Here is a 144,179-nt window from a genome sequence, read left to right as displayed (position 1 = left end):
TTCTGGCTATTGCTGCCCCTGTCATGTCTGAGCTGCCAAAAATTGGCTTCCTAACTGGTAGGGCATGGTTGCCGGTCACTAACAAGGGGGAAGGGACTGTCTGCACGCTTGTATCTTAGTCTTGATGATCAGACATTAAAATCCAACACTTTTCAGATAATTTACTGCAAATGTTCTGCCTGCTATGTATTAGTAAACTATTGACCCTCCTCCCTTTAGTGCTTCGAGACCCAGAGCCAATTCCAGACAACGCAAAGAGAGAGGCACCTCAAATTCTCCTGATTCAGAACTCCAAGGATATACCCCGATATTTTTCTTTTGCCAAAACCATTTCACAGAGAAAAGGTCTACCCAGTACCACATACCTCACTAACTGGCTTCAGTAGCACAAAGGGAATTTATCATTAGAAGAAGCACAGTCAATATCTCTCACCCCCTGCACGGCGAAAGCAAAGCAAGGGCCTGATAGCGAAGCCCGGTGCACAGCTCCGAGAGGGGAACGCGGGGTACCAGAGGAGCTAATTAGAGAGTGAATGTCGGCTATCTTGTTAGCCCACATCCAGCTATGGGAATGGCGCTAATGAGGCGTGCTGTACCAACACAGATAGGCTGTTATTGCAACATGGAAGATCACTGCACTTCCTAATCTCATATGCTTGTATAATCATTCAAATAATGCATAATTGATGCTTTTATTCCCTTCTGAAGCCTCATGTTGGCAGGCAAAGGAATTCTGCCAGCCACATGGACACAACATGCAAGATCACGCCTGACACCATGTAGGCACTTCAGAAATGCTCCGAACATTCCCGAGGCATGTAGGAAATGCTCTAAAATTACTTTACACGTGATAAAATGGAATGTTTGCTTTGCTTTGCCGTTAACTTTGTTTTGATATTTTGCAGACCTTTTTATGGTGACGAGGTGCAGCCAACGCACAATGAAGAGTCCACACGCAGCAAGTATTTAATACTAAACTCCCACAAATTGAAAAACCTGCCTTGGAGTGACTCTTCGAGAGGTACCCCCTTTGCTGATTAATCTAGTAATTACCAATTAGCTGTGGTAATGGCTTGCATCCAGGCAAAATGCTGTGCACAGCGGGCCTGTTTTGTCTTCATTAGAGAGAAGGGGGCTGTGAGCGACGAGGCCCATTTTGACCCCTCTCTCCTGGGATACATCACTTGGCAGCAGGTCAGGCTTCGTATCAGACTAAAAGTAATTCCTTTTTTCCCCTCCTTCCTTTCCTTGTTGTTAAAGCGCATGCTTCTTACGCGCTCTCTAGGGAGAGCTTAAGTTTTCTTTACATTCCTTTAAAAGAGCAGTCGTAAACCAGCATTAGCTCAAATCAGCCTAATCAGTTGTAAGGTTAATATGACAAAGTGTCTATCAGTATATCTCAACCACTCAAAGCTCAGCAGGGAACTGTCACCTGAAAACATTGCAGAGGCAATATGAAAGTACTTATATGAAGCGTATTGTTCCACTTCAGCCCCTCAGGCTATGGGCTTCAGTTCAGAGCATATTACTGCCAGCTCTACAACCAAACCTAATGGCTGTCTCCTATATTTCGGGTATAAACTTCCTCCAAGCCCTTTCTGTGAAATTGGAATGTGCTGTATTGCTGCAGCACCCTTTTCAACACGATCTCTGAGATTGAAAACACGGGCCGATTCAGAGGCCAATATCTGCCGCTCTGTCAGCGTCGCCATCGACTCCCTCAGTTTCGTAGGCTCCTCACCAGGGTAAATATTTACAAATGTGCACTCAATAACATCTGCTGCGGTTTGTGCTCAGCGGCATGGTGGAGCAGGGGAGCTGAAGCACATCATGAACTCATGGGAACGTACAGGGTCTCAGGTTCCATCCGCTCATCGCGAGGCTTCAAATGCCACAAACAACTGGTCCCAGATGTACGCCATGATGCAACGCAGATGGATTAAAAGCTCAGGGGATATCTTTGATTGTCTAGGGTAAGGAACAGATAAGTGGCAGTTGGCGAGATTACCGCGGTGTAACACAGATCAGCCGAAGGGATTCGTGTCAATCATCTGGGGACGCGAGCATTTTCCTACACTCTAACAAATCAAGCATGTGTGTGTGGCAATTTAATAAGAAAAATTTGAGCATAAAAAAAATCTTAATAAAATAATATAATAAAAAAGGGGAATTTCAAATGAACAACTGAACTACTTTTTCCAACACATAAAACTGTTTGGCTAAGTGAATAGAATGTGCCACACATTAAATATGACTCAATTTACTTACAACCACTAAAACTGACATATAATAAGGCATGAGGCTTTGCTTGGATACAAACTACAAATCCTGAAATCTAAAACGTTACAAATCTCTGCATGGACACATTTTTATTTATGTGTCCATGCAGGATGATCTCCTTTCTGCTATAAAAACAAGACAGTTGTAGTACCAGTGATACCTTAAGCAGGTGCAAAAACATCCAAATCCTGAAACGATCGTTTCCCAACATCAGTCTTCAACCTGTCTCGAACCTGTGCATTCAGAACACAAATGCTCCAGTGTGCCCCCCCGCCCGCCCCGACAGGTGCATGAACACACCCTGCTGAAGGCTTTTTAATGCTCTACCCTGGGAACCCAACTGTATCTGTGCACTTCCATGAGCACAGGGAAGCCCTGTCAAATGTTAAGCTTTGATGGAGTGAACATATGGGACTTCTGTGAGGGAAGAGACACCTGCTAGGATTCAAGCTACTCTGTGACCTTCTTCTGATATGAATCGCTCCTGAAAATGAGTGTACCACTTTTAAGTGTTATGTACATTCATGGCTAAAAGTGAGGTCCTGCTTTTTGATTTAGACACTGATGTACTCAATGATATCAGGCAGAAATACAAAGCAAAATTGTGATATTTTCCCCAGATTTGTTTTAACCTTTTGTCAGATACAAATTTAATGTTAAAAAAAAATCAAGTAAATGATTGTATCCACATAAATTAGTGTTCCAATCCTTTGCTTCAGCTTGTTATTGTTTCAGAGTGAGAATCGTAGTTAATCATTTCTGCAGGAAATACTGTAACTGATGATGCATTTGAAAATGAAATATTGAAACTGAACTTTTCATGAACTATGACTGCTCTTATTAGTGTTGAGAGGAAGGAGCGATTCGTCTGTTAGACAGCAGACCGTCACTCTTTTCTGGGATTGAAAGCAGCTTATAAACATCCCAGATGTCATTAACTAATATAATGTTTTGTATTATGGGCTTGTAAGGAATTTCTTCTGGAAATCAACAACTGCTTATAAACTCAATACAAACAAAACAAATTAGTTCATTAATTCATTATTGTATTTCCCTATAATCAATATCAAATTAAAATAGACCCTTACAGCATATCATTGAGAAGTAAGTTTCTAATCATGATTGCACTGGATATTTCTCCAGCAGTGGAGAGAGCAGATGCTTCTAACAGAAGACGTTGTGATTTTAATGCAATTCTAATCTAAAGTGGACCTGAACCTGCTGCTTATGATACTAAATGAGTCTTCAGTAGTTGTAGTAAAAATGCGGATAAGCCCAGTTTTGGTCACTGCTGAATCATTCACTAAGAGAGGGATGATTCAGCGGTGGACTGGAGCAAATCAACTGAGGCTCTAAGATGTGGATTCGTCAAGCCCACTGATGCGTTGCTCATACCATAAACACACACTTACATCCTGGCTGAACACATCTGATACGGGAGGGAGATGAGCAACAAGAGATTACGATCAAGAGGTCCAACAAGCACATAAATTACCGCCTTTGCTCATGCTACAAAAAGTAAGGAGTAGGAGGATTTGAGCTTTTGGTTATGAGCAATTATGAGGATGTGGCTATTTTTATGTATGTGTATAAAGGTCGCAAAGGTCACGGTCTCCGGGGCCTCAACCTCCACTCTCATTCTGGACAATACACCATAAAAAGAAAAGCTCCTCATAACCTGATGGTTAGATTCCTTTTCCCACGCCGGTGTGAGCTGGGGCCCCTGGCACCGAAGGCTTATAAAACAGAGCCCAGGTTGAACCCCTCGAGCAGCGTGACGGACAGGGCACCAAACTGTTCACTGCACACACCCCCAGCATAAATAATGCCAGTGGAAGTGAGCTGCGTCGCCCCCAGAGCTGCTGTGACCATGCTTTTTTATGAGCCGTGGTATGACACCGTGCCCCATGTGAGCCGTAATGAGCCCCCCTACCACTCGCTTGCTTACCGGATCAGGTAAGGGTGGGGATACATGGGTATGCTGTTTAGTGTTAAGTTACTCCATCGTTAAAGCGACTGATGGCAATTAAGGTGTAGATGGTGCAGGCTGTTTGCCACTGTGCTGGCCCACTGTTAAATTCAAATGAGGGAATGAAAATGATTCCCATGTACAAGGCCGCACTGCAAGAGTTAATGGTTATTTCTCAAGATAACCAAATGTGCAAGCATGCCTAGTTAGAGGACCAGACTGCAGGATAAAATACACCATCATAACTTTGAATTTCCATCACTGCTGGAATGTCTTCGGACACACATGGTGTGGTGGAGGTCAGAGTTCAATTTAGTTGAACTTTCCCGGCGGAAAATGAGGTAATTGTGTGCGGCTATGGCTCGTGCAGCGGGCCCCAGGCGACTGCTGCTGCAAAATAATGGCATTGCTCAAAGTTGCCCTTGTGCATTTCAGTGTGAAAGTAGATTAACAATCCTCCAGTGATGCTGAAAAGATCAATAGCTCAGTAAAGAGGCAAAGCTGAGATGCTATTTGTCCTCAAACTGCATGCATATTTAACTGATGAGGATGTTGACTCATGTAAGAACCAATATGAATGATCATTTAAATGAAACACTAATAACAAATGTATAAGAATTCTAATGATATGTTTACTCATAATACTAATAGCATTAGTGCTTACTACCCTGCACTGATTTGTTGGGACATGTAGCTTTAGTCTTTTCACATAATTATGTATATATCGGGAGCAAGTACATATTTATCATGTTTACATTTTACACTCGTTCACCTTGTAGTCTCTGAGTCAGCTGGAGATGAAGTTTCAAACCAACACTCGGAGCTAACGCCAGTTAGCTAGCTAGCTATAGCAGGAAAAATCTACTAACAAGAACATGTAACTAAGGACTCATTGTTCCAGAAATAACCATGAATATCTAGTGTTAAATCCTCCATCATTATCATTGTAAACTGCATATTATGTGCTGTGTGAGAATGGAAGGGTTGAGCAACAGTATCTATCAGGGCAGGCTGTTGACATCCAACGTTTGTACTTATACCTATGAAAAGTAATGCACTGTAATTTGTATACATCCCACGTAATCATGAGGCAGGACTTGCAGGGCTGCAGTGTAGGGAGGAGGTTGGCATGGATGGAATGGGTGAAACAAGCACGGGACTTTCACCCAGGAAACTGCCGTTTGTGTCCTGTGTGAAACCAAGTCAAGGTTGACTTATCTTACCGTAGTTTTGTTGCACAACTTACAGACTTCACTAATGCCACTTACGCCGCCTACATAAATTATGCAAAAAAACGCAGCTATTCTAATCCAAACTATGATCTTTTCCTAACCCTAACAAAGGAGTTTCGTTGCCTAAACAGCTTCTGCACTGTAGGTGAGAATAACTTATTGTAACATATCTACGAACCACTGTATGAGGATACGTTGAACAGGGTCAGGGCTTAGCGAAGGGTCAATTAAACTCCTTACACAACATACAGTACGGCCATATAGCATTGCTGATATATCCATCCATGCTTATATGGTATACACTATCCACATCCCTCCATACAACACAACTGAGGCAACACGATATATAAACCAATGAACGGCCTGACAACTATAATCTATAAAAGTCATTGTTAGCAAACACCAGGGGCAAATGTATGTCTTTTGTGTGGAAGGAAGGAAAATGTTTGAACAGACTTGTTAGCCAACACACTGGAGAACTGAAGGCTCCGAGGTGGAGGCTCCTCTCTCCCTCGTTTCCATTAAAGTCACACAGCCAAAGTTAATGCCATCCAACTTGTGGTGTAGTATTACAGGGAACCCCATGAAACCATCCTGGCTGTGCATTAACCAATGTCATATGTTTACTGAGCGATGGGCCGCTCCGCCCCGAGACGTCTTTAAACCCATTCATGAGTCTAAGGCAGCGGGAGGGCTTTTAAACACTGATTCGACGCGGCACTGAGAGACAGGTCATGTGTGCCTGAGAACTTATTATACATCTTTGTCAATCTGAGGTGAGCCAACAGTAAAAGGTGATCCACAAGGTGAAAGTCTAACCTAACGAGTGCTAACACAATGAAACATCTCTAGACAAACTGTTCATCACTTTTATGAGGGTCAAGTGGCCATGCTTTTGCAGAGGAGATATCGGAGGAAGTGGCTAATGACTCTATGTTTACTCAGGGACACACACAGCAAGACCATTGGCTCAACTCATACCCTCTTTGCACCACCTTAACCCCATGAAACCCAACAGGAACCATTGACAGTGTATTTCATTAACATGACTTACTATGCTACTCAAACAGAATTCTTACAATTGCTCTTCATCACTGCCAAAACCCAAGATAACTTTTAAAAGGTCTTAGCTCAGCATTCGTGCCAATTACTGGTAACTGACCGTTTTGAGTGAGGAAAAAATACTTTTGGGGCCAGCGTGCATCACATGGAAGTAGCAATGTCCCGTTTGGCCACTACGTCAAATATTGCTGAGCAGCTTCTCAGCGGCAACCTCCTGTTCTGAAAAGTGAAGACAATGTGGAAGTGCCTTAATCTTGCATTTTTTCTAATGGCCATCAGGGGCGACTCCTCTGGTTGAAAAAATAAGTCTGATTGTATAGAAGTCTATGAGAGAATGATGCTACGTCTCACTTGATTTGTTCCCTCAGTAAACATTGTAAACATGAGTTTATGGTTTCAATTGCTAGATTCAAGTCTCCTTCAATACAGCATGATGTCCATTTAGTAAATTATGATTATATTAGATTAAAATAGACCATAAAGCAGGGTGTGCTTTGGAGCGTGGCTACCTTGTGATTGACAGGTCGTTACCGCTACCAGAGCTGTATATGGCGTCTCTATATCACTCTTACGCAGTCCAAATATGGTCACTTTCGTTCACTGGTTAAAAGAAAAACCAAGGTGGCGAGGGCCAAAATGCCGAACCTAAGGCTTCAAAACCGTAGTCCACAAACCAATGGGTGACGTCTCGAGTACTACGTCCACTTCTTATATGCAGTCTATGGCAGCTTCACAGCTCCGTTCAGTGCCAGTGAAAGTGTGTTTGTGTATGACTGGTTTATCCAAAGAGCTTTAATAGCTGATGGTTTGAAAAAGCTGTGGGGTCTGTTTTGTATCACACAGGTGTTACTTTGTCATGTGTCAAACTGAGAGAGGAAATGCTCATTTTGATAGACAGCAGACTCGTCATCTGAAAGCACCACAGTGTGCCGTGTGCTTTCTTTAAATCAGTTAAGTATTTAAAACACGCAGAGGGGGCCCCTTGGACAGACATACAAGTTGTAGGCAGGTTCTCTGAGGTCATTCTGAGTGACAATGTAAAGGGATGGAGGTCAGGAGGGACTTGGTACCTTCGCCCTCTTTCATTTCCTCCGGGGTGAAGCGCCGGTCCCCTCTGCCTTCTCGTCTCACGCCGAGAGACGCCTGATGAGACCCAGAGCAAGGTCAAGCCACGGCTCAGACACAGAAACCTCTGTGCAAATTCTGCACATACCAAGCTCTGTTCGTCCATAACAGGGCCGATGCACACGGGACACAGCATTGAGGAAGCAATAGACTGAGCCAAGAGTGCGATACAGTTTGTAATGTGTGGTCAGGTGCTGTTATTCTTTCCATGCTTAATCTGCAAGATGACAATGTGCGTACCGGAGCATGAAGATTACGCCAGGAAGTGTTCTGAAGCAGGGAGACTTAAGGAACATAAATGTTCACCCTCACGGCACAAATCTGACACAAGAGGCCTTTACGCTACTCTCCCTCACTTTGTTCTCATAAGGCTCGAGGATTTCCATCCTCGCCGTCCGCTGAACAGTATCAGTTCCAGGTCAACCAACCAGAATGCTCTGCCGGTGGGATCCAAACTTTGTCCGTTGGACTGTTTCTTCCTGTAATGAGAGATTTGTTGTGATTTTCATCATTGTCAGCAATGGCTCATTTAGCCCTGCACCAGATAATGACCTTCTTTCGGTGTCCCTCTCCTGTGAGGTGGGGTGACGGAGCAGGAGGAGAACAAAAAAGGTGAAGAGCGAGTGGAGATGAATTAAGGCGTTTGTTCTGTGTGTGCTGGGTCACACAGTGCACATCTTTGTGTCTACCTGAGGGAGTGCAAGGGAGGTCGCAACACTGACAGACACACAGGTGTGGCTGCACTTGATGAGCCGTGCTGCCAAAGTCTGAACAGAGAGATGACGCTTGACCTCTGGAGGGCTGGCAGGTAGGAGGAAGAGAGCAGAGGAAAAAAGGTTTGATTTGATCAAATTGATATGAAAAAAGAAATTGCTTTGTCGATTACAGACCTACTAACCCGCAGCAACATGTTTAAAAAACAACGTCTTCATCATAAAGTACAAGCAGCTAATTTCCTTAAAGCCTCAGATTAACATTAACTACCTATTTACTGATCACAGGACTATGTGTATTTGTAGGGGGCTTGGAGTGACAAATCCACATTTAATTATCAACAGACTCTGCAGGGTGTAATCATTTCAGCTCAATGTTTTGGTTTTAGGGCCCACAATTCCCTGTTTTGGTTTACTCTTTCTGCTCTCATAAAGCATCATTTCCTTTTGGAATCACCGGTCACAAAGGATGGATTGGGTTTTAGGTTGTAGAAAGTTATTTTGTATCAAAAGTTTGCAAAACAACACTTTTTTTACATGGGGAACAAAACACTGTACAATGTTCTGAAAGGGCATAAAGAGACAAATATCCTCTGAGCAACAGTTCAATAAAAATAGAGGAAATCACCATCAAAATGTTCCTGTTTCAGTGTCATGTGCACACATGCCTACAACAAGCTGTGTTGCTTCAGCAAAACTCTCTTAAAACTTCACAATAGCAATAACAGGTCAGTGTAGTTTAAGGTTAGCACTGTTGGAACTATTGGATGAGTGAATATCAGCTGAACATACTATGTACAGACAGATCAGTTTAGAGCTCTTCAATCTGACCTCTGAGTAGACGCAAGAGGACCCAAAGAAAACAGCTTCCCTAAATACATAGAATCCAAACGCTCACTAACGCTTTTATGTACTGGAATAGAAATTTAAATGTATTTTACTGTTGTTATCTCTGTTAAAATAGCAATTATTCACGGAAAAAAAGATAAAACATCAATACAACAGGTGAATCTAAATGGTTATGTGTCTAATTGTTTAATGCAGATTGAAGTGTCCAATGCAATGTCATGAAGAGCATAAAACATGTTCTTATTATTGGTTTTAAAATATAAGTTAAAAAAGAATACTCAACAACTGCAAAAAACAAAGAGTCTTTTTTGTTGCCAGTAGAGCACAACATGGCCCTGATAGATCCAGAGGAGGACTCAGCACTTTTTTTGGTCCATCCAGCCATCCAATATTTAGACCACAACAGGCAGGTAATGTTAAAACCTTTCATCTGTTTCTTTAGAGGAGAAGTTACTGCTACTACTGCTGCCATGCAGCTTCAGCCAATTAAAACAACTGTGGGCAAACCCCTACAATCCCTCCATTGTGCCGGACCTTCAACCTGTCAAGACCTACTTTTGTTTTCAGCGTCCACACTACGTCTTCCACTGCCACATTCCCACAGCTCCGCGCAAAAACCCAGCATTCTGCGGACAGAGCTGCAGTAGAAAAACAAAACCCCGTTGCCGGCTTCACATGAGAACACTGCGAGATCCTCATGCGATATTGATGAAAGGCTCCACCCGGACGCATTATGGATTTTTTTCTCAGCCTCCTTTGAAGAATATCAGAATCTCTTGTTTTTGTTCAGAGATTTATCGGGGATGAGAGATGAAAACCTGTTCTCGGGGGAGTGCGGTCGAGATCAGAGACGCGCGCACCCTTTTCTCTCGGACGCGGACGCACCCACGTGGCGAGGATGTCTTTCTAGGGTTGGCAAGAAAACTGTACGAAATGATCAAAAAGAGCTGCAAACTGACTTGAGAGTGCTGTCCGGTTGTCTAAACTCCAAAGTCTGAATGAGAGAAAAAGACTAAGCTTTCTATGATCTAATCCCAGGGTTGAATGACAGCTAGGTTTTCTCTGCCTGCTGCATCCTTCCTCTTGGTCCAAAAGGCAGTGAATAATGTGTTAAAGGGTATTAAGCAAGACATCACAATCAAGTAGGCCTAGTCCCCTTAAAAAAAATGTAATTGTCTTTTCTCTTTGTTGATTATTTTCCTTACTGCCCCTTCCCTCTGTTCTCTGCATTCCCAGTTTTCTTTTTAACCACTCTGTTTAGTAAGATTTAACCGTATATCCACAAACCCTCACGGTGGCAGAGCGTTCCCTGCGGCAGACCACAGGTGAATATCTTAAGGGCAGCCCATACTTTTCCAACTGAGAGGTGTTGGCTCCAGGTATAATCAACTTATCGCGGACGTTTCCCTAGAAAGTAGGCCTATCAATGACTTTGCATCGCTACCGGAGTGTCAGCTGAGTGCAGAGCGTCACCTCTCTGAAGCTCCTGCAGCCGCAGTCACACCAGCAGCTTCTTCTCCGCAGAACCTGTGGATTCATCTCCTTTCTTTTGTTCCATTCTCACACAGTTCATTAGGACCTTTTTCATGTGTCTTTACTGTTTTACTCTGTAACGCATGCGACTTGAAACGTAGCTACTGCAAGTACGCTACTTGTGTTAAGAAGTAGACTACGTGTGTAAAAGTAAACATTTTTAAAAGAAAAGTTGCACATAAAAGACAAGTTACAGCAACAAGAGTGTAAATGTAACTCCCACCACCACCCCTGCATATAACATCAGCAGTAGGTTAGAGCTATATGTCAAAGGTCAGACGCATACCATAATCCTGTTGTCACAGCAAAAAGATGGATAATTTTTTTACACTGGATCCTCATGGCTCAACGTTTGTATAGAGTAGCTAACATTGTTGAAGTCATTTTTAGAGCTATGGCCGCAGACTTGCTATTGAGCCAAGTCATTATAACATTAATAATCTTATAGCCAGAAGATTTAACATCTTGGGCATATTATAGGTCAAGCATATATAGCACTAATCAGTCATAATTACTGTAAAGATGCTCCAGCCCGGGTTGAGTATTTCATCTGAATGATTTCATGACATTTTATCAGTGGATTTGTAAAGTAAAGGTCTTCAGTCTGGGATTGATGTAGGCCAACAGTCATTTCTCTACTGTCCACATGTCCATCTTTCAGAAAACTACAGGGTCTTGCCGATGGGACAGTCCCTTAAGGGACGCACATGAGGGATGTGACTGCGTCAGTGTTTTAACGACTCTATCTGTGCCGAGTGCTTCTCTTCACTCAGTCATTCGCGTGCCTGACTGCATCCGTCCCAGGAGCCACATCTGGAGGCCACATGTGTTCGGGACCCGGGTGGACCGGAGCCAGGACTCAAAACAGCTCAGGGGGACATTTTATTTAAGGCTGGGATTGCTGGATCAACCCGACTGCTTGTCAATCATTTTTAATTACCAGGACTGCTTATTGATGCAAGCTCCTTCACCACGTCTTGAATGAGCAGAGAGGTGGAGCGTTTAGTCAGTAGCAGGCGGTACATACAGTACATGGCATTGCCTCTGACCCGACTTGATTGAGCTACGTTGACAAATTAGGCTTCAATTAAAGTCTTCCGAAAGATTTTCCCCTACGCATTCAATTCAAACTGTCCTTTTCTTAAGCTAGTACAATTTGTATTAGGCCAGAGGGAAATTATTTAAAATGTTTTCTTGTATGTTTTTGCCATATATAATAAATCTGTTACATTCCCACCAGTCATTTATTCAGTGCTCTTCAAAACAGCCATTGGTTTCCCTTTTATTTCAGCGCACTTTGCACAGTGCGAATCAACTTGCAGAAGCTTGAAGCTGGCTCTGGCTGTAAAACCTTAAAGTGAATGTATCATATTTTATGTTTGTCTGATTTATGGTGCTGTTATGTCTTGGGAGAAGCTGACCCCCCCCCCCTCCACTTTTCACCACATTTAAGTGCCAAATGTAAACAAATACGGTGATGTTTAATAATGTTCTGCTTAAAAAAATATCGAGTGCGTTGGTTTCGCCCAGAATACGCAGCACTTCGGTAGGAATAAAAAAAACGTCACTTCATGTCTTGATTACTTTGCGGTCATGTTTTTTAGAGCAACAAGCAGACTAGTTGGCCAGTACATATCAGCATGAGGCTTTCAGCAGAGCATGTGTCTGCCAAAAGAAAACACATTATACAATTATCTATCGAGAAGTTAACACATCTACCTGTTCAAGACTAACCAGATCAGGCCCATGAAACCAAGTGAACAAAGCATTATCCATAGCCAAATGTTTACCTTTCTGAAAGCTCCAAATAGTAGCTCAAGTAAGTTTGAATAAGAAACTCAAGGAAATTAAACTATTTCAGAGCTATTAACCCAAAAGTAGATGCAATGCGTCTTCATCCATTACTACATTACTACTGTAGTTTGTCAAATGAAAAATAAAACCAACGGGAAGGCAAGAAATGTAGACTTTTAATTGGCCGATGATAGTCAATGGTGAGTAATGACCTTCTCACTGTCATCACATCAGCCCCATTCCCACGTGGATAGCAACACATAAAAAGTTCACTTTTGGACATTGTTAGATCCGGGAGTTGAGCCCCCGGAGTTAAGCCTGTGACTCATCGCTGATTTATTCAGAATGGCTGGATTGTCATCATTTTTGCTAAATGTTGACTCGATGCCGATCCCAGTGATGACGCAAATGACTTTCATAAACCGCGGATATGTCAACGCGGGTTGTGCGAAACACAGTGTTTGTAAACCGAGATTCAACATCATTCCAAACAGCGGTGACGTCTAACATCCGTTCGATGCTGCACAAGCTCTCCTCTTTCACAACAATGTTCTCTGCCCTTTGATCAATGTCGACTCTTCCCCCCGATGTTTGTGAGCACCATTTGTGTTCGCTGACACATTTACAACTGTTGGACGTTTTTTTAAAGTGTTTTTGGAAGTTTAGGACTAACAGAATTTTCGGGACCAGGAGGAGTCTCTGTCAGCTGTCCCATGTGCGAACACAAATCATGCTTTTCCTCTTTGACCCTGTTTGGATTTTGCTCAGCAGTTATGCAACAGCGTTTAAATTAGTTTTTGTGTCATGTGGGGCGCTGACATTGACTGTAATCAGATTACAATAACCAACATCCAATTTGAGACATTTATTTGCTGTATTGCATAGAGTATGTTTTCAGTGCATGCATACGAAGTCTAATAACCTCAAATCGTATTACTTCATTGGTAAATATGTACATGTAAATTCCAATTTGAATTCACATGTACTTTGCCGACAGGATGTTTCTTAATGACATATTTGTGCTCTAAAAAACTGTAGGAAAACCATCCGTAGCTGCCAATGCTGCACTCATGCACGTAGTGAGAATTTCCAAGAGTTCACCGACATTGTAAGCAGAAGAGGAGAACAGTTCTATGCATGCCCACTCAGATGGAAAGAAATGGACGTACAGGGGGACCTGAAAAGCTTTTTGCAGCTAGCTATGGGTCTTGTAGCGGCTGGAGACTTTCAGTGTGGATTAGTGTCAGCAGGTAACAGCAGTGAGGAGCCCATAAACCTCCTGGGACTGACATCTGCAGGCGGGACAACAGTAGGCAATGAAACAGAAGGACATGTGAGATGGAAAAAGAATAAAAGGGACTTACAGCGGAAGTGCTAAACAGGAAGAGATGAAGAATCAGACAGTGGTAAAAGGCTGAGAAGACAGCTGGCAGTTTAACAGTTTGAGGTATTTGTAGATTTGGTCTTGTCATGATAAAATCTAGATTTATCGTGAAAGCTGCAGAATGTCTCTTTTATTGAGTAATATCTATTGGCTAAAGTTCAGTATCGCCAAAGATGAAAACATGTCAGAATCTCAGAGAAACTGTTTGCTACATTCCCCGATTTAAAACTGAAATGTGCAGAAGCCCATGCATCCTAACAAAGGGGAGTCTGAGAGGCAGCAGGCGTGACTCTATGCTGTCAATCACTCCTAGCCTATTAGCTAGCCAGCAGGGGGCTGGAAGGAGTGGGGAGCGTATCATTTCTTGTGTTGGTTTGAATTTAAGGAAATTGAAATTCCATTCCTCCGAAGCATTCTTTAAGGAGCTTTGAGATAGGGAAAAAAAATCTATTAAAAGATCAAATCCCAGGGGTTAAATCTCGTCTTAAATCCTTACTTTCTCAATGGCAAGAGCTCTTTTTGTCCTATTGTATCAGCGGTAATGCCGTATCAATTGGAGCATGTCAGATTTGTTCCAAAAAAGGTGCAGGAAAACGCTGGCATCCTTTCAAGTAACGGGTGTGGCTGGAACAGCTTGTCAGTTTGAAAAGGTCAAAGTGACTTTTGCTTTGTATCACGGCAAAAAAAAAAAACCTAGAGTGACGGCGGTTTTTAGTCAACCCTAATTACATTTTCAAAGACAACAAAATTGCTGTGTAAAGTTTGTGAAAGAAAAAATAATTGCGTTCATGCATGCAACTGTTTTAATGTGTGTGAACGTTTGGGCACGCTTACGTGCGTGCATACTGTGTGCACGCACCGAGCAAACTTTTTAAATGACCCAGAGCTAGTCATGCCTGGCACTGGTCCCCCAATATGAGGGATATACAATCCCTCTTCTCTAACTTTAAGGCTCAATAAAGGAAAATTGCAGTGCCCCTCCAGGGTAGAAAATGGGTCCTGTTCAGTGCCTCACTCTGGAGTATGTAATCACAGGTTACAGGGGACAAACAAAATGACATTTCATACACCACTAGGTCCAACTCTGAGATTTCTTTTCTTGCTGTGCGTGGCACTTCTCACTCAGGCTCACTTCATGGTGTGTGGAGAGAAATATGTCTTTCGACACAAGTTTACAGCCATCATTGCACATCAAGTCTTTAAAACTTTAGCAAATGTTAGTGATGTTATAGTTTGACGTAATCTACTTGACTTTTGAAGCATTCCCATGTGTCCATTTCTCAGGGCGAGACGGCTGCGCACCAAGATAAAAAATAGTTTGGAACTTTTGGATAGATATTTTCTCTTTCTTCTGTAAATGTCCACAGTTAATATATGGAGAAGTTAATCATTTTAGCACAGGGCTTTACGAGCTTTACGATCTGTCCGACGGACTATTTTATTTGCTTCACCTTTTGACAATGACATCACAACATCCGGTTGAAAGGTCAGCAAAATTGACACACCAAGCAGTAAAGCTACTGTGAGGGATTTACGGTGCTGGAAATCAATTTTATCTTTTGTTTTTACTTTGTTTATTTTAGTCAGAGAGGCTTGAAATTGAAAGACTGTATTGGACAACAAAAACAGGACGCAAATTCCATTGTTTTCTTCAGCCCCGTTTCACATTGGCAACATTTAGCTTTGTGTTTAGTGGATTTTCAGGAGATAACCCCGGTAACTCGAGGCTACCCCTGCCCCAGAGCAGGGCTAGCAAGCCCTAGGCTTAGGTTGGGGTTTGCCCGTTTAGGAATCTGCCAGGATTGTGCCAGTGTGAAAGCTTTCTTGACAGCTCCCTGAGCCCGAGGCTAACAGCTCACTTAGCCTGTGGCACAGTGCAGTGTGAAAAGCCCTTAGGGGTGCTTTCACATCCGTTTAGTTCGGTTAAACCGGACTCAGGTCCATTTTTTCCAGTTAGTACGGATTGTTTGGGCTGGCGTGAAAGCTGTCAATCAAACCCTGGTGAGGACCAAACATCCGAACCGACGCAGCTGTATAACTTGTTGCCGTTGTTGTTGTTGATGTTAAATCATCTTGGTTCACTTGTGAAAAGTAAAAAATGCAATAATGCATAATATTTAGTCAGAATTATCATTATTGAGATTGCTATTACGCTCACTAGTTTTAAGTATGTTTGGCTTCTTGTACCATGTTCATGTGCGTCTAATCGGGGATCATCTTTCAGACATTGCCAACATCATAATCCTTCTTTTTCAACTATTGTGACTTTTATCAGTATCTACTCTGAAGTGGCGAGACATTCAAACCAGCTGTCGTGAGGTCTCAGATCCAGAGGACCAGACATTGTCATGCAACACACTCAACTGACATGATACCGGCAGACAGAAAGATAAAAGTTTAGATAAACAGACAAACACAAACACACTCGATCATACCGCGTGGAACGGTCATACCACTACAGAGATGCTGCTGATTTTACAGACACAAAGCGTCTGCCTCATATCATTCGAAAAAGATTGAAAGACTGGATCCTCCCTCTTTGCAATCAAGATGCACACTCAGATTCAAAATATGTAACCTCTCTGTCTCCGGGGCGAAATTGAAGAAAGCAGAGAGGCTCAATCAGTTTGGAGTGTGATGAGATCATGAGAAAATGATACGCATCTTTTTGTTTTGTCTTATCGGGATGAAAACAAACATTTTGAGTGAATGCATCAGACAAATGCTCAAGTTGGACGGACGGCTCGAGGGGATGCTGGATCCAATTTACTCGAAGTCGGTTTCTAACAATGCCACAACGAAAGCAGCAAGAGGCTCACATGAAACGCTCAAAATCACATACTGCACTAAAAACGTCATTTAGGAATTTTGGAGATATTATACTTGTGTTCACATAATGCAGTTAGAAGACGCCACCATGTTCACATTACAGTGCGTTGTCATGGTTGGCTTCCATAGTGGTCAGTGACATAATGTGCTCTCTATGTCACATTGTGGAGGGACATAGAATTCATAGCAGGAACCACAATCTGATTACAGAGACACAGACATACTGCATAAAAAGTTCAAAAGCTCCTCTTATAGAGTCCTTTGAGTGGGTGGTCTTTTGAAACATATCATCACAATGTTGAACAGTGTGACCTATTGTCTGCTTAAGGCCACAGGTACAGTATAGCAGGAATGCTACGGTTGCTGCTTGTACATGGTAGTTAAAAGAAGGCCCGGTGGCACAAAAAGGCCGCACATGAAGCCAGTCACAAAGAACAAGGCACCGACAGCATGTAATGCAACTCCTGAAGTAATAACAAAGATCCCATGGCAGGTGATGGACGTACAGTAAACAGTCACATGCCAGTAAGAGGCTAGATTTAGTGCCCCGAGGACAGATCACCCACTTTCTTTCAACAACAGCCAAAGCTTAAATAGCTGGAACCTCTTATAATTACCTGCTTGTACTTCATAGAAGTATGCCGGTAAAGATATGAGGCAGTGTTACAGATTAAATGCAGGTGATTCATAAAAGGCATGTGTTCCTCCAAATAAAGTGACTCAGATTCAGTAATCTGGCCACTTGCTTTTTTCCCCCAGTAGTCTGATCATGGAAAACTGCCGGCACAACTGCTGTATAAGTGAATTTAAAGTGTCATGTGACTGGCAGCCACACACAAACCAAAAACTCACACAAGTCCTTAGTTCATGCATCCACAGCATCCTCTGTGTCCACGCCCCCCCTACCTCTGGACAATCTATTACTCACCCCTCCACCAGCACACACTCACTCCCACGGCTGACAGCACATCAGGGCCCCAGATCACAACCTCTGTCTAATTTATGCTCGACTGTGCTGCGAGGCCACGTGCCTGTTTGTGTTGTTTATGTGGAAGCTGCCGACAGGACATTAGAGGTTTGACACTAAAGTCGTAGTTTTAACTGAACTCTGAGGTCGTGCATGGTGCAAACCAAATTCACTTGAAAAACAGTTTTGAATGTCTTCCAGGACAGGAAGCGAAGGTTACGTCTACAACTTTTTGAGGTTCAGGACGGTTGTGTGCCGCACAGAGAGACAAATTGAGGCGATGTTACTGACATTTATTAGTCAGGGAGGGGAGGTTCTTCAGCATTTTAAAGTATTTCTAAGGCGTGTTCCAGGGAGAAGTGTGGAGAACAGGTTTATAGAAAAGTAACGAGGCACTCTCACACTGCACTATAACTAATGGATGCTACTTCTTCATGAGGCACACATCGTAACTGTCGTACGCATCTCTGTTTTAAATCTAACTCCCGGGCCCTTTGCTTTCTCTCCTTTTCTGTCCCATTCTGTCTTTTCAAAAAGCCATAATTGCCCTCGACAGCTGCTGGAAAACTTGAAAGATCATTTTTTTCCCTCTGTTTAGACACAATTACCTCTGTACAAAGAGCAACTCTGACCCCCTTTGAGACTCACTTTCTGTACTGTCTGCACGAGTAAACAAGAGGTTTCTGAAAGTGCTGTGTGGAGGATTTTGGCACTGAGGTGCAACACAGATGAAGAAAAAAAATTTGTTTGAGAAAAAAGTGACACCAACTTTTTGACGAGTGATGATGGAAGATGGAAACTGGACGTCATGTGAAATGGTAATCAGCCTGTGAATTTATTCATGCACAAGGGGCATGCAGAGTAAAAATAATACCCGTTTATCTTAAATGTTTAACCTAAAATAAGGTAAACTAATTAAAATAGAGTGCACAAAGGACACACATAATCACTGCTGTACATTACTGTTTCTTTGTAAGTTTTCTGAACCTTAAGAAGTGGCACATTGAGCCGGCAGTGACCGCGAGGATCCATCATTACTCTCAATTTAGCAGCGAGTCAAGCGCCACCCTCTGTCCCTAAGCACATGCATATAGACTGATGATATTTTCATAACCCGGTTATGGTGAGGTAATAGGCTATAAAGGAAGGCCTCCACCAACAGCTGCAGTGAGGATGACATTGGCCCCCGGACCCTGGGACCTAAAATGGACTGCACCCTTTCCCTCACACCTCAGCCCTGAAATCAATCTTATTCACACAGAAACCACAGAACAGGAACAGAATGAAAAGTGCCACTCTGAAGCCAGAACATTGTCAGTATTGGGGTTTTAAAGGTTGGATTGTCTTTCTACACACAGTATAAAGATATAATTTGTCATCAGTATTTTGGGTGTAGTTTAGATCTAGTCTAGTGGGGTAAGTACCTGCTCACAAATTCAATAGATGCAATGTCAAAAGCTGTCGATTTAAAAGGAAGGAAAGAAGGTGTGGTGGCTCAGAACATTTGTTTCCATTTCCTTCCTTCATAATACTTTCCAGAAAGACCCTGACATGGAAAACAGCAGCCATGACAGGAAAATGAAATACACATTAATTCTTTATTAGACGTGTAAATGACTTTGAACTGAAACAAAAACAGCCGGAACAATTAACCAATAATATACCCATAATTGAACTTGACAAACAAGCGTAATGACACACTTAAGCGAACCGAGATAATAAATAACAAGAATGCTCAGGAAATCCTGCTTTAGTCTCGAGTTAGTCAGCTAAATATACATTACTCACCAGCGACGTTACAATCAGCCATCATGCATAAAATAAACACAGTTCACCGTCTTTATTTTGAAAAGTAAATGGAAACAATTAGCTCGGAGCTTCAGTGGCCAGAGGTTCCGCCAACATCTGTATGTTGTCGCAGCTGTCCATGTGAAACATGATGAGCGCGTTTGTGTATTTATGCGAGTGAGGAGGAGGAGGAGGAGGAAGAAGGGGGTGGGCACACCACCCATTCAGGTATTTTTCAGCCACAGATAACACAACTATTCTAGACGGTTTCTCTTAAGGCTTACAATCGTTATCTGCTATTTGGCAAGTCAGGGATGGATTTAGTGAAAGGCGAATCGTTGCAGTTAATTAAAGTAAACTTTAAATGCTTTAAGTTTGAATCTAAATAATAGATTTTACCAATATTGATTTTGAGAAAGGACTGACTGCACTGAAATACTCATTCTGAGTGACAATCTACAAATTGCACTGGACTGTGGACTACTGTGGTGTGTTTTGTTGTGCTTTGCCATTCCTCTCAGTGTGTAACTGGGGTGGTTGTGGCAGGAGAGGGGGGTCCTTGGGGACAGGTTCGGGGCAGTCGTCCCAGACCAGAAGGGAACAGGTGGCTATTCCTGTAACCAGGCCTTCCTCTAATACCAGTGCGCAGAGTGAGCATGGTGTTAACACCTTTACTGCCCCCCTGGGCAATGTAAGACCCCTGGCAGGCCTGTGTAAAAGCCTGTGGTGACAGGTCACCTTGGCAGAAGGTGGCACTGTCTGACTGGGCGCTCCGCCAGGTCACCCGGGTCAAATCTGCCGACAGACAAGCATGCTTCACCATCAAGATGCTGCTGGAGACAAACGCACAGGTGGCGGGTGTCTAAGCTTTACACGAAGGGCTGCATTGTCATTTTACAGATTTCTTAGTGTTAAATTGACGATATACATTTTTTATCAAAATACAAATGTTGGGAGGTTGGCTCCTCATTCAATTTACCAATATAATAAGGAGAACATGGACAAGGTTTTAAGCATAATTGGAGCTTGGTATATTTTGAAGATATAAAAGGACAAGAATGAAATAAAAAGAATGGACACAGCATCTCTGAAATCAACCACAGCTTTGTGAAATCCTAGTTGTTACAGGGTAGACCATTGCTGCAGCTGGGGTGGGAAGAATACTGAGGGCAATGGGTTGAGACACCTGTTGTGGGAGGAAAATGCATCCGGGGGAAATGAAAAACAATCAAAAAAGTGGAATGTTTGATTCCACCGTTAAAGCAATTAAAATAAAATGAAAGTCACTATAGAGAGTCAACCATCTTCCCCTTAGAGGAACTATGATACAACATATCAAGTCAAACCTTATTTAAATATTAAATTATACATCTATATTATCTATCGAGCGAGGACTGTCTACATATCTATTTTCCTTCTTTTTTTTTTACACTGAAATGATAACTGGATGCAAACTACAGATGGGATTTTATCCTGGCTCATTGACTCTCATTGCGATCAACATGGGTTCTTTGTACGTTGAATGAAAGCAGAGACCCACCAGCCATACCCAGTCTGATTTGGATAGCAGTGGTTACTTTCCAGATGTGTAGCCGGTAAAAGTGAGTACAAGGGACCAGCACCATACCAGTACGGGAATTCCTGTCTAGTTGGAATCTAATAAATTTGTCAAAATGATCACGTAGCTTCTTACCTTTATCTGTCAACACCCGCAGCAACTTAAAAGCTTGAGCTTTACAGAATGAGGGAAAGGTAAATTAAATTCCATTTAGCTACTTTCATCGTGTGGCTGCTATATTTCAGCCAAGTAAACTCATCACCTCTAGGTGATAGATGCATGTCCTTCATCATGAGGCTTGCATTAGGGGAGACATCAAAGGCAGCGCATCCTCATAAATACGGTTGCCTGTATCATTCATCCAATAACCTTTTAGCTCATCGGGACTGTGTTGCTCTCACAAGATAAAGCCATCTTTGATTTATGGATCAGCTATAATGAAGAGAGGCTAGGATTTCACAGGGACACACTATTAAGGACAACTTGAGGCTCAGAACATCCTAGTTAATGTTGCAGGTCCACAAATTTGCCTGCAGTGATGTATAGGAGCTGCCGGCTGACATTACAAGTAACATTCTCCTGGCTCAACGGGCCGCATGGCTTGAATTAGTATGTAAAGTGCTTCATTTGTTCTACTGAGAAAGCTATGCCGAGCTTGATCAAAGGGAGGTACTGCTGTACCTTAATACTGCTGTACCAAAATGCAGCATCAAACCTCGAGCAAGCCTGTTGACTCTTAGACACTCATTGGAGGTAAATGAATTCCATATGTTTCATACCAATAGATAAGATATTAAAGGATTGTCCTACTCTTCACTTGGCTTACATTTGGTCTTGATTTCCCAGAGCTAATATGTCCTGTGTGCCCCGGGGCGGCAGTGACACAGCAGCTTATTGAGAAACCAACCAGTCCGTCAAATATTATGAGCAATATCGACCCACCGACGGGAGATATCCTGCATCAACAGGGTGTATTTCTCCTTTGTAAGCTCAACACATGTGTATTGTCTCCAAACGAATTCCATCATCCAACACAATACCGAGTTTCACAGAACCATCACAGCAACAATTACAGGGAACAAACTGGTACAATACAGCTATTGAGAGCGGTTATATAAGCTGCAGGCTCATGGCCAAGCTGTCCACATTGGTTAACTTTTTTCTTCTTTTTTCTTACCTGCACAGTGATATTTGTAATCTGAAGGTCTTGGGCAGTACAAAAAGTAAGAAAGGAACGATGATAAATTGGTTGACTTCGGAAACTAAATACAGTGTTTTTGTCTCGTGGTTATGTACAATAAGTGCCTTGTTTGGAGTCTCTCGCACAAATTTACAGAAGGTTGATCATTTCTTCCAGCAGGAGCTTTTGCTCACTCTTCCTAAATATCCCTGGCCCCGACTCTAGAGGGGGATGACATGAATCTCACCCCTTAAGAGATTACACACTATTAAAGGCATATGATCCAAGTTGGATGGAAAGCAGAGCTTTGAGAGGGGGCTACAGGAAAGACTCCAGCTTGCCTGGAATGACTCTGGCTGACACACTGGCCCCATTCTCAGTTTATTACTGGACTCCTGCCGGTATGTTTGATTGCTGATGGTCAAAATCCAATCTAGTGTTGTATATCAAATCTAAGGGAAGGGTCGTGTATACATGCATGATATTGTAATGGCCCAGTGACCCACATAGTCAGACAGAACTGGACATGAGAAAAAAAAAATTTGTGTTTGTGCTCTCAGATGTCCAAACATTAATTTAGATATATGATACGTCATTGTGCCGGTTGATAAAGCAGCAACACATTGTCCGATTAGCACACTTCAGGGAATGGATGGATGGACAGATAAACACAATCCAATGGTGAAATCTTTCGTCAGATATTTGGGGGCACCAACCAGGTTGGTGGGTTCGATGGAATCCCCATCCCCAACCTACCAACCAACATGAAGCATGACGAGTTCAGTAACCATTTAGGGTGTGTTGGAGTCGGTTAACACTAAATATTAAGGGGGGGGGGGGAAATCACTTTGCTTTGGCTTTTAGAGACAACTGATCATCAAAAATAATGAGGGGAAAAAATGTCCATTTTTGTTATACTGGGGAAGGGGGGGACGCGACCTCTCGCCCCTCGTGGAGAGTACGCACTTGGCACAATCTGTAGCAGAAAAATTCACCACACAATCACTACAACTTGCAGTCATTTGCACTCTCAAGATGGAAGCCTCTTGGGGAAATGATTCTGAATGCACTCCTATGAGCTCCTGTCTGGATGAAAAATGCTGAGTGGCCTTAACGAGTCCCTGTGGTCTCAGTTTTCATGGTCACAATCAGCATGAATGCAAAGTACTGAAGATAGCGGAGTTGGTGTCTCCCAGGAGAACAATATGAAAGACAGAGGTGAATGGTAACCGTTTATTGTGTCTCTGCATGTAAAGATAAAAATACAGGACTAATGCCGTGTCATGCCAAAATTACTCTCTCATTCACAAATCCTTATGTAAGTAAAACCTCAACAGTAAATGATACATTTAATAAATTGAGATTTCGAACACTTAATCATCGTCATTTTGCGCCAAGAGTCAAGAGACCACCCGAGTCTTTATGGTTCATCCTTCAGAGACAATGACAATACGTTTGACAATCCTTTCCGATTCTTGTTAAGATTTTTCAGTCGGGACCAAAGTGGTGTGCCGACCGGAATTGCAGCCCCTTGAGCCACGCGGCTAATATGAGCAAAAAACACACATGCAATATAGCTACATTTAATCTAATTACATGACTAAGCCTGGTCTAGCTCTGGTAGTCAAACCGAGACTATATTAATTAGTTTCATAGTTCTATCTTTAAAGTGTAACCCCCCAGCGTGTTTTTGTTAACTGAGAGAGGAGACAGAGGTAAGATCTGGAGACTATAATCTCTATATCTTTCGACCTCTGGCATTTCCTAAAAGGATGTTAACTATTTCAACTTAATGATACAGACTGGCACATACACACTCTCAATCCCATCATTTCTTGATCGATGACACCCATGGGAACAGTATAAAACACACGGCTATCTATATAAAAATTACATAAAGCAAATGTGGTTACTAAACACACTCCGACTCACTGTGAAGCGCTCCTTTTCTGACAGTTGAACAAAAGCTGCTCTGTTTGAAACAAAACATCAGAATGTGCAAGAGGCCCCAGACTTCACTTGGCTCCCCCCCCCCCAAGCTCTCCAATGGCTCATCAAAGTGAGAATAAGGAAGGAACTCCGCTGCGGTTTCATGGCAAGCTCGAACATGGGCTCAGCCTTTGAGACGTTTGAAAAATTGACATGTTTTTCATTCCGGGTTTGTAGTGTGCACACTACATAAAGAATCATATCAGCGGTTCTATTAAAAAGCGTTTGAAAACCATGTCTTTTGAGTGTACGAGACAAGGAAGAGACGACACAAGTGGATATCTTGTGAAATCGCATAAGGAGCGTCATTTATCCCCGCTCAAGGCCAATCTATATCTAAAATAAGAACATCCACGCCTCATCTGGAGGCAAAACCACTTGGCAAAAGACAGGCTCTTACAACAGACTTAAACACCCTAGGATGGAGCTGATGAATCAAGACAAGTTTGTTAATGTATCTGTCCCTGGGTGGTTGGGTGGGAGGCAGGCGTCTGGCCAGTCAAGCAGGCAGGGAGGCAGGCCAAGGTCCCTGGATGGCAGCATGACAGACAGGAGTGGGGAATGGCTGGACGAGGTGCCTGGGAACCTCGCTCTAAGAGGATGACAGCTCAATAAGTCAGGACCTGATAAAGCAGTCAGGAGTGACAATCTCTGGGCCCCAGTCCGTCCTGCTCAGATAAAGTGAGACAGGCCATCCATCAGTCCGGAGACAGAGAGCTGGACCCATGCTCTCCCACCTCAATGGAAACGACTCAATGACCAGCCGCTGCTGGAATGCGCGGAGCCTCTTGCTCTCGAGAGGCAGCGTAGGGAGGAACAAAGATGGCTGTGGAGGAATCACGCATAGAGATTAGCGATGACGCGTAGCCTGTTAAGAGGTAGAGGTGCCACGTCTCTGGGTGAAAAGCTGGAGATGGTGGTTGACAATGGCGGGGACACGGCGCGTCTCCAGCTAAGAGGACCACCGCGGCTGCAGACAGCAGACCAACACTAGCGAACCTTCATACCATAATGAGAAAGCAATAAGCCATGGAAAAGTTGCAAATGTCACACAATGCATTCCACGTGTCAAGACTGTGCAAAGGCAGACAAAGCCAGTGTCTCGAGGAAATATAAGAAAATACCATCTCCTAGTCCGTAAAAAGGATGTGCGGATACAACATGTTGCACATTTTCAGACAGAAAAGGAGATGTAATTTCAGATAAAAGCCACAGGATTGGTTGCACAGAAGAAAATAAAACTGTTTTCAAATTGCCAAGAATCTTGTGAATACACAGTACTGTAAATTTAATTATTCAGTGCAAACATCTTCACCTGGCAAAGCCTCTTCACAGCCTCCTCTGTATGGACAACCTCTCGTGCTTTCTGCTCTGTCTATACGCACACAGCTTTGTATCGTGGTCTCAAGCCAGGAACTGTGTCTGTGTATAGCTCCAAAGAAAATACAACCAATTTCACAGCAACAAACAATAATTTCCCTCTCCTGTTTACTCAGAATTAGCCTCTTGGAGTTGCACGTGACAGGAGTGGAGCGGGGGTCTCCATTGGTTAAGTACTGAGCTAAATATGGACTCTTTAATGTTTTTGCATGCTTAAGCAAGCCGTGATATGTGTTTTTAGAACCCTTCCAATAAATGAGCTCACTGTGTTCACAGTGGCTGGTTAATGTTTCTGATAAGTTATGGAACTGGAAGTGTGTCGCTGTTTAAATGGCCTACAGGCTATGTCACTCGGACTGTAATTGAAATTATCATTATTACACTTTTTTTCTGCATAAAAAGGGAATAGTTCGATCATTTGGGAATACGTTATTCAAATTATTTATGACAATTGTATGAGAAGAGCCATACCACTCTCACATCTGTCCGTTAAAGCTGGCTAGCTAAGTAGGAAGCTACAGCCAGCAGCTTGTTAGCTTAGCTTAGTATAAATACTGTAAACAGGAAGAAACAGCTAAGGTAATATAGCACACTAATAAACACATTCTTGCTCAACTAATCTGTACAAATACAGTAAAGAAAAGGGTAAAAACAACAAGGTGTGGTTGAATGAAGAGGTTATTGACTTCACATCCTTCCTTGTAAAACCACAAATTGTTATTTTTGCACTTCTGTGTATATGGGTAGCGGTGCTGGTAGGTGGACTTTGAGTCAGGCTAGTTGTTTACCTGTTTCCAGTCTTTATGCTAAGCTAATAAGCTAACCAGCGGCGGGTTGAAGCTTCAGCTGACAGTTATCAGAGTGGTATCAAACTTCTCATCAAACTCCAGTCAAAAAAAAACAATAAGCAAATTTCCCAAAATGTCAAACTATTCCTTTAACAATGATATCAGAGTAAGAACTCTTCCATGGTTCTCTGTTAGAACTCAACAACCGCTGTGACGTGTCACAACTTCAGAGGGGATTGTGCTCATTGTAGCCTGGCACAATGACTTGCAGTCCCACTCCACCAGAAATAGCAACTTGTCCTCATTTCGGAGTCAAATGCCAAGAGCAAGGAAACAGCATTCCTATAAAACAATAGCATTCCAGTCTTGCTTCATCATGCTTCTTTGAAGAAGGACTCTGCTTAAAGACGTGCATGTGCTGTGCTCAAAAGTTATAAGCAACCTTTAATCATGCTCTCAGAGATGCTCTTAACTTGGCAGCAGAGTGAGTGTGAAGGACATGCTATGTCAAAGAATGCAATTCTTTCTTCAGCTGTGATTGCAATGCCTCGTCTCCTTTCCTGTGTATCCAAAACATTTTCCTTCATCAGATCATGTTCAAACACTTCTTTATTTACAGCATAACACATAGAGGTGGTTGGACTGGCAACCCCTCACGCACAACATGGCAACGGAATTAATGACTGGAAAGTTTGCTTTGGAAATGTCTCAACGACAACACGGTAAAGCAAAACTGCCACTTGGAAACCATTGCAGGCAAGTCAGTGAAATTAAAATGGACAATCCATTAAATTCAAACACAGAACTCCGTGTGGAAAACATGAACATGTTGTAGGAAGGAAAGAGGACGTAATAGTGAAACTTAGTATCTAGTATGTATTAGTAAGACTTTGCGGTCGTACAGCACACTTTTCTGTGTTTCAATGTGCAGGCTGCTTGTAGCTGAAAATAACGTATGTTCAGGCAGGTGGTTGAAAGTTGCCAAAGTGCTATTTTTCCTATTCCTGTGACTGAGTAGACAACAGCTGTTTCTCATCAGCAAAACTTCAGCCTTCTCTGAGTTTATAATGGAGCGCAGCCCCACTGGGAAGACTGTTGCTTCTACTGTATGAGCAAGAGTAAATCATGTTGCTCAAGGGACGGTGCTGCAGATATTTCCCTCATGTAATAAAAAGATGAACGAGAAAGAAAGTCAAAAAGAGGATTATGCCAGAAGAAGAGCAGCAGATCCCGGCATGTCTCTCAAAATGACATCACGCATTGGAAGGCCTCTTCACAAATCACTTTTCATCTGGAGCTATGCTAGCTCCATCATTAAAAGTATGATCGTCCTGCGTCTGCTCTGACCCTGGGAAAGTTGCAGAAGGTGTCCTGGCAGGGGATCAGACACAATTAAAGGCTGTTCCTCCATCTGATTGGCTTCACATTGTCTGCCAAGGCCAGCTACCTGCAGAGGAAAGGTTCTGCTGATATCAAAGGCAGGTAACCTGGTCTGAATCCAGCTGTCACTGAGTTTTCTGTTCATCTGGCCCGAGGGAACATCTGTCCCTCTCAGTGAACTGAATCCAAAGTCTCATTAAGGAGGAGTAGGGGTGGTGGGGATGGTGCTTAACTCATTCTGGCAGTCAGGCTTATATTCTCTGAATGTGTGGTGCAAAACCAAACCTAAACCTATAGGATTGGACATGAAACACCAAAACCTTACGTGCTGAAAACTGAATTCAAAACTGAGCTTTTAGGTTGCTACTCTGTTTGCACTACATTATTAGGTCCCAATTGTTCATCATTTTCTTCTAACATTCCAGCCTGCATTGCACCATTTGTCTTGGTAGCCTCTCTATTCACAACCTACAGGGTTTTCAGCCCATTGTCAACCTGAAGCCACAGTGACTGGAGGATAAAAGCCCCCATAAAGTCCTCTTAACACACTCATACCTGATGCTGCATGCAAACAAAGAACTGCAGATTCCTCAGGCCTCCAGCCAGGAGGGCTGCGAGCGCACAGTGAGGACATCCTTTGTAAAGATTTGGACAACATTTATCAGAAAAGACACATTTTAGTGTTTTTTTCCCCCCTCATTTTACAATTGTCTTGTGTAGTTTAAAGACCTCCCAGGGGCCAGCATATTAATGAATAATCCAGAGTAATTCCACTGAGGCTCAGTTTTAGAGAACAGAAATAGGGTCACACTAATAAATCAAGTCACTTTACACAATATAAAAAGAGACAAATATTGATTGTGTGCTTGGAAAAATGAATACACAATCAGACCGATGTGTAAGAATTGCCCTTTATGCACAATACTGTCTTCTTCTGATTGAATACATCCTAGTGGACAAAAAATATATCTTACTTTATCTGACATTTATTCACCTTCTTGCCAAGTGTTGGATGAGAAAATTGACACCACTTTCATGTTTGTATGTTATATGAATCTACTGCCAGCAGCCAGTTAGCTTAGCTTAACATAAAGACTGGGAAGAAGGTAAAACAGCTAGCATAACTCTACAAACACATTACATTTAATTTGTTTAATCTCTACAAAAGTGCTAAAAACAGTTAATGGTTATATGGGGGGTTGTGTGCTGCTATTTCTTGGCAGGGTGCAGTGAGTGACTGGAGTCTTGGCATCACCGTGAGGTTGCTGCACAACCAGTGGAGACTCAAGGAAGTTTTTGCTTTTTTTGTGCTGGTAGACAGATTTTGTTACCTTTAGACAGAGCCAGGATAGCAATTTCCCAATATATTGTCTTTAGGCCAAGCTAAGCTAACTACCTCCTGGCTGTAGCTGCGAACTTAACAGACAGATAACAGAGTGGTGTTGATCTCTGGGGTTTAGCCCGCTCAGAGGTTTTCAGAGGAGGGCCGTGGTGTGAGTCACCCTAACAATGGCGGCACATGTAGATGCAGCGGCCGGAAGTTTACTTCGCTACATTTTTGTTTTGAATTCAAGGAAGCGCGGGGATTGGATAAAGTGCAGCCCACCGTGAGACGATCACCGCCCACGGCATCTTCCGTCCACCCATTCAGACCAGCCAGACCAAACCAGGCGGAAACCTCTGGTTCTGTAAACTGAAGCCAATTAGGAAGTGTCTTAATTAAACTTGCATTCTCTCCTGGCCATCCTCTGGTTGCAAAAAAAAAAGTCTAATTGTATGGAAGTGTATGAGAAAATGACTCTACTTCTCACTTGATTTATTACCCCATAACATTGTAAACATTAGCTTATTAGTCTCAATCGCTAGTTTCAAGTCTTCCTCAATACAGCATGATGTTCATTTAGTAAATTATGGTCCATTTAGAGTCAAATAGCCCATAAAGCAGGGTATGCTTTAGGGCGTGGCTACCTTGTGATTGACATGTCGTTACTGCTACCAGAGCCGTACATGGCATCAGTACGTCACTCCTCCGCAGTCTGAATATGGTCACTTCCGTTCACTGGTTGCAAAAAAAACAATTTTCAAAAATCCAAGATGCCGATGGCCAAAATGCTGAACTTGAGGCTTCAAAACAGCAGCCCAAAGATCATACATGAAAACAAGATGGATGAATTAAGACTTCAATCCATCCCTGATGTCAAATTTGAAATGTTAAGCTGCCGGACATTTTCCCGACCAGAGACCTAAACATTGTTTTGTTGCTGCTGTTTACATTCCTCTTGATGCTAATTAAAAACAATGCACTACAAGAATGCACTACTGCTTTTGTTTTGTTGTGTTTTTAGCAAATCGGCTACAATTGCATTTCATTGTGTAACCCTGTGTTGCATAATGATGATGAATATCCTTGAATCTAGAGAGGAAATAAGCGTATTTCCCAAAATATCAAACCTTCTTTCTGTGGAACTGTGCTAATGGTAGTAATTATTTTTCTCGACTATGCGATCGACATCCCAGTGGAAGCGGGATGGCATGGCACCTCAGGGGATATGGATCAGTGTAAAATTGCTTCAGCTTGTATGACTTGTGTGTTGTGGCTAATGACCTATGTCACTTCCATCTGCTTTTACAGGAGGATAAAAAAAACGAGGATTGAAACTTAAATGCTTAATCACATGTTTGTGGAACAATACATCAACTGAGCGCAGAGGCGCAAAGGACAACTAACCAAACCACACCAACAATTGAAGATTTACAAGTTGAGTTGTTCACATCACCCACATTGCTATTCAACCCACATACCAAGTGTACTCTCTTGTTCAAAGAATTACACTCCCAACATCAACTTTTCATTAAATATACATAAATCCAACATGGTTTAATAAAGTGGACTACAGTGAATCTGCCTTAAAATGCAGAATGATAAATACTCAATCTATATGTAAATATGAGGTACATAGAAAAAAAAAAAAAAAAAAAATCACAACGCAGGAAAAATGCATTAGCCACCGTATTTGATCAGAGCCCCAGGAGCTGAAGTTCTGATTTTTAATGGAATCTGAGGAGGGGAGAGTGTCAGAGCCGAGGCAGGGAGGTGAGAGTATGAAAGCGTTCACAGGAGAGCCGGCTATCTGAGAGGACGCCGGATAACAGAATGGACCTGAAAGATTACTCGCACTGAGTGGAAATGGATTTATTGCATTTTGGAGGTCTCAGCAGCTTTTCTGCACTCCCACAATCACAAAAAAAAAAAAAGAAGAGAAAGTCATGGTTTACGTCAAATAAAAAATAACTTTCTCGTTTGACACTCAAACGGTGGTTTTCTATTATGGCTCGCAGCCACTCGACTAAAGCAAAGCCTATTGAACGTATTAAACAACATAGTTGGTTAAGTTTGAGTATTTTTCAAACACCTTAAGATGTTTTACTTGATTGATCAAAACACCTATACCTACCATCATCATATTTTCATCTTTTTATATTCTAACAAAACCCTACATTATAAACATGTGTGGCTGTACTAAGCAACATGGTGAAGTTTTTCAGATATGTTTACCATGTTCACACCTTAGTTTAGCACGTTGGCTAACATTTGCGTATCAGCACGCAGGCATTTGGGCATAAACAAAGTATTGGACTTTGTCTTGATGAAAAGTCAGTGGATCACCAAAGTAATTCCAATGTGTGGATAGAATTTAATGGCAAAACTTTTTACTCAAAACCACAAATGTGAATCTCATGGCGGCTCTGGAGGAAAACTCATCTTCAAACCTACTCAATGTCATTGGGATTCATCCTCTGGGCGCCATGAATATTTCAGGCGGTGTTCAAAATGACTCCCTATTTACCACATTTTGCAGTATATTCACTGTCTGCCGTTTCATTTCAATGTCTGAAGTCTGAGTGAGAAAATGTATACACCATATAGTGCCATGAACAAATCCACAAGGTCCACGGCATGGACTTTCTGCGAAAAAATCCCACAATGCAATGCTCCGCATTTTAGAGATGAGGATATGACCCTTGTGGGACTCAACAGCTGTCAGTGATGACGCAAAAGGAGGTTGATTGGCAAGTGTCTGAAATCTCAATTGAAATGTAGAGTTGGTAATCCTCAAAAACAATTTTGAGATGTTTTTTTAAATCTAGCGTACTCTTGCAAGTTTCTAAAAATGACCTACCCTAGCTTTAATGACTACTATATAAAAAGTAGTTATGATGCAGGACGGCTAATTATCTGCTGCTGCTTTCAGCAAAATGTTAATTACTCGTTTTAAAAGGAAGTCCACGAATGTAAAGAAATTGGCATCAGAATGCGATGGGAAAAAAATAATCAAAACAGCCAAATTGAAAATCACATTGAGTGAAACGCACTAAATGGTCGGGGACCTCGGGGTTAACCAACTAAGTTGAGGAATGTATTTGTCTATGGAGTCTTATTAAGCTGGGCTGTTACAGGGTGGGTGTGCCTGTCACCATCTGTCTTTTACAGGGTGCAGAGCAGTAAGGGATGGTGATGTGTGCCATGCAGCTCTGGATGAATCATGTGACATTCCACACATGGTGATTAGTGCCAAATTATGGTCCAAACTGGGACCTGGATGAAGTGCTTGCAGATGCACGTCAATGCTAAAGCTTCAAACCTCTAATCCCCAAACTATAGTTTAACAACAACTTATTTACGTCTCATAAAACAGAGGCTTTAAGATCCCGGGACAAATTACCACACAGTTAGCTCAGCTAAAGACAGTGGTGCTCTGATGTCATCGCTGTCCCAAGAACAAAGACGACTTATTGGCAAACAACGGTAAGAAAGCAACTGACTGCCTGGGCCAATGTGAAATCCTGTCTCAAATATGAATGCCTGTTTTCATGCCGCACATATGTATTAAAACACAGAGAACACATTATAGAGCTTTACAGAGCTCCACCCCCGCTTCATTTTGGATTCCACCAAGTCAGGCTGCATCTGCTTTGTAATTCTCTGCTGAATTTTAGATTTAATATCTTGCTGTTCAAAACTCCTTCTGATACAGGTGCTGTAAATCAGACATGAAAGGACCTTCACCTTGAGAACCAAATGTTGGCAGCTTGATGGGTTTAGTGAGATGCTCTGTGGGTGCCCTGTAAATGCTGTATATCATAAACATTATGATCTTAAAAGTTTAAATGCTGGAAGTAGACCAACATCACAGGCCTGCCTGGAAGATATGAAACAGTTTATATTGACAGAGGGAATAAGAGGGCAGAGGAAGGAAACGGGGATGCTTCAGCCTTGATAGAGACAGCACGATAGTTACTAAAGCACCCAGTGTGCATGCTAAATAAACCCAGATGCACACATGTAACACATACGACATTATATAATCTTTGATTGGACAGACAAACATTTTCTCACTGTAAAAAAAAAAACATCCCGGTGACTTACACGGATAACAAGGTGACACATCTGCACAGCATGTGTAAAGTAAATGATTATAAGGCTGCATAAACGAGGTGTTGTGTGTTCGCTTGTCGCAGTCAGATGATTGAGCAAAAGTAAAGCACAGGCTTCGTAAACAGACTGTTGAGTGAGACTGTCCAGGGCCGTTTTGCTGGAAAGACGGGAGTGAATCAGCCTAAGTAAGCGACAGCAGCTTCAATCACGAACCGTTTATGTGCATGAGACAGGTAGGCGTTCTACAGACAGGAAGCTGAATAGATGCTTGTGGTGTCAAACAAAAAAAAAAAAAAAAAACATTGAATATTAAATCAGAGTAAAGCTCAAACTGGGACCCCTGTTAAAAATTGAGTTACATCCTTATTATCTAAGAAAGTTATGTGGGAGTGAATCATGTCTGGACAAAATATTCTATAATTCAAATTTATAGCAGCCCTTGTAATTTTGGTGATGAATGGTCATTCACAGGACTGACCAACGCGTTTGGACATTTAGGAAGTTGTGACAGGTGGTAGATGCAAAACATGTTGGATTACCTAATGAGCCCATTGGTTCGTAATGGAGTGGAACTACATTAATAGTATGTCTCGCCTTTGGGTCTTCTCCGTGACCTCCTCACATAAATCCTTGTGGCAGGTTTGTAACCACCACTTAATCCCTGGCGGTCGTTGCAAATGTAAACCACACACATACGAATATGAACTTCCCATGCGGACACACACACACACACACACACACACACACACACACACACACAGTGTCAACTGATGGAATTCATCGGATAACACCTAGATCTGTCCACACGTTCAAACTACTGCCCTGGCGTACACTGAATGGCAGCAGCTGTTCATTAAAAAACTGCGTTTAAGAAATAAGATTAATTAAGGTGTTCTTGCTTTAACAGCACCGGCCTCCTCTCTCCGGCGGCTCGGCGCTCCAGCTGTGAGAACACGGCTCGCTTTATTGCCCCCTAGTTTGTGACACACTCCCCGCGCCCGTCTTAACATTCTGTTTAGCACAGTGTTAGATTTCTACGCATCATTTTCTGCCAAGAAACACTGAGGTGGTGTTAATCATCCATCATGGGATCTGTAAGTAACAATAGCTGCTTAATGGATATTACAGAACCACATCTATCCACGAAGGTGGCACCAAGTTAAGCCTGAATAATAAAATCGAGTGAACTGTGGGTGCATTTAGGCTGCCACATGAGCACCTCCTTTCACAATACTTTGTGGATGAAGGTGCTGTGAACTTTCAAGGCAAGAATTGGTGAGGCAGTAGGTTAAAACTAAGCTGTAATCACTCAGACACACTCAGTGCACCTCTAAAACTCTTACCACTGACATTTGCCAGGCCTGCACCAAAACATTGCCCAACAATAAGCACTGCATTAAAAGAAAAAGGGGGCAAAAGCAGGTTTATGATGCACCAAAAGAGAACTTCAGGTTAAACTGCAAAGTTTTCAGTCTACAGACTTTCAAGCTCCCATCCTTTACTATTTATTATCCTTCCAAAGTCCTCTGCTTCCACCTAGTGGGGACTATCTACAATACATTGACCACTGGATGCCACACTTGAAAACCTTAAAAATAAAAACAAATTTATTAGCAATCAGAGGGGGGGGGGGGGGGGGGGGGGGCTAATGCATGACATCTACAGAAGCATTTGTTGGAATAAAAATGCAAAATCTTATTTACAAAGTCTGCAATTGAATGTGAATAAGTTCAGCACATGCACATACAAATTGCAAATAGGCTATATTATTATTATTACACAGGTAAAAGCTTTCCCCCAAAATAACCCACAGTTTAAAGCCCCTCACTGCTGCTGTGGTCCCAACGATCGACATTTAGGATTACTACGATCACCGACAGATGCAGAACATTGTGTGTGTGTGTGTGTGTGTGTGTGTGTAGAAAAAATTATAGTAAAATGCAAAAGCCATGTAGGTCTACGTAGAGCATTGTAGCAGTTATCAGCAACACTCAGGCACAGAAAACCAAAAAAAAAAAAAAATGCTTAAATTGATCAAGATGCACTGGCCAAGCAAGGGGCGGATTAATATACAGCGATACCGTGAGGAATAAGTCCCGTCGCTGAAAGGAAATTACACGTCAATCGCATTTTGAGGAGACTGCGTCGTCCTCCGGCTGCTATGCCTTCTACAAAAAGACATCAGGATTCAGACACGGGCGTGCGTGGGCAAGTGGCAACGCATTTATGACATCAAGCGACGCGTTGAACTAATGGATTGTCTTCTGTTCTCCGTGTTGCTCAGTCATCACGACTAACACTGGCTTTCTGTTATCCAACCCGAACAAAATAGGGGATTATCTAACAAGACACTTTGGGAACACCCATCGCTGTGTTCAGACAATATTCTTAAAAATCACTCAACAACCTGAGAACGGCAAGAAAGAGTTTCGAGCTACATTAAAGTGTCACAGGCTACAGGTGAAACAGCATTCACATAACCCATCAACTAAGAAAAAAACACAAATGTAACATTTTCTCATTCACCACTTCATTCCTCATTCCATTGTTAGTACAGTGCTGTCTTTTCTCAGACATCGTAAAGCGTTTGAGAGATTACAAAACATAAAATGAGATCGTTGGAGGGGGGGGGGTAGCGTTAAGAGTAATCAGGGGATGTCTGCTGCGTCTGGACCAAGTGTTGTGTAATAGTGGGTTAGAAGTGGCATTGGGCAATAACTGATTGGAACGCTCCCTTAGTCAAAGGCACTTTAGACTCTGCTGACCCATGTTAGGATTTTGCCTCAGACAAAAACAAACACTCAGTCTTCCCTGCTATTCATCTTTACGTTATGTGTAAACTTTGACTTAAGCCACATAATAAAATGGATACTTCCAGGTAAATAAAAAGGCAGGCGACATTGCAAAGATCTCATCGGGAATTTACGGTTTTAGCACAAGCTACCATCGTCATTTGGCAAATAACTGTTTAAAAACTACAATCGCAACCTCGTAAACACCAACGGGACGGACGTCTACATGTGGGATTAGGAGGAGGTCCGTCCTAGTGTCGCTGGGGGACGGCACACCGTAACATCATTAGATTGTTGTGTCGAAAGGAACAGAAACCATTTAAAGAAAAGAAAGAAACTCAGACAGATCATGTTCATAGTGACCAGCGATAAGGCATGATTGGAATGAATTCCACCTTTTAGCAAAGTACTGAAACAACTCTTCAAGACTCCGGATAGCTGGGGGTGGCGGTAGTGCTGTACAGGGGGCTACACATCTATGGTAGTGTACTGGGTGGTGCAGGTTGGTGACGGTAGTGAGAGCAGATAGCTGGAATACTTTCACAGAGGCAGTGGAAAGGATGGCTGTCGAGGACCCGTGACCGTTAGGGGGCTGAGGCCAGAGCTGCGACGAGGGAGGGCTTCAATTTCAGCTCCTCCGTGACTTTGAATGCTGGATGAGCCACTGCAGCGTGATATCTGCAGAGGGAGGGATAGTACGACATTTCTGTGAGCTCAGCAGGCCCACATATCACTAAACATTTGTATGTAGAATCATTTAAACTGTGATCTGCTCCTTGCCTATATTGTCCTTCTCTTTGCAGGAGACGGAATAGCAGCAGATCTCTCGGTCCTGAATGCCGGATAGATTCCTGGAAAAGGAAAGAAGGAAACATGAAACCTCCAAGTACACGTTAGAGTCTTATGTTTAAGTGGATAAACTTTACTGGCACATGCAGTGAAATGCAGTTAAAACAGAGCAGTTTTGCAATGCTAGCAAGCTGAAGTTGGGGAAATACAGTAGACCACACAAAAGACAGGATTAGCATTTGATTGGGTGTATTTTAGCCTGTACTGATCCATTAAACGGCCCAAAATTGACCCTAAGTTGTATTTGGAGTAAAATTACAGCTATTGATACAATGATTCACCTTCACTTTACGGCCAGAAGTCTGCGGTCTCTTTCCAGATCTATGGGCATTAATATGTTGCTTCCAACATTCTTCTGGGAAGGCTTTTCATAAAATAAATGATTTAAGTATTTTAGATTTCCCATAGTTAGTTTTGGTCATGCTGTGGATAATTCAATGTATTGGAAATGCCCGATGTCATAACTTTTGGATCACCACCGGGATACTCCCGACACTGATTCATCGTGCAGTCATCATGACACTGGGATACTTTACATCTGAGCAAAGTCCTGACGTTTGTGCAGGATTATCAACAAACATACTGCGGTTTTGAGTGCCTCACATTTTTTCAATGAGCTGCTTCTCATCGAGTGCGTTGGGTAGGTCTCGTTTGTTGCCCAGTACTAGAACCTGAAATGTTAGAGAGAAAAAAAAAAAAAAGGGCTCAGCACAGTAATGTATCAGCATCATCCCACAGTGTGATCACACAGAATCCTTACAGTTAGGATACAATAACGTGTGTGGCGTCAGGTTACAGCACCTATCCATTTAGCACATCAAAGCCCGTCAGCTTAGATATTGAAAACTCATTAAAGAGAATCCAGGCCTGGGCTCAAATTACCACTTTGTGTTTCATCAAGCCTGCGTCACTGCAACCCATCAGTTACTTATTATGAGTTTAATCCCCGCTTGTGATCAGAGTCGCTACACAGAAATCATGAGGTTTTTTTGGGCTAAAGACCACAAGTGTTCCTCTTACGGGAATTCCTTGTAGCTGTGGTTTGTCTAACAGGTTGTGCAGTTCATTTCTGGAAGCTTCTATCTTCTCTTGGTCTGCTGCATCCACCATGTAACTGCAAAGGGGAAAAAAATAAAAAGACTTAAGAGTTTGGCAACACTAAAATACCCGTTTCACTGAATCAAAAACCAAATATTTAACCTCTTACGACAAAGTTTGTAATGACACATATGAAATACATATTACACATATTGAATAAGCAGAGTATTGCATCAGTGTGTGTGTGATGGTCGTTCTGTTTTTCAGGATCCCAGGAAGCCAAATAGTAAACGTGTGGTCACGAAGGCCACCTGCCGTACGTGGTGGCGTCCCCAAACTTACACAATAGCATTGACTCCTCTACAGTAGCGCTCCCACATGCTTCTGAAGCGAGGCTGTCCCCCTATGTCCCATATCTGAGCCAAGGAAGCACAGAACAGAATCAAAAATACAGTCTTACGGGAGACAAAAGCCGGTTTAAAACAGAATTAAAATAGAAACAGTGAACGCATCCAGCTGGATGTTTCTGCTCATTAGCTTACCTTTATTGTCACATTGCCTTTAGTGACCTTCCGCATGTTGAAACCGACCGTGGGAATCATGTCCTCACTGAACTGGCCTGACTGCACGAGACAAAAAGGGCCGCACGTTAGTGATTACTGCAACTAGCAACTGTGATATGAGGTGATGAAATGGTTACAAATATTCACATTACTTACGCACTGTACAAAGCCAGTGTCTCTACATCACCAAAATATAAACGTGTCCACGTGTATTTACGTCTGTGTAGTTTCTTCGTATTCAGAAGTCGCATGTAAAAGCTTAGCTGAAGTGAATGATTTTAATTAAAACAATACCTAATCATCTGCTTGTCGTCCTTTTACTCCACGAATCACTGTTAAGATGATGGCGTCTACACATCAGCATACATTCGCCTTCAACGGAGCTTTCTGCAACCAGCCAGCGCTTTGCAACTTAACATTCCACAGGCTTAACGTGCCGTACAAGGCATTTTATCCTAAAAGTGGGGTCGCTCTACTGTAAAGCCGACGGGGTCGGCTTTGATAAGAAAAATGCAGAAATTCAATAATAACTTTGGCTCTATGGCTCATACACCAGTCCAAAGGTCCCACAGAGTGAAGGAGAGGGCAGTTTTGTTTGTTTTTCTAATCACCAGACATGACCACAACAGATTCAGAAGAATACAAATTGTAGTCTTGAGATGAATCCAGGAGATGAGGAGCCGACAGTACTGTGAACTACAACTAGGCCTCCTTAAGACTACAGAGTGATCTGTCACCTAGATACACAGACGTAAACAACAGTGGACTACAGAATCTAACCCTTCACCACATACACACCAAAGGTTGTGGCAAGCTAGACATGAAAACAAAGTGGTCAAACAAAGAGGGAAATGATCATTTAAAAAAAAAAAAAAAATACAGTGCTAGCTATAGGACAACGTGCCATAAATGTACACTTAACAACAGAGGAAGGGATGAAGAATAAACAGGACCCGATGGCATTAATGCATTTAATTATGCAACTTTGGCATAAAATAGTATATTACACGTATGTACTATATATCTAATCAAGCCATATTTATAATCTATTCATAATAACATAGATAACTAGCTGACAGCTATTATGGCTCCAGGCCTCGGTCGCGAGATGACAATTGTGTTTACAAAGTTAGCTCGTGGCAACAAAATGTCGATGTTGTGACACACCGGCAGCTTTTTTTTTTTTTTTACAAAGCTCCAACTCCGTTCACATGACCGGTTTCATATGTATGCGCACAGTCATACCAACAACTTCGTCACTCTAGCTACAGCCAAACAGCTAGTCACTGTCACCAGCGCTCCAGCTGTGCCCAATATTTGGAACAATAACGTGAATGTTGCAGAGAATATATTTTACTCGGAACATATGAAAAGATAAACCTCTAACGTGAGCCTGGGCCCCAACACTGACACTGCTTGTTTAGCTTTACTTACTGCGATCACATTGACGAATGTGGTTTTTCCGGAGTACTGAAGTCCCACCAGTGTGAGCTCCATCTCCTCTTTCCAGAAGATGGACCGGATCCAGTCCAGAAGCCTGTTCATGAGGGCCAGCATCTTGGATGACAAGGTGGTCGCAGTGCTTCTGTAGTCGTCTGGACGTGAGCTTGGCTGGCTGGCTAGCAGCAGTCTACACAGGAAGTAGCTTTGCTGCTTTGTCATATCATGTGATCACACTGAACTAGAGTTGCTGGTCCCGCGCATGGACGGAAGGTGCACGCGTGCCTGCTGAGAAGTTCATGCGCCTCACGGGAGCGCGCGCAGTGAAGGCGGAAGTTGACTGATATTCAGTCACTTTACTTTTGAGAGGACGCCTTTATGTTTTTAGACGGTTACTAACCTTCAGGGTTCTCCGAGCAGCTCGCGACTCAATCAGGTGTCTGGACAGCAAAGGCTTCAACACAGGACAGCACACAAACGGCTCAAAGACTAAACAAAAGGCCTATATAGTCAATGTAGAACAGGTGTTCTTATTGGATAATTGATTGAGCAGGATTTCAAATCTATTGGACAATGGATCCAAAGGTGGGCTTTGCCAGAGTCAATGTCCAAGTGCCACACCCACTGCTGATTAGTAATTGTTTATTTACTAATTCCACACTGTAAACATACTCTGTTACAAGTAAAAGTCCTGCAATGAAAACTTAAAGTAAAAAGTGCTCAATACAGATAAAAATGTTATACAATTACAATTATTATTACTCGTGTTTTAATGTAAAACCAGGGTTTTACTGTTAGTTGGTTGAGGTGAAGAACATTTTGAGCTGTTTTGAGCAAATTACAATGCTAACTTTCACAACCAATATCCAAATTTAGTTTCGTAACTATTCTCCGTAAGTGTCATATATTGGAAACATTGTGTGTATAAGTGGCAGTGCGCTTTTGGTTTTGGAACTCCGCATTTTACTTTGGGAAGTCAGCGCAATGTAACTTTTCCTTTCAACTTCCCAATCTAGTGTGCTAACATTCAAAAGCTATACTTTTACATCCAAAACCAATATGAAAATTCTGCTTTCATTGTGCACCATGTCAGCTTCAATTTGGAAAGTATTATCCACTGGTGTAACTTCATTATTAGGAAACGCATCTGTGCATAAACAGCAGTATCGTTTTGGTTATTTAAGCTAGCTAAGCTTACTCGTGAGCTCCTTATTTGTGAAAACAAATCTTGTATAACCTGCATGGCTAATTTGACCATGAGCCCGCTCAAGTGAATTAGTAAAACAAATGGCCTTCACAAAGAGGAAAATGTGAACCACAAAGAACAGTCAGTAACTCCAATGAGCTTACCAGAGAAGTGGTTTACCTGAGACCCGAATAGGCCCAATTACCATAGTACTTGTAGGCCTGTCCTGGCGTACCAGACAGGCCTTTCCATCCTTGTTTATTCCAACTCGTGCCGTTTTTCAGTGTCATTAAGAAAGTCTGTGTCACTCAACACTTCTTCAGCTGACTCCAGATGGTAGCAATCAAGTAAACATTTTTATTAAGCTTGACATATAAATTCCAGTTACAAAAGGTGACAAAAATGATCGGAGCAATTTTTATTAGCGACAGAAAAGCACTGTCACCCTCACAATGCTTGAGTCCAATGACCTTCTAATCGTTGATTATTCAATCTCCACGTGATCGTGAATCTACAGGTGACCATGTTGGATGGACACTGCAGTAAAAATCTGTGCGGTGTCGAGCGCTCAAGGCTTGTCAGTTCGGTGGGCAGCCCTTGAAAGAGATGAGTGAGAGAGCGCCTCATTTTCAGTGAGACATCGCCACTTCATTGCTTAATATTAATATATGTGAGACAAACAAACAGATGCATTTAAGATGTAGTTGTGAAAGATGAAATTACCTGCGGCCTTATAAGTGTGTTGTACTTCTCGGGGGCTGCTGCACTCATTATTGTTGTGTAAACCGTACCTCTGGGGATTATCAACATAGAAGACATTAGATACCATCAAATATCATGCAATGTATAAACTATAACAACAAGCTATGTAAAGCTTCCTTGAAAATCTAACCGTAAAAAATAGGCATGTCATAATTATTAATGCGTCCAAAATATAAAACCCTCAATGTATTCACAGGAACTCGGCTGTTGCTGTTCTATATCGTACTTGCTATGTGCTGAAGCCTGGTGTCAAACAAAGGCCGATTGACATTATTGGTGGTATGCACACAGCTAACCCATCTCAGCAACATGAACAGTCATGTGACTCCTTGAAACAAAACATTTGAGCATTTAATGGACGGGAAAAGTTCTCCTCACCCATTACACACCGGATACAGCGACAGAACCTATAAGGAAAGACAAGATTGTAAAATGTGCTGCACGCGATATTTCCCAGTATCATGTGTACTTTGGTCCCCTGAAGTATTGATGTATTAGTGCAGGGATTCCCAAAGTGTGATGTCTGAAGCCCTCTTATTTACGTCGCCACCTGTACACCAAGCATGCCAGTGCAAGTCAAAAGCCCCTTACATTTTTTATATCGAAATTGGAGGAGTTACAAAACAGCCAAAAACAACTGCATTGTAAATTAAATGTGATGCAATCTGCCTCTGAGCCTGTGCGTGTGTCCTCGCCATCCTTATTGCTCTTTAAAAGTGACGCCTTGTGTAACTGAAATGTATTGAAACTTTGTTGCAGTGTTTCAGGGCGTTTTCACACCCGTAGTTCGTTTGCTTTGTTCCGATTCAGGGATTAATATGATACAATGTTGCAGTTGCCCCTTTGTTCGGTTTGTGTTCACACTGCAACATTTAACAGCGGACTAAATCTTGTAAACAAACGCCACGCGCGAGCAAACTGTTCTCTCATTGGTCCGATTGTTATGCGGCTATAAATAGGCTCTGTTGATTTTTTTTTTTTTAAGGTGTGGGGGATTGGGGGTGCGTGAACCCGGTTGGGATGTAGAAGGTGGTGCGTGGCCTAAAAAGTTTGGGAACCGCTGTATTAGTGCATACTTGCCTGATAAAGGGTCTCCATGTTGATGTGATCTTGGCCGGTAGCATTTAGTGCTTTGTTGGCTGCGTCTCTACAAAGTGAATACATAACAAGAGCATAATAGCAGCGACAGCAACGATATCGGGCAAGTATTCATCGTGCGTAATGACTCACCTTCGGTGATCCCTCGCTGGTGGCGGGAGCCAGTGGTCAAAGTTTGTCTCCACTCTGTACCATCTAAAACGGGAACGCACCATTTTTATGTTTCGGGTTCGGTTGTGCAGTCACACTGAACACACACTTTGATTCAACAGATTCTTGCCTACCTTCCAGTCAGGGGTTCCAGCGGCCAGATATCAGCGGGGCCCATTCGGTCTCTGGTGATGACGACCCCTTCTCTTGCTCGCACCCCACCCACGATGAAATACACCCCGGTGATGAGGGGAATCTTGGAGAGATGCATCACGGCATCAAGAAAGTCCTCTGCATTCTCCAGTGTCTGTAAAGGTTACACACAACCAGACTGTGTCCAAAATCATTCACTCATTCACTACTCCCTGCACACTATCCAGAGAGCTCTATGTAGAGGACTATATAGTGTGCAATATACATCGGTAAAATAAAGAACACTACTCGCGTCACTTAAAAACTTATTTTTATAAGTTTGCTTTCACAGGCTTTGTGGCCTGAATTCTTCACTTGTATCTGTAAACAAACTCACTTAACTTTTATTTGAACGATTATTCTAATTATCTTATAATACTTATTGTAGTTTTTTCTCATTTGTTGCTTCTTTGCTCAATGTTGTATAACTTTTAAACCATTTGAAATTGTTTTTATCCTTGTTTGTCTGCCATTTGTAACCTTTGTTTTGAAATGTGCTTCATAAATAAGGTTTGTCATTATTATTATTATGCTTATTATTGCGCCGTTAATAACGTCATTGCTGTCTGCAATTAAAACGTGCCAGATCAACGTCGGATTGTAGCTTAACCATAATAAATACTGACATGCATTTTTGCAATAAATACATACTGTAAGCTATTTTGTTGAGTTGCCACTTATCAAAATGCTCTGAGTGAATTTAAATTCCCGTTGGATAGCAGTGATGCAACGTTTACTGTATGTCTCGGGCTTTTATTGTGAAAGGTAAAAAACGGAAGGAGCAAAGTGGTATGCACTGCCATTGTGAATGTGGGGGCAATAGGTGTATTTTCACAAATAAATAAATACAGAGTACCTTGTGGCTGTTTGTGCCATGGAATTATTTTCACACGACAAGTCATGAATTTGTCTCAATCGCGCTTTTCTTTCTCATCTCGTCCGTCCTCAACAACAAAATGGCGAACTTACTATAGTGAGTAGTCGTAGTAGTGAAGACGCAGCCATAGTAAAAGTTTCAGTTCCTCATACAGTAAACTTTCTCACACTTACTTCGGTAACATACTGTACTCACCTCCCTCACCAGCCAGCTGACTGGGGATCTCCGTAAAATGAAAGCCGACGCCACATTCTTCCACCAGTTATACCAGTGATCACTGCCTGATGATCACAAACGCACACATGAAAACAAAAAGGAACAATAAAATCTGAATTTTGCAACATTTCTGGACAAAGAAGTGAGGTCTTACCTCTCTGGTCGCCAGAGATGGTAAACTTGTTTGGACTCTGTCCCGTCCACAGGCCAATGTATCCAGCAAATGAAGTCCCACGGTACGCCACCTAATTGGGTGTGTCAAAAAAAACAAACATACAGAATTGTATCACCTGATCATGACAAAATACAATTGTAATATAACTTCAGGAGGTACAACAGTTATATAAGTGCTGTGTGTGCATACTGTACCTCTCCATTCTTGAGGAATATTACGTCCATAGTCAGATTCCTCAGAACAGGATGTGGATAATCAAGGTTCCTGCCGTGGTACACGTGCCCATTTTTGTCCTGAGCTACGATGCTAGTGCAAAATCTAGGAATGCACAAAGGTTGTTCGCATGCATGAGAAGGCGTTCGCGTTTAATCCAGCGTACCTGTAAGGCATTGTAAGCCCCTGCATTGTACACACGTTTCTATTATAAAGGTGTAATTGGGTTTAAAATCACACATACGCAGATATTTCATAGGCAAAGTTGAGAATTATGACATCTGAAATGCTTCCCAGGTGTGAGGCCAAGCCACGGATCTCCCCCGCATACGGCTGAGGAATGAACTTTTCCAGGTCCTTCACCAAAGGTGCAACTGCATGATGAAGCCATTTCGGAACTGTAGTGCTGACAACAACAAAAAAATAAGAAAACATGTTTATGTCAGCACTGGAAGATAAACACAATAACACACAATAACACAATGCAGAAGTTAGGCCACTGCTGAGTCAAGGCTGCCATAATTTAATCAATATTAAGTGAATATAAAGAAAATATAATGTTAGCGTGTTTCTACCAGAATTATTTTCTAATATTTGTGGGTCCTTATATAAATTACTAGGTCCTAAAAGTTGTAAAATGCAATAATAGCCGAATCCAGAGTTATTTGTCTCCCTCAGTTCATGAGAATGAACCCGAGATCGAGGCTGCTCTATGGGCCAAATAATGAGTTTGGAGTGATGCCAAAGATACTCTATTACAAAACATAACATTACGCATTACAAGCTTCACCAATGGTTTGAAATGGTGTACACTTCCTGTCTCCTAACTGGGCGTGGTTAACCCAGTAGTTTTTACGAAAATCAGTTAGCTAGGGCGTTCGCAAACTTTAGTTGCCGGATCTGGCGAGAGAGTGTCGCTGAGACTGAGAAAATACTCTTTTAGTGTCACAATGTCCGGACGTTGTGTGGCTTGTGAAAATGGGTCCAATATGTACTTTGGTGACTATGGAGCGAAGGAATCGGTCATAATTTATGTTCCCGTTAACTTCTCCCAAAGAGTAAATAGACCCAGGACCCGCAGTTAGTCTCCTAAAAGGGGCGTGGCAGTGGCGGACTCTGTCTCCTTCCTATGGTGTCTCTGGTAAAGTCACAGCTACAAGTTGTTCATCTCTACTTTACTTTCCTGTAACTTTTACAATATTAGTCTTTATTTATGTTCCTTAAAAGGACACATGAAGAACATTAAAGAAAGTATCTATCTTTCAGGACCTTCAGCCCTGCTCAGAGGCCGTCCTTATAATAACACTACTTCAACGCAATTCAGATAGTTGGTGTCGCAACAACACCAGTTTGTTTTTCTCATAAATGTATAACTTTGTAAATGTGTTATTTTTTGCTTGCAATTTTGCAACTTTAATCTCAGAGATTTATTTAAATTGACCTATAATGGCTCTAATGCTCCGTAGAAGCCCTCTGTTAACTAAGAATGTTTATAATTTGATCCTGACAAACTTATTTTCAACAGCCTCCTCGTGAATCATCAATACGTTAATTATGCACCGAGTCACTCGCTACTAATTAGTAGCGAGTGACTCGGTGCACAACTAACCCTAAGGTTCTGCAACACGTGATACACGTTGAGCATTACATCGTAATAAACAACCTACTTGCGAGAGATTAAACAGAAAGTAGTTATCTTACTCGATAACCTCCGCGGCGGCTTTCCTCAGGTAGTCTACGTCAAAGACTTTGATCAGAGGGTTCCATCGCACCTCTGGATCTTCATCCAGGCTGATGTTCACTGTGGGGGGGGCGACCTGTGCCCGGCACGAGGCCACCGCGAGTCCGAGCAGCAGCACCGCAGCCCGCATCGTAATCATCGCGTCTGGTTCCAGTCCGAGCCAGGCTGAGCCAGGCGGAGACACTGCCGCCGGAGACGTGCCTGTGAGATCTGAGATTTTCAGAGTAAGAGCTGGTTAATAGACAGGTTATAAAAAACCGAGCTTCCGCAAACTAATGGCTTTTGGCTTTATAATGACAGTAATCAGTATGAGAATGAATTATGAGATAAATGAAGAAAAATACTTGAGAAGAACAGCGAAAAAGCAACACGTTGTACCCAAAGTATCAAAAGTAGATTGCTCTTAATGTAGAATGGTCCCTGTCAGTGTTGTGTTATTGCATCTTTGTTATTAATGCATTATGTGAGCAGTACTGTAATGCTGGTCGAGGTAAAGCTACTTTTACTGCTTCATTTAATGTTGGGTAGTTAAATCTATACAAATGCAACATGTTTCATGAACTGATAGTAAAATATTCCTGTGAAAAGTCACACATAAATGTAGCTGTTAAATAAATGTACTGGTTGAGTAAAAAGGCGGGTAAAACAGTTGAGTACAAGTATCTCAAACCTGTACATGACATCGAGTAAATGTAGTCACTTACCCCTCACTAAATAGCTGATGATGTACTTTTCTTGCTCCACTTGTGGAACTTGATAAGTCGTTCCAAACAGGAAGTCCATACAATAAATCAGGGTAACTGTTGACAGACGAACTCTTTGGTTTGGTGTCAACATATTGATACTTTTTGGTATTCTGCATGTCACATTTGATGAGTCAGGTGGTGTCATTCTGGTGGGTTATGTTTTGCCGTGGCCTATATATTTTAAGCAGTGATGAAACAGCAAATATTGGATATATATCTGGATGAAGGACAGGGGAATTTTAAACTGTGCTCTTTGGAATAATGATTTGATTGTAGAATACTTTGGACTCGGGGCCCCCAGTGTTCACTGCCTGATGATCACAAACACACACATACAGACATGAAAACAAAAAGGAACAATAACACCTGAAGATTGCAATATAATTGCATAATACACATTGTGCATAATGAATAATGAAACATCTGTGAGAGGTAACTGGGCTAAAGTACACTTTTATTCTAATAGAAATCCGACTGGAAACCTTATTGTTCTTGCCAGTGGAATGGAGTAATGCTGGTTGGCTCTAATCTGCCAAACAGGATTGTTGTCTTTGTCAAGTGACATAGTGATGCACTTTTCATGTCTACGTGCCCTGTAATGGTGAGTGTGAGCGGTGTGGTGTGTGTCCAGCTTCTAGTAGTAGTAAGAAAGGGAAACATTTTATATTATGACTGCATGAGGCTGGTGTAAACATGGACAAGTGACCTTTATTCCCTGCTTGGTAGATCACCTACTGGGAACCTGCCCTGCCGCACCCACCGGGGAACTGTGGAAACCACCAGCTACTTGAATGAAAGTGCAGTTGAACCTGCTAAATTATTGTTGCATTGTTCATGCAACGTTTCTGTGTTTCTTATGATTTATTTATCAAATAACAAGCAAGCAAACGAAAGAACAAACAAATTGTGCCTATCGCTGCCTCTCCTGCTCATGTTAAAAAAAACAAAAGCCTACCCCGGTGCATGCTGGTCCTATACCTGCCCACTCATAAACATAACTGCAGGTGCCCATAGTGTTACCCAATTCATAGACAAAACTAAAGTATATGCTAATTATGCAAAGAAATTAATTAATAAATACACCAAACAACTAATTAGACTAAACGAGTTTTTTTTTTAAAAGCTACCCAAATCAGAAAATCTAACCCAGTTCCTTAGTGTCCAGCTGCTCCTCCTCCTCAACAGTACACACACACACACACACACACACACACACACACACAAACACACAGCTGACAGTGTCATGTGAACTGATAATTTTGTCTTTGGTGACCGGAAAATTGAAATGCGTGGGAATGTGTTATCTCAGGCCTCATTTGGCCAGACAACGCCTCGGGGTCCTCCAGGAAGAGCTGTAAAGCGTTGCTGGGGAGAGGGAACCATGAGAACCAGCCGTTAACAAGTGGAAAAAGGATAATGGACGGATGGACAGTTTAAAGTTTAGAGTTTAAACTTCTGGTGTCGTATATAGGATAACATAAAATAGTCCTATCTGCAATTGTGTGAACTAGAAACTGAGCAGTCACACATTTTTTATGAATAATAAAACAGCGCTACAAGCAGAGTTATCAGAATTGAAATGAGCTAACACCAGTAACGTATTGTCTCTGCAAGGTGCAACTTGATACAGCTGATGAGCTTCTGCATCAGGTTCTTCTGAAAGCCTCTTAACCTCAGTCTCCATGTGGCTGCATGAAAGGATGCTGTTCAACCTTTTCTTTAAGGTCATCCTGATCTTTGATAAGCCCCCCCCCCCCCCCCCCCCCTCACCACCAATGCCTCCCTCACAGTGCCCACTCTGTTCCCTGCAACAACAGCCACGGAGGCCGAATCATCGCACTCACTTAGCTCCACGGCCACCGTGTCCTTTGTGACACCACGTTTTCAAGTTAGACATTTATCCGCTTGCATCTCAATAACAAGGTCATTCATTTCTGTGTTTCTTGGAAGCCGGTCTTTATCTCGTGTTCAACCTTTTTTTCTTTTCACACTGGTGTCAGTGTTTTCTGCCGTAGCCGTCAGCGGTTGCCACCTCAGGCGGCGAGGGCCCATTCTGCCTCGGCTCAATCATCAATTGCTTTCCAGTAAATTCATTTCGATAGGATGGTGAACCGATTGAAGATGACATAACAAAACAATATGAATAAAGAATCTCTTTATTCATATTGTTTTGTTATGTCATTTTTTATGTTATGTCATCTTCAATCATTCAAAATCTTTTTTGCTCCTGTGGGATTTTAACTTAGTTTATTTTTGGTCAACGGTAAGAATAGAGTTTAATCACATGAACTCAAATACTGTTCAGTTGTTCTAAACCCATAGCAATTTATTTGGCCACTTGGGGGCAGCAGGAACAAGTTGTAAACATAACAATGTCATTTTGTTTGTCATATTACACTGTAAAAGTTGATAGAGTGGATTCGCTAGCAGACAGTTGCTACTTTTTTTTACATCTAGCTCACTATACAAGCAACATTAGCTTTGATTTGGGTCATTTCCACTCTGGTCAGGTTTCAATCAGCTCATGATATAAAATAAATACTAAATGCTCCACTGTGTTCACCAGCTGGCTGACAACATTTGTCGTTTTGCTGCTTGGTGCCGAGCAGGTAGTGTACTTAAAATCAAAACAATGAACTGAAAGAAGCTGAGAGGAACCACAGAGTTGGGTGATAATAGATAATTCACATTGTGAATATAGACATTTTCATTAAAAGCGACTTTCCGGATTCATTTTCTCTTCAAGCTCTACACTTTGTTAACACACAGGATAAAATGACAGGCTTGATATTGTAATGAGGGGTTTCACACCGACAGTTGTATATTTCTATGACATTGTTACTGACGTAGTCTCAGTTGTGGCTCCTGAAGGCAGCATGTAAGGAGGATTCATACTTTGGTGTGACGCACTAATTCCACGAGGTGGCGCTGGTACTGTATTTTTGAGCACACCGGCACCGTCAACAGGTCTGTGTTGGAATCACTTCACTGGTCTGCTGACCAAATTACAAAATACTGTTGTGATTCCAAGAAAAGAAGGGGAAAAAAAGCCATTTCCACATTTCTCAGGGAGGCATGGTGGGTGGAGAGCATATGATAACGGCCTTTTCATTGTCACTATTACAACTACAGCAGTGTTACCGCCCAGGAAACAGACACCCAAACACAGCAGAAGGTTGGGGGGGAGACTGGTATTCCATGTTATTAAATCTGAAAGTAAATCAAAGTCCTTTCTCCCACAACCTCAAATACCATTTCTATCCTCTGTGGTGTCAAGTTGCCAGACACATTTTCTGCTCCTACTCAGCACACTTTCAGTATTGTTACAGCGGCTGCCATACGATACATAATCCTTATTAACTGTATGGGAGAGAATTGACTAAACCACAAATTAATATACAGATAATTCAGTGAATGTGTAGTTTAGTGTCTACATTTTTGCAGAAAACCAAAACCTTATTATCTGTTTAGAAATCAATAATGTAGATTACATTATAAGTTTTTATTCGTGTATAATATTCAGTATTTAGAAAGCAAACTAAAGCCCATAGTCCAAATTGTGATGTGCTGAACGTTGTACTGTTAAAGACTTAAGATTTTAAAATGTAAACAAAAAAAAAACAATCAACTTTCCAAATTGAATTTCTTAGAAAGGGTTTAGAATTTGAAATGTTTACAGCCCGTAATGTAAGACGTGGTTTACAGAGGCAGCGCTGCTTTATGGGTTATGTAAGTGTTATGTAAGTGTGTGTTGTTCTGAGGAGCTGTCAGGTTGTCTGGCTGCAACACGTGCAAGCCGTCAGGCACTGAAACCAAAATTCCACGGGGTGGGAGGAGAAAAAAAAAAAGCTTTATTAATATTTTAATATATATCAATAATACTTTATATACAAAATATGTACAACAAACAACCTTTTGTTACATTTCAAAATAAAAATCCCAAGTACCTCTCTCTATACAAAACTATTGTTTTTCTTTGAACTTTACATTCACTCTCTTTGCCACGGACACGACATTTAAAGCAAAAATACATTGAAACACCTGCCATGGTTTGTGTGTGTGTGTGTGTCTGCGTTACGCAAGTAAAGGCAACAGCATGAGCTAAGATCAGGCCTTAACTTGACTGGGAATTTGCGGACGAGATGCAAATCTGGTTGAGCACGACACTGTATGCTGCACACCTTTATGTTGGCACACAGCAAATGGACTGCCTCAACCTTCATCTATCTGGTCGCGATGCGAATACACTCAGCGGGTCACGTATCAAAAATAGAGATGTACGAGTAGTATAAGCAAAAAAAATTATTACAAGACATTACTTCACGGGGGACTCCATCTAGATGCACAAATAGTCATGAGTCACAAATGAAATCGTTAAAAAAAAAAAAAGCGCGCACGGCCACAACACTTTTTTAAAAATAGATGTGAGTGGCACACCTCGTACAGTGACAACACCCTGAATTATTAGAACACCGGGAGCGCTGTCCATTTGGCCTCAAGGTAATTGAGGGATCATGGGAGCAAGTGCCTCTTGTGACTCTCTCTCGTGAACATTTTCTTTTTTGGTAACATTCTTGTCTAAACAATGGTTTTGTTTCAGCTACAGGAAACACTTAAAGTAGATCCTCCATTCACAGATCCACAGCAGGTCAAGAATAATTCAAGCAGCATCTACAAGGGGCTTTTGTTCAATCTTTACATTCAATACAGAGTGGTGTGTGTGTGCAAAACAGTAGGTCCAAATCATTTTTTGGGGGGGGAAGGGTGGGGGGGGCTTATCTGTGCCTTACATTCTGTGTTTACCTCTGACATTCAACACAGAGTGCAGAGAAGCTCACTGACAAACAAACAAAAATAAAACACCTCTCTAGATCTCTTTACGTGGTCATCGTCTTTGAACTGATCTTCTTCACAGTGTTTCAGAGCCGTGAGACAGGTGATCTCTGCGCCTTCGCGTGGGCACTCCGGGTCGCCCCTAAAAGTCCGGTTTCAGTGTGTGAGGAGCCGATGATAGACGACGGTGACCCCTTTTGGGGTCGTTGCAAGGGTCAATGTTCTGATGGGCCAAACAACGGCTGTGGTTTGAAGGGATACCAGTGCGTTTGTGGGGTTGTTGTTTTCTTTTTACCCTCTTTTTAACCGCATCAACATTCAGAGGGCAAGATTCCAACAGAAACACATCTGCTCAGTCTTTGGTTTCCAGGTTCAACGGGGGAACCTGCTTTAAAGCTTTGTGCAGAGCAGGGGAGTCCATGGGGTTCTGGTAGGATGCTGGAGACCCTGCCCTCGGGGACATCACAAGAGATGAGGGAGACGTCTCCTGGGGCCCGTTCGCTGCAGAGCCGCTCATGCCCGGGTACATAACAGGCATGCCCCCGTGGTACCAGTGTTTGTCCAGCATGGGCAGATAGGCCGCAGCAGCGGCGGGAGGGAGGAGGTAGAAGGGGAGGCAAAACGGGGCCTGGTTGGGGGAGAAGCTCATGTAGCCGCCGGGGCCTCCTGCCACGTGACCGGAGAGAATCTCGTCCTCTGAGGAGTCAGACTTCGACTTCTTGGCCCGAGGCTCATCGCCCTCCTGCTTGATGGCACCGGCCGTCGCCTCGGACGCGGCGCGCCTGCGCTCCCCCTCCTTCGCGTGGCTCTCTGACCACTGGGCTTTCTCATGCTCTCCCCCATAGCCGCTGTCAGTGTCCGTGTCACTGCCGCTCTGCTCCCCCGCCACGTGGGGGTAAGTCCTTTGAATGACGGGGACACAGTTCTTGGCCGAGCCCTCGGACGTCCTCTTGAGCTCTCCGGCGGGCTGCTTCTTCGGGTTCTCCGAAGCTTGAGGGACGGACTCGTCCGCGCTGCTCTGATGATGCAGGACTTCAGCCGCGACCTTTTGGATGTGGCTGATGATGTGGGAGGGAGTCAGGTCCCTGCTGCTTTCTTGGCTGGTCAGATAGTGGAGGACCTCCTTCGCACACAAGTGAAAGCCGGAGCGGAACATCTCCTCACTGCTCTCACCGCCATGGTCACCTGGTCGATCAGAACCACACGGTTAAAACGAATCTTCACAGCACAATTTTCTTTGAAGTAGCTCTGATAGAGGCAACAGATCGCTCAGTGGACGACAGCTGTTTGTAATTTTACACACACACACACACACAACATCAAACTCACCAATCTGCAGGTCGTTCTGTAGCGCCATGATCTTCTGCTGTTGCTGCTCCAGGATGCCACTTAGGGCTTTCACATGCTTGAGAGTGAGTTCCAGCACCACAGCTTTCTCCAAATGACCCAGCGTCTAAAACAGGAAGACCTTCGATAAGCATGTTGATCTTTCTTATGTAACACATTCTGCAGCTGAACAGAGGACAAATCACCGAACACCCGGGGAGTCAAGCAATCCGCACACAAAAAGACAAGAACTCTCGACAAATAAAAAAAATCTAAAACCTTGTTAGAATTTAAAAAGATTTACCTTTTAATTTTAAAAAAAATTACAAGATTACAAGGGGAAAAAAATAACTCTTAAAATGCAAAACTTTTTTTATTCTTTGAGACTCTTAAAACTCAATCCAGAAAAAAGGCTGGAGAAAACAAAACTGCTCAGCAGAACCATGTGGTGTCCGATTCCCTGTCTGTAAGCAGACATGAAATACGTAGAAGATAAGACTCACCGTAAGCTTGAGGTGCTCGGGCAACAAATCCTTCAGCTGGGCAATGCATTCGTTGATTCTGTCGCGCCTTTTCTTTTCGATCAGTCGGTGTGGCAACTTGTACGTCTCCTGGAGGCGGTAGAACATATGGTCAGTGAAATCCAGGCTGCTCGGTTGAAACCAGGAATTAGAATTTGGACTTGAATTTACCTTGCTGTCATCCCCGCGCTTCATGCCCCTCCTGGGTTTGTACACATACATGGAGAAATCGATTCTTTGGAGACAAGATGGAATTAGTTAGACTTCAGTTTGGTAAGGCTTCAGTATAAAACGCGTCAGGATATAATAGAAACAGAATACAATAGAAAATGTTCCTTTTACCCTTGAATGTCAGCTATATCCAGTGATGATGGTGGTTGCGCGCTGGTAATCCTCTCCATGTTACTCAACTGTGAATCCCGAAGAAACGAGTTGGAGAAAAAAACCTTCAAAACGTTCCAAATGTATCTCTGCGGTCGCACTTCAAACCCGAAGAAATAAAATCACACGCACACAAAAAAAAAGAATAATAAAGAACAATAATATCTCCTGTTATCCAGTGTGTGCGTGTGCGTTCCCGCTGTGAGCTGGAGTTTGGGCAGTGCGCAGTGTTGTCACCCTGAAGGTCCGGACTCGGTAGTAGGTCTGGGGAGGATCCGCGCCCGGCTGAGTGTGTGAGAGAGCTGGGTGGGTTTTTGACTACGTGTTAAATAAACCCTGTGACTGCAGGCACGTCTCTCGGCTGGAGACAGACTCGACACCGTCACATGAGCCTCACGTGTTGGACGGCGCTTTCAACTCCTCACCCTCCCCGTGCAACACACGCGCGCATGCACGCACGCACACACACACCACCCCCTCCCCTCCCCCGCGCCCTGCTGCTGCTGCTTGAGTACAACCCATTTCTGTAGTACTCCTCCACTGGGGCCGAGTCCCGTGTACCACCATGCTCCTCCGGCTCTCGGGGCAAAACCGTGTTCGCGGAGCTGACCGTGTTTACAAAGAGAGAAAGTAGAGCGGCAGCTCCCCCGTGGACAGATAAGAAGCGGTGAAATATTAATCCGCAAACTGCAAATATGGCAGCCTTTCTATTACATTCTAATATTAATAACTGAAAACACTGTAGCTTCCAGAGTGACGTAGCCTATGACAATATTTTTTCAATATATATATATGCACACATTATATAGATATTGATATAAGTGTGCACATATATATTTGTATTACTTGTATTTATGTAAGTAATATATATATATATATAAGTGCACATATATATTTATATTACTTGTATTTATATAAGTAATATATATATATGCACACTTTATATATATACATATATAAGTGCATATTACTTATATTTATATAAGTAATATATATATATTTTTAGCATATATCATTAGCTTAAGGCCTGTATGTTAACAGCAACACAGTAATAGCCTACCATACGAGATCCGAAAAAGTGTGATCAGGTCACACTTTGTTTCCCCACCATGTTTGTTTTATTAAGATAAAAACCAGCCCATAGCCTACAACTACAACAACAACAACAACAACAACAACAACAACAACAATAATTATTATTATTATAATCTTAGAATATTTTCAATGATTTGGTCTGCTATAAATACTTAAAATAGCGTTTACACATTTTGAAAAAAAAGCGTTGACACATTTGAACTATTTTAATTATAATATGTAGTATATTATAATTACAATAATTAAAATGTGTCAAAGCTATACTGTGTATATATATATATATATACAGTATACATACATACGTGGTGTCCTATAATAAATGTCAGTGTTTCAATGCGGCCAACAAGGCAATCATTTCTACTTTCATAATAATTTTTTTTTGCCTGGCATGCGTCACGCGTCAAGGAAGGACACCGTGTAATTTCACACTGTACCCGCTCGCTGTGTGGCACGTGCACCTGCAGCGGGACACTGTCGCCGTGGCGGAGCGTTTTGTTTTCCTTTTTATACCGATAGTATTAAAACCTGCCTCTACCCACCAGCGGGGCTGTCACGTTGAGCTCCTCATGGTTCGGTGAGAGAGCCGAGGAGCAGATCCCTGCCGGTGACGTCAGGCGCGCAGACAAGCCGAGGGTTCCCGATTGGTCGCTCGGCTCCTCCCTCCGACGTCCTGAAGCAGCCGGAGAGACTAAAGATAGAAGCAGGCTGCAAAACAACTGAGCGCCAGGCAGGAAACGAGGGAGCGGAAAAAGGAGTCAACATTTGATCGAAATCCTGATAAGATCTTGAAAATTATGAAACAGTTCACTCTTCTTTCTGCTTTTGTTGTTCTGGCCAAATCAATCACACAGCTATAACATCTGGCCAAATCAATCACACAACTATAACATCTGGCCAAATCAATCACACAGCTATAACATCTGGCCAAATCAATCACACAACTATAACATCTGGCCAAATCAATCACACAACTATAACATCTGGCCAAATCAATCACACAAATATAACATCTGGCCAAATCAATCACACAACTATAACATCTGGCCAAATCAATCACACAGCTATAACATCTGGCCAAATCAATCACACAACTATAACATCTGGCCAAATCAATCACACAACTATAACATCTGGCCAAATCAATCACACAGCTATAACATCTGGCCAAATCAATCACACAGCTATAACATCTGGCCAAATCAATCACAAAACTATAACACCGTTACTCTGTTTCTTTGTTTGGTTAAATCTTTGCACTACTGTTTAGTTAGTTAATTTAATATTCTATTTCATTGTATATATTGTGATTTTTTATATCTAATATTTTTACTCTGTTATTTAATTTACCTGTACCATAACTATCTTATCCATCTATATAATAGAAAGAAATATTGATGTCGTCAGGGGGGCTTGCTCTTCCAGCGGTTTTTTTCTCCATCATAGACCTATAGGTACCATTACAGGTTTTATTTAAATATGAAATGATACACGTAAACGTAACATGTTGACATATTGCATACATTACTATGGTACTGTTGCAGGTGTTTTCTGAGCTATTCCATGCCATCGTTCATCATCAGGCCACTGCGTCTAAAAAGATTTTGTCCCCAATATTCAGTGGTGGACAAAGTATTCAAGTCATTAGTAAAAGTAATAATACCACACACACAAATTACAAATATATATCTTTTTTTAATGAAATAAATTTCAATAAAAATAAAAGTCCTGCATTCAAAGTGTATTAGCAACTGAATGTAGCCTAGGCCTTCCTAAAAACTAAAAGTGCAAAATGGCTTCTGTCAGTGGAGGAACAAACAATGTTTATGTCACAGAGTAGAGATATGAAGTACTGATAATGGAAATACTCAAGTAAAGTACAAGGAGGCCTAGCTCAAATTAAGGTATACTTAAGTACTATATAGTAAATTGTTACTTTCCACTACTACATACTCACTCATGTTGTTGCTGTAAAGAAAAATGGCCTTTTATCGACTACATCAAAGATTCAAATGAGGACACCGTTGGTTCTATGCAATGTTCTCTGCTGAAGGCCGACTCACGAGTGGCGCTCCGTTGTTGCTCTGATTCACTCTACATTTCAAGCTGCAACAAGTTTGTGAGTGACATTATAGTTATGAGCAGATTTGTTCTGACTCAGTGTTGTTTAAAATGTAAGCCCGTGGAGGATATGTACAAGTTTGAAGAAAGTCATAAAGTCATGAACTGATCTTTGGCGACCCGCCGATTAGCAGTATATGCGTACGGCTACTTCAGTTTTAGTCTGACTCAACACTAAACACTTGACTCCAGCTGTAAGGCAGATCAGCATCAGCTCATCTAAAGGCAAGTAAAGCTTGATAAATGCTCTGCATAATTAATACATTAATAGATAAATGCTATTTTAAATCCGCCTGCTTACACACATTCCACTTGCACTGCAGACATATGGTGGTTTCATTGACGCACGTTTCCAGTTGACAGAGGTAGTTTCTCTGAAAGCCAACCAGATTAATTCAGGACACGGTCTAGTTTTATTTCCTGAAGTGGAAACCGCTGGCTGAAATTCCTGTATTTGACTGGCAGAACATATTGTATATTGTCCACCGGTGGCATTTATAGTTGTGACTAAAACAATCTGATCTGGGTGAAAATCTACGAGGGTGTATAAACGGACCGAGGCAATAAACGTCCTATAAAATCACCTTAAACAACAAACAAACACAACATGAAGTAAAGGATAATTACATCAATTTTAATAAATAATTCTACTTTAATTTACAAATTGACAGTGCTTAGATTTTTAGTTAATCTTAACATTCATGGGTAACAGTTGTTTTTCTCCATCTCATTTTTCTATACAAAAGCAAAGATATGCAACAAACTTTATGTAAACATAGTAGTCCCTAAAAAAAAAGGAGATCATTGTAACAGAAGCATGAAAAGCAACTAAAACATTTCAGTTAAAATGAACATGAAAGTTAGTGCCTCTGCACGAGCAGCAAACAGGTGTCTTTAAACAAAGACAAAAGAAAACAGGCACAAATGGAACATGTTTGCTGCAAAACAGGAAATTATGCTAATGACGTTTATTACAATAACAGACTCCTGAGCAGATTGTAATAGCATGAGTGATACTGAATCAATTACACATTCTAAACGTCCTTTAGAACCCAATTAAATAAGAAAGCAGATTGATAATAAAACAAGTCAGCACTGAGACATTGGATTTGCACAGGTAAAAGAAAACTATCTGTATATATTGCCGTCACACAATATACTATCTCTATGGAGAAATTAAAAAAAAAGTAAAATTGAGAAGGCCAGCTTATTAAATATTATCTCTATATTTGCGTAAGTAAAGACAACCAACTACTCCCTATTTCATCCGGAGACAGTAAAGTACAAACAGAGAAATTGGCCCACGCTTTTAAATAAGACATGACTGATGGAGCTTAAATCCACACACCAATGAGGTTGCATATTTAAGTAAATATATTGCACGACAACATACAAAAATAAGACATTTAATACCGCTTGTTATGCCAGAAATATAAATAAAAAACATTAAAATAAAACAAATGTGACTAATTCCTCCTGTCCAGTCAGCTTCATCGTGTTTCAAGTTCAACCAGTAAAGGCCATGTGTTGAGAAATCCAATTTTATTTTATTTTTTTAACGTAGAAAACATTTGGCACCAATTCCAAACCGGACTGAACCGAACGAGGTGGGGCAGAGCTACACATCGCCTTATGACTACTTATGTTACAGTGTTTCCCTACCGTTACCAATTACACTCAGTGCAGTATACATTATGTGCAATCTCTGAGGGAGGAACGCGCGCACACACACACACACACACACACACACACACATACACACACACCGTCCGTCCACACGGCTGCTGCTGTGAGCTGCTTCAGGGGCCCGCGTCACCCGACCCCCTATGCAGGCTGCTGGGGGTTGGCGTTCATGTGCTGAGGGTGTCCCAGCAGGCCAATCCGCTGTTTCTGCTTCCTCTGTTCTGTCATCTGAAGAGCACAAAAAAAGAAATTTAAAAAATCATTCCACCTGTAGCTCTGTTGGCGCACACGTCTTCCTCCACAGAATATGCTGGCCAGCCTCCCTGGTCTATAGTCTTCATCCATTTATTCCCTCACATCGCTTTATTCCCTCACATCGCTTTACAGAAACTACCAAATGCCGCAAAACAAACTCTGCACAGCACTGAACAAAAAAAAAAAAAAAAAGGGAATCTTTTGAAAATCCAGCCCGCCTCGTCATCCACATTGCCGCCGCGTCCTCTGACGAAAGCGGCAGAACACAAACTACTAATACTGAAACTCAGCCAAAAGAAATTTCAGAGATCAAGCAAAGCCCGTGAGTCATAACACAGGCGCTAACCTTTACAGCAGCAGGAGCAAGACGGGCTTTTCTGCTAAGAATCAACTTTATTTAACACGAGGGAGCGATTTGCACCTCGACACTGAAACGCAACAGTAACAGTGAGAAGACAAAGCGGTCGTGTGATGAGTGTTCCAGGAGAAATAATTCTGCGCAGAATAAAAATACCATTAAGACGCACCAAGTGGACAGTCTAAACTCAGTTAGCAGCAGCATGCTGGCCTTATTTTTCTCACACTTTAATCGTCGAATTATGCCAACTTCACAGAGAATGTCTTGTGCTCTACTCTGAATGGAGGCCAATTTCTTCCTGAGAAGGATGAGAATTGACACGTTTTCCACGTGCAGTCGCACTTTCTGAACCGTTTCTTGATAAAAATAAGTGAAAACAGGCCGGACACACACATGTTGGAGTTTGGGCTGAAAATGTGACCGGTGCTACGGTGCCCTTCACAGCTTGCAGCAACACGATAATCATTTCCCTCCTGTCTGGGTCAAAATGTCTCGGTGACATTCACTTCCTCACAGATAGTTCTCATTTCAAGGGTAAAGACATGTTTATAATTATGTTTACTAGAAAGGGTGGATTGCAAGCAATTGTGCAATCCACCCAACATCAGCAGATTGTATTCCAACACGACTTAGAAGCACTAAGTGTTTTTTTAATCTCACAGAATACGTGTCTAATGTAAGGCCATTGTTTTGAAGAAAATCTCTTTTTTAGTACTGTGCTCTTCTACATATTGAGAAAGGCTTTATCCAGCAAACCAATATAAAGACCAATAAAAACCAATCAAATAAAAGCTGATTGAGAGCCTTGTGAGGTGTGCTGTGAACTATGACTCATCGACTTTTGCATTTTTAGTAAGCTCTGCCTCTAAAGGGCAAAGAGCGGCAAACAAGCGAACCTCGAGCAACGCCTGCAGTCCACATCTCTAGAGAAACTTATCTCTCACTGATCGTGTTCCCCCCCCCCCCGAGATGAACGTCTGCGTCTCAGTCAGTGTTTCGCTATAGTTCAACCCACCTGTTCTTTGAGCTCCGTCAGCTGGCCTGACAGGTTGGACACCAGTTTCATGGTGGACTCCAGTTTCTCCTGCAGGCTTCTGATCTCATTCTGCTCCCCGTCCGCATCGCTGCTGACCAGGGACATGGCCCGCATCCGTGGGAACCAGTCCAAGTTGTGATCCTGGTGAACACAGACCTGAGAGGTTACGGCCCTGACAGCAACACAGTGAAACCAATCATAATCTTGATGGTACTTTATCAAAATCTGCTGCAAGATCTGCCATTCTTTTAGAAAATATTAGTGCCCTTTCTAAATGTATTTGAGAAATAAACTTAGTTGTAATTTATATTTTAATTCTGCAAATACACTTTTCTAATTCCTATTTTTCAGAGTGGTTGAAAATGCTTCACACATAACAACACATCAAAGCCCCATTTGATTAATGCTTTTCACCGTTCGGTCACTTTGGCTGTGAGCAGTGATTTCAAGCTTACTCTAAAAGTAGACTCAAACTAATCTTGAGGGACTTTCCATATTACAATCACATGGGATTTGGGGGCATTCTTGAAATCAGTTTACTTATCTGTGATACGTTACCTGCCGTCACGTCTAGTCTTGCCATAGACGCAGCAAAATGTACAAAAAAGGCTGAAACAACTAAGATGAACAGAGAAAACTTCCTCATTTGATTATACACGCATCGCCTCACACGCAGCGCTGAGATGAACACACACACACACCTCTTGAATGCTCCTGTGAGCCACACACAAGAACTGTGTGAGGCTGTTTCACTAAGTGCTGAAACCGGGTACATGAGCCCCAGCAGCCGGAGGCGAGGAACTGAGCAGTTTTCAGTTTGTGTGTCATGAGGGTTTTTTTTGGAGAGAGTACACTTTTGAAATATTGGCTGTAGCGGTGATTTCTACTGAGAATGAATGATACCATTGAGAAGTACTAACTGGTGAACTGGTGCGAGCAGCAACCATGAAACAGACGGGTTTGATGTGTAGATCTTTATCAGTTCTTTCATAACTTTGAAGTAACTGTTGCAAAGTCAGAATTGAAGGAGCGTTTAACTGCCAGTGAACGCTGATGGAAGGTGGAGGTGTTGAGTTTGGCACACTTTGTTCAGTACGTCTCAGGGTGCAAACTGATTACAACAGCTGAGAACAAAAAGGCAGCTGTACATAGTTGGAGGTGTGGGATTATTCGAAAAGATTTAATCACTGTGTGTGTTCTATATATGAAGTACTGAAGCAAAAACAACAAAAGTCTGTCAACGTTATAATCATTAAGATTCTCATAAAATCATACCCTGTTTTTGATGTGGTAATAAAAGTACTTTAATGTTTTTGCATTCAGTCATTACGTCCCTGTACAGTAGTTTCATTCCTGCACTGCATTCAAATGTCCTTCACACGTACGAGGGATTGGAAAGAAGCGATGCTGACATGTAATCCGTCGTTAAAGCTGCCTCACAATTCACTGTTCGCTCATCAGAGCAGTAGAACTGCTAACGCAAACCCAACATTTCTCACTGGTGCTGCCTTGAATTTAAAGCATTCAATGGATAAAACACAGGATGTGTTTTATTGTGACAGTCAGAGGAAACACAATGTATTTTGTCACAGAGATCGTTTTGTCAAAAAGCTGCTCAACGAATGTCTGCTGCCCCAAACATGACAACATATGATAAGGAGAAATCCATTTCTTTAATGCACTTAACTTGCGAACATAACATGCAAAAATGGCAGAGGCACGACACCCAGCAGCTCCCTCGGGGGTTTGCCGAGTTCAAACAGGGCTGAGGGCCACTCGGCTGCATTCTTTCACGCTTCCAACTCGCCCGGCACTTGACTGCTACATGCCATTGTTATTGTGTGTGCCGTCTGAACCCGCTTCCAAAATAAGCCCCAGTCACGGGAGCACATTTGTGTTTCATTCATCGCAACACAAGCACGCCACGTCTCTCCATCATGTGTCCTCAATAAAGCGTAACCCATCGGTCCTGATGCGGCACAAAATGGAGAGTGAGGATGCTGCATGGCCGGCGACGTCACTGGCTAGAAACGGGGTCTGGAAAAGTCCCGTAAGGTTGCGCCGGTTGATTCGGGGGCGAGTGAGGTGGCCGTCAGAACCACAAACCGGTCGCGGGTCAGGCAACAGCCCGAAAGGGGAATCACGCAACACTAAAATAATGAGCAGCACACACTGATTCTGAGAGGAGGAGAGGGCTGCTGTGAGCAAGTTCCACTTGCTGAATGCGAAGGCTGTGTTTACCTAGTTCACCTGCCTCTTTCTCAACACTTATTCGAATAGAGTCATGCTTATGATCCTGGAAAAATGTGTAGCGTAGCGTGCTAAATTAAGTAAGAAGGTGTTCTTTTTGTCGTTACAGCGCTTTAATTGATCTAACAAGTCTGTCTGTTAGAGAATAAACAATAAAAGGTCTCTGGCTTTTAAAAACATGTTTCTGTCCCCAGTGTTTCCCACACTCAGCTCTGCTCATATCGCTGTCAACACGACAGAGGTCACTTCCCCATTCCGGATCGGCGTCGCCCAAAAGGCTCACGTGTGTTTGTTTGATGACATTGTTGCCAGCCGCCCCTCTTTTCCATCCCTACTGTTTACAAATGTAAGCACTTCCAGTAAACTGAGAGACATTAAGACTCCGCATCACGCCGGTTCAATGGAAATGACGGAAGTAGAGTTTTCATTATTAAAACCGCACGGCCATGAGAGAGAAACAGGATGCTGTGTGGTTAAAACAGCAACAGAAAACGTCACAGTCACGCCACAAGCCACCTGACGAGCCAGGCAGCCCACTCAGTCAACAAATATGCAAAGTAAATGTCCCCGGAAAAAAAAAAACATCACACATCAAAACAGACAGATATGGTTTCAGCATATTTTGCTACACTCTTGTGTTTTGTGGCTACCGTTTTCAAAGCACCCTGCGGTGCTGAATGCATTAGAAATGAGGGCAATGAGTGCGAGCCAAGCGTCATCTTTCTTTTTTACACCTTAGTTTTGACACTTCACTCAGAGACCTTCACCATTGACGTCAGTCCTAGTCATTGTCAGAGTGATCTGACTTCTAACACCCCCCCTTCTGTCCCTGTTGCTTCTTCCACGTTACTGCAGCATCGGATAAATCGAAACACGGTGGGCAAGACGCAGCATAGGTTGAAGGATTGTGGCCTACGCAAGTCGTGTTCTATAAATAGCGTGGGATAAATCTGTAGTAGACGGCAGCAAAATTTATAGGAGCGTATGACCAATAATTAATTTGATCGCAGCACAATGTAAACAGTGGCTTCGCAGTTTGTTTGATTACTACGTGTATTCGGCTGTGTGAACCTGTGTGCTGTGTGAACACTAACACAAACAGGATGGATAGAGCGTTTTCATTGAAGAAGGGCAGAATACATAAAGAAACAATATATGTTTGTGATTTCCCCCTCTTCCAGTACTACTGTACATGTTCATGGTACAAAGAAAACAGACTTCTTCTAACTTAAAGCAATATTTTTGAACGTAAATGATATTGTTTCTGATGTATGTAATGATGTACATGACATCATTTTGTATTGGAATACTATGTACTTTTTCTATCTACTTTATTGAATGTGTAATTGCTCATGGATGCTTTATCTCCCCGTTTTGTTTGTTTTTGGATGAACCACAGCCGCCACCATGGAGCTTGTTTGCCTGTCGGCGTGCATGATGTATAAATACCGGTGTGGTTTCCACTTTTCAAACATTCTGCGCTGACGAGGACTCGAGAAGTAGGGTCGAAACGTAAACATAAATACATTTTCGTGGCGCTAAGTAGTGTGCAGGTGTTACATTTTTCCTCTTGCATTTACTTGATGTGTGTATGATTAATCTTCTTCAACAAAGAGCATTGCTGCCGAGTCTGCAGACCTAATCAATTCAATTATTTAGACATTGTGCATTTTATTTTTGCACGCACACATATGGTTTTTAATATTCACAAAATAATATAAATAAATAACTGTTGTAACACGTGTCTGCTAAAATAAGTAAATAAAATAAAAGCAAAGAAATAATCTCAGAAACAAGGATCTTTGTGGACTACTCAGACAACAAGGAGGCCATGCATCAGTCGCATGTGAAGCTCAGAGTTAATACGAACAATGACTGGGTCAGCTGATGGGGTCAGCGGGGTCTTTCGCACCATGTGTGCCCTCGCCGCTCTGCCTGCCCCCTTAAAACCTGTCGGTCAAAACGCAACCTTAAACTCATTCTGGCTCAGCGGGGTGTAAGGTTAATGGCAGAGAGGATGGGGGTTAATCCCGAATCACGTGGTTCCCTCACAAGACCCGAGTGCAGTACGTCAAGGCAAAAGGCAGCCATGTGTGCTGAATGGCATCTAATGAGAAACCGTCTCAGAAACTGACAGCAGCACAAGTGCGTCAGGAAAGCAACCACTTCAGAAGAAGGGGCTTTCCTGTGGCAGTTAAAGAAGCTTTCTAATTGCTCACAGGCTACGAGTGTGATGTAACAATCAAAACAATCTATTGTCTTTCTGCTTGTTATTTTTCGCAAATGAAAAATTTCCAGAGTTTGTCTGGTTGAATCAGTTGTGACATGAAAAGCTGACGCGTGTATCTGTTCCTCTTGTTTCATATTTTTAACGGATGATTTGTATTATTATTTAGTATTATAATACACATACCACAAATGTATGTATGTGTGTATGTATGTATGTATGTATATATAATTTTTTTTAAATTCATTTTCTAAAGTTATTTTTTAAAGATACATATATATATATATATAAATTAAATTAAATAAAAGGAATATAAATCAACATAAAGCTCTAGATTTGATGGTTGATGGTGAGACATCTTCACTCTGCTGCTTGACAAAACCACGAGGCTGCGTCCCGGCCGGCCTATCATGAGGTTATATGCAGGTTGAGGCCGGAGTGTGTTTAATGATTAAAGCAAGGCATGGCTGCTTTGGGGGATTAACACATTTTATGTTAATGGCAGACTTCGCCTGAATGTTAATTCTCCGTTCACAAAGCTGACTGATGTGATAATACTTTGGAGGTATTCAAGGTCACGGAGGCAGGGATTACATAATGCAGTTCTGGGACTCGGGGACGGATGAGGTACAAATACTGCCCATCGTTGGTGCAGAGGAACGAAAAGACTGCAGCAATCAGCTCTGTCCCAAACCCATATAAACCTGATCGCTGGAGCCTCAGCGCATACTGTGTTGCTTCGCAGTGAAGGTTAACCTCAGTGAAGACCACAACAGCAGCTGAGAACACTCTGTTGCATGGCACTTTAGCATTCGAGTCTCTGAGGCACATGAATTGTTATCCGCAGTAGCCAACAAGATGGATTTTTGAAAAGGAGGGCAGCTGGAAGAATCAAGGATTGGTTCACAGCAAGTGTATCCTATTTATTCCAAAAATGCCACTTTAATATTAGGCCTTGCAGTGTAGATTTGAATGCATGATGACATACTTACCCTGATCATTTCGGCTACGTAGCTTTCTGGGCCGGTGTACTCTGTGGAATCCTTCACCTTCACCAGGACGATGAAGAACAAGTAGTGCCACATGTTGTGCTCGACTTTGATGTGCTCTTCGAAGGTAACCGTCTTGTTGTCAAACTTGTCTCTCTCCAAACCTAAAAATGAAAACAACCCCAAATGGACCACAGACAGACACACACACACACACACACACACACACACACACACACACACACACACACACACACACACACACACACACACACACACACCCCAAATAAACACGGTGCTTTCATTTCTTTGGAAGAGTGAAGAAATACGCTTTGTGTGGAAACATGACTTAATCATTCTTGTGACCTAAATGCGGATGACTGGCTGACAAAAACAAAGAGGAAATGAGTTCACGAGGAAATGGGCAGACCAAACGGGTCAGGTGAGGTCTGCTAAAAATGTTTGTTTGTCGCACCAAATCCCTGTAATCCATTTACATTCGTGCAGTTGCATTTGCAAAAAGAGGAAGAAGCACTTAATCCTGTTGCCCGACACATAAGCGGTAAGAATGACCAGGACTGACCGCTGATTGTTCGTGACTGTTTGGTGACAAATGAGGCCACAGTGAGTCTCAGTGAGTGTACAGTCTAACATGGTCAAGACCCATGTGGCAACAGGAAGAAACACTCCTCCTCCACAGCAGCACCTGCCATGACTAACCATTCATTCTGGGAAGAGGAGGCGTTTCGTTGTTTACACTACCAAGAAAAACTGCCCCCATTTTGCACAGAGGCCCGAAGCGGAGCTGCAACGCAGCAGTCACACGCTCACAAAAGAGCAGGCTGGGTGCAGACCGCTCATTTGATTGGTCTTGATTTCGTCATTATCAAACCTCGGCATTCACACCTGCCAATTGTACTGCACGATAAAATGCTGTGTCAAGTATCGCTTGCAGCTTCGACTGGAATGGAACTACAAAGCATTTCCGCCTTATTAAATGAACTGCTGCTGCCTCTAACTGCTGGGTAAGCCGAATGCCTTTAATGGTAACAAAAAGAAGACTAAAATAACCATTAATTAACAAAACAAGTTTTTGAACTCGTACAATATCACCATGCAGAGCAAAATAAAAAAACGGAATCTTTATTTATTTATTTTTTCATTTCTCACCGCAAATAAAACATGTCGTCTTCAGGATTTCCTCTTTTTTCTGCTTCTCACTCCTCAGGTCAGCAAATGTGTCGATGATGACACCAAAGATGAGGTTGAGGACAATAATGATGACCATGAAGAAGAAGAGCATGTCGTAGATCACCCTGGCTGCGAAAAGGGGCTCCTGTTGAAGCCAAACACGAGACAAGTTGTGAGGAATGTCACTGTCACAGTGGGAGCAAGGGCCCAGTGCAGAACTTTAATGTACAGTGGGTTGCAGAGAGCTTGAACCGCCACCCTATTCAACTATTACTCAAATATTCACAAGCGTAGGAATGCATTTTCTAATGATCACAAAGTCTGATTTGACTAAGAACAACTTATAGTATTTATTTTCTCATTAAAAATGGATTCAGCTCATTTGCAGATTTGCCAACAAGGCTGCACGTTGTCGCCTAAAATGACCAGTGAGGCTGCCTTCTGTTTTTATGTAAATAAATAAAGACGTGTGGACCATTTATGTCAAATGTCACTGGGATAACAGATTGGAGTGACTCACAGTAACCCCCTTTGCATACAGTACCATGTACAGTACATGGGCCGTCCTTGTGTGTTGAATGCAACTGAAAACACGACAAAGAATTCACATGAGCGTTAAGCTAACGGAGGTTTATACAAGTATGAGTCATGCTCTCATTCTAGGGGTCAAGCTGCAGATCTAAGACATGTTGTGGTCGCGCACAAGCTTGTCTTTATCCTAGATAAGTAACATTAATGCTTTTTCTGGCATGTTTGAAGTTATGAAAGTCCCCCATGCAACCTGTCTCACCAGCCAACGGAGCAAGTCTCAAGTCAAGAGACGTACTGCAGCTTTTACTTCTTAGAAACCACCTCATCCTGTGGATGGGGAATTAGCCAACCACTCGATTTTCTTTGCTTATTGGGTCAAATACGTTACGTAGAGTACTTCTAGATGTCAGAGTTGATTAAATAAAATGATGACATTAAAACAATCACATTTTAAGATATAATATCAGTTTCCTCCATCCACTCTAATTCAATTTAATTTAAACTGTGTGTGTGTTTGGCAAGGGATTGTGCAAGCATGAGAGTGCATGTTGGTAAGTGGCAGAATGTGTGCAACTATTTCAAGACGGGGGAAGGTAATTTAATGATACGGTTTTATAAACTCATAAATCAAAACTGGGCTTGGGTGTGATGTCTTCCTTGTGTTCCTGTGCTTTGTACCTCTTTGGATGGCTTCCGCAGGACGTCCCCGACACCTCCTCCACTCCTGAGGCCGTGACTCAGTACTGTGACAATGCACATGAGCAGGGAGTCACACGATCGCTCCTTGTCCTCGATCACCACCGCCGACGGCTGGACGGCAACGGAAGCTAATTGGAGACACACAGATACCGTCATAGTCGTTCTTTGTACAGGCTGAATGCAAAGCGCTATCTGCTCCGTCAGCTGCATTGCTACTACCAGTCAACGATGCCTTTACACCTAAATCCATGAAGAAGAGCGGCCACTAAGATAATGGATACACAAAAAATAAAAGACTTTAGATCCAATATACAACCAACTTTATATACTCATATATATATATATATATACATATATATATATATATATATATATACACTATTATCAGCCTCAGCGTAGGGGGTCTCTGAGGACATAACAAGTCTGGGAATTTTCTATCCACACAGAAACAAGTCACCAGACCATCGTAATTAGACAGCCTGGTGATGACGGATAGAGAAGCCGAGACAAAGTCGCACCAGTGTGAGGATTCCACATGGTTGGCCGGTCGATGTGAAGGTGGCGCATGTGTTCCTCTTTGATTGGAGGCTTTTCCACATCGAGGTCAGTAGGTTTGGAGGAACTCGTTGTTTGCTGTGAGAAGCTCTCGGCGCCAGCAACGGGTGCACCCATCGACCTGCTTTGTACCTAATGGCAATTAATCCCTGACCTCTTAACCCTGAGCCCCTACATCAGGTCTTAGGCGAGTCTAAACCCCTTCACCCTGCTCCCTGAAAGCCCCCACTTGGCCCGACAGCGTTTAATCCCGTGACCACCCAGCCGCCTGGACTTGCATCTCGGTGGAACGAATCTCCTCTGGCTGAGTCATGGAGTCGTTCGTGAGGACATAAAGACCTTCGCATATTCACACATACGGGCTTGCACTTAAGCACACACTTGGGAATCTCTTGAGACCCACGCATGCACAAACACGTGACAAACCCCCCGACCCTAGCGGCCCAGTCACACGCACAAGCAAAGTTTCCGTTCAGTTTTGTCAACCTACCCGCCTTTACCGCCTCTGTGGAACAGTTCTCCCCATTTTCTTTCTGGCACACTCCGCCAGAGAAGTAGTCTCCCACCATACTGGCTCCATGCTCTATTCAATTGGTGGAAACAAGACAATGTTTTTTTTCCACAATGCATATAAATGGTGACATCCTTTATACGCTTGTTGGTGATGCTAAAAGCGAGATAAATATAGACATAAAAGTAAAACACTTTTTGTATTCCTTAGCTTTACTTTGACTACATGTGTTTTTATACAAAACCGGTGTGTGTGTGTGTGTGTGTGAGTGTGTGTGTGTGTGTGTGTGTGTGTGTGTTGCAGAAAAAACATTCCATTTTTCAGTCTCTTGACTGTCTGGGTCAGCGAGGTTAAGCTATTTATGTGCGTCGCAGTAAGAGAAGTGAGAATTAATCCGCGTTTCGACATACCTAGAGTTTTGTTGGGTATCCTGTCGACAGCCAGGATGAAATCGTCTTTGAAGAAGATGTAGCCCACAATGGAGAAGAGGTAGACGAGGATGAGAGCCAGCACGGCTGTCAGAACAATGGAGCGGCCGTTGCGAGTCACACTCTTTATCACGTTCAGCAAGGTCTCTTCTCGGTAAACCAGATCAAAGAGCTGGAAAGAGGAAGGATTCAGAGATATGCGTGTCCAGAGTGTGCTTTTAAAACATAGACAGAGGACACATTTTTCGATTTACATAAATCGCCATTGAAACATCTCATGGTTAAATGATGTTGGTGGAGAATAGTGAACCTTTATGGCCAATCAAAAGGCATCTAAATCCATTTTTATCTCGTGTTACAATGTAAATGCTTTTTTTTTTCCTATTCAAGACAAGCTGAACATTGTTGTTTGTACACCATCACATTGTGTCTATGTCCACGCGTGTACATGTGCAATAATGGTTTATTGATATGTCTCGTGTGTGCTCACGTACTAGCAGGCTGTAAAAGAAGACATGGACGAAGACCCCCAGGCTGCAGATTATCAGGTACAGCAGGTGGTACAGGAACTCCACGTCCATGATCATGGCTATGTAGCCACGCGTGAAGGTTCCCCGGTTCCCAACGAAGCTCGTCAGGAAGATCACCTTGTTACACAACTGGAGAACGATGGACAGCACAGAGACGACGTGTAACGCAGAGACAGTGGCCATGGAAGGTTTACAGCAGCTTTGGATAGGATTTTCAAACGCCTATTGCTCGGGGGCTAATGCATCAACAGCTATGAGTGACATTTTTAGTCGCAGCTGCAATGCTCCCTCAACTGTTAAACCACTGCAGAATCTGGCTTACTGCTTGTTGCTATGCTACGCTATCAGGAGATGTGTGTTCCTGCATCAATACGTTTAATGTTACGTTAATGTTTGGCATGTGACTGCGCCGTTTGCCGAAGGCAACTCCAGTCAAGCATCAACGTGTGCAATAAAGCATGATCTAAATGGGATGCCGCATGCGAGGTCTGAACAATTGCTCATCGCTTTCTGAACACACGGATACACACTTACGTTGAAACCCCCCAGCAGAAGCAACGTGGGCTCCAGGCCCACGGAGAAGATCAGACGCAGGATGGTGGAAGCAATGAGCGCCCGGATACCGTGAGGCTGAGGCAGGACGATGACGATGGCCAGGGAAACCAGCATGGCCATCCACAGCAGGGCAGACAGATGGGGCTCCAGGGTACCTGAGGATTAAAGGAGGTCACATTTGGGAGAGGTGTGAAATGAGTGACGAGAGGCTAATTCAGTTACTCGGGGGGGGGGGGGGGCGGGCGAGATATGCCATTCCTCTGCATGTGTACAACACGCGTATCTGGAAATGTAACCGTAAAACGTGACAGCTTCACTCTAACTCATCCTCTCTGCATATTTAGAAAGAATTGTGACGTGTGCATAGCTGCAGTAAAGGTATGCGGTGCATGCATGCTCTCTCCAGCACGGGCCTTCTTTCACATTTACTTCACATACTTTATTTTCCGCGACAAGAATGTTTCCCAAAGACGTAGACATAGAAGTAAAGTGGCCAAACTGAAGCGGACTCATCCGTCTGTTTGTGAATGATGTGTTACCGGAACAAAATGCATCCCAGAGCTCTTTGCCTCTCTCTGTGCGTGTCTACGTTGGCTCTTACACAACAGTTCCACATCAACCATTGCGGGTCAGCAAAGCGTTATCAGGACACCAGACACTGACTCAGTGTGAATCAAATTCCTCTGTGTTAGCACACAAATGCATTTATCAAGTTGAAAAGGTCACTCAGGTTTTCTTTTCTCTGCGGCACCAAGAACGCCACTCTGAGCGTCTCCCTCCCTGCTGAGGCCTCCGTCTTCACGCCTCTCTGTGTACAGATCACATGGCAGGTACTTGTTACATAACCTCCGGTTGGCTAAAAATACGCTTGGTTCCAGCTAAATTCATCGGGATGGTCCCGCAGCCCTACGCTGCCTGGGCGCTTGGACTCTGCACTGCACCCGACCCAGACACAGCAGCTTGGACGTCACACACCGATAGTGCGGTCTGTTCATCTAGCTTACTCTGCAGCTATAAGAAGATAGAGAGACTGACCTTTAAACCACTACACTTCACCGCAGTGAATTCTACACACAGTTTGTTACATGGAAATAAAGAAGTGCCTGTTATTGTTGGAAAGTGTCAGCGCTATAGCTCCAATCAGCCATTACTTGTCACGTAATGGAGAAGTGCCCGTGACAGGGTGGAGACTCTGGTACTTTGATTCTACTGGTCAAGGGTCGGGAAAAGATCCCAACCACAGTTTATCTTCAAACAAACCGCCTAGAGGAAACATCCTCTGACAGACAGGTGAGTGAGGTGTGCAGCTGATATATAAATGTTGATAGGGATTTTATCATGTGCTCTATGATATCTGCAAATAAAAGGCGCAAGAACCGAGATTAGGAGCATTTCGATTGCCTCTCAACGGCTCTCAACATGTCGACAGCTAGCCTGCGGTTCATAGTAAATGCTGCTAAAAGCGCCGATCGGGACGGTGTTATCAGCTGTGAACACTGTATGAGAGATGTGCAGAGCTGCAGCCATGAGCTAACCAGTGGGGCATGCTCACGTGCACGGCTATGTCAACAAAGAACAGTGAAGCTCGGATAACAACACACACAGAGAGAGAGAGAGACGTCATTCTCTGCTCAGGTAGACAATATGCCAGTCTCTATCTGTACAAAGCAAAAGGTGGTTTGAATGTTAAATACCGCTCCTTTGAGCATGTACACGTAACGATATAAAAGTGTGTCAAATGTCAAACTTTCCCAAATGAAGTTCACTGGAGTAGCTCGGTTTATTCAAGGTTTACGAGCAGTGAACATGAGAACCACCTGAGCTAATATTAAATCCAGGACACCGCGTGAGCATGTGTGTGCGTGGACACTGAACAGTTAACTCAACAGTGGCGGAGACTTTTTTTTCTTTTGACTTGATAACTGGCTTCAGTTCGTTGCCAACATTGGCATGTCCTGGAATGAACTGTTAAGCTCCCGGAAGACCTTTGACACTGAAAAACCCCATGGAGTTTCTAAAGCTAAGCTAACAACGTCTTTTTTTGTCTCTTCTGCAATACTGTGAGGAAGTTCAAACAAAAGGGAGCTCGCCGTTTGACCCCAGACAGAACAATTGAAAGTTTATGCGAATCACAATGTGCGTCTTCTCTCTGCTACGCTGCACTGGAACAATGCCGGCCTTAACGCCTGCGGCTTTTCACATCCCCACTAATACTGCCCTCGAGGAGAACAGAGTAAAAAAAAAAGAAGAAGGAAAGGAATAAGAGACGGCAAAACAAACAAAAAAACATTAAGACTGCACGTAAAAACACGCTCAGGTCTGCCACTCATTCCTTTGGTTTGTGAAAAGCCTCCCGTCATGCAGGAGTTGGTATCACTAGACAAATCCCTTTGAATGAATATTTTATTTATTAGAAATCTGTCACACCTTGTGACCAAACACCAGACCAGATTTCCCAACTTAAATCCAGACATTTAGGCCACATGACAGAGCCTGACTGATCAGAGGTTAATATGGTGAGGGCAACAAGGTCAAATATGTGGCTCCCACAAAGGAACGGAATTACCTCTTGTTTTTTAAATTCCTGGTGAAAAAGCTTATTTAAAACAAAGCTTTGGGTTTGTTGTGTATTGTCCACACAGTGCTGGAGTTCTATGTTGTTTGTACATATTCATCAGGTTGTTTCGTAAATGTTTGTTGTGTGGTTTTGGTTCTCTATTTTTACTCAGAGACATGCGTGTGTCTAGTCGCTGTAGTCTAGCAGCTGAAATGCTGGTATCATAACCTTCTTAATGCAACAGGCAAAAAAACATGGATCCATAAAGAAAATGAAAGTTTGAATCTGTGACATGATTTTCAGCAGATTTGACGCAGATTAACAGATCAAACAAAGGATGTAAATGTCGCAGATTACATGAGCGTTTGAGTCGGACTTTTTTTTTTGCTGTGTGTGTGTGTGTGTGTGTATCTACCTCCTATCAGGTACTGTAGGTGTCACTTTCAGTGGTGTATTCCACACAGTCAGTAGCAGGGTATTATGTTTCCTGCTAGAATGTTTCTGAATTTATGGGGAGACCACAGTATTTACGTAAATCCGTACACACAAACACCCCCCCCCCCCCCACACAGGCACACAACTGATTACCAGAAGTGACACATATGGAGAAAAAGACTACTCAAACTGAGACCAGTGTGAGAATGAGACTAGAAGTCATGTCTCAAGCTCAGGAAATATGCTATTAAACAGGTCAGGCTGTAATTAAAAACAAATCCATCTTGGTCTTTTGTGACAGCACAACAATTCAAGATTTACATTCTCATCACACCTCTACTTGTGGTGAAACTCACTTTGGGAGGTGTGAGGCTACACCCAAACCACAGGCACGAGAGCACACCGTGTTCTGTAAAGTCCTGTGCATGCTGAACACTAATAATGCATCCTACATGTGAGATATGATCACAAGCTATAAATACATGTGCTGTATGATATTAAATGCCCCATCAGGAAGTGTTCAAAGATGCTTGTGTCCAGGGTGAAGCAAATGTTCTCATGAACTGCACTCAATCTTCTGTGGTCAGCTCTCAGATGGAGAAAGATGGTGCTGTTCATGATTATGTTGGATTGTCAGTTCTTTTGAAGTTGAAAATTAGTATTCTTCAGATTTAGCATTGCGTGCCTATCACACTGTTTGACTCAAAAACAAAAACAAAAAATCAAAATCGATGCAACAGAACCAGAGATATTGTCTTTTTTATTCTACACGTGGGGCTGCAGAGGTCTGGTGAGCTCAATTAATTTAAACTCCACACCCCCAGATGCGTTTCATTTGAAACTTGATGTGTGACACGGACTCAAGTGACATCCCTTGAGGACATTGATCAGATTCCATGCAGCTCCCTCTGGAGCCACTAAAGGCTTTAGGCCCTGATCAGACAGAGTGCGATTCAGCAATCTGTGTGGCGGCTTTGAAGCACTTTGCACGCTGCTTTTTTGCATTCGTTTTGCTCTATGCGCCTCTATGCATTTCTGAGTGGAAAAATAAATTCAACTCGGAGCGTAAAAGCCCAAGCTCATTAGTTTTGCTGGACACCTGGAGCTGTATGACTTTATCAACTTTAGATACCATGTTCTGAACAGAAAACAGCAGGAGGCAAACTAGTGCTAGTACATGTAAACTGAACAAATAATGACTAGATAGGGTGCAGTTTATGGTTTTTGTTAAGCTTATGTTGGCACTCATCCAGTGGTTATTATAAAGTAACTGCAAAACACACTCTGTCCAATCAGGTCCTTGTACAAGTTCTTTTCACTAATGCAGAACAAGTCCCCAAAACGTCTAAACAGACTGTGATCTGAAGAGGTGCGAGCCCTTTATAGGTTTATTATGCTGTGTGGCTGTCAAAGTATTAGTTTCAGAAACTTTTGTTGTGTTAGACAAATAAATTATCCAACACAACACCCCTTCCGGGAAACTCCCGCGAGAGTGCACATTGGCCCTACCTTCCCTATCACAAGGTTAGGCGAGGACAACGTCCTCTTGAACATGCTGAACCGGATGTTTTGTTACCTGGTTGCAAAGAGCTGCACAGGTGTAGCACTTTAAATAAAGCTCTCGACAAGTCGTGGCCCAAATTCATACAGGTTTCTGATCAAGCACAATATGTACTATATGCCTCAAGCCGCTCACTCCCTTTTCCTAAGTGGTAATAGTCACAGTCATTCTGTTAAACACAGTGTACAAACAAACAAACACTAGATCACAACCGCCTGTTGCTCTCCCAAGAGGAAGCTTGAAAAGGTGAAGACTTTAGCAGACTGACCTCCACGGACTCCCTCCAGAGGGTAGAAGAAGGCCACGAGCAGGTTCATGAGCACGGCCAGGTTGAAGGAGATGCTGCTCCAGAACGACATGTTCCTGGAGCACCAGTACAGGATGGGCTGAGCTGGAGGACAGGGTATTCAAATTCACACAGGTCATTGTACTGCAGCGAGATCCTGCAGCCATCGTTCTATCAACTCACCGAGCACAATGCATCCAGTGATTTCAAAGAACACTTTGAACAGTGTTTCACTCCAAGGAGAAGCGAAACACAGAGATTTTGTGCTGTTAGTATATTTCCAATTAATCGTAGTCAAAGCTAAGAGATCAATTATCTCTGTGGCAAACGTTCGTGTTTCTCCACAGCAAAACAACATTTTTGCCATGTTTTCATCAATTAGACTTTAATTTTAAACACTCCAATTTTGAGTGGGGAGTCATTTGAGAAAATCCATCAAATTTGGGGTGAAACACATGTATCAAACCAAATCAGATATCTGTGTAGTGCCATTGTCAGCACCACAACTGGTACCAAAGGATTCACGTTGAAGGGTAAAAACAGGCAAAACTTACAGCTATTAGCACACAAAAACAATTGTCATGAGCATTACACACACACACACACACACACACACACACACACACACACACACACACACACACACCCTTCTCAGACCGAGGTCAGGAGATCAGTATGGTGCCATTGCTATTTTGAGCCTGTTTATTTGAAAAGAAGAACTGCGGGTGGGGACTTTAAGCACCAGAAGTCACTCTATTCATCATGACAAGTGGTTAGCACCAGCGGAACAACATGGTCTCCAGCTGCACCGATTCATTCGGATAGGAGAGAGGCGGCTGTCGTCACGTGTAGTCGCATCACAGACGAACCAGCCTCGCTCAGGCCTGACCATGGGACAACCTGCCCTGCTGTAGGGGAGACTCAACGCAGCGTTCAGGCCTGCACGACTACGGTATTTAAGATTAGTGAAAGGAGTTGCTTATTGTTAAAGAAAGAGGACTTATGAGGACTTATGAGGTCCTTTGAGGATCTTATTTCTGGATCGCCTTGCTGGTCCTGATCTGCCTGTTCACTCAGGAGCTATCCTGCGTTCACTACCGTGCCTTCATTTCTCTGACTGAGGTTGTGCCATGTCAGAGGTAAAGAATGTGTGACTGAGCATGACCTCAAACTGGCAGGTAGATGAAACACAGGTCGAGCCATTAATCCCATTAAGACGGGGCAGGCTTAAAGCATCCTGCCAACTCAGGATCTTTCAGCCAACTGTGTTTACATCTTTATCACGCCTGCACTTCACTTTTTATTGTCCGTGATTACTGTCCTAATTTTGCTTATAATGAAGCAGGAATACCCACCAAAAAACGTAATAAATAAAAACCTGGGGGACCGGCGTCACGCTCCATCTGTAGTTTTTTTAAATGTATTTTACCACAGACAAAACGTTAGACACTCTTGTGACCTCTTAAACACTAGTTCACAGTTTAAGCTCTAAATTCACGAGACTAAAACGGAAGGACAGTCTAAAGATTAATACTCTGTAGCACTAAATCCTGCCAGAACATTTTTCTTTTGAATTCACCTCTCTGTTCTTCTGTTTCCAGCAAGACTAAATCCAGGAACCTGACACTCTAATCTCCTCACAAAATAGATGATTATTTTGTGAATGAGCAACAATTTGCGTACTGACCAGAACCTTTGCGTTTACCGTGCACCACATCACACTTACAGAGCTGACATCACTCACTCCTTGCTGGAAAACATCAATTTAGAACATATGTAGTCATCTCATCTTAGCCTTTAATTATCTTATATAGTTACTATTGTAACTTAGCCTTTAATTAACTCATATAGTTACAATTGTAACTATATTGCAATTTAAATAACATTCTTATCAAGGTTTACATGCTCTCTCCACTTCCATTCCTCCAGGCCCTTTAGAGTTAAGGAGGAGGGGGGGGGGGGGGGGGGGTTCAATTATCAGTCAGCTAGAGGTCTTTGTTTACAAGAAATAGAATATGTTTTGAGCCTGTTTGCAGACATGCATGAACATTACAGATGGATTAGGATTTTTTTTTTTTCTACTTGCCAAGGATGTCATATTTGGAATACCAGAGGTGTGTACCAGGAAGCAAGTTTGACAGAGCCAGGCTTTCTTTGCCCGAGCTGGCTCAACAAAGCCTACAAACCTCAGTCAGACATAACGAGTACCACAGAACACTACACGCATACTGTGTAGTTCAGTAAGAGCAATAACAACCCTGTCAATAGAATAAAACATTATTCCTGCTCAGATTTTCTGCATCTTTAACTGAACGCAGGTAAGTTCCTGTGGCGATGCATACAATTGCATGGCTTCATTCGGTGGCATTACTGAAGTGCGGCCCAACAGGTTTGCAATTAATGACGTATTCTCTCAGCTGAGAATCTGTAATGCTCAGAGAATATTGTCAGGAAGCCAACAGACATATTCTGTCTCTAAACACTCCCTCTTATAAGTCTGGCACATAGGTCCAGGTACGCTTTTTATAAACGATTTCAGTCAGAAACTCGTCCGGACCAAGTCAGTTGCATAAGTCCCCATGGCGATCTAGCAACGTTAAAATAGAGCATCCTTTGCGACAGTGAAAGCTCTGACTTTAGGGTCTAACCTCGCTTCGTGGTACACTCCTCTGGAGTGGCCAGCACTGAGCGTCTGTAGTTGCTCTTGGTGCTCTTTAACTCAGCTGGTTTTCCACGATGCTTTTAGTGTTGCCAACATGTTAGACTCAGAATTAGAAGAAGATGTGCAATGCTTTATATTTCCCGCCCTTCCATTTTTAAAGGGGAACTAAGCCCATTTTCAAACGGTATAGTACATGTTACACACATCTAAAAACTCAAATTTGGGATGTCATCAAGTATAAAGTGTTGTGCTTCTCCATAGACAATGAATTGGGAAAGATGTTATAGATGACAGTGAGAGCACTCAGGAGGATGTTATGTATATGGCTACTTTTTCTGAGAACACCACAAAAGAATAAAACTCTTTTGGGTATAAAAGAGAAACAAAATCCCCAAACCACAAAATCAGTCTATGGATGACGTATACTTGATGACATCACAAGTCTGGGACTTGCTGCTCTGGTTTCTGGTAGCCTATGACTTTTGATCACACTAGAGGTGTGGTGGAAGAGTTCGGGAAATTATTTTTGATCTTGAGTTGACAAATTGCCAAAGTGAAGTACAGTAAAATGTTTTCTCCAGTTCCTTCTCACACATGATGCCAACAAGTTCAATTAACCTAACATTTATGGAGTGTATGGGGGGGGGTTCCTCAGAGGCCTGGAGGGGTGCAAAAGGACAGCGTGTAAACCAGGAACTAGGAGATAAAGAATTGAGGGAAAATACGCACAGGGAACCGTGTTTGTGTCACCAGTAGCCTCTTGAGTACCTCGCAGCTTCTTCTGCCAATTCATCTCATTGAAAAGGTCCTCAGAACTCAGGAAGAAGTCATTGATCTTACTGCCTTGCTCGTCTCGCTCTGTGGTGTAGTAGACACGCAGCTTGGACTCGTGGGTGAGGAACTCGCAGATGTTGGGCACAGGAAAGACTATCTGCTCCATGGTGCGATCCAGCCGCACGATCTGGACACAACCACAGAAGCGGTCACCAATCACACAAAAAAGTCTTAACCCCTGAACAGTCTTCTTTAAAGCAAAGTGGTTTTTAGATCATTTATTCATTCAAATGTCTGGTTATTGTCACAAACTGTACTTTGCCATACAAATAAAAGGGTTGCATTCCTTCAGAAAGTGGCTGATAAACTGAACCAACAACTTGAGTTCAGAACACTGTCAACAACCAGCATTCCTTCTCCTCAGGAAAACGTGATGACATGCCAAAGGTGTTTGCCATCCTGTTTAGGTACACGATGTGACGGCCTCGCATGCCTCGAGTCAATTGTGAGGCCAAAATGTCGCAATCCTCTGCAGCTCACGCATACTAATTAAAATACATGTCAGACAGTAGGCAGGCAATAGTTTTAGGATACTCTCTGAGTAAAACTTGATAGATAACAATAAATAAAGATGAAGATCCAATATGGCACAGTTTAGTCCGGACACCGACATAACCACTGACCTCAATCTGAGCTGTGTGTTTGGCGTAGAACTCCAGGGCCTCATCGCCCTCTCCATAGGTCCCCCCTGGCTTCAACATAGCCTGCAGTTCCTTGTTGTGACGGGCTAACTGAAATGACAACAAACACCGTGAAATCAATGCTAAACAGATCAATGAATCATCAAAGACACACATAGATGTTTCTTTGTCTAATGTGTGAATTTGGCATGTGCTTCTGGGATTTCTGAGCCAACATTGCCGGTACTTAACGACTGGGTCCAGTACATGCATGTTATTTATTCTTTCCTTTGAATGCACAATGTTCCTTCCAATCAACCGCAATGAGGCTGCAGGGTGTGGATTGACAGTGGGTGTTGCACAACTGTAATTTAAGTCAAGTTAGTAAATGATGTTTTGCATGAGACACTTGTTATACAAACACGCTATTGAGCAGCGCTTAGCCCAAGGGCTTGAAAAGAGGGCACGAGTCCAGAATGGCAGGTATAACACGTCCTTAGAAGACCTACAGTAAAAGTAAGGCCACTGAAAGTCCATCGGCTACATTACGCGTGTGTTACGGATGTGTCACGGACAGTTGGCGGCTTACTTGATGTGCCAAGATGTAGATATTGTGACCGACGTTGCGTGGAGACGCAGAGTGCTCCTCCTCGCCGTCTTCGCCCTCCTGCGGCTCCTCCACCTCGATCTCGCCCTGCATGTAGGCCTTTTTGATCACTTCCACCTGCAGGAATCACAAGACTGTCACATAACATCCACTCAACGCTGCGAGATGGTTTGCATGATGTCACACGCACCAGCTCCTTGGGCCTCATGTTGTACAGTATCCTCTCAGCGTTCTCGCTGTCGTGGCGACTCTCCATAATCGCAAGAAGAAGCTTGGAGGCATTGTTCTACGGAGAGATGAGAGCACAGATAACGGCGCAAACACAATCGACTCAGGTTCATTTTTTCGGCATTCCAAACTGTACACGAGGAGATTAAAGAGGAAATCCAACTGTAAATATTCATAGTAAGTCATTTGTGATGGCGTACTTAATGATGATGTTTTGTAATAATATATTTTGGAACATCTAAATTAAATCAACAGTTTCAGGATGTTCTTCAGTCAGTGATTTCCTGTAATGACTTGATAGCCTCGAGAGAATGATGAGTCTAGACAGCTGAGTAGCTCATAACACCAATGACTGTAATCATTACACTCGTTTTGTAGCATCTGTGTTTGCAAACTCTGACAAATTTTAATCAACCTAACTCTAGCAATAACAAACATGTACCATCAAGCAGAAAAGACAAATACTATTATTATGTAACACTGAAAGTATTTTAAAGTGTTTCTTCCTCTCCCTTTTTATCGAGGATCACTCACTTTGAGTTCCAGCACCAGATCCATCCTCTTCTTGCCGAGGGGGTTGATGTCATTGAGGATGAGCGCGATGATGATGTCAATTCCATTGCATTCATGAGTGGCGATGCAGTTCTGAGGAACCAAAGACATGAAGACAGAAGAAAGTTTAGACGGCGACAGGAGAGCTACCGGTATTAAGCAGTAGGAAAGTTATTATTATTATTAAAAAAGGTAAAATTCTGATTGACAGGACTTTTATGTAAAACAGCAACAACACTCGACAACAATCACATGTAATAGTGAATGTTTTCTGATGCTGCTGGTGTTTCTGTTGCCAGCAATTTCAGTTGTGATAACATAACTAAAACCATCTGTACTCTATCTCTCTAGAGCTCTTTAATTGTTTTGTTTTTCAAACCCACCACCTACCAGCCCTGGAAGAGTCTGATGAGATGGGTCACAGTTCATAACTATTGGGATTCACAAAAGTCACTCAATAACACAAACTAACCGATCGAGGCAACAGTAGACCAGCAACTTCTGTGTTCTGCAAGGTACGATTACCGTTTTATTTATTCAATGGGATGTGGTGGCTTAGAAGAGAGCATAGATGGATATAAATATTCTAAATATAGCAGATATTCAAAGTGATACAGATATTTATTTATGTAGGCCTTTCTTGCTGCTGCCCCCATCCACAGCAGTACATTGCTTTGCTCCATGCCTGTACGCTTTCTCTAAACTGGGGGCGTGTCTATGGTTAAGTACCTCATACAACCCCACTGCAAAACATCCGAACTCTCCCGTTAATACCGCACAAACCAAAATAGTTCAAGCACTTGTGTCTCTCTCTCTCTCTTCCCTCTCAGTAGAAACGAACAAAGAGCTCGGTTTAGTCTGGCAGTCGCCCCTTCTGGCGCTGTTTGAGGGAACCGAAATCAGTTCCAGCAGCGACTGCATTCAGCCAGTTGCTTGTTTACTCATGCCAGTTTCACACATGCCATGAACTGACCCCACGGCAGCTTTAACAGAGGATGCCGCCATCATGTGAGAAGACCAAGCAATGCTGATCCATGCCAGAGGACAAACACAGGCACGCTGCCCAGTCTGCTGCTGTTAGAGAAAGACTGCGTAGTGCTGGGCATGAAAAGACAAATGCTCAAGACTAATGACAGTACGACCAAAACCAAACCACCAGTGTGACTACTAAAAAGGAAAAGGTCAGTCTGACATGAGCAGAGGATCATTTGATCAAGTATTTGATAAGAAAACTACATTTAAACATCCAAATAAAAATAAAAAAGGCTCTATATAGTTACAGAAGAACGTTCTGTGTGTCCGTGTTATCACCTGGTTCTCATGACAGGGACCTTGGCAGTACTCAGTCAGGCTCTCCACAGTCTGGTTGATGAGTCCTACGTTCTTCTCATTGATGTAGAGTCCCAGCAGCCCCAGTCCGCCCGTGGTGCTGCCACAGATGCAGTCCAGGAACTGAAGTGTCTCACACACCAGATTGTAGTTGTTCTTGTTGTTCTGGTTGCGCAGAAAGTTCTGGAGATGGAAGGAGATAAAGCATACGCTAACTATGGCACATCCTCGGGGCCCATGTTATCTGAATTTGGGCAGTGCAGTCTCTTCGTCATCAAGACAGTGTCTCACTTTATACTACAAATAGGAAAGCTAAAACTGTGGGATCTGATGTTGAGCATCATGGTCTCAGGGTCTGAAGAAAGGTCTTCTCAAGGTATCTACAATATTTTTTTACCAACCTTTTCTGTCTTTCTCTGACGTGAGAAATAAAAATATCACGTTTAGGCTCATTCTACTATTTTCACTGGGTTTGTAAAGCATGTTAGCCTATACAGCCGCCAGACAATTACTCCATCTCTTTGGAAGGAACCGAAACATCTCAATGAATTGATCATCTGTGCTGCGTGGCTAGCAGTACATCAATATCTTGCACCCACGCTGGGTCACGATGGACGAGACGGAGTGATTCAGCGCTGAGCCGACTGCTATTTAATGACGGCCTGCAAAGGTTCCGGGTGCAAAACAGAATCAGTGCAAGAAGGAAATCTTCTGTCAGGGCTGCAGGAGAGCTAGCCATTATTAACACCAACACACTCCTCATAGTGAAACCAGACCAAGACACGGCAGATATGGAAACAGCTGCATCAGGAAGTTCTGCAAACGGTGCCTATTTTCTACGCGGTTTCGTTTCTGTATAACAGAGTGTGGTGATAGAAAGTCGGAACAAAGGTCAGGGGCGATGAAGGGGCGGGGGGTTTGTTCGGCAAAACAAACAGCGACGCAACACAAACCCGGTGTGACAGCTCACCTGCAGCTCTCTGTTGTGGTTCTCGCAGAGCAGCTGCATGAGGCGCAAGATGGGCTGCATGATGGTGATGATGACGCTCATCTCGCCTTCCTCCTGGCTCTTGTCGGGAGTCGGGACGGGAGTGCCGTCGGCGGCCGCCTGGTGCTCTTCGGCTTCGGCCTCGCGGCGGTAGGTCGTGAAGGCCTTCTTGGTGACGACGGAGGCCTCCACTAGCTGCTCCTTCACCTCCTCCGTCACCACTGCCACCACCAGCACGTCTTTCACTAACCACAGGTAGAGGTGAGACAAACGCAGACCATTGGAGATAAGACATGCATTCATGTGCGGAGTCGCAGAAACATTTACATGCATGCAGACTTTATTCAGGGAAATATAATCAGGTCTTGATTCAGAAACAATAAGGCTTTATTAATTGGATCTGTATGAAATTCCTAAAATAAATGTCCACAGAAAGTCTGTAAATAGTAATAAACTAACTAAATGATGTGGCAGTTTTTGTTTTAACACAGAGGACATTTAGAGACCGAGTATTCAAAACAGACTAAATGCCATGTTCACAGAAGACAACATTTATTTTCTCATGAGATTATGATAAAAACGTTTCCAGGTGGCGACCGAGACTCCGGCCCCGTCACCTTTCTTGCGTGCTGGCGTGTCTTTGTCAGGTGGCTCCTCGTCCTTCTTCTTGCTGCCCAGGTCACTTGTGTTGACCGACACGGTGGCTTTGATCTCCTGCTGGGCCAGCTTCATGCGCTCATTAAACACCTTGAAGAATTTCTCCGACTTGTTGTCCCCGGTCAAACGCTCGTAGAATGACCGCTGGAGAAAGCAAAATAAAAATAAATAGAGGACGATGTTATTTGTAATCCAATCTTTCTGTCTTACACCAAAGAATGGTTACTTGTCAGAGTTTTTTACCCACCGATTTCTGCTCTTATTCTTTACCTAAATGCAGATTCCAGGTGGCCTGCTTTCAACATTGGCATGTTACCAGCAATGTTTCCTGTCAAAACTCCCTTTGATCAGAGAACAATGTCTTCAAGGTGAGGACATTTTATATTTAATAACCTCCACTTCTTATCATTGTTTCTCTTATGGTTCCTACGCAGACACAGCCAGCCAGAGGTTCAGTTATACGCCGTTACATAAGCCCCCTTTCCACAGTGCAAGACATGCTGCAAGGCCTCACCTTGCACACCTCATTTCACACCATCTGCCCCCTTCTGAAAAACATGGCTCTGGCACCCTTAGGACTAGCGCTGGGCGGTAACACAAACAGGCGAGCAAGGGCAAAAAAAAACAAAAAAAAACAAAGACAAGATTTGGAATATTTACATACTCAAATACATGCACACACACAAAAACACAGCTACACACCCAGCTGACGTCACTGTCCAGTGTGCATGTGCAAACACACATACAAAGGTGTGCCAGCACAGCACATGCAGGTAAAAGCACACACAGCTATGGAAACACTCACAGAATTTGCCTCGTTTGATTGCGTAATACAACACATCTTTGCGTTCACAGCTATGCAACAACAAAAGTGAGATTCAGCCAGAGTAAGAGATTTGTGAAGCCGAGGTTAGGTTCCTGCAGAACTACACAGAGGCCAATCTTTTCTGAAAACATTGCATGCATGGAGCTATTGTTTTTCTGCTACGTGTTCTGTCCCATTTTCCTCTCCACAATCCCTCCTTACATAAGACCTGTAATCAGCTGAGTGGTTACAGTGAGGGCACACAGCGCCTCAGCTCTAACACCGTTACATCAGCCCACAGAGGGCGAGCGGTGGAGAGAGGAAAACCCTGCCCTACTTTCCAGTGCCAGAGTGGCACGAAGCGAGTGTGCGGTGGGAGAGCGGGGAGGGAGGGTCCGAAAATGGGAGGAGAGGTGGCGTTGTTGGTGGTGGTGGTGGGGTTATCGCGTACATGGATTCTGGTGCAGTTTTGAAAAGCCTATTACATAAGACTCTTTCCAGGTTTAGCTCAATTCAGTTTCCAAAAGAGGGGAGGGACATCCAGTGAAACAAATTCCAAGTGACTTTTACCTGCATGGAAAATCTTAAAAAAAAAAAATATATATAAAACCTAGCTGATAATCTCTGAGATAACCTCTGCATAATCACCTGACTCAAGTCCTAAAAGGATGCAGAACACGTAATGTTATTAAGCAAATCAGAGTTCTCGTCCTCTCTTTCATGCAACAGTTTATCCTTGCTTGTTTTTCGAGCTTTAAACACGGTGTTGTTTACGAGATGGGGTCATCCACCCATAGTGATCTGATTAAGAGTGAGCAGAAGACTTACGCAAGCACTCCTACAGACAGAAACAACGGCTCAAGGGAAGCAGTTTTACGAGATTACCATATTAAATGGACCCCATGACTATGGCCATAAAAACTCCCATTTCTTCACCGATGTGAAGGGAATCTTTTTGTCAACACTTGTCAGTCACACACGCCGCGGGAAAAAGGAAACAGCATGCAACCGCTGTGGCCCCGTGCTCCGCCAGCAGAGTCAGTTAAAGAAGGGCCGGGTATCGAACTTTTTCTGGTGTCTGAAGCACAAGAGTCTCAAAAACGGTCAAGTACTAAAGGTTGGCATCAAATGTTTGCTTAGATCGGTACTCCTCGTACATATTTTCACACAGATTTAAATCACAATCGAACAGACTGTGATTCATTTAGAGTTATCGCATGGCATTGCATCGATGGTTGTTGTGGAAATGTAAAAAAAGGTTTTGTGGATTGAATTTCTCAAAGTCAGGTACTGAAATAAGTTTATTATCTGTGCTGAAGGGGATGAGACTTAAAACTGGTTCGGATTTTCAGAAGTTAGCAGTTCCCGGGAAGAAGTGGGGGCTGAGTCACTCGTTAAAGGAAATGGTCACTCAGCCAATCAGCGATGGCTTTTCTCCCTGAGGGGGCTTTGCCTTTTTTACGTGTCCCACTGCAGAGCCATTAAGCCTCCTGGGAGCTCTGCTGATCCTGTCTCCGATTCTACAGATTCAACATGGTGGCACAGCGGGGCCTCCTGATGATCATGCCGCCCTCCTTCCTCTCCCAGTCAGCTGCCACCCCTGCTCCTGGCATCAACACGGGCCAGTTACGTAAGGCCTGTTTATACCACCAGCTCTCCCCTTCTTTTTTATCCCGTCTCCCGCCTCTCCCGCCTCTCCCGCCTGACACCTTGGCGAGAGCGACAAAGCCATCCCTGTGCTCATTGGAGGGCTTTTCGGTGGCGTCCTCCGCTCTTTGAAGCTACGACGAAGAGCTCCAGACAGGAGGTTGAAAAATGAAAGTGAAATGCATGCGTGAGCGTGTGTTCTCAAGATTCTGCGCAGGCAACAAGCCAAGCCAAAGCATCAAGTAATTTAAACAACAACACAAAATGTGCACTTATCTCACTAAAATAGATTAAAAGAGAGCTGGTATGTTGATGACACTGATGCCTGGAAACTCACTTTGCAGAAGCTTTTTAAAGCTTTCCAAGAGGTAGCTGTAATGTGAACATGAACCGTGCAGAGGGGGTGGTGTGGGTGTGAGGGGGGGCTGAGCGTGTCGGCGTGCCACAACAAGCCTATTGTGTAAGAGTGGTGGCACCTGTTGGGTCCTGTAACAGTTACGGATCTGAGGTCTCAAAGACAGTGTTGAGTAGATAGATGGTGGGCTGGGAGGAGCAGAGCTGCACTTCTTCTCTTGCATAACACACACAAACACACAAACACACACCCTCTCTCTCTCTAAGGGCTGCTTTTGGAAGAAGCTTTGCAGCCTCTAAATATATATCCAGGAGTGTGTGTGCGTTTGTGCATATGCTAATAGGTTGCACAGATGAGTATGCAGGAGTGTAGTTGTATGCATATGATACAGTCTGTGTACGCTAAGTCTGCTGGAGTTTCACTATCAGTCTCACAGTATTTGCTGCTTATCACTGAACAACAACCTGGAGGGTGTGAGCATACGTGTCATTCAACATGTTATCTGTCTGTGATGATCTACGCAGGCGTCGGTTATTTATGGAAAGTCATGTCAGGTCAATAATTCATGTGTTGCCAGATTTCTTCAAAGCCAAAATTTGCCAATAAGTCAGTGCATTAATGTCTGTTAAAACATCGTCACCAACTACTTACTTCACTTATGTATTTTAAAGGTGCTGAATACATGATTGGGAGCATTTTACTTGCCTCTCAACAGCGGGCTCGCTGCTAACGGTGCTAACACCGCTAACAGTGCAAACAATGGCAAATGTGCTGAGAGAGCTTACAGCGTTTACCTGAGGGGGAGAGTGACTTCAGTCTCTGCTCAGGTAGACATTGCTCCACTAAATATTTACAGAGCAAATCATTGTTTGCTGCTATATTAATGCTCCGAGTATTGCACCTTGAAGTTACGACATTTCCGCTGGATTAGCTGAGCGTGGATTGCTGCGAGGAGACGGTAAGTAATGAGCATGTTACGTGTATGAGGCATCGGTTTTCGTTGGTTATAGCTGCACACTTTCAAACAGGCCTGCATTTGAGTTATGACGTGACAAACGAATAACAAAATAATCATTTTCAGCTTATGGGCAGATGCTAGGGTGAGTTTAAAGAAAGTATTGAGATTTCATCAAAGAACAGTTCTTGTCTTTTCGGGCCATAAACATTTAAATGTATAAACAGCTGCCATTAGTTGTTGTTTTAGTACACGTAAATGTGTCTGCTATCACAGCCCAATGGAAGTCTTTAAGCAACAGGTTTGTGGTTGTGAAGGATGATATCAGACAACCCAACAAATTCAAATTAGGATTTATTAAAAGAATAGTTGTCTAAGGTGTCTCGTTATTTTGGTGAAGCAGTGGGGGCCTGTTTAGTGCGTCACTCTTAACCGTCATGCAGGGGGGGAAAGGCTGGTAGGACAGACTTTGTCCTGACTCATTTCTTTTAGTAGTCACTAACACACACCAGGGCCCATGAATTCATTCTGAAGCTAAGTAACGTCTCTCCATCTTTCTCTCTTATGCTCGCCTCCCCTCCCCCCCCCAGAAAGTTTGTTGGCTAGGCTACGTTTACCTCGCGAAAAACAAATAAAACAGTGGGCATGTTTTTGTCCTGCTTTTCATTTAGAGTACAAGAACCCTTCTGTCCTAACGAGAGGCAGGCGACCCATCGTTATGTAACACACGGAAATGTGGTGCATCTGCTGATATGTTGTAAAGTCACTCTGGACCAAACATGATTGCTCAACAAAGCTCACTTGTCCCCCGGACCACGCCAAACAACGATAAAAACGCCCTACTTAAACTCTGGAACAAGCTGCTTCTTTATGATCGTGTCTCCTCCTTCTTTAAGCCAACAAACTGCAATGCGTAACAGGTTCACTTTGAGGTGATTTTCTATTAGCAAAGTAGGAAAACTGCCTGGTTACAGTCGGAGGTAGACATTTAGACATTTACTGTGGAATAAATTGGTGCTACTTCCCTGTAACACGAGCACATTCACTTCAACAAGACAATGGGCTTTGCAAACATTTACGACGGCCTGGGGTGCACAACACAAACTGAAAAAAGTTCCACATCCTGTTCAATATGCATGCCACGGGCTACTTTCAGCGGGGGACACTGAGCTTCTTCATTAGGCCCTGACCTAGAAAAGGCAAGTCAGCACATGAAATGACGGTTAAGTGGACAAGTCGGCTTCGTTGATCTGGCCTAAGGGAGGTCGCAGGGAGCGGCTTCTCCTGATGTAGCACGAGAGAGCTGCTGAAATCTATCTGATCTCTCAGGAGGCCTCCGAGGGTTTAGGCCTTCTCCTGCCATCTTTCCACCAGCGAAGCACGACCCAGCTATGGAGTGCGGTTGGAATGTGAGGAGGCCCGTTGTTCTGGCCGTCATTCACCCGGGCAGCAGAGCGGCAGGCTGCAGTTTATGTAACGGGAGCCATGCAAGAGCCTTTGTGTACATTTGTGTGTACAGAGACATTCGACCAGAGAAGTAAAGTACTGACTGTAGCCTCCTTCCAAATTAAAGCAGTTAAAAGCTGCAAACTTTTCTTTGTGTTTTCCTGTTCATCCTGACCAGTTATCTTAACTGCCAGTGATGTTTCAGAATTGCACCCATTTTTCTATCTATACAATCGTGACAATGACAACGGTGACAGCAAGAATGGGGCTCAAAAAATCGATCCCAGGATTCTTTGTAACAACCCTTTGCAAAATAGATGTATATTATGCAACAGGCCTGTTTATGCAAGAGAACACAAAAAACCCACAAAACCAGAATATACCGACAGACGGCTTTCAAGCGACAAACACACGCATGCATGTTTTCTACTCCATGCACGACATGAAGACACACACGCGCTGAATTGATGCAGTTGCAAACACAGCAGCTCTCTCTCGCTCTCTCTCTCTCTCTTCTCCACCTGCTCGCTGTGAGGTTTGCAAAGAGTTAGCGTTGCCTTAGCAACCCCTGGCTCACTTTCCCTTTTTTTCTTTCTCAACTCAAAATGTCCGTAGGTTCAAACGATGTCGGGATTGCTTCATGCACGCGACCGTGAATTCAAGCTTCTTGAGGTTGAGTGACTTGAATTCTTCATCACGGCACGGCTTTGAACTCTTCGAGATAACATCTCCTTGCCTCTCTGAGGCGAATGCTTTCTGCGGTCCCATTTATTTGCAGGCGACACGTGTCCTCATTAACACCTCACATCCGTCCCTTCCGCTGCACCGTGTGTGCTTTGAACCCAGGAGCCCGCACTCACCTGGATGACCGTGTTTCCACCCTCCAGCAGAGCGATGGCCAACATGATGCTCTCCTGGAAGATGCGGTCGCTGGTAGCGTTCATGATGAGATCAATAACCAGATCGGAGGCCCCTTCTCTGTCCAGATGGCACTGGACCTCCGCCAAGCTCAGCTCCCCTCGACCTCCGATCCCGGAGCTGACAACTGTGGACACGGAGGGGAAAATGATTATCATCCACGTTAATGTTGACGTATTCAGACAGGTTACATAATAGAACACGGGTCACTATGTTTAACTAAATGCATGCTAAATGCAATTTAAGAGTTTGACCGTTTGCATTATACTGCAGGCTTTAAGCAGTTTGATGGATGCCTTTATCCAGAAACTAAGTCACCGCATTCATATCTAACTTGTGTTGCAACAATATGAACAAATTAAGTGTTATTGCTAGTTTTAACCAACATCAATAAATGAATGTAATACACAAGTATAGTTATTGTATTTCAGGAGAATGCTAAACTAGCTCAGCTAACAAAGAGAACAGGATATTGAACATTAATGCTAGTGATCACTTATAGCATTAGTGTTAATTCTTTTGTGCTATTTTATTTAGATTATAAAAAGGCAGAGGCAGATGTTGCTAGCCTGGTTTCCGGACATATGGATCACACCCCATACCTCAATAAACCAACTGTAGTAGACCGCAATACAAGCGGTTACCGGTCCTCCACGGATAGTACCAATGAAACTGAGATGAACGACTCATAAACTGCACCGATTTTCACCAGGATTATTTCATTCACAAAGCAAAAACTTTCAGAATAATATATATATATATATATACATTTCTATAAATAGTGGCTTTAATAAAGGACTCCAGAGGATGTTTAAATCTGGTTTATAAAAGGACGGCATTTGGTAAAAGAGAGTTTTGTGCTGCGTGGAGTGAACCGCAGGTTTTCATTTCTATCCATAGAGCACAAATAAGATCAGATGTGTCTGTAATCCACGGAGATCCTTAAACTCCTGCTGCTGCTGCTGCTGCTGGCTACCACAGCCAGCCAGGGAAGCAGTGGTGAGATAACAGCACCCATCAGAGCCATCTCTGGCTGGGCGAGCCACTGAATCAACAACACATCCCATTCTAGACGGAGCTGGGCTCGCTGGTCGCCTGGCAACAACACGGCCCACGTTGTGCCGAGGAGAGAGCCAGTATGCTCGGTAGCAGAGCCGAGGTCCAAGGGCTTGAAGGAGGACAAGGCCGTGGCTGTGAATACCACCCCCCCACTCTAAACCATTATAGAGATGAACGGTGAGTCATTGCTGTGATGACACGAAAAATAAATGTCTATTACATTTGGGATTGTCAGTCTCGATTGAGCAAAGATTGAGAGACAAGAGCTTTAGTTCGTAATAACAACTGTTTTCTCTACATATGTACGGCCCTCTGTAAATGTGTTGTTGTGAACGCGTTGCCCATGTGCCAAAATGTACACCGCTGTGGATTTACACAGTGTGGTCCAGGTGGGCGTCCACATGACAGCGATCTTGCGTTTACCCATCGGAAATTGTCAGTGTCACTATGACTATTCTTTGTAATCTGTGTAACAAAACATTTCCGACATGAGAGGAACTTCCACATCCTCTGTAAACACTTTCCTGTGAAATTCATACAATGATTTGAAATAATTGTGAAAGTTTAACCTTTGACCGAAAAATAAAAAAGCCATGAATGTCGTGTATGGGTTGTCAAGGAAGCTCAGCGCACACCTTTCGGTTAACACTGTTATCGCTGTCAGTATTGTTGCAGTCGTTTGCACTGTTTGCACTGTTAGCCGCTAGCTGCCAGCTCAGCCGTTGAGCTGAATTTAGCTTATTTGAAAGCATATATACGAACACAAAAAGTCTTAAATTTGATTAGATTATCATGACGATCATCATATCCTTAAATGTTCTGATGACTGAGCAGACTCCACATTAACAACATTAGCAATGGTCAAAAGACTTTCTTGGACAATAAGCGACTCTGAAAGACTGCAAAGCTTTTGTGAACTTTATTTCCTGGCTGGTGTAATACAATAATTTAGCTGTTCTCTTTTCATTTTTAGTTTAGTAAAAGTTTGAATGGTGCGACTAAAGGTGAAGGGTTTCATGTTTTTTCTTTATTAATATCTAAAATGATTGGTTTGTAACATATTCCAGCTGACAGCTGTAAACTGAACTATAAATCTTTGATTGAACTTATTTGTGTTGTGTGTCGAGCTCTGACCCAGCGTCCCAAAGCAAATCATTTCAAAATCACATCATCTTATCTCTATGAGCGTGACCATAGAGACACACAGATAGCATATTGGTGCACACACCTGTAGGGGATTTCCCCGGCGCTCCAGGTAAGAGCGGCCCGTTGCTGAAGGCCGTGATGCTCTCTCTCCTCGGGCCAGGTTTCACATTCCCATAGTATCGATTGACAAGGATCTGCCGCAGAGCTTCGCCCTGTAAGTGAAAATGAATGTTAAGAGATGAAGACCCTTTTGAGGTTTCCATATCACAGAAGTGGAGCTGGAACCTAAAGTCAGCGGTACTGTGCTAATGTAGCGAGACCAGAACATTAATGCAAGAAGGAAGACCCAAAGTTAACGTCCATCCGTCGACGTGCCTCACGTGTCACGCATCGTATAAGTGACAAGGGAGCGAGTGAGTGAGTGCCATGCAGTGGAAGCAGTGTGACTGTGAGGGCATCCCAACGGTCAGTCAGTTGTCGACCATCACTAAGATGGAGGAGGAAACCAAACTCGGTACCTACCCTCCTCTGATCCTCCAGTTGCTTCTGCGGCTGGTTGGGATCAAGCTCCTTAAAGGTGAGGTGAGTTAGCAGAAAGCAATAAAATAAAAAAATAAAAAAAGGTCGGAAAGGAAATTAGAAAACAAAATATGTTAATTCAGTGCAAATTAGTCACTTTACTAGCATGCAGGGGATTGGGTGCCAATTAGATCATGCCGTTAAGAAGGAAGTGCTTGTGTCAGGGAAGATGTGAGGGAGAGTCAAAGTCATGCAAGGCTTCGTGCAAGAAAGGACTATTGTTCATTCTAAAACATATTCCTACATATGAGTTAAGCATTCAGAAAGAAAAGTTATTTTCGGAGCTTATTTATGCCCAAAGTCCGGTGGGGGGAATTTCAAGCATTTTACCTTTGGCCTCCGATGCCTCTCATATTATTTTATAGTCACAGAGGCAAATTATTTACATAAGAGAATGACAAGCTAACACAAGCCATGACAACAAGAAGGGAGAATGTAAAAAAATAAAAAAAACCTGTCCAGGTTACATAATAGAGCCGTGAGCTACTGACACACACTGTAAGCACCAATCCGGCACGGAAAAACACCTCACCCATGACTCTAACCCCCCCCCGAGGGAAGAACAGGAAACTGGACTTTGCTCAAAAAACCAAGAGGTGGAAGGAAAGATGAACGAAAGGCAGGCGGGAGAGAGGGCAAAATGGATGAGCGGGTACGGTGCTCATACATACACGGGGGGATATGGAGCAAGTTATACGGTGGGGAGCGATATGCAGCATAGGGGGGGGTGCTAAGACTGAGGACAACTGTAATGGGATGAAGTTAGTGTATAAATATGACAGATCTTTGATCAGCAGTGACCCATATCAGCGGGCCAGTAGGGGTCTTAAACACACCTCGTCAGGGACTTCAGGCTCGGGTGGAGGTGCCAGCTGATTGGAAATAAAAGGATGATGTTAGTCAGAGAAGATGAATTAGTTACGTTGCCTCCAGAGAGTAGCACCCTCACCTAAAAACTCCTCGTCTCTACAGGCTGCCATCCGCTCATGTCTTTTTCTCTGTATCTGGCCTTTTGATTGCTCACTAAGATTGCCGTTCACATGCACAACCGCGCATCATACATGTGTGTGACTTAAAGATCCGGGGGCAGAGACAATGCGGAGCAAAGAAAACACATCGCTCTCAGAGACCTTGGTGTTAATGGATTGCTCACAGTATGTGAGAAATAGTTTCATGCTCAGTGCGTGTTGGGTGTTTTCATGGAGCGGATGTAGTGGGACAGCACGGATGAGGAGCAGCATCGGCCGATTGCAGCGAGAATGCAGAAACTCTGTGTTTCGACCTTCACCATGCCGGAGACCTTATGCAATGCTCCACTGTGGTCTGTTTAGTATTCTGTGGTTCACTGTTAACCTCCTGTTGCACAGTGTTGCTGCCTGTCACAGAAATATAGGGGTTAAAAGAAAAAAATGTGCACACGCGCCAATATGTACATTCATCTCAGTGTGCATATTGGTTGCTATAAAAGGCCATGTGTTATTTGTGGCACAGAAGATTTTGACAAAGATACAAAATTATACCAATTGTCACTTTTTTCACAACTAATCCCCTAACATGAAATGTTAAAAATCAAGCTGCAATGGGTTTTAAGAAAAACTAAATTTCAGTGTTGTTGCTAAACTACTGGAGCCAACAAAACAGGTCCAACCATTCAGTTAAAAGCATTACCATTTCATTTTATGGGTTGCTGTTGCTAATGGCATGTCAGTTATATAGTCTGAAAAGTACAATAAAAATAATTTGATGATATGCTTGGGCATTGAAAATCCAGTTGTTCAAGGAAGTAAACTACTTATTTAACTGACAAAGCTTTATACCTCAATAAACACACGCACATGCACACACACAAACACACACCCCTTCACTGCAGCGAATGCACTAAACAAACATTCAACCTGACATCATGGCACCCTCTGTAACCAAAGTCATGCTGTTTATGCTGATTCATTGTGCAACTGGACAGGAATTCCCCTTTATCAAGCCCCCTTTTACGTCAGCGCACTGACTTCCACAGAAAAACGGTGACGCATCACGCAATGCGGCCGAAGCTACAATCAACACTATTGCGAACTTCTTCTAATTCAGTTACAAATTAAACCGCCGGCGGGACATGACAACCGCCGTTTGTACAATCTGACCTCATTTGCTATGTTATATATGTCAACAGCTCGCCTGTGATGTTTCTGGATTATAAAATATGCATCAGCTGGACAGCGTGACGCCATAGTTGTCAGCATCAGTTCCGTTTCTTATGCTTCCAAGAATGCGTGATTAAAAACTCGATGGGGTTCGGAGCGTTTTGCGGTTAAAGTCGTATGATCTTGCTAACCAGAATAATCTGTATACTCCTCCAGTGGACGAACCATCTGTCTGTTTACGATAAAGTCAGGCTCACTATATCTCAAAACAGCCAGACCCGGTGAGTACTGCTTCACCTCACCTTAATGGGAAGTCAGAAAGGAAATCGGCTGTTCATAATCAAAGAAAACAAGTCTTCAGCGAAAAAGGCCAGAATGATTGCTTAGTATAGCACTGGCTTAAGTGCACGCTCACCGCCTAAAGTAAATCCCCTCCCTGCACCAATGCTACTGTGTCCTTGAAGACATCTCTGCAGAATTTTTAATGCCAATTACCAGCGAAGGTCACACATCAGTGGAGAGTTTAAATATTCCAGGAAAACGGGAGGAAAAGAGAGAAAAAAAAAAAAAAGGAGAGAAAATTGTTGGCTGTTATGTAACTGCTTCCTGAGAGCTGGCTGGATCCCAAGAATCGTGTAGCATTAAGTTCAGGAAACTGGGCCAGCTGCTGTGTGCTGCTGAGGCACGTCTGCAGCGCCCCCTGGTGACCGAGAGAAACAAAAAAACAAAACAAACAACAGCCCAGAGTCTCCTGACTTCACCCACAGTCGCAGGCAGCAGGATAAACCAGGACAAGCTGGAGTCTATCTGAGGGCAGTCTGGCAGTGATGGGAGTGGCAGCTGGATAGATAGCACACAGAGGGGGGAATAAAAGCACGGCTGAGAAAGTGAAAAGGACAAAACAATAATATGTATCAAGGGTGCGGTACGGATGCGGTCAGAAAAAAAAATATGCATGACGTAAAAAGAGGAAACCGTTATCGAGAAATCTCTAGCTAAACAGAGAGTAATTGGCCGGGATAATGTGGAGATGATGGAGAGCTTGAGAAACACACACACACACACACACACACACACACACACACACACACACACACACACACACACACACACACACACACACACACACACACACACACACACACACACACACACACACACACAGACCACCACACTAGCATAGAAATAGTCCCTTACATAACCCTCGCTACATGTATGGGTTACGCACTCAGCACCGTCCTCCTCTGCAAACCGTGTTACATCACCAGAATAAGACAGAGACATCGTCTCCATCTGACCGCTCCGACCTCCCACAGTCTCACAAACAAAGACGCTCACATGCACGCCAAGGGAAAGACAAACACATGCAGTAAATGATATGATCGGGGGCCCGACGACGAGGGCTGCGGGTCGATCCTGTCTCGTTTGGTCCCTCTCCCCCTCCCCCCCGGGCTCGCATTTTATCACGTTTCTATTTCTGGAAGAAGGAGATAACCTCTGCTAATCGGCGTAACCATCGCTCTGCGTTTATCCTGCTCTCTCTCATCAGTCTCCCAGCACGCACACACACACACACACACACACACACACACTGGGCATGCAACAACTAGAGGTATGAAAGGAGTCTGTCAAACGGTAGTGAAAGTGACAGCTGCACTCATTCCTAGAGACCTTTGGGTGGGAGTCGGGTGTGTTAGGGTAGGTCAGAGAGCTAAACGCTGTGGTTACATAACGTCCATCATGCCAGTTTATCTCGCTCCTGCTCGGGGGGGGGGAAGTTGAGGTTTTCTGGTCTGCCTCTCTCCCATGCGAGTGATATCCGCACACATGCTGCCAGCCGTCAGTCGGGGCACTGGTACGCTGCTGTTAATACGAGAGTGTGTGCATGAATGAGTGACATGGAGCATGTGCTGGCCGGGGGGGGGGGGTTGAGGGAGTGTTTTGGACATTCTTCAGATGCATATGGGAGGAGTTGATGAGACAAAAGGGCTGGTCTCTGAGAACAGCCCTGTTTGTTTTTGTGGAAGCCGGGGATTTCCAGTGCTGCAGCAGCGAGCGGAACGCATAAGGAGAGAGGGAAGGAGGGGAAAATGAGACAGAGACATAACAGAGAAACTGAGAGCATATCGCTTCCTGGCAACTCTGGAAAGACCCTTTCCGACAATTTCGCCATTTCCCCTGCTAACATTATGTTCACTTCCTTTGCACTCAACGCACTCTTGATCAACTGACTAGTCTACTGTCTTGAGTGTTATTTTCCTGCTGGCACAGATTCCTCTCGCTCTGACAAAGTGTGCTTTCAGTTTTGACAAATTTACTGATTTCGAGAGAAGAAGAAGGCACACATTAATATATGTTGTGCTGAACACACGCAACACAATATCCTCTGACTAGCTTTTCACCGGAGCATTCAGTATACAATAGGCAGCCCTCATCAGAGGACGGAGTTTGCTCGGTTGTCATTGGGATGAGCTTATAGTAGCTGTCTCCATAGCACATTTAGGACTGCTCATTTAAAAAGGCTCCAAACTAAAAAGCTAGAAAGTGGACTTTGAATTTTGACAAACTATTTCGGAGGACAAGAGTGGATGACATGTCCTACAAGTGCTACAAATGAAATTGTAACTGGTAATAAGCTCCATCTGCTGATGAAGACCTTTTGATACGGTTGAAAGCACCAGAATTAAAAACATAAAGGACTTAGGGAATAAGGACTGTTCTCATCAAATTTTACAGTCCATTTCTATATAAAGTAACAAAAGAAGTGCTGGACAATACACATGACAGTTTAAAGATCAAATAAAGACAACTGCCGCAGTCAAAATGAGAGGAAACTGAAGTGCTGCGGGATACTTTTTTTTAAAAAGATCTCTGGGTGTTCTAAAGGATCTGGTCCTACGGTTATTTTAGTGCCCTAAAACTTTGATGAAATCTTAAAACAACAACAAAAATCAAGCAAATAGCTTAGCTAAAAGTATCGAAAACAAACCTCCTACGAACTATGAATAGATTTGTGTGTGGGAGGTCCCATTCTGTGATATTTATCAGTAGTCATATATCAGATATAGTTCCTCTGTAGTCACAGCCATAACCCCCGTGACATCTACTCACCATCACAAACAGAAAGGAGAAACCTGTTTTATCCACTTCCTTAAGGCCACAGGTCACGACCACACACACACATATCTTTGCAATGCACACGCATGACATGCACACCGCTCCGCACACAGCCCAGCCCCCATCTGTTAGATGAAGTATCTCCAGCTATATATAAATATATATATACACGCGCTCACACCTGCTCATGTAATGGTGGCAAAGGGCTTAGAACATGATCTCTCACCACCAACCATCATAAGTGGGCCGTGCGGCATGTAGATTGAGTGACCAAGAAAATAGAAACATCGCATTGATGTTGATTAATACTTATGATCATTATCAAGATTAAAAGGGACAGTTTACCCCAAAATCAAAAATACATAATCTTACATGTAGTGCCATTAATCAATCTAGAGTTGCCTAGTTTTGGAGATATCGGCCGTAGAGACGTCTGCCTCCAATATAACGGAACTATATGGAACTCAGCTTGTGGTGCTCAAAGGGCCAAAAAAAATACTTTTGAAAAAATCTAAATCATGACCCGGTTACTCAAGATAATCCACAGACCTTGCTGTGAGGAGTTTCGCGTAGGAACTACTTTCTTTCTACGAAACAACACCAGGCACCCGTATCCCCACGCAGAAGGAACTGTACTCAACTCGATACAGCTAGCTCACATAGCATCACATAGCCGAGGAGGATGCCATTAATGTTTACACGAGCTTCTTGTCGATGAGTAGATGCACGCTTCCTTGTGCGCGGTGATGCGGTTGACGGGTGTGGTTAGGTTTCCTGAACGGGCTCAAGCAAGTCAATCATGAAAAATCAGATGGCGTGACTGAGAAGGTTTACATCCCCTTAATGGGACACGAGTATGAAGAGAAAAAGACTCCAACTGGGTGTTACAGCATGAGCAAAATGTGTGACAGTTTCTTCATAAAAAAAAAAGAAGAAAAAAATCACTCTCTGTCCCTCCATGGAAAATCCGAGGTCCAAAAGTCGCACACAATTTGTGATGAGCAATCTTAGCTGCATAAAGACGCTGTAATGGCCATGCTGTAGAACTGTTCTGTTACAACAGACTTAATAAAGATTTCGAAAGGGATGAACAATAGTAGTACACCTAAAATCGGATGGTGAAAAGCTGTATCCCTGCATTGTCCAGAATGTATTCAATATAATAGAATTCTTCTAAAAACTCATTTCTACCTTAAAGAGTGCACGCCAGTACAGAAAGTTAGTACACGACCATATACAGGCAGAACACACAAGCATATTGCATAATGTGAGCTAGACATGCTAGCAGTATGCTACATTATAACATGGAGATCAGGAGACACAGAACAGGGAGGGATGGACTGAGCTACTGACAGGTGTCACTGATGGGAACGTGATGCCAGAAAGACTACGAGCAGCACAAGCATGTCTATGTTGTTAGTGGGGAAACAAATCAGATGTAACATCACAAAAGGAAGTAAAATGATCAACCTCAGCCACATCCATTTCATCATCAAAGGCAATCAGCTGCAAGAGAAAAAGTATAGGGGGCAGGGAGTTAGTAGAGACAGATTAATGAGTTAGAGCACCGTCACAAGTGTGCAAATGTAAAGCTTGTCGCACAGTGATGTCAGTGATTATGTCAATGAACAAAGTGTGAAGTGCTTTGGATACCCACACCACAGGCGTATGTGTAGGTCAAAGCTAGCTATCACTTTCTATGCAGATGACATAGTTCTAATCTTTAAAAACAGTAGAGAAATGTATAGTAAAGATATGTGGATAAAACAAAAAGGTGCAGTATTGTAGAAATGTATTTATTTACTCGTCATTAGAAGACGTTAATGCGTACAAACATTGGGGCCGATCATGTTTTGAATGTGTGGTTCCTTCACACGATCATCTGCCAACCAGCAGAAGTCACGAGTGCGATGATAAGAACATGCTCCCTCATTGGCTTCTCGCCCGTCATCACTGCCAGTTAAATTAGAAAATGGAACATGGGTATCTGCAGTGGTGAGCATGTGTTTTATTCCCATGCGACACCTGTTATGTTGCAATGTGCACACAAAGCTTTAGATTCTATAATGGCTGTATAAAACTACAGGTGCTCTTCCCTTTAAAAGCTTTGATAAAATCATTTTGTTCTGCCACAGGTACATATGTCGATGCAGTATATTCCTGTCTTCTTCTTGACTTGACGTTTCAACTTTCTTACTTTTAAAAAATACCACAATACAATACACATTTCTTAGCTCTGAATATGTTTTTGAATTCTACTTCAATTGGTTGTCAGTGATAGTCATCTTTCTAATATAAAAGACTGTATGTTGCATTTCAAGTATGTTTTTGTTATATGCTTAGGAGTGACTCATAAGTGAAGGCTTATTTATTCTATTAAAAGGTACCCTGTGGAGTTCTTTTTTGTAAACAAACTGTTTCTCAGTGTTTCTCCCTAAAATACAATGGGCTTCAGAGTACCCATTGATTTCTGCGATTGTTTGATCTTCTCTTAGGTAAGAATTTTTTGGGTCAGGAACGCTCTTACCACCATAAGAAATAAATATCTTGTTTTCACAGTCCACAAATCAAGGAAACATACGTTTTAAATTTGAGGTCATTAGTAACCGATGAATGTTGTGTAAAATGGTTGAGGGACATAGTCGAAGCATGTGTGATGTTAATAATGTTAATTACGCTGATGTACGGTTCATTCAATCATTTGAACTTATTGTTTGTAAAGCTCTTTGGGAATAAAGCTATGAGGGAATTGATTTTTTTTTTATAAATATGTACCAGCTTTTTCCAAGCATAAAACTTGACATTAACAGAGAGTATTCATAAACTGCCCTGGCTGCTGTGATTTCAAATAAAGGACTTGATGACATACGTATGTTTTTTTTCTGTTAAGCGTGTTATATGTTCAGGCTCCAGCGGCTACCGAGGAGAGCTCAGCCTCTTCTTTTATTTCACCGTTTTTCGATCTAATGTCTTCCAGTACGTTTGGTGCAGTGGGACCGGGAACACATTATCCTGAGATGTCAGTGAAGTGTTTTATCTCATGTGTGTGGGTGATTCTTGGGCACGACAACAAGCAGATGATGAAAAACAGGAACGCAGAGGGTATTGTACCTTCTCCCCATAGCCCCGGTCTTTTGTCATCATTTCCCTCAGTGTCTGCAGTACTTTGATGCAGAGACGCTCCTCGTTCTCTTCCAGCAGCTGCTTGGTGTGTTTGATCAGCCTGGCCAGCAAGAGAGAAATAAAAGTGAGTGCATACAAATGGATTGATGAAAGCCGCAGTTCTCCAACCACCTAACTCCACCGCTGAACACACCTCAACACTCTACATGTTATTTTCGCTGATGCGCACAATGGTCTTCTTTTAGTCCAGAACAACTGATTTGGAGGACAAGATAAAAGATAAAATACAGCATATCATTGTCCATACAATAAAGGGAAAGCCCTTGTTTTAATCAGTCGCAAGAATATTTATCATATTTAATGCATATGTTTCTAAACTACTAAGTATTTCCACAGCATCTCACTTGCGTTTGTTAGTTATGTATTTTGTGGAATTTTTAGAAAATCCTTGTCAATAATGACAATTAGTATTTAGATTAACTTTAGCCTATTGTATGTAATGTTCCTTTCTTTTATTTGGACCATTGTCTCCACGATACTTATTAGCTTGCCCTTAAAACAATTATTTATCAGCTAACGTTACAGCGACCTGCGCCAGATCCATGCCGCGTAGCTAAGTCACAGCTAACCGGCTAACCGTAGCTAAGCTTATGTTACAGTTAGGTAGTTGGCCGTAATGTAGTTGGTAATTGTACCTTTAATTATTAGAGATGAAAAAACTAATGTTCTATGTATCTCTGTATCCATTACGGTGAATATGCATTTTATATACTGCATACATCCCACGTTAACCGGCAGGATAAAACTTCAGGGGCCCAATTCTGACCTTTAGACTTACTTTGATATGAATCCTCCACTTTCACATTTCTTGCGAGCTTCCGTGTTCTCAGGGAAGAGCAGCTCTGGACGATGCAGGACATCTACCAGCACTGAGAGCTCCGCTTGGACCAGCGGCCTCAGTCGGTCCTCCAGCGCCGATACGATGTCCTACAGACAATAGGGACACACAAACAGAGCTGCAGTATTACCACAATACATAATCCTTACCGACTGTTGACACAAGACAGCTTTTATAAATGATTTATGACATTATATCTTTGTATTACAAAGGGAGTCGTGACTGAATCCAATGGAGGTGATTAAAAGAAATCAAAAGCCTATTTTTCTTACGTAACCTGTCTCACATATATTGAAGTCTATTAAATCATTGAGAGAGTCGGATTAGATTCGATTACTCGTTCAATATTTCAGCCGCTGACTTATCTCTCAACATCTCCCCTACATGCGTCCACATCACATATTTCCTGAGAGCAATCCAGCTGCCATGAACCTAAAAATATCTGCGACATTCCTTCATGAATGAATGTAAGAGAAACAGAGGGCGTGACACATCCACTACACTACATACTGTCCTCAAACAAAGCAACCCATACCTATAATGCACCACCATGCCCCACTTCTCTATGCACTTCCTGTCACATCTGGTGATGATTAGTGTGAAAATATGCAAATAAGTGAAGGTGCATCATGACTACTGCTGGTCTGGTGTGGATTATAACACTGTGTGGGCTGTCTGGTGAGTGGCAGAACAAAAGGCCGACTAGGAGGTGAAAAAACACAACATACGAAGAATAGCATTGAAGCATGCATTCTGAGAAATGCTGTTCCCTAAATAAAAGCAACAAGGAATAGAAAGAAAAGCATTTTGAGAACCACATAACTCTCTGCCTGGGAAGGGGTTGGTTAAACTTGGGAAACTCTATGAAAATATTATGCCTAGGTTGGTCTCGTGCTTGGAAAATATTCCATTCAAAATAAAATAAACTTTTTAGTCGCACCCTAACCGATGCCCTGTGAAAGTAGAGATAAGAGCTGAACTGGACCAGACATGTCAGAGATTTTCCTGCCTTCCAGTGAATACTGAGTCATGCATTACAAGAAAATAGGGTGTAGCAGCTTAGCCTATGACTAAAATTGGGCTGCAATTAGAAACCACCTTTTCAGTTTTGTATGTAGTCTTGGCATATTACCATCACACATCACTTTTGTATATATAAATTACAGTCAAGATGTAAAGAAAGTCTAAGCTTACGTTAATCATTGTTTACAGAATCAGAGTCACAATCTGAAACACGTTGTGTACACGTATAAGGAATTTGACTCTCACTATATCACACGGTTCCAACAATTTTCAGGAAGACAGAAATAAACACTGTTAATGACAAGGGTTAAAAAAATAAACAGTTAACTATAATGTACATACATGTAGGTGAAAGAGAAAGTGTATGAATATGAATAAAAAAGCAACAATGAACAACAACATAGAATGTCTATGTACAAGTCGAAGTGTTTGTGTAAATGTATGATTGTTATCATGTAAACATGCTTGTAATTGTGCAAAGAGTGCTGGAATGAATACTGAATGGCCAATGTAATGGATTACTTTATTCACATGTAGATATATATATATAAGTAGATACTTACACTATATATTAGATTCATATTTAATGTATTATAACTATATCTTAATATACAAATTATAAATGTCTTATATTCATAATTTGTAGACATTATATATTTTATAGTTAGAATACGCATTTAGATGAGAGATTATTCATTTTATTTCTTTTTGTGTATTTTAAAAGAAATGTGGCTACTAGCTGGTCGTCTATCTAATCAAAACCACAACATCGGCTGCATCTGCATGCTGTGCAGGAGGCGGTTTTAAAGTACTTGTACCTTCTTTATTCCAATTCAAGCTCATCTCTGCCAGCCTGACATAATGGCACATATGACCATCTTACCACGACTGAAAGAACTTGATGTCCATCAGATGTGCCACTAATGCACTTCATAAAAGCCATTGCCGCTTTCTGTTCTCCTCAATAAACTGGCCTGCTTTATACACACAGCTGACAGGAAGATATCCAAAAAAATACCAAGAACAAATTATTTTACCAATGTTTTATTTCACCAGTGCTTTTGCTTTTTCCCCCGACTGTAATAATAGCAAATACGATAGTATAATTAAATAGATTGTACTGAAAATGTAAGAAAACAATTCAGCATGTTATGCTACCAACCTGTAGCCTCTCAATGATGTTTCTGTAGTCTTTGGAGGAGGTCAGGCCGGAGTCTCGTCTGGAAGTGTTCTTGGCAGAGAGTCTCCAGCTGAGGATGCTCTTCTGCACAACATTATTGGACTTGACGAACAAGTTGTTCACCTGGCTGTCCAAGTCCACTGGAATGGCAATGGCTCTGCTTTTAGCTGGGTAGAGGTAAATAGTGAGGATATTTCTATTTAGTGCCTTTATCGTGTGCCACAATGTCATTTTGAAAGTAATAACAGAGTTTGGTGGTCTGTGTTGGCCCAGTATCTTACCCACGTCTGATAGTACTTTAATGCAAGCCTCCACTGAGGCCTTCTGAACAGGGTTAAGCCAGTTACAGTGGTACACCCTGAACACTCCCTGGAGCAGTTGTACAAAAACTGGCTGACGAGTCTGAAAGACAGCGAGAGAGCAAGTTAAAAGAGAACAAATAAACACAACGAGAGAGAGAGTAAAGAATAAAAGCAAAGCACATACTGCATAGGATATATGGAGGAGAAAAACTGTGAATAATAATGTAATAACCAATTGTGCTCCCTGATTAGGTTGAACCCGTAACCCAATTTGTGCTAGAGATGTTAGTGTGAGGATACTAGAGCACCTATGGTGGAAGGGTCTACAGCTTTGGGGCCAGTTGGCCAGCTGAGTATGATCACCAGACCAGTGTTTAGCAGAGTTCATCTATCAGCTGGCCACAGCCCTAGAGTACAGTAAATACCTCAGTTATCTTTCCAAAAATGGCAGCCTGTTGCGAGAGAAAGAGGGTCGTGATGTCATCATATATTGGTTAACCTCAGCAAGCAGAATTCTCAGAATGTGCAAAGGCATACACACAAGTAAATCAATCATTTCTACTGGGGGCCAACTTGGCACAAAACAATTCCAGATAAACACAGGGTGTCAAGAGGGAAACTGTCATAAAACTGTTATACTACACCACAATGTCACTGTACGAGGGATTGGCTCTATGGAGGTAACGGTCAAGTTTAACTGGGAAAAATGTGGGATGACGGGACACCAAAAACATCAAAGTCTAAGAAGCGGAGTGAATGCATCATCTGCACCACGTCCCGGCAAAATCTTGTGCAACACACCCACAGATCTGGGAACAGAGCAGTCTGTGTGCTGACTGCTGACTAAGCCATGAGAACGTGAAAACCCACACAGTGGAGATACTTCTTAAAATTTAGAGCCTGTCGAGAAACACCCAAAGGGTTGGGAAACAAAACGTGGGGGAGGGTTACCATTACTTACATACATACGGCGAGCCATCTATGCAGAGGTCAGAATCGTGTCAAACAACTAAACTTCAGCACGTACATGATTTATAGGCTTTAAATTGCAATTGCAGGACTGCTTGTGATATGTACTTTAAATGCTATACTCCAGATTACCTGCAGGCTCGTGCTCTGGTCAGAGAAAGGAGAGCTAAAGAAACACGTGACAATGCTCATGACTGTCTCAGTCACATAACGCTCCAGGATGGTATCCGCATGCTTCCTGTCACTGGTGTTGTTGCACACCTAGGCAAGGAATAGAAAAGATATTAGCATGACGCACAGCCACTGGATCACACTTCCTACATGTGGGCGACAGGCGACACATGTTCACTGCATGCTGTGTTGAATTATAAATTAAAGCAGAAAAGCACTCTCCCTCTATTGATCGCATTGTCTGCCAACAGTCGGTCTCAGTCACTTTGATGTGGAACACATTGTGGCTTACCCTACAGATGTCCACCAGGAAGTTCTCAAACAGCTTCCACATATGGTTGGAGGTATAAATCTCCTTCATCTCCACCTCCGTGTCGACGTAGCAGTGGTTCAGGAAGTTGATGTAGGCAATCTTCACCTATTGGGATCCAAACAAACCAACTTAAAAAGCCACATTCGTGACGGGTGAACTGGTGATCCACGGACTGAAACTAGCCCTCGAACACCTACTGTAAGCATGCATGTCCGGCATGTGTGCAGCAACATGTGTTAGTTCCTCAGAATGTTAATAACGGCGTCAGAATCCACGAAAGTTACACATGCCGTGTCCTTGTATATACATTATCGGCATGTACTGCCATCTGGAAGACCTATCTTATTAGCAGCTGCGACAGCATCTGGCTGGTATCGTTTTCACCTACTGTAACAGGAACTACCATAGAAGTGATTTTGAGTACATTGCCATGTGTTCATAGAGTACGTCTGTCTGTCTGTGGACAGATTTTGTCCCAACCGTGCCAGACGCAGTCAGGAAACTTAAAGGGTGTGTAGTTGAGATCAAAATGAAGCCCGGGTTTGAAGATGGGTGTGGTCCGAGCAATGGCGGCAAAAGTAGGGGGGGGTAGGAAGTAGGAAAGGAGCCATTTCCCCTCAACTTAACACACAGATTCACAAAGTGAAATCAATACCAACCACACGATGTTCCGGCTGATAGAAATCCGTTATTCATACCTCAGGGATGCAGTCATCATGGGTGACCACCCGTACGATATCATCCAGGGGCAGCAGGGAGTTACACTTGATCTCAGTGTAGACGTTCTTGCCTTCAGTGCAGACAGCCAGCAGTTCCACCAGGTGGATGTGGTACATTAGAGGGCTATTTTCATCCATGCGGTCCCGCTCTGAACGCATCATCTGGACTAGGGTCTGGAAGGAGGCGCGGTCGTTGTAGAAGACCAGGATGTCCTCGCCCGAGTTCACCAGCTGAGTGGGGAAGAGTCACAGTCTTGTAACCAAAAGATTACACTACATCTGTCAGTTACCATTTGTGTCAGCATCATAAAACCCCATAGTACCATTAGTATCACCAATCTTTTCATTCATATTAGCAACAATCTTCTCTGTCGTAGGCACTACTGGCGTTACAAAATGTTATTTTGTCTGGTATAAAGATCATAGAACGCACCTCAGCCATGACGACGTCCTGACACTTCTTGATGAACTTGTTCTCGGCCTTCACTATGGTCTGCAGGAACTTGAGATATTGGACATGTCGACCGTGAGTCTCGGTGCAGTGGACAAAGTGCTGAACCACTCGTTCGTTGATCTCACTGCACAGCTGGAAGTTATTCATGAAGATGTGCTGCATGGTGACTGCCTCTAGAATCTGAGAGAGTTGGAAAAAAAGAGGGAACAAGAAAGACAGTCTGTGAAAATGAATAAAGTCACGTGTGAATTTCAGATTTGTTTTTTCAAAACGGAAACTGAACCGTGTCAACTGTAGAAATCACTCCCTGTGAGTAAACTGGAGATGCCTGCACTACTCACCCCGGGGTTGAGGAACAAGTTGATATGCTTGTGAAGAAGAACCTGATTCTGCTGATTCCCCGCACAGAAATTCTGCAGGAACTCGTGAGCCAGTTTCATGATCTCCTGCATTTGGACATCCTCACCCTAATGCAGATAACATACAATGAGACTTTGCTTTTTCCATTTACAGTACATTAAAGGGATCGTTCGTATTCTTTGTTGTGTGAGATACGTATCCATAGTCGGTGTAAGTCCTACAGGGGTAATGTGAGGTAAATTTACTGTTTTCCTCAAAAGGAGTCTGGTGGCTTTGAAGAGAGCATAGATGGATGTAAGGGCTTCAGTTCCCTATCGGAAAGGGCCGTCTGCGAGGAAATTATTGTTAATACAGCGTACACCTTTTTGAAAAATGGCTAAAACACATTTTTGTTGCTTCCCCTGTCCAAAGCAGCATCTTCAATCCTTTCTGTTACTCCAAACTGGGGGCGTTGCTGACTGCCGTCTACTGTAGATGATACACTGAATATGGATAAGTACCTCAGACGACCCCACTTCAAAACATCCAAACTATTCCGTTAATGGGGAACTGCAGTGCAATGTGTTAAAGCTATGGAGGGCTTTAAATATTCTGCAGCGGTACAATATTCATTTGCAGTGTTGCACCTTCTCATAGGGGATCTGTAGGAGCTCCAGCACTACACTGTGAGCTCCCATGTTCCTCAGCAGTCTCTGCTGCTGTTTCCTACTCTTCTTCCCTGAGCTCCCCTCCTGGACACACAGCCTACTGAGACGCAGAAGAATCTGAAAACAAACACACAAACACACACACACGCACGCACACACAGGATTTTAATTGCAGGCAACAAATCACAAACATGAAAATACCTGATTATATTTTACAAATGGGCATACCTCTTTTACAACCCTGTAGTTGTAACTGCTGGTGCTTTCTGAACTCTTCTTATCTGAACCTGGTGAGTCTCCCTGTTGAACAAGCAATAAGGAGAAGATGTCCATTAAGTTGTATAGCATAACTCTGATATAATCTATATTTAGGCAAATTAGTTTTTATGTTCTCCTACCTTGTTTTTGCTGTCAGACTCTGAAGGTCCATCTCCGTCCATGCCATCTTCCCCTTGCCTCTTATAAACCCACAGTTCAGACTTCTCCACAATGGAACGCAGCTGGTCCAAATCTGACTTGATCTGCTTGTAGTTGTCCACATCCTGACTGGTCACCAGCAGCTGGACCTACATTTAGGAAAAGAGAGGTGAGGTGTAGATTTGCATCCCCTTAAAGTTAATTCTCGGAACTCCCTACATTTGTCAATTATCAGTTTTGCACTTTTGAATTGTCACATATTAAGAGAAAATGTTGAGGCATACTTGTTTGAAGGCCATGAGGACCTCCTGCCTCTGGCTGAAGTGTCTGAAGAGCAGGTGAAGCGCTCCAGACACCAGAGGAGGGTAATCGTGCATGGTCAGGTGCAGCAGGACCCTTAGGAATGTACGACCACCGTGGTCATCCAGGTCTAGCGGAGTGTTCTCCTCACTACAAAGTCATTGGGGCAGAAATTACATCAACTTCCTCTTGCTTTATCTTAAAGCAAGATCTTGCTTTTACCTCAAAATAGCTCAAGAAAGAATAGCAAGCTACAGATTACCTTCCTCCAAAAATCCCCTCTGCCTGCTCTTCAATGTTCTCAAAGTCAAAATTTCCTGGAGTTATTAAAATGAAACAATCAAAGAGTCAATATTTCAAAGAAAGCCAATTTCAACATTTATATGAGGCAAAATGGTAAATAACAATGAAATTAACTTGTCATAGCAGGAAAAGAAAAGGTGAAACTACGTTTAAACACGATGGCTCTGCTCCATTAAGTGTCCCAGTAAGCCATGACAGTGAGCCAGCATGCACAACACCATGTCTGCTATAAAAAACTAAATCCATTAAATAAAGGGGCATCATTCCTTTCATCTGACCTGGGGCGTTATTGGCAGCGTTGTCCACTTGTGGGTTGTTCTCATCAAACTCTCGTTTGAAAATACAAAGCAGGCAGGAGATCCTGTAGTCCAGCCGCACATTCAAAATGAACTGAAGGAAAATATTTAAATAAAAAGTCACGATACAAATGAAAAACAAAGTGTTTGCTGACAAGGAAGAACCGGTTTTCCTGATGTCCCACCTGCAGAATCTCAATGACTTTGAGCTTGGTGTCCATGACCATGATGTCCTCTCTCTCCGGTTCGATCTGTGTTTTAGCCACATCTCCCTCTGGCTGATGAGTGGGTGTGGTGGGCAACAAGCCGCCTCCTCGCAGCACCACCTGGGTCATCAACTCCCCGACTCCGTGAATGGACTTCATCACATTGCTGCCAGCTACAGTACATGCAGAAACATTCAAATCCACACAAATTATGAATATTTGTGTGAATTGGTCTTCTTTGTATTTAGTTTGGATAGGAGACACACCGTGAATTAACAGTAAAAAATAAAATATTTATTATGTAGGATGGTTAAAAAGTCACTTTTAAAATATATATATATATAAAAAATGAATTTTCCTTTAACCCATACTTAACAACATATCAATCATCTTCTTTAATTACCTGTCAGAAAGGGCTGTCTGATGGCCGGGACTCTTATCTAAGAAATAGACTGACTATGGATAAGTACCTCACAAAACACCCAAACGATCCCTTTAAATTACCAGGTACTGTATGCGAAAATGAGAAGTTGATCAGAATTTAACTGAATAAATCGGTGCTTGATTAATGTGTTTCACACTAAGAGGAAGGGAACTAACAGCTACAATTACAGTATTGACTCTCTTTGTGTGGTGATACAACATAAAACATTCTTCATTGATCAACATGAAGTACACAGTTAAGCCTAAAGGAGCTGGAGGTTTACCTTTGTTTTCCTCTCCCTTCTCTATCTTGTTAATGGGGTAGATGGTGTTTACGTGCACACAGTCTAAAATGTTCAGCAAGATCTTCGTCAGTCGAAGCAGGTCGCTGAAGTTGTAGAAACCAAAGTATATGAGGTTCCTTGCCAGGTTCACTACCTATGGACAGGAAAATTCAGGAGAATTCATGATTTACAGCTGAATTGTACCAACGTGACATCTCATCTGTTCACACCACCCACAAAGAGGCAGTACCTCAAAGGTGAGCTTGTTTTTCTCCCTGTCAGTGAAGGGAATGTTCTGTGACACCACCTCTCTCAGGTAGTTCTCCACAAAATCCATTGTGAGGCAGAAGCGCTCTTTGATCTCATCTCTGGTGGTTCCATCATTGTCGTAGCTGGATAATTAGAGGAGAAATGAGCAAGGGGACGTCTTTGGAATGGTAGCAGAAGTCAATTAAAAGAATATTCAAGGGATGAACTCACTCATCGATAGCAATCTGAGAGGGAATCTCAGACCAAAGACGGGCATATTTGACGGGTGTGACCTGCTCCTGGGGGTCACGGTCCACATGCATGTGCAGCATCAGGCGGCAGAAGGACGCCCGCAGGTCAAAGGGCAGGTCCTCATCCGACATACAGCGCAGGATCAGATCCACATCCAGCTGACCAGAGATCTTGTTGATGGCCAGGTACTGACGGTCCAGACACATCCGGGCAAAGAGGTTCAGCTGGCACCTGTGTTGGAATTATTAGAGTTGTCTTTTTTTATGAGAATAGAGTTTTTGTCATATTACGTTTTCATACGTGTATAATGAAAGAAATCTCACCTATAGTAGCTGACCACCTCCTGGTCCTCCTTCTGGCCCTCCTTTGCATCCTGAGCCAACTCCCTGACGCTCTTACTCCGGATCTCCTTACAATTGTCTTTCCAGAAGAGCCAGACCTCCTCTTCATCCTCCGCCTCCAATGGACTCTCTCCATTTGTCGTCGTCTCAATTTCAAACCTCGACAGGACCAGTCTGGTGAAAGGCAAAACTGTCATTTCTAAAAGCTCATTTCAGTTTTTGCAAAAAAAATAATCTAATAACAAATAAAAATAAGAGGCTAACTTGGTTTCGATGAGGATGTCAGCATTGGTAGGGTCCAGTACTGAGTTGCAGATGAGCTCTTGTGTCACAGGGATGGACTTTTGCATGGACACGCAAAGATCTGAGAGGTAGTCCAGAAACCTGGGTACAGGACACAATAAGTTACATTTTTTGCAGGCACTGGGGGATTTAAGTATGGAAGCCCATACACGCCAATCTGATGAAAAAAAATAAAGTTCCCGTCAGTCATTATAATGACAAACCTTCTTGAAACAATGACTTAGTATCGCAAAATACTGAGAAGCGTTCTAAAAATAATGACTTAGCATCTAAAAATAGGTTTCTTTATTGTTTTAATACTAAGTCGAGATATTAAGTCATTATTTTGAGGTACGAAGCGATTATTTTGAGATACTAAGCAGAAATGGGTTTCCATCTTTAAGAGATATGCATGGTCAATTGAGATTATATTACAGATGTATGTTAGAAAGTACAGGAAATCCTAATGCTTGTTTTTTTTTTGCCCTAATATTTTCAGTTCTATAACATTTCAAACTGTGAGGCCGTCCTTTGTCCAGACTTCTGGATCGGCCCGATTCAGAAATCCTTAACAGAACTTGACAGGACTTTTAGCACAACACAAGCACACTAACTGTCAGCAAATTACTCGCTGTGCCAAGGTCATGCACAAGCAGTTCCACTCATACTCCTCGGCACACATTTGAATACATTTACATAGATTTACATTCCTCAGGAGCCGCTATACAAACACATCTGACCAAAAATTGGCCACAGACAGTTTATGATACCAGCCAGGGCCCGTCCGTTCCTGTGCGCCTCACCTCGGCTCCCGGTTCTTCCTCACTAGGGTCACGAATGTGTCTATCTCAGCAGCAGTGATGTGTTTCTCCAGCAGCTTGCGGTTGTTGTGGAGCAGAGCCGTTATTGTGTCTTCTGCCAGCACATCGTATCCTATCTGCTTCTGCATGAAGCGGAATTGTTTGGCTATGTATTCCTGTGGCGACAAGGAAAAGAGGGGATGATTACTGCCAAGATAAGGCCGGAGTATATAAGGGGGTTGGAGTGGAGTTGTTGAGTCCACCTGCCTGGTTCTTCCTGTAATCCTGCTGGGAATGCCGCAACACCCTGTAGCACAGCCTGCAAATATGTCGGAATGGAGCGTGGCGCTGGTCTCCAAGCTCCTCCAGGCGCAGCATGGGACCATCGCCGCTGTCTGTGAACGGGGCTTGGAGAAGTTTGAAAATCTGAAATGGAAACGGAGAATTTTAATACCCAGAAATGTAGTTAATCATACACTCACTCAAATCAGTGCAGTTACAGTCTTTGAGGTTTAAGGCCAACCTGCTTCAGGATGTTCTGCTCTCTCATGAGCTTCTGTCTTTCTCTGTTGGGTTTGTTAACCATGATCTCCAAAACATCCTGCCCACTGTTGGGGATGTCCACCACAAAGAAAACTAGATCCTCCAGGAGCTTGGTCACAAACCTGAAGAGTGTACATGAAAAGTCAAACACAAACAGTAAACATTTACAGACAAAAGTAAAATATTTACGGATAAACACATAGCAACACCACTGTACCTTCTTTCATTTTGTGTAATGGTGCCCTTTTCAAGCTTGCCAGCGATGGACGCCAACACTTTACTCGCATCGTTGGCAAAGTCTAAATCACGCACTTCTGCTGGCGGCACTGGTACGATGGCAAAGGCTTCCTTGTCCTCTTTTACTCCAGATGTTCCAATCTGGAAAGTTCAGATGTTTTTAGTAAATCCGTTCAGGAAACCTCAGCCGTGCTGTGCGTCTTCTCCTCCGCATGACAACTACTCACCCGTAACATAACAGGTTTCTCCTCCTCTTTGTCGATGGGGTTGTTGGTGCTGTGAACCCACGTGTTGGTGCACAAGTGTCTTAGCCTGACATAGGAGCTCCTACAACAGAGTGACAGAGGAAACTGTCTGAGACGATGACCAGGATGGACAAGAATCTACGTAGTTCTTTAGTGAGAACTTTAGTTGTTCTTATCAGAGCATTGTTTTAGCACCATTTACACGTGTGTTTGCGTGATACTAGTCAGAACACAATTTAAGGAGGTTAAACAGGCTCATGAAGAAGGGTACCTCCATTGTAGGGTTGATATTGGGTTTTTTCAGGGGAACCTCAGGGAATGGAAGTGAGAAAATATTAGGTCCTTCCTAATCAGCTTTCAAAATAAGATCATATAGAATAGCCTAAATGTGTGGGATTTGGTTGAAGAGGTATAATACTTTTGGGAAATGTTACTGTTTTTCCCAGATTCCCCAGAGTCAGAATAATAAACGCCTAAAACGCAGAATAAACGCCTTAGGACAGACCCTTTTTTTACATATTTGGTGTATTCTGAATTATGTCAAACAGCAATATTAGGCTATTTTGGCTAAATTATTGAGCAACTATGGGATCAAATAACGTAATCATGATCCCATAAGCATGCTGGGCGAAAGTAAGCAAGGGGGTAGCAAGGGGGCGTCTTATCAGAGCTTTTTCTGAGGGAAGGCGCACAGTCGCAGACTTTGAAAAACCCCAGTTTAGAGTCTGGGTCCACTGAACTAGCTGCTGGTCTTCAAACAGTAATGAAACACCAATGTCTACGTTTCTGTGTCCCAAAGCTACAAGTCTTGACAGGATTGATTGTATTCATGGAGTACAACAAAGACAATGCAGCTGGGACGAAAAATGATGATAGTCTCCACTTGGTTTAAACAGCATCACGAGTAACAGACTTGATCTGCTCTATTTCTGAGTTCCTATCCTTGCTACTCGGAAGTAACACGGTATGTAAACAGACTTCCATGGTAGGGAAGAGGCTGCTTACGAAGGCTTTCTCAGCCAAGTGTGTGGCATTACAGATTAGCCAGTATTGACCTGTACAGTATCATCTCCCCTCCATTAAGCACTAAACCTTTACACATAGTAAAGTCTGAGCCAGCTACGTCCTTCATACCTGCTGCACGTGTGGAAGAGCAGGTGTGTGTGTGTGTGTGTGCGTGGGAAGATTGTTAGCCCTTCAGGACAGAAAGCAGACAGTAGCCGTATTCTTGGCAGGCATTACGTTAACGCCTACTGAAGCTAACAGGCTTACAGTTTGATTAGCCCCCTGGCTAACGGTAGCAATGGGCGGAGCAAGGAGTCGCAGCCTGCGGCACGCACCTGACTATGTGACTGTGGTGGAGAGCCTCCAATTTTAACCAATGAGCGGTGACGGGTACAAGTGTACCATGGTGATGTCAACAAGAATAAAAAAGGAACAGACAGAGGGTTTTGTTTTAACATTGTCAAATATTTTTGCTACATCAAATATAGAACTCAGTAGAACTCATTTGAATACTAGCCCAGGAATAAAGAGCAGATTTCCGATTAAAGATTTATCTGCCGTATGATGTGCGCAGTGTTTACACAGCGTCTAGTTTGTGGTTTCAGCACAGACACGTAGCAAACGGCCTTACACGGCATGGTCCATGCCTACTCTCAACCTGATTACAGTAGTTTCCTGTTCCACGGCGAGCTGGGGACTTTCCTTGCCCTCCTCGGCTCGTATCACAACATCCAAAAAGGTGACCAGTACAGTGACATTCTCTCTCACTCACACTCTCTCACACACACACACACACACACACACACACACACACACACACACACACACACACACACACACACACACACACACACACACACACACACACACACACACACACACACACACACACACACACACACACACACACACAAAGGTGTGAAAACACAAGCCCAGAGAGTTTCCACTTCAGTGACATTATATCTTAAGACAAAATAAGCAATACTAGGCAAAGTCTACATAAAAGCCAAAAATATACACAATAAAGACACACAAAGGTAATACACTTTTGATCCCTGTAAAAAAACATAGATATGTCCACTAACTGTATTTTACTTGCATCTGTGATTCAACCAAACAAAGATTGGGCAACAATCTCTGCCATGTCAAGTCAATAAATGACCAGAAAAAAACAGTTGGTAACTCAGACAAAACACATAACAAAGAGTGTCCTTGTTTGTAGTTGCAACAGCAAACAAACTCTCATCGCCTCAGAAACTGCCTTCCTAGGAAGGCTCCGAATTCCCCTTCAACTTTACACGAGTCAAATCATTACTACATCCGCTCTGATTTGTTGTAGTCTTGACATCACTGTGGTCTCGTGGCGTTGACATTATTTGTCATTCCACCCATTTCCCTCCCATATGTTCCAACATCCCTGATGGTATTTTTTCCACTGAAGGTCAGAAACATGGTTTCGCTTGAGAGCTTCTCTGACATTGTGACAGTATCACTTCCTGGGCATGTTTGCACACTGGTATTAAACAGCATTGAGCAATACTTTGTCCAGCAATACAAATACAATTTACATAAACAAACCAAATGTTTTTTTTTTTTCATTCCGTTGATGTAGGTAGAGCGAGTGGTATCATGTTTGTATCCTTAGATGTCCTTCAGTCGTGTTCTACAACTGTGATATTTGAATGTACATTTTAAAGGAATGTACCCCCCCCAGAAGAAGTTCTCCTTGGCGTGTGAGGGTGTACTCTGTATTATACCTGGGCACCATGGAGTCTCCGCCTCTCAGAGTGGTGGGGTCCAGCTCAAAGATGGAGGAGATGTCCATGCCGTCGGGAACTGGCACCAAAGTGTACATGATCTTCTCCAGCGGAGCTCGCAGACGACCTCGTAAGGCTTCATTATCCGCATCCAGCTAGAGCGAGAAAACACGCAGTGAGAGAGAGAAAGAGAGACAGAGAGAGAAAGAGAGACAGAGAGAGACGGCAAAGCACTGGATACAAACTGCAGTGATGTTTACATGTATATAAAGCCATGCTATCAATCCTGAACCACTATGAGGCAAAGGAGGGTGCGTGTTTTCACTACTAGTCGCCACTGAAGCTGATTCCTCACTCTTGACTGAAGGAGAGCAAACCAGTGAGCTACACTTCAGTCATCACTGCAGGCTGTTGGGCCTTGCTGGCACGTCGTTGAGAACTACAGGTGAACACAACATCCCTGTTAGGTTCAGAGTGGTTTGTACACCACTGCCGCCTAATGGTGATTTTCACATGAGACATATATCAGCTGAGAGATGATGCCTTGGTGACACCCAGTGGGGATCTACTGCTACTAAAGGCACACGCGACCCAGATGAGAAGAGCATTTGATGATCGAGGGTGCCGAGAGAGAAGCTGGACGGCAGGAGACAGCGCGTGCAGACATGAAAATTACTTCTTTTTTTTTGCGCTAGGTTGCAGCAGCCAAGTAAAGATTTTGTGACAGTACCTGGAAATTAAAGGGTGTAAAGTCCACCACCTGGAGCAGAGAGCAAAGATCCAGCACAGAATTAAAACGGGTTCGATCAATAGAAGTGAGGCAACCAGCGTGACGTTGCTAAGCACTCGGGAGGAAAAGAGAACGAGTCTTACCGAGGACCGCTGCTCTGCGCTCTCCTCCTCAAAGTCTGCGTTCACCTGGGAAACACACTCCGGCATCAGTCATTTCACACTGTGGTCACTGCAGCTGGGCATTTCATTTACCTGTCTTAACACCACATGGCTCTAGACGATGTCAGAGTACTTTTCGGTTTAAAACTAGTCTTTATGCTGCCATGTTAGAAACACAGTGTATGAAAGGCACTTAATAGTATGCATGGGTACAGAGATAAAAAGGTAAAGAAGCTGACACTCACCTCACCCATCTCAGCAGCCAAATAACACCCAGTGGCCAAGTGTTTAAACCTGAACAGGCTGTTCCAGTAGCCTGCACCCCCCCTACATGGGTCATGGTGGACCACCTGGCAATGGCAAAAGAAGCAATTAATAAGTCGTGTGTCAAATTCCTACAATGCTGCATTATTAGTGCTATCTTGTTATATAAACAACTGTATGTTTTGTTACATTATGTTATGTAAGGGCACTGTGCTTTTAAAAAAGTAGGCATTTAAGTTACCTAGTTAATAAAAGGACAATGACAGACACCAAAGAGTGAAGTGGCTTTTTATCCAGCAGAATAATTATGTTGTGCTAACCTCTACTTCCCACAGTGCTTTGCTGCTGGTGGCAGAAGTGGCAGACTGCCGGCCGGTAGTTCGAAGGAAAACATACTGCTTTTTCCTGTGGTCGTCACAAGTGAGGAACTTCTCTTGCTCTGCATGGAACAACCGGACGACATCACCCTGCCATTACAAAAAAAAAGACACACGCGCACACACACACACACACACACACACACACACACACACACACACACACACACACACACACACACACACACACACACACACACGCAAAGTGTGTAAAGGATTAAAAGGTAACATTTTTCACACGTATGTCAATGTTTTATTGTTGTTTTTAATTCTCTTGCAGATGATTGTTTTTTAAATTTATCTTAAAAACTGTGTGTTCAACGTTTTTTATTGTTTTACAATGTTCAATGTGTTCTAATGAAGATGGCGGCTTTGAAGATGCATTTCCCAAAAGGTACTTTGGAATTTTGATTAATGTAATTTAATGTCACACAAAAACCAGAGGTACCTACCCCTTTGAGTATTGTTTCCTTGTTGTCACTCCATTTCATGAACAGAACAACTTTCCAACTTGTGTTGCAATTAACGGAATTAACCTGCCAGGCAGAGGAGAGGAGCGTGTGAATGTCGTATTATATATATAATAATGGCTTTTAAACCCAAGTTTCCTTTTCCACTTTAATGAAGCGGTTGTGTCTTATTGACCTCATTGCATCCTGGGTTGTCAACCAGCTGGTGGCTGCTGGCATGCAGAGGCTGACCCGCATTCACAGGGTTAAGAACCACTTTATCTCCAATCACCACCTGCAGGAGCAGAAAAACAAAGACACAGAACACACTGCATTTTCAGTTTAGATGCATTCGACAAAATCAAGAGGAATCAGTTACCGTTACTCAGAAACAAGACGGGATACCGTGGTGCAGTATGGACTAGAAAGCAAGTGACAATTAACAGCCTTAAATACAGACTCGGTCTCTAAAGGTGCAAAAGAAAATCTTTAAACAATATTAAAAAGCTGCTGCTCTGAGGGCCACTGTGTGCGACTGAGCACTCCATTTCATTTCCAAACCAAAAGTATGTCACGTCCCAAGATCTCAGCCATCATTCTTCAATTCCTTTTTCTTCACAAGGTGAACATAAAGCGCGCACCAACGGGGAGATTATGCACGCCTCCAGATAAGCACTAGGGGGAGTCGTGGACCACATTATGAGTGAAATGAGGGGGCCAGGGTGAGAATCATTGAGGTGCAGCCCTGACACTGAGCATCACTCAATAACCACAGTAAGCATCATTAACTTATTGTCCTTTGAGTGTGCACGCTTTATGATATAAAGAGATCTACAGTATGCTGGTAAGCAACTGATAAAAATATTACAGTTTGAGAGAGGGTTTTATCTAAACACTTGTTTCAGTCCAGTGACCTCATCGATCAACGTGCACGTGAGGCGATGTAACCAATGGCAAAAGAAAGTGCACATTTGAACCTCAAATAGAAACCATTACAGAGCATGTTAGCGTCTCTCTCCATTGACCATGACCAAGTCACTGGCCTCAAAACTGGAGCTGGCCCCTGCGCATTGACCCTGCGCATTTCCCCGAGAGGATTAATAAAGTGTGACTTAATTGGCAAAATAGCCATTTTAACCCTTTCAAATTCCATAAGCCACTAGCAGAAACTGTGTCAATGTGGTTCGTGCTATGTCGACAGCACCATACCTTACATTGTGGCCTGACCTGGTGCTCAGAATGTGCTAATTGTCCTCCATCTTTAATTCATTCTGTCTTATAAAAACACGCTTCATGGGAGCTCATGTGACTTCTGTTTTGTCAAACCCGGTGAACAGCCTTAAAATACCTCCTTAATTTCCCCTAATGATCATAATTAACTGGCATCCCACACCCCGCTCTACCCACGCTGTCTCCCAGGGATCGCAGCTTGTAGAAGGGCTGGATGTAGAACCAGGAGCCCTCGTTTCCCGCCGAGTCCAGAGTCACTCTCATGGCGTTCTTCTCCAACAGCGCAGGTAGTCGCTTGTTCACAGTCAGGTATTTATTGCTTTTCAAGTGCAGCAGCTGTTGGCAAAACAAGAAAACAGCATTAAGACACAAAGCTACTATCTAAAACATAACGCAGACAGTGGAAACCAGAGATAGAAAGATGTCAGTCTGACACAGCTGGTGCCAAGGGAACACTGAAAATATGCATCTCTGGAACCGTTTGGTTTCTACATTTCTTACTACTTGAAATCCCTTATCCTTAAATGCTTCTCATGACCTCTGTTGGTTCGCCAATTTAAACAGTTCCCACCCTGTCAAAAGTAATCTACTACCGACCGGAATCATATAAGCTCTGTGTAGTTTTTGAGCCCACGGCAGACTTCGCTAAAAGCCCAACTTAATCCTACAGCGTGATGTATTGTGTTAGAACCGGTGAGTTCGCACCGCAGAGTAGACCCGACGAGGCCTCGATGCAAAGTGCCAACCGCACCTTTCCGTGTTAGCTAGTTGACTAACCAGGAACCGATTAGTGGTCATTATTACTAGAACTGGGACATCCCACCCTGTACAGAATGTACCGTCTCACGTGTGTCACTGGGCAGGAATGCATGACCATTTTTGGTTTCGGATGAGCTCATACCTGTGTGATAACCAATCCTGTGCAACGAGCGAGGCCCGATAAGACATTACAACTGACAACATTGTAGCTCGCCTTGAAAACTCCTCTCTATAGTCAGTATTACCGGGCACACATCGTCATATCTAGTTGCTGCAGAGCTGTTTAACCAAAGCGCCTTATCTCGCAGGTTCCTGAACACACCTGAATGACATTTCCATACTGGATGACTGATCCCAGCAGCTTGCGGTTTTCAGACTCGTTCTGCTTCTTCTCCAGGTCAGCGGCATGCTAGAACACAGAGCAGGGAAGACAGGGAAACAGACGGCGGTCACTACTATATCTGGAAGGAGTGATGCCGCATATACATTTCACATGAATACAAGGCTGTAGCTTTGTGTCACTAATACATTCCTTTCACCATGACGAAAAAGTCGAACTAAGGTGAAGAGGACACTTACGTGAAGTTTAGTGAGGAGGACTGTGTCAGTGGTGCTGTTGCCGCCAGGCTTTGCCGCCTTCCAGAACTGTTTCTGTGCGGAGTATCTGTTCATAGGGCACAGTTTGAAAAGGCAGTCTACGGGAAAGAAGACAGGAAGAGAGAGGTCAAGAGTCAAACATCATCACTTAGTATTAGTTCTTCTTGACTAAATAGCAGACTGCCTGACGTTATCATAAAAAAGAGACAACGGCAGCATTTTGGGGAATTGGTCCACTGGTAATATTAGTAAATGTATCTTCACAGTACTTTAGCGCTCCACATTAACACTTTGGCATTCACTATGTCTATCTGTCACAGCAGGCCACACTGAACAATTTAAAGTATGTGTGACTCATCCTGCACAAACTAACACCAAGATTAGATAAGGTGGAACCAGTCAGACCCCATTTACTCTTTAGAATAGTACAAATAACCGACTCATTACTATCTGGACAAATGGTACTGGGTCATATTCTCCTGGGGTTCTACAGGATTCACTTCAAATCTATATTACAGGTAGGAATTATAACAATTTTGTCCCTCTAGACTGGTCCGCCAGTCTTGACAACCACTGTTCATGTTGCCATGAAATTTGCTGTGGAGATTAAGTCCATGTCTTCCTCATGGGCACTACCAAACAAAAAATGTCCACCTCTACACAAGAAATATCAAAATCTAATGGAGGTATTGCACTGACATTTACTGAGCATTTTCATGCTCCCGGCAGGATGAACCATTTCAATTTGGGACCCTATTGTTCTTCCTTCTGACTAAAAACAGTGTGAAATACATCGTTCTACTCGACCCTATGATGTAGAAATTGGCAATGAAATGGTTCAGATCTGGTGATGTGGCCGTCAAAGGGCATCGGGGATGGACTACCTGCTGGGCAGAGCAGGCGTCTGCTCTTTGGGGGGCCAAGGAGCTGGACTGTCAAAGGGCAAATATTTGGACCACCTAGCAGCTGCTGGCCATCGAGGCCAATGAGGGGCCATTCATGCTGCAACTGAACTCCGTTTGTACCATCTGGCAAATTTTTGCATTGGGTTAAATGATCAATTTCTTAATATTTATTTTTCCTTATCAATGATTTAACACCAAATAAATGGAGAGATAATAGAAGATAAGATAGCAACATCTCTGATGAAGTTTGAAGAACCAAAACTTTGAGGATTAAGCAGGACAGCTGCTGGGTCACCCAATTATCACCGTTGAAGCTTTCAGATAGAAACTAGTCTTTATACTAGTTTACTTGCTAGTATAAAGACCAACAATAATATACTGTTGGAAACAAACGGTGTCAGAAAGACTTGAATTTGCTAATTTGTCCTCGTTGCGTAGCTCTACATCCTCTGTTCAAACTGGAAGAAAACACTTTATTGAAAAGACAGAACTACTAGAAATCACAACACAGAATATGAAAATGTTAAAACGGTGTCATTAATTAGTAGACAGTCTCTTCAAGCACATACAGTATAGCTTTACGTTAACCGGTACAGGGGAGCCGATGAGTAAAAATAGCCACTGTGGCTGCCTCCGTTCGAAATGCGGCCAACATAAGTGTCTCGAGTGGTTAGCCGTCATGGACCATGAGGTGGAGGACGGGCAGAGAGGAGGCCAAGGACCAATGTAGAAAACGGGGCACTGGGAGAACATCTGTCTGACGGGGACGAGTAATTGAGGTTATGGCGCAAAGAAGAAAATAAACTGGGACGTATGTGAAAAATGTAGTTCTGTCGTCTGAGTTCATTTTACGTTGTAGAAGTCTGCAAATATAACTTCATCAACAAGGAATTGCAGAGATGAAACTCACATATTCTGAACAAAGTATTTAGTAGAGCTTCTTTTTTTTTTAAGTGCCCTGTATGTTTAGTAAGTTGTGTCCTCCAGAAGAACCCGCTAGCTGAGAAGAATTAATAGGTTCAACCCTTTGAATTCTGTTTAGCCATTTTCACTTAATAATGGGCAGATGCTGGAGCGGTATTTCTGAGTGATGCCACAATTAAGTTTAGTTTAATCTATGACAAATCTCATCAAATCTTTTTATTGATTTGTTATGTACAGTTAGTGTAGCTCAAACACCTAATAAATGAAGGGTTGCTTCACAAAGAGAAATGATGTTTGTATGTGATGGTATCTAGCCATGACGATCGTTTTGGTTTTATTTGTTCACATTTTGAGAGATCCGTCTGTGAGCTTTCTGCCACCACCCTCATACAACACAGCTTTGAAAAACTCGGCAACAATGTATTTTACAAGAAACAACATCTTGGTAACTCTAGACAGTAGGGATGCTGCTATTGATCGGCCACCGATCGTTATCGTCCAGGAGCTGCACATGTGGTCGCTCAGGGGTGCGACACGCCACGAAAACAAAACACAACAAAGTAATATTACTACACACAAAGTGATGATTTGAAGCACACAGAGATCTCCTGCATGTTCAGTCTCACTTGATCTCTCAGAGCTTTGTGTGCAGCCATAAAAAAGGGAAACAACGTAGTCGACATGCAACCACACACACACACACACACACACCTCGGATCAGAGAGACAGAAGTAAGGTGTAATATGCGGCGCTACAGCTCTCTGCGATACACTTTCTCACTTAAGTGTGCTATTAATAATCAACAAGGGTGCACTTTGCTTCTGTTATAAGAGAGGTGAGATTGCAACCAGTTAGACATTTCCTCACATCTGTTTAATTCTACATTTCTAAATGCGCCATAATAACATGAAAACTATGCTATTAAATAAAACCGCTTTTTATAATAAGAATAATTATTAAAAGCAATAATAATAGAAACAGTGCAATATGTGGCGCCATGCATTTTTTATTATTTGGAGTTTCATATCTGACAGGTTCTACTTTTGCTTTTGCATGGCCATGGGTTACTCTGCTTTGAATATGATTTGAATAGCTCAGTTAGAAACTGACAAATGAAGCTGTTTCATTGCATCCCCAAACAGGAGAAGCATAATCTATCTACTGTTCATCCGATCTATAGAACTGGTCCTGGTAGGGAGAGCTGGTGCGTAGGCCTCTGTGTGCACAGAGCCAGTGCAGCTGGCAGCAGAGGACAGTGAGAAATAGTTTGCATTTGTACCCGTCGTGCATAGATCGTAGTAGAGAATACATGATATAGAAATCCAGGGCATTAAATAGCAACTAACATCTGGAACCTAAGTCAAGAAAAAGTGGATTTACAGGAAGGGGGCCTCTATTGTTTGGTACCTTTAATGCTGATCAGTGCTGTTCTGTCACTGGTAAAATCAGTCAGCTGTTCCTCACAGAGGTTCAGTAGAAATTAGCTGTGCTTGAAAACTGGCACACAGGTGCATCAGTCAAAAACATTTGACTTGGATGTCTAGTGGGGAATAGTCTTTAAAATCCCAATCAGCAGTGCAAAGAAACATAAATTACATCCACAAGGTGTAAGACATCAAAGTCAATTTCTTAAAATTAAATTAAATTCAGATTTAACAATCATTAGGCCTTACGTCATTAATTTGTCTTAGTATTGAATCCATATCTCGATTTCAGCAGAAACATTTCATCAGACAGAGAAAATAGAATCACTTGGATCAATCAGATAAAAAGATCAGGATTTGTGTTACAGCTAAAAAACATGACCTCCTGGTCTGAGCCTATCTTATCGTATGTGTATTTAAAGAACAATCCGTTCTTGTTGGTTTTTAATTTTAGTGGCATGATCAGATGCTTTGCACTAAGTGGATATGAAAATGACACTCTTGAAACCTAACATGGCCCCCGTTTGCAGTAGAGTGCGCTTTAAATTACCTTTTCTTTTGCTCTTGATTTCATTTGTTGGCTTAGTAAAGAAAAAACAATTTGACTGAACAAAGAAATGCTTCTCATTTTAGGGAATGAAATCACTAAGATTGTTGAAAATAACGTTTACACCTGTATCGGTCATGCCCTGATCAAGCGTTGACTTCTGGTCTGGCAGCCACGTGAGCGTTGCCTCGTTCTATAAAAATCCATGCGTAATAATCCCACTTCTGATGAACGGCCATACTCCGCACCTGCTGTGACCCGACGAGCAGTGCGCATTCACCGGAACCGCAAAATCATATGAAGAAGACACACACTGACATACTGTCACAACAGACCAATCAACACAACAGCTGCTCTGATAAACAACCAATTCCAGATGTGTATGGAGCGACCAGCGATGTACTGCGATGCGCTACAGTCTGTGGTTTGTGTTGAGGCTGTACTTTGAGGTGGAGCTGTACTACTAGACAATATTAGACAACATTGAAACATGTATTCATTAAAATACCCAAGAATGTGATGTGATCCAATAAAAACACTACAAAAACACAAAACACAGCATCAACAAGTACCATTTAATTCAGGAATTTTCTTCTACAGACTCAAAAACAGTTTTCCATAAAATGGTTTCATTTTATTCCATCACTCCTGCAATCCTCCTCCTTCACCTCTGTTAAGGCAGTGTCTGTTTATGCAGTACATGGGACATTCATCATCCATCACTACATGTCTGTCTTGAGTGGTCCCTGTGTAGAACCTTAAAAGCTGGAAATACATTGTACAATTTAAGACTGCTTTCTGAACTGACTCTGGAGCAGCACGACTTATTTTAGAGTCGGACCGATTTTCAGCTTCGTAGGGCGTCGACTGCCTTGCAGTGTACAGAGGAGAGCGAGGACCAATCATGGCCCGATTTCCATGCGAGCTGCTCTGAGTGATCACTGTGACTGGACCTTCTGTCGACAGCGCGGAGCTAAACAGCTAAACAGCTAACAGAAGTTGTGTTGACAGAATCTCTACTTAGTAAAAAGTATAGGGCAAAGGTAAATTATAACGCTATCATGAGAGTCTTTGGCGATAAAGTTAAATAAATAGAATTGTTTGAAGATGTTTTCACAGCAATATTAAATAGAATTTAAAGAGTGAATTATGACATGTTTAACTTTCTAACACTCGCTCTAAGCATCTTATAGAACATAAATGAAACTTAGAAATACTAGATTTTTTGTTTAAGTAGCACAATCATTTATTTCATATTCATTTGAATTGTGTGTTTTCTGAAAATAACAACCATAGATCACAATAACTAAATAAAAGGTTACCTAAAGAATTGTTGACTGTTTATATTGACTCCGGGATGGTTGACGTTATACCATACCTGTGATTTCTTCCCCTTCAGAGGCAGTTATATTGACTTTTTAGGAAAAACAAATACTGTGATATTAACCATTACCGTTTGTGCTTCAAAATTATACAGAGATATGCATTTTAGGTCATACCGCCCAGCACTATTGTGTCACAGACCTCCGCTGGCAAACCAACTTCTACCTACCTACCTAGTTTTCAAATCTTTATTGACAATTGTCATGAGCGAGAATGGTCCGCAAGGGCCGACAGGTCATTGTATTTTCTATTTTACCCTTAGAGTGTGAGCACCCAGGTCGTGGCTTGAAGATCATACCGTGAATTGTACCGTACAACATTAAGTCCAGTGGTGGGCCGTCAGGGCCTGCAAGGCCTTCTCTGCTGGCCTAGACAGAATCACAAAGTTATAGCTATTTTATAATTGAATAATTTTTCTTAAATACACTACATGTATTATAATTTATAAAAATATTTTCCCATTATCTTATTTTCTCAATGCACAGCTACTGTCTTCCTCAGTTGCTCTGCTTCCAGTGCAGCTTGTTTTAAGTAGAGCTTTCATCCAATCAGAGTTCACCTCTGTGTCTCTAGGTAAGAACAGAGACCCAGGCCTGCACACTCACAAGTGCATCCATGTGCAGTTTAAGTGAATGGGGACGATATTGTTGATTGTCATAGTATTCAACCAATCAGATCTTTAGTTTGACATGTTGGGCATATTCTTTGATGTGCCAGAGACTGCTAGCTGGCCTACAAGTACATCAGCATTATGTGCAGCTCAGTTTCCAGGTGCAGCTCTGCAGTGAGGTGCAGCGTGTGCTGTGATTGGTCAGTGGGCGAGCACGTGACTATTGTGAAATGAAACTTAAACTGGCAAAGCTTAGTCGGAGTAGTAAGAGTTCAAATTGAAAGATATGGAAGAAATTACAACATTTTTTACATTTTGCTTGGTGTAGATTATTATTTTTTTTTAAACCTAGCTTTGTTTTTTTAACACTCAATGGCTAACTCAGCCAGGAAAAGGATTTGTATTCCTGGCGTTCCTGGCTGACTGCGTTGCACATTTTATGGCTGGGAATGTGTTTCATTTTAACTGAGTATCTTGGTGTTTGGAGCTATGCTATGCTAACCTGAGGACGCCATTGGAGAGACTCGAGTGGATCTAGAGATCAACGAACACGTTCGCAGGGAAACGGAGCTCCGGTGTTCGCCAGCCGGTACGGAACGATCAGTAGGGAACAGTTTACGGTTTACTATGAATACGTGTATTATTACACCAATAGAAACAAATAACCGTAGGTCAGTAGGACAGCACAGAAGGCCCAGGTATAAAATGCACGGCCCGCCGCTGATTAAGTCTGATTGTATAGAAGTCAATGAGAAAATGACCCTACTTCACCAAGCCCCAAAAAGCCATTCTTCTAATCAGTCCATACTAAATACAATACATGCTTATCGTGGAGTTCGGTAGTTTAAAGGAGAGCTGAAGCAAACCAACAACCGAACTGCACCTGGTTTTCATATTTTTAGCCACGTAGCTGCTAGCTGATCTGTGCAAATGTTCACGCTGTCAGGTTCGAGCCCGTTATTAGATGTTAAGATGTAATGGCAGGTTGCCGTCATGGACCTGATGCTTAACTCTGAAACGCCTGGCACTCTGCCTGAAACTACAAACAAAAGCACAACATGTGGTGGATACCAGGCTGTTACCGAACAGAATCCTCCTCGACGAGACAAACTCAATCTACAAATATCTTCGGTTCACTGTGAGCCGTAATCTAAAACTGTACAGTAAACACATTAGCAATGTTTTACAATTGCATTGCAATACAGGGCAGTAATGATAATTGATATTTATAATTCCGTTCATTTGTTATTACAGACTTAATCTGACGGAGCCATTTAAATAGAATTTATATAAATAGAGTTTAGAGCAATTTCTCAAGAAGGGACTGCGTGGAGTTTTGAAATACATCCCACTGATATTTACCAACTATGTAAAAGGACTTCTCTTCTAAATCATTCTCTTTTTTTGGCCTTTTTAAGTGTTAAATGTTACTATGTTCAAATGTATCTATAGATCTATGTTTTGTTAAAATACACACAAAGTCTTTGTATGTAGAATCCTCTTCTCTGTTATACTCATTCATAGACGACACTCAAGAAAGCAGAAATTATGATACATTTAATAAACTTCTGCAGGCTTACCATGTATACAAAAGATCGATTGAATTCAATCAGTTTGGACGCAGCACTGTTCCACTGTTGATGGAAATGACTTTGGCATTTGTGTCATTTCACTCTCAACTAATTAACCAAAGTCATCCTTCGGAAACCGGCCAAAACTAGAAATGTATTTGCTCGGAAGTGGCAGCCAATTTCAAACACTTAGTGGCTTCTATATTAGCTACACCCGTCGTCACCCGATCGCCCGTTTCTCTAGTGATCGATGACGGAGACAGAATTGTGTCCATCTTACTAAAAGATCATTTGCAAATATAACCATAACCATCTCCACGAGGTGTCAGGAACACAAACATGACTTTATTTCCAATGCAGTGAAGCACCATGAATATGTGGTCTAAAAGGGGATGTTAGCCAGCACAGCCTCCAACTCAATTATCACTTTTTAGTGCAGCTCTAACAGCACCAGAAACCAATATATAAGGAGATAATTATAACAGAATATATACTCCTGCAACACACATGTTCTAAACCCCCCCTAACAGAGAATCATCAAAACAAATACTCAAATCAAAAAGTAACGCAATCATCTACAACAGCGGTTCCCAAACTTTTTAGGCCACGCACCCCCTTCTACATCCCAACCGGGTTCACGCACCCCCAATCCCCCACACCTTAAAAACAAATAAATAAAATCAACAGAGCCTATTTATAGCCGCATAACAATCGGACCAATGAGAGAACAGTTTGCTCGCGCGTGGCGTTTGTTTACAAGATTTAGTCCGCTGTTAAATGTTGCAGTGTGAACACAAACCGAACAAAGGGGCAACTGCAACATTGTATCATATTAATCCCTGAATCGGAACAAAGCAAACGAACTACGGGTGTGAAAACGCCCTGAAACACTGCAACAAAGTTTCAATACATTTCAGTTACACAAGGCGTCACTTTTAAAGAGCAATAAGGATGGCGAGGACACACGCACAGGCTCAGAGGCAGATTGCGTCACATTTAATTTACAATTAACCATACATAGCGGTTACATTAATCTGAATCGAATTACAATAAAGTTACTCTCTCCAATCATACATTCCACCATCTCTTTGGCAGCTGGCAAGCACACGTCTTCGGCGATTGTGTGAGGTAGCCCCTTTCTTGCTATTCTGTAACTGACCAGATATGAAGCCCGCAGTGCGTTTTTTGTAGACCCAACACATGAATGAGACTGCAGTTGTTTTTGGCTGTTTTGTAACTCCTCCAATTTCGATATAAACAATGTAAGGGGCTTTTGACTTGCACTGGCATGCTTGGTGTACAGGTGGCGACGTAAAGAGCTTCAGACAGCTGTTAGCCAGAACCTCACTGCACACCACGCACTGTGGCTTTGGGCAATCTGCATTGCCAATCCAAGTGAAGCCCAGACCTAGATCATTTTCATCATATTTCCTCTTTTTTTTCCCAGTCTGATGCTCACTCTCGTTTCCTCTTTTTTCACCTTGACTCCGCGATGGACCTATGTGCTCCCGATTTGTCTGTGCTATCCCTTCCTCCTTTTCGGTCTCCTCCGTCTCATCTTTCTCTGACTCCTGCTCGATTTCTTCTCCCGGTCTCTCCCCAACGCACCTCTCCGTTCCTCTCGCCTCCGATTCCTCACTCTCTCTCTGTCCCTCTCCTCTTTTATGACTGATAGCTTCAGATGTTCCACCTGACAGTTTCCCCGATTTCAGCCAGTTTAGCATATTTGCATGAACGTTGCTGTTAGCTGACGTTATAGCTGCACAAGCTAGGCTAGCGAGTGTGTACGTAAAAGACATGTGCAGCTAAATTAAAGTAAACAAAACAATAACACACAACTGCACACTGAAAACTCGGGCACAAGCCAGTGCCTGTCCCATCCTAGCCGGTGACCCTGTATATAGCCTTGATTTATCAAATACTGATGCACTAAACTAAAGGGTTTTATTGGGTTTCTATACGAGAAAATGTCGCTTAACTAGATCTGTCTCATCTTTATCTAACAAGAAGAACATCACCGAGATTTAAAATATGCATTTCAAAAGTGTCTTTGTTGCAATAGGCCAAAAACGGTTGGGAATCATGAAGCAGACACTTGATGGAGACCTTAAATAATGTTTAATATAAAACACTTAGACTGTCAAAAATACTGTCTTTATTGAAATATCATTAAGTGAGAAGCTCAAGTGATTTTGAGGCCTTACCTCTGAATTTCTTGGGGGGGTTGTTGAGGTCGCCCGTGTCTGGTTGCACCACACAGCGGTCATCCACAAGCCTGGAACACAGCCATCATTGAGATGAGTCAATCACATGCAACTTTAATAGACTTAAGATTATAAACTTTTTAATAAAGACAGTGGAAGTGAGCTATTGAGCTTCAGAAACAAAGCCATTATTAACAGGATTACTAACACCTGCTTTTTTTCCTGCCAAGTCAAGTCCAACTGAACATAGAAGCTGCTTAATTTAATGAGAATGTCAGCTCATTCGTAGCACATGAATAGCAGCATTAAGACATATTTCGTTAAAAAGCAGGAGCTTTCTTGGTCAATATAGCACGCACTGGGGAATTTATTTCTTCAGTGGACTACATTCACCATGAGCGCTGATTGGACATTCCCTCTAATAGTTTGGAAATAACTCTCCAAGACGCGAGTTCAAAGTGTTAAACTAAACTGTCAACATCTCTGCAACCCAATGAAAGAGTACGAACCACCGTATGAAAACTAAGGCTTTCTGTCGCTTCAAATAAACGGAGCAGGATTAACAGGTTCCCTCTGCATTTCTTCCAGGAATTAATATCTTAAAGATTATGAAAGGAAGCATGCATGATGGGAGAAGATGTAAATCAAGGACCGAGAGGATGAGCATAACGATTTCTGGACTGGCACTTTACCCGTTAGGGGTGTAAGAAAATATTGATTATAACACTTGAATATTAATAGCAAGGCGTAATATATTGCCTTGCTTACAGTATCGCAATATATCATATTTTTTTTAAATCGTGACCCCTCTATCATGATACGCATCGTATTGCCAGTACACAGCACTAGTACCAACAACAGCGCTACCTCATCATAATCTACCTTAGCGCCATTGTTCCACCTAATTTTTCCAATAATATCCTAAATATGTTGTTAAAACATGTTTTTTAAATGAATAGCTCCATCATACATCATCTGGGGAACCCCCATGGGAATATTAGCAGATAGTAGAGCAGCAGATGTAATAATATTCCGTAGGAGGCTGTAGTCAGTCCAGTCAGTTGCATCTTTTTATAGATCATGCAGCATACACTCTGCACTGCAGGAGCACTGAAGATGAAGGAAGAGAGCACATGGTGTGAGAGCTCCTCTGTAGGAATGAGGAGCCTTGATCACAACGCTTGGCCGAGGTCCAAAAAGAACACGAGTCTAAAGGCTCATCTGTATCCAAGGTCAGGAAGAAGAAACCTCCCGTTGCATTCTGGGATACGGCATCGCGGCCGTGTCACATCTCCTCAGTATCAAGAGGACGTTGGGTGCCATCCTCCCTGAGCCAGCAGTGGTCCAGGTGGCTGCGGAGCTCTCGGGGGTCACATCCGTTGTGCTGACAGCTCAAGAAACACCTAAAACAACGAGGCTATTTATAGCCGCGTCCTCTAAGCTCTTCTCTTTAACGGCGAGCGCTCACAGCAGTGGTGTGTGGGGTGGAAGGTGGGGGGGGGGGGGGGGGGGGGGGGTGATTACTAGGCATAACAACGCTTGATGGGAAATTTGACAAACGAGCTCTGTCATGGTTGCATTCATCAAAGCATGCGCGCACATTTGTTGCCATGGCGGATGACGCATAGCGCCGGGCCGTGAGAGAGAGTGAATGTGGTTTCGGAGAGCTGACGAGGAGGAGGAGGGCTCTACGCGGCCTGCGGTGGGAAGACAAGTAGAAGAGTGACATGGCAAGAGGGGGAAGACTGTAGAGCGACAACACAAAAGGCTGTGATCATTTTCACCTCGGGAGAAGAAACACAAAGAAAGGAAGGAAGAAGAGAGGAAAGAGACGGAGCCCAACTTGTCAGATAGTCTAGTCTGATCTCTCTCTCTCTCTCCTCTATTATCTTCTTTCACCTTTCTGTTTATACTGCGACTTTTAATAGCATGTCAATAGTTGCTCATAATGAGATGTACACTTATATCGTTGGCTACAATTAGGGAGGAGGGAAGAAGTCACGCACCAGAGTAAACGGTAGTCAGCATGTAGCAAGAGGAGAGTAGACTCAGAATACTGAGGAAGTAAAACAAGGAGAGCAACGACTTGAGCAGGATCCACCACTTCTCAAATAAGATAACAGTGTTCTTAAGACATCTACATAGTTGTCTGCTCCGTGTTGATAAATGAGACAAAACCATCAGATTAAGGGAAAACAGACATTTGACTACATTCAACCTTCCTATTTATTAGCGGACCGCAACTGCAAGAAGTACATGTACGTGGGACTCATTGACTTTAAAGTTGAAGAATCAAGGTTCATCTGGTTCAGCTGTAAAAGCTTCCATTTCTTCTTCTGTGGCACAGAAGTAGTTAAGTTATTTTCTACTTCTGTGTCAAACATCTGACCCCATCCCACATGGGATTACAAAACAAGCTATTTTACAAGACATGCGTATATGGTGCCGTCATCTGTGTTAAATGTGAGCTTCTTACACAAGAATGTTATTTTTAAATTAAATGGGACAAATTACAGCAGCTGCAAATTGGCTCGGCCTTTCATTTCAATTTATTTTTTAAATCTATATTAATGCAATCTGTACAGCATACGACATCCTCTGTCCCGGGACCATCGCATTAGAACAGGAAAAACTAAACAAACAAAACTTTAACAGGGAGGAAAAACAACAGAGGAGGAGGAATCAATCTCCCAGGATGGACAGAAGTGAAATATACACAACACATGTAATGCATATGATATGAATTATTCATATGCATTGAATGTGTCATTATTCATGTGGTCAAAATAAGTCTAGAGAGGGCTCAGACCAGATACATGTTGAGGAGGTGGCTCTGTGTTTAAAGGCAATCCTTCATTTCCCGCTCTAGTTTAACCGTTTGTAAAACTTCCCTTTGTTTCACTGAAATCACTTATTATTCACCATAAACTGTAGAGGAACAAACGGGTCACTCTTCTGTTGACAGTAACTGCCACCAACCAAACAGGGGCATCAAATCCATCCATTACACTCCCCGATCAACTCAATAACAGCAATCATATGGATCGCTACGTGAGTAACTGTGTTTATTCTGTAGCCTGTGCCGTTTGATCGTTGTGTATTCTGCACAGAAAGGCAATATAATCCAGCTCACCTGGAATCCTGCAGCAGGGAGGTAGAGAAACACAAAACCAGGCAGACTCACCCTAAAGTGCTGATAAATCCATTGGTGGAGCCCTCTGCATACAGGGAACAAACGTCCCCAATATGGAGGAAACTGGACATCTTGTCCGACATGGCTCCTCAGGGTAGATTACACCTGAAAAAGATGGACAGCAAAAGGTCTTTAGAGCGGTCGAACCAGTGATAACTTAAATAATCCATCACTCAAAAAATACCAATGCATCTTGCCGCTCCATGTTGCTGCACACATAGGTTGGGAATCGCTGATTAAGTTGAAAATAATTTGTAAACAGCATCTGTTATGATCATCTCGGGGGATCCATCGTTACTGTTAAGACACAGACTTTGCTTCTGTTAGAGTTTGTGATCGATCCGAAGTAGAATTTCTTTATTTTTTGCCATCCTCGGAGCACCACCTACTGTAAGATCATGAGTGACAATTTGCAGGAAGAGAAATAACATTCAAATAATATCATTAGTCATAAACTACAAAGCTAATCTTTGTTCTTCAATGGATGTGGCCTGTGTTTTTAAATTAGTATGCGATCGGTCCTTTTAAAGCATAGCCTACATTTATAAGACAAATACCATGACACAGTGGTAGAGGCGATACACTGCTCAGCTTATTCAATTTGGACACATTTGTGTAAAACACAATGCATATACATATTAGGACTGAAACAATGAAAAAATACCTGGCAAGAAAACTAAGCTTAAGTTTCTCTGTGCTAATGTTAGCTGTGTGGCACCAATCTTAAATGTAGGTCACCTTTCTTCAGTCTGTGTCCAGGTAGAGAGAATATAAACATGTGTAAAAGAATGCACTTAATGAAGTTAAGGGGGCAATGTGTTTTTTCTTTTTCTTTCTCGGTTGACAATGATAAAAAACACTCAAACACTCAATTTAACCTTAGTTTTAGCATAAACGTTCAGTGTGCAACATTGTAACAACAAACAAACACCTCTTGCCAGGAGGAAAGCACAACATATGACATGTGTCATTGCATAGACGTCTATTTTTAAATGATATCGATTGGTTCGCGTGAAGTTGAAGGTCATATTTACCCAGATTGAGGAGTCCCACACCACTGCGACACACAGTGTGTATTTGTGTTCAATTAGAGCTCATTGCCACGACATTTAAAGTGATGTGAACGTCTTGTGACACACTTTAACTGGTTTTTCTGAGATGCCAAATGGGACACACACACACACACACACACACACACACACACACAGACAGAGAGAGAGACACACACTTCAGCTAAGCTAAACTAAATGACAAGACGCCTCACTTTTCAACGCACCGAGCTGCAGCAAAACAACAGCAACAAATGAGCGCGTGGGCTACTTCCTTGACAAGGGATGCTCACAGCTTCAGATGACAAAATGAACAACGCTCGAGCTGGAAAACTACAGACGGATGAGGACTTTTACCTGGCAGAAACGAAAGGAGGAGTCAACGACAGAGAGAGAGAGAGAGAGACGCGTGAAGAAGTGGGTCAGCACAGGATAATTTCCACAGCGCTATCCTCGGTTAAGTCCATGGTGGTGAAACTCCAGGTACAAGAGCAGGCTGAGCGGCGTTATCTCTGACAGCTGAATGCGTCCTCGGCAACAATCCGCTTCTTACCTCCTCCACATGTCACTGTGGAAACGCCCCCTTTCGTTACTATTTATATTGCAGCAGCAGAGCTCTCTGGGTAATGTAGTTTTGTAGGAATTGTAAACCCCTTTCACATGCAGCGCTCTTAAATGATACTCCAACTTGATTGAACCAAATTTGTTTTATTTTATCATTTACAACCTTTTTTAGTATATGAGATTTGTATCTTGGAGGAGGAGAGACTGGTGGCCTTATTCAATTAAATTAAATTTAATTAGCCTATTTTATTCACCCCTAGCAGAGCGCATCTCAATAAAACACATCATACAATATAAATTACGTTTTGTTTTTCTCAGGTGACTAACTAGTATAATGATAAAAATAGTAATAGTCATAACCAGTAATAACAATAACCATAGTGGTGTACTGATTTTGACAACTATGGATTGCCACGAAATTATGTACAGATATTCATGCTCCCCAGAGGATGAGTCCCACTGTCTAAGGTGCTACCCCAACATTGGTTCCATTGATTCTGTGAAATATCTCTACATCTCCTAGATTGATTGACTGAGGTGATCTTTCCCCCTATGCCATCATCAGTTCAAAGTTTGGTCTAATACTTTGGTTTATGGCCAAATACGTGCAAAATGGAAATCAGTACCGCACCATGTTGTGGTAAACACACAAACTAAGATGGTAAACATCATCTCTGCGAAACATCACGTCAACATGTCATTGTGACCATGTTAGCCTGCGGAAGACAGCATACATCAAAGCACCACTGTGCCTGAGTTCAGAGCATAGTGGCTGTCGACAATAGGATAGAAACCTCCTGCTCCGTTAGATTGTGAACATCATGTCTACCACCAGCTCCTTGAGGTGCGTCACATGTTGTGGACTGTAGTGAGCATGTCTCTGACTGATCAAATCCATGTGACTGAAGGGTTTTTGGGTTAATGTCTGCATTACTTCGCGTATATAATGTCAAAAACAGAAGCACACATATACTGACGTTACAAAGAGGGGCTCATGCTGTGCGTGTCAAAGTGTGAAAGGAGGTGAGATAAAGACATCGGTTGTGTGTGCAGCATCCTGTCACAAACACTGACTCGACCAACGGCGGTCGGATTTGCAGGTTTGTGACGAGGACAGGCCTGTTAGTTTAGTTGAGTCCATGTTTGTTTTTTACCATCTTAAAGATGGTTTTGCTAACGGACCACCGGGTTTCCAAGTTTGTAACGTAAACTTTGGAAACCTCAACCTCACAGCTTTGAGTGATCTGGTTTATTTGCAGTTGACCCATTAAAATCCCACGGGGACATTTTCAGCTACTAGAATTGGAACACACTGGTGTGCTGAAATATTCTGAATTATCATTGTGCGATACTGAACTCATAAATAACTTACCATGTGCATTAGATGACTGGCCTCACAGTAATCCCGTAGTAATTATTCTACAAACAAAGGAAGAGGCTCACCTCCAGTTTCTCCACGAAAGCCTGCACACACAACGCTTGCATTTGAAAATGTGTAAAAGCTTAATTATTCCTAATCATTCCTAATTGCAACCTGAATGAGAAAGAGAGAGCGGTACAGGAAGAGAGAGAGAGCACTTTCATCCCTAAAATGGGCTCAGTGACATTAACCAAACCCATTGATGAGCTGTTCATTTGGTTTCTTAGCTACAGAATCTAGAGGGACGATAAGAGTGGCGTAAGTGGGGCTACACAAGTTTTCATTACCATAAAAGTGCTTCTCCTCTCTTTCCACATGCACATCTGCTACTCATCGGGCACAGAGAGGTCTTTGAGATGTAAATGATTGCAGATTGCCATGTTGTAGTCTGAGCCCCCCCCCCCCCCCCCCCGAAAAAAAACCACTATAATGTGCTACATTCCCGGCGTTGACTTAAAGCCCCGGCTCTGATATGATGAAAAAAAAAGATGTATTATTCATGCGAGTCTCTGTACTGCCAGCCTCTCAAGGGTTGTGCAATCTGTAAACAAACGATATCAAAAGAGCATTCAAATCCACTTAAGTAAAAGAAATAGCCTAAGCTCCCTTTGTTGAGTCGTTATCAACGTGAAAGGAAGAATGAGGGAAAAGTGCTTCGACTCAGAGCATCGTTCTCCGACGCTGTGTCTAAATGCGATGGCGTCGAAGTCACAACGTCACAACGTCTACGAGAATAACCTGTTACTCCTCTGAAAGTATTTCCAGGCTTTGGATAAATTTGACATTAAGTGAAGTTGAATGCAGATCACTGAGTATTCAGTTGTCATGGATACAGTGTACAGACGACTGGCTACCATTCCACCACAGAGCAACAAACAAAGAAACGTGGTTTGTATACATACATAAAACTGGACACAACTGCTGCTGTGTCTGTGGATTGCAGCTATGGTTTGATTTGTAGCGGGATAAACAACAACGCTTTCTTTTTTTCTCCAAGTGTTTTGGGTCATAAAAGGTTATAGCGCCTTTAATGAACGCGGAGAGCTCGTCTGCTGCCAGAAGGCTTCCCCAACACAATGCATGGCCTTCGACAGATTGTTGTTTTTTCTTCTTCTCGAAAATACCGTAAGGGTCATGAAAAGGCCGGCTGACTTATTAAAGGCAAAGGGCCAGTCTTTCTGAACAGAACCAAGGCACGACTAACAAACGAGTGAATGCTCGGAAATGCACCAGCGGCGGAGGGACGACAAAATGCAGCGGCCAATCCGCGTGGGTGCACAGATTGCGAGATTCGCCGCTGTGCATGTGTTAGAGCGAGTATTCTCGTGTGCAGATCCAGGCCTTCCCAGAGCGGCGATAAGTGGGCACAATGGCTGGTGGTTTTCTTGTCTGAGGCTCTGATAGTCCTCTGTGTGGGCCATCTAATCCCGGCATTCATCAGAAATGTCAAGAGCATACATCAGGAACAAAGTGTCTCCTGTGTTCTCCTTGTTCCTCTTTGCATGGAATATTAAATCTCCATTTCATAACAGAGCCCATATGACTTTGTTAAAAGGAGAGATGGAGGGCTCTGTAACTCTACAAACAACATGGTGGCCTCAAACTGCTGCTCTGGATCTGGGACAACGAACCACTGAAGACATGATGCCGCTGGGGGCGAGCGCCACAGATAATGACTTATTAGCGATTTCTAGTTCAATGTGGAATATCTTTCAACTGATATCCACATATATTCTGTTCAGGTTGTTCCATTTGACAATTTAAGCTCTATTATTGGAGCTCCGACAACTGGAACAATGAGTCAAGGCTTACAAACAAAAGTCTATTATCTTCTCTCTCTCTCTCTCTCTCTCTCTCTGCCAGCCCTGTTTGAGCCTGTGACGTCTACGCAGACCGTGGATCACCTCCCAGGAGGGCCGGGTCAGTCAAAGCTCGAGGCGGTTTACCATACATCAGTTTCCTCAGACCACGGCACAAGTGTTGCCACAGGCAACAGCCGAGCAAGAGAGCGTACAGCTGAACACATCGGCGACGAGATAAACAAACAATGAAGGCTTTTTGTGTTCTTCAACTTGTCTGCAAGACAACAGGTATTGGAACAGCCACCCTAGTATAAGGTAGAAATTCACCTCACTAAAAATAAAAGACAATTATGCTGGTGTAATGGCCTGCATATTCCCAATGGAAATAGTCTGATTAGACCAGCTGCAGATACTCTAATCAGGCCTTGTGGTTTTGCAGTAGAACTTGTTTCCAGTGTAGGAAGAACAAGTTGTATGCCACTCTGCGTGAAGAAGTTCATTGATAATAACCGCGTTAATGGTGACATTTCGTGTGTGCATGTTTTCAGATATTCATTTTCTGTCAGGCTCTGACAACAGGCTGGTCCCCTCTTCACGAGCACTGTGCACCACCGACAGGAGGATCACTCCAACGCATCCCCTTGGTTACGGCTTAATCAATATGCCAGACCATACACAAATGCCGGGGGGGATTATCTGCCTGATTTTTTATTTGTGGAGACAGATACTAGTAGACTTTCCTGTTTGAGCTAATCTCGCTGAAGGAGAGCGACATCCAAGCAGGCGGTTGTCGGAAGTCACCTATTTAACCTGCAGAGCATGTTCTGTAAGCTGCTTGAACTGCACGTAATCCATTAGGATCAGCAGGGCTGACCTCACTTTCACTACACTTCACTATATCCTACCTGCTTATCCAAATCAGTTTTTTGCACACAAATATTAAATAGGACATATAAAACACGAAAAAACTAATTGTTTTGACTTGATTGACTTTTTTTGCACCTTTAATTATCAAACAAATCGAATAGAATGAAATGTACCTCCTTCACATAACAGTAAGTTTAAAAATAAAATAATATAATTAAACAACGTCACACTGCACATTTCCCGAATGAAAACAAAGCCTAGTACTGGATGCTTCAGAGGTGAGACAGGACTGGTAAGGGGATTGTCACAGCTTGGGATGGACTGTTTGTCAGCAAGCTTTCTGCACGAGGTTTAAACACGAAGCGTGATCAACACGTGGTGATATGCACAGTAAGTGTCTCAAACTATTGCATCACCATTGTCAAGTGCATTGACGTGCTCCACCGAGCATGCAGACTCAGCGGGATCATTTGAGGTAGGCTTGTGACAGCAGTGGTTCACAATGATTGGATATTTTGTTATCTGGTGGTTATAATGGAAGCTATCATTACCAGGTTTTTAAAGAAAATAATATCTTATACTCATTCTTACCTGTGTTTCCCTTTTATTTACATCTGCTAATGTGCATTTCAAAACTGCTTAGTTCAGAATAAGTGTGCTGTAAATGTATTGTGTTAACATATGCATGAAGAGTGTGTGTGTGTGTGTGTAGGTCTAATCAGTGGTGAGGGCAGCTGTGGAAGTGGGTGCTTCTAGGGCCCCAGAACTTCCTGCTAAGCCTGCTGCAGGTGTCCTGGGCCAAATATAACTAAACATCTGTGATGGGAGGAGCCAGTTTAAAAAAAAAACCCATTGGCATCCCCTTCCTCTAACACTGAAGTGAAGCTGCAAAATACAACCTGCTCCACTCGGAACATGGACACGTTTCAGTTTAAACAAATCAGATCTATGTTGGTGAGTGAAGTGTCACTTTAAGTCATTTGTGGCTACTGAGCGACTTAACTAAAGGTTCAAAGACTAATTCAATACGCGCTGTTTAATCTGTTCATGTCTATTCAAAACAACAGAAACAGGAACAGATCATTGAAAACAGCAAGCACCCCATGGTTCAAAAACACATTTCATACATTCACAACAAAGCCAAATTGGACTTTAAAATGTTTTTGCCAGCTGAGGCCCAGCAGATAGCTGCCGTTTGTTTCCTTTCTTTCTCGACTTGGCTGAAGGATTCAAGGCAAGGACATCTGCTCCCTCATCAGAGAGGTGCTCTATTTCTGAACAAATGGACTGCCACAGCCTCGAATTTGACCAACAGACATCAGAGCGGTATCAATCTTCTCATCCAACTCTCCAAAAGAAATATGCCTTTAAACGCATCATCACGAGGCAGTGGAATGAGACCTCAAGCAGTAAAACTACAAACATGGTGGAAATATCGGCCTTTGCCCACAGAGGCTAAATCGCTGTTAGACCCAGAGCCAATGAGTTCTGAGTTCGCAATGACCAAAACTCAACGAGGTCCTTTTAAAGGACTGAATTAAAACATTTGATCTTTTTCCTCACTTTTGCATGAAACACCATGTTGCAATATTTTCTGGGTGTTTCCTATTTTCCAAAACCAGTTGAACCCACCACCAGGACATATTTTCTGAGATGCAAGACCCACGGTCTGCTCTCTCGAAACACGGTGCTCCTGCACTGTGAGGCATCATTGCCGTGTTTGTTCTTGTACGGAGGGGCTGCGTATAGCGGGGTTCGGGGTGTGTGTGTGTGTGATTAACTGGTGGTTGCTAGGTGACCATCCTGGATAGGAGCCGTTCATTTGCAGCCCGGCTCTTCCAACAGTCGGGGATTTGAGAACAGCCTTCGTTGCACCTCCGAACCAACCGCTGCCGTCCAAAATCACCTCCTGTGCGCATCGCCGGTTGCCATAGGGATCCCAGGGATGTCTGACTCACTGTTGACACGAGTTGATGCATTTCTTATGCTCGTAGCAGGACGGTGGAATCTCGTTTGTCACAAAAGGCACAACAAAATTGAGGCCACACATTGAAAGGATGTTCTCCCAATTATATATCGGATATATTGGTGGCAGAGGTTAGAATGCCAAACCACTGCACTCAGGACTTCAGACGATGGTGGAGAGAGAAACCCTGACCCAGAACCTTCTTTACGTTTCTATACTCTGGTTTGAGAAATGCCCGGGTGTTGGTCTAGTTTTCCCCAAGGCCAACATTCATATATACAGTATATGTTCTACTGCTGCTCTGGCTGTTCTCGCTCTCTCAGATTGTATCATCGTTTTAATGCTTGTCCAAACTTCAGAGTGGGATCAGTCTCATCATCGGACTCTCTGCAAACTATTCCTTTCAATTGAGTTGTTTAAGTGAGTGTAGATCAGATCCTGTACAAAGAACAGCCCATTTTGAAAAAAAGACATTCTCGGGTAACCCTTGTAGAGGAAATAATGTAGGTCAAAATAACAACAACCTGCGCGGGTTGCTCCACACTGGTTGACACAAAAAAAAAAATCAACTTGACAGTAGTCTCCGATCGGCAGAGGGCTTCCATCTCCCCCTACCTCCCTCCCTCCCCCCTCTCCCACCACTGGGTCTCTCTCAGGCCCAGTGTGGCTGCAGCACTGGTCCCATTTCTGGATGAAACACGGTCTCCGTCCTCATTAACCCAGATGTGGATATTAATAAGATGAAAGCAGGTCTAGACTAGAAACGGGGCAGATTGAGCAGAGCAAGTCCTGGTTTCAGAATGGTCACACTGAAGTGGGACACCTTCGCTCCTCCTTTTGACATTTGGGAATAAAGTCTGTTTCTATATTTAAAAATACCCCCGCGGCCCTTTTTAATTGGTCCCACCTCTCCGGAGGTTTGAGCGCAATGAAAAGCTGAGAATATCTACAAGGAGAGGGCTGCATTGATTGAAGATGGAAGAGAAATGGCAAGTTGATGGCGACATTATTTCTTTAACTGAGCATTTCGGTGACATATTCTTATTGCAAAAAGCTTCGGCAACTGTAAAGGTGTGCAGATCAATTCTGTAGCCTATGTGGCTATTAAAAGACACCTATTGAACACTCCTTCAATATCTGTCAGTGCAAATGATGCTTCTGCTCCCCCCGGATTCATGTGAGAAATGGGATTTAAATGTGCCAGGACAAGCTGACAGCTGCAAGACTGTAAATCTGGTGGGAAACGTCTTATACAGAGCAAACATCCCCCTGGTGGTTGAAATGACAGGAACGTCAACAAGTTTACTCTCTCAGACAAACACAACCTTTGTTTTAGTTTTCATTGCATCGCCTTACATCGAGTGGGAGACACCGGCGGGACCAAACAGGACGCGATGACGGGCTCAGACATGACTCATCCGGCTCATTGTGTACGTGGAGCCATCAACCTGTTGCATTGTCTTGTTCTAATGAGTGGATGGATTAAGATGTTGGGGGGGGGGAACTGCAAAACAGACAACACTAAGTAGAGATAAGTTTTAATAGAAAATCTTTTCTGCATCATTTATAAAAACACATCCATCTCTTGACATTCAGATAAAAACACACGTGATATAAAATGGAACTTAGTTCATTCCCGGTTGATTATAGATAAATCCAATGGCAGGAAGTGAACACAGGTGTTGGCCCCACAGTGGCACTCTTTCCTCTGGAGTCCATCTGTCCTACTGGCCCGTATGTCAGCGTCCCTTTGAGTGGACAGCAGCTCTACGGGAAGGTGGTTACTGTACCCCCCCGTGTAGTCAAACGTCAGCTCCTCTTGAGCATCAATGTTCCGCCCGGCAAACAGCGCCAGCCGGGGAACCAAGGAGTGCACGCGGACCGGCTGCATGAACAGGTTGGGCTGGCAGGAGTGGTTGAGGAAGCGGCCTACGTTTCCCACCGCGGCGGGGTCCACGAACGTCTCGGCGACAGCGCCTGTGCCCGCGTGCTCCCTCACGGCTATTATGTAGTTATTTTCCTCGGAGCTCTGGGCAAGTTGTCTGCGTCTGGCCTCCTCCAGACCGATCACCTCTCCCGCGTACTCGCACACAAACGTCCCACGTGGGATCGCCTCCAGCGTCCGCACTCCCCACCCCTTGTTCTCCGTGCCGTAAACCTCCAACCTGAGCCTCAGCCCTCCCTGCACCACCCGGTTCGAGCAGGCGTCGCTGCAGGCGCAAAGGGCGTTGCACTCAAACACCGGTGAGCAGTAAC

The 144,179-nt window shown here is 42.9% G+C and overlaps 5 protein-coding genes across 5 annotated transcripts in view; all 5 read right to left on the bottom strand.

The window, feature by feature from the left end:
* Positions 1 to 34,822: 34,822 nt before the first annotated feature.
* On the bottom strand, positions 34,823 to 40,146 carry LOC142954557 (ADP-ribosylation factor-like protein 8B). Its single transcript, XM_076095648.1, has 7 exons — positions 39,914 to 40,146; positions 38,459 to 38,539; positions 38,259 to 38,332; positions 37,899 to 37,992; positions 37,482 to 37,549; positions 36,810 to 36,880; positions 34,823 to 36,707 (listed from the first exon to the last, which is right to left on the bottom strand). The coding sequence occupies exons 1-7, from the start codon at positions 40,139 to 40,141 to the stop codon at positions 36,658 to 36,660; spliced, it is 666 nt and encodes a 221-aa protein (XP_075951763.1). The 5' UTR covers positions 40,142 to 40,146; the 3' UTR covers positions 34,823 to 36,657.
* Positions 40,147 to 41,442: 1,296 nt separating this feature from the next.
* LOC142954556 (N-acylethanolamine-hydrolyzing acid amidase-like) lies at positions 41,443 to 47,385 on the bottom strand. The gene is made up of 12 exons (XM_076095647.1): positions 47,234 to 47,385; positions 46,490 to 46,739; positions 45,033 to 45,194; positions 44,770 to 44,893; positions 44,555 to 44,645; positions 44,380 to 44,465; positions 43,250 to 43,422; positions 43,098 to 43,160; positions 42,948 to 43,014; positions 42,246 to 42,274; positions 41,829 to 41,898; positions 41,443 to 41,701 (listed from the first exon to the last, which is right to left on the bottom strand). The coding sequence occupies exons 1-12, from the start codon at positions 47,364 to 47,366 to the stop codon at positions 41,684 to 41,686; spliced, it is 1,266 nt and encodes a 421-aa protein (XP_075951762.1). The 5' UTR covers positions 47,367 to 47,385; the 3' UTR covers positions 41,443 to 41,683.
* A 3,718-nt stretch (positions 47,386 to 51,103) lies between these two features.
* bhlhe40 (basic helix-loop-helix family, member e40) lies at positions 51,104 to 54,773 on the bottom strand. Its single transcript, XM_076096345.1, has 5 exons — positions 54,298 to 54,773; positions 54,127 to 54,190; positions 53,938 to 54,045; positions 53,438 to 53,561; positions 51,104 to 53,293 (listed from the first exon to the last, which is right to left on the bottom strand). Exons 1-5 carry the CDS (start codon positions 54,354 to 54,356, stop codon positions 52,461 to 52,463), a joined length of 1,188 nt encoding a protein of 395 aa, XP_075952460.1. The 5' UTR covers positions 54,357 to 54,773; the 3' UTR covers positions 51,104 to 52,460.
* A 3,389-nt stretch (positions 54,774 to 58,162) lies between these two features.
* Positions 58,163 to 135,832, bottom strand: itpr1b (inositol 1,4,5-trisphosphate receptor, type 1b). The gene is made up of 61 exons (XM_076096344.1): positions 135,662 to 135,832; positions 134,247 to 134,360; positions 131,063 to 131,133; positions 121,477 to 121,592; positions 121,220 to 121,306; positions 120,316 to 120,474; positions 119,105 to 119,203; positions 118,912 to 118,995; positions 118,403 to 118,549; positions 118,064 to 118,168; positions 117,801 to 117,845; positions 117,658 to 117,687; positions 116,928 to 117,082; positions 114,148 to 114,247; positions 113,901 to 114,061; positions 113,664 to 113,805; positions 113,408 to 113,566; positions 113,144 to 113,316; positions 112,323 to 112,442; positions 112,041 to 112,232; positions 111,697 to 111,948; positions 111,467 to 111,608; positions 111,217 to 111,370; positions 110,489 to 110,682; positions 110,286 to 110,397; positions 109,967 to 110,021; positions 109,689 to 109,854; positions 109,386 to 109,553; positions 109,216 to 109,287; positions 108,967 to 109,104; positions 108,322 to 108,447; positions 107,960 to 108,160; positions 107,506 to 107,757; positions 106,787 to 106,912; positions 106,456 to 106,584; positions 105,334 to 105,454; positions 105,035 to 105,219; positions 102,790 to 102,938; positions 101,940 to 102,051; positions 94,410 to 94,445; positions 93,517 to 93,564; positions 93,077 to 93,206; positions 90,732 to 90,916; positions 84,624 to 84,807; positions 83,989 to 84,251; positions 83,001 to 83,201; positions 81,672 to 81,782; positions 81,100 to 81,195; positions 80,892 to 81,026; positions 80,306 to 80,413; positions 79,578 to 79,809; positions 76,169 to 76,291; positions 71,327 to 71,502; positions 70,757 to 70,921; positions 70,245 to 70,434; positions 69,814 to 69,906; positions 68,748 to 68,896; positions 67,518 to 67,683; positions 66,351 to 66,511; positions 60,861 to 61,022; positions 58,163 to 59,460 (listed from the first exon to the last, which is right to left on the bottom strand). Exons 2-61 carry the CDS (start codon positions 134,336 to 134,338, stop codon positions 59,374 to 59,376), a joined length of 8,292 nt encoding a protein of 2,763 aa, XP_075952459.1. The 5' UTR covers positions 134,339 to 134,360; positions 135,662 to 135,832; the 3' UTR covers positions 58,163 to 59,373.
* A 7,617-nt stretch (positions 135,833 to 143,449) lies between these two features.
* Positions 143,450 to 144,179, bottom strand: part of setmar (SET domain and mariner transposase fusion gene) — a 4,299-nt gene continuing 3,569 nt past the window's right edge. The window contains exon 2 of the mRNA XM_076095803.1: positions 143,450 to 144,179. This exon is cut by the window's right edge and continues 178 nt beyond it. Coding sequence (XP_075951918.1) covers positions 143,554 to 144,179 — 626 coding nt within the window. The 3' untranslated portion in view covers positions 143,450 to 143,553.

The sequence above is a fragment of the Anarhichas minor genome, unplaced genomic scaffold, assembly GCF_050575085.1.
Source record: "Anarhichas minor isolate MPS153535 unplaced genomic scaffold, ASM5057508v1 ptg000021l, whole genome shotgun sequence".
Lineage (NCBI taxonomy): Eukaryota > Metazoa > Chordata > Actinopteri > Perciformes > Anarhichadidae > Anarhichas > Anarhichas minor.
Note: the sequence above shows the minus strand (reverse complement) of the source record. Positions and strands in the feature narration are given on the sequence as shown.

Coding starts and splice junctions, on each gene's coding strand:
- LOC142954557 (XM_076095648.1), bottom strand. CDS start 40,141: ATGACAAAGCAGCAAAGCTACTTCCTGTGTAGACTGCTGCTAGCCAGC. Junction 37,993..38,258: donor AGAGGAGTCAATGCTATTGT/GTAAGTTTGGGG, acceptor TCCCCTTTGCAG/TTACATGGTGGATGCAGCAG. Junction 36,708..36,809: donor CAAAGAGAAGGACAATATAG/GCAAGGAGCAGA, acceptor CTCCCTCTGCAG/ATATCACGCTGCAGTGGCTC.
- LOC142954556 (XM_076095647.1), bottom strand. CDS start 47,366: ATGTTGACACCAAACCAAAGAGTTCGTCTGTCAACAGTTACCCTGATT. Junction 45,195..46,489: donor GCCGCCGCGGAGGTTATCGA/GTAAGATAACTA, acceptor TGTTGTTGTCAG/CACTACAGTTCCGAAATGGC. Junction 43,423..44,379: donor TCAGCTGGCTGGTGAGGGAG/GTGAGTACAGTA, acceptor TAACCTTTACAG/ACACTGGAGAATGCAGAGGA.
- bhlhe40 (XM_076096345.1), bottom strand. CDS start 54,356: ATGGAGAGGATTACCAGCGCGCAACCACCATCATCACTGGATATAGCT. Junction 54,046..54,126: donor AGCGCGGGGATGACAGCAAG/GTAAATTCAAGT, acceptor TACCGCCTCCAG/GAGACGTACAAGTTGCCACA. Junction 53,294..53,437: donor ACAGAACGACCTGCAGATTG/GTGAGTTTGATG, acceptor CTGATCGACCAG/GTGACCATGGCGGTGAGAGC.
- itpr1b (XM_076096344.1), bottom strand. CDS start 134,338: ATGTCGGACAAGATGTCCAGTTTCCTCCATATTGGGGACGTTTGTTCC. Junction 93,207..93,516: donor AACTGGAGGATCAGAGGAGG/GTAGGTACCGAG, acceptor TTTCACTTACAG/GGCGAAGCTCTGCGGCAGAT. Junction 71,503..76,168: donor TCTGGAGGGAGTCCGTGGAG/GTCAGTCTGCTA, acceptor TTTAATCCTCAG/GTACCCTGGAGCCCCATCTG.